General features: G+C 43.9%; 1 protein-coding gene across 1 annotated transcript; it reads right to left on the reverse strand.

Annotated features, from left to right (window-relative positions):
* Window positions 1–434: 434 nt before the first annotated feature.
* ANKRD31 (ankyrin repeat domain 31) lies at window positions 435–107,666 on the reverse strand. Its single transcript, XM_044282977.1, has 6 exons — window positions 107,349–107,666; window positions 94,736–94,832; window positions 77,126–78,056; window positions 22,411–22,551; window positions 3,209–3,302; window positions 435–1,609 (listed from the first exon to the last, which is right to left on the reverse strand). Exons 2-6 carry the CDS (start codon window positions 94,765–94,767, stop codon window positions 1,467–1,469), a joined length of 1,341 nt encoding a protein of 446 aa, XP_044138912.1. The 5' UTR covers window positions 94,768–94,832; window positions 107,349–107,666; the 3' UTR covers window positions 435–1,466.
* Between the last annotated feature and the right edge of the window lie 36,513 nt (window positions 107,667–144,179).

The raw sequence follows: 144,179 nt of genomic DNA on the forward strand, positions 1-144,179 counted from the left end.
CCTGAAAGAGCAGAGCATACCTGCTGCAGGAGACTGGGGAGAGCAGTATATGTGCCTTTCTTATCAGGTACAACAGGCTGGCATTCAGAGTAAAAAATAATAATTTGCAAAAAGCTGGACACTTCTACCATACCGTAGATATATATACAATTCTTTAGTACTGGGAAGGATTATCTTCATAGTAGCATTTGTACGTGGAAAGAAATTATAGTCTAGCATTCTCCAGTCTGCAATTCCAAATGTTATTTCACATTAGCTGCTGTTTTCTAGATACAGTATCAGGACCTCGCGTTAATACGTAGGCAGGATTATCACTGGACTCTATATATAGAATTTATGATGGAAAAGTAAATAATCACACACAAATCATAAGTAAAATATGAGATATTTAATGTAATATGATATTTTAAAGGGAGCGCCCTGTTCCCCTGATCAGCTTGCAGCTGCATGCATTGTCAGAATTATAACATAGTATATAGTTGATGTACTAACACTTAGTAACATACGTTTTACAATAAACTGAGGTAGCAGAAGACTGCTCCACAATGAACAGGATTTATTGTGTGTGTAAATTCCACAAAAACCAAGACTACAACTACAAGAAACTTGATATAATATCACCATAAATGCCTGCTTATTTACTATATTTCCTGCACTGGACTATAAGACGCATTTATAGATTTCAGCGGAGGAAAATAAGAAAATAATTGTTTGGGCGATCTGTGGATCACACTGTTTTGGGTGATATGTGGATGATACTGTTTTGGGGGATCTGGGAATGATGCACTGTGCAGTTCTTCTCTACTTGAACAATTATTACCTATGTTGCTGCTTAAAATTCCTGTATGCTGTTTACAATCCATGTGTCTTGCCACATGAGCCTCCGTCACCAGGTCCTGTGGCGCACACAGGACCAGCCCCACACCAAGGACCAGCACAAAGCAGGAGGTATCGTAGGAGTGGGAGAATCTCCATGGCCATGTACTGCCTTCATCGCTCCCCCTGCAGTACCATGCTGTCATACATAGTGACAATGGCAATGGTCTGCAATACCCTTACAGTGTAGGCAGAGATTGCAGGTCTAGCGGTGAAAGCAGTCTTCACATTACCAGTGCTAAATTTTTGGCCCGATTTTTTTGGGACAAAAAATTGTGTCTTATAGTGCTGGAAATATAGTATATGAGAAAATATTTTATGTAAAGCACAAAATAACCAACTACAACATAATGCAAACAACTAATCCATAATGATCTCACTCATATTTATCCATTCAAGGACAGTTTAAGCAGATTTATATAGAAGTGACTTTACTACCATAAATTAACTGATCTTATGAGATACGGTATGACCTCTGTCAATAAAGATTCAAACTATTAAATATCTAGGTACATCTAAGTAACAAAATAAGGCACAAGATGGAACAGATAACATGTAAATAGAGTGCACAATGCCGTTGGTATTTGTCTTCAGACGTCATGGTTATCACAGGTCATGAATTCTTCCCAGTACCTATCCATTATATGGCTTGGGAAAAATTCACTTTTATCAACCAGCAAAATTTCATTCACTTGCAGCACTGTATGACCTGGAGGCTGGTGACTTGGTGTAGCTACAAATGAAAGAAGATTTACTTGCTGTAATTATGGGATCTTAGAAATTCTTACTATAAAATGTACATCTAAAAAACATAAAAGCTATACCTTATAAAACATAAACCTTATACAAAAGTTTCAGTGACAAGTCAAAATAATTTATTTTTATTATGTATTCCAATAAATTTCATGCATCTATCTACAAATAGAAGTACATTTTCATTAGGACTTAAGGTCTTTTTACGCAGACCAATATCTTAGGAAATTTATCGGGAACAAACCAAAGATTCCCATTAACTGCCTGATCGTCAGCGGAGATAAGGGCTGCACTTACATGCAAGTGATCAATACAGGGATTAGTTATCCCCATAGGGATTTATTGTTCCTAGACTGCAGATCGCTGTTTAGACAGCACAACTTGCTGCACAGGTACAATGATTTTAGGTGCTGGGTGAAAGACATGATTATCTCATGGACGTTTGCTAGTTTATCATTGACAGCACCTTTTACACAGGCCAATTATTTGGAACTAACTTTTCTACAAACACTAATCCCAATAATCGTCTTGAATATAAGTAGGTGTAAAAGGACTTTTACTCTTTAAATGATCTTTATATAATCTATATCTATATTTATCCAAAGCTAGGGCTGTGTTCACTGCAGAGCATCTGATAGAAATAGCTTTTTGCAGGGAAACAAGCCTTTTTTATTAGCTCCTCTGCAGTGAACACATGAACAAAAGCTATTTCTATTGGCTGCTCTGCAGTGAACAGAGGATCACTGTGCATAGACCGGGCTGCGGGGGTAATGACTGAGCATGTGTGACCAGCAGCACCCTGCTCAGTACATGGAAGTGCACATATATATGTACTATGAACACCAGGGGGCTCCATATTATGTAAGAAAATGTCATAACTTTTCACTGGATCAGTTTTTAACAGCATGGAAATGAAAAATATGCCAATTTTTTTAGGATCAATACCAGTGTTTTACCGTAGGGGGTACATACCACAGGTTCAAGGGGTACACCAGGAGTAAAAAGCTGGTGCCATACTATGTAAGTAGATACAGTATAATAACTAAAAATACAAAAGAAACCACAGCCGGCACTACTCAGCATAATATAATATCAATAACACTCTCTTCCAGGAAACATGCAGTGATACCCGTGGTGCTCTGCTAAAACAGACAGTCCAATATCGCATAGATGAAAAAACAGAGGAAAAGGCGGCACTCACCGGATGTTCACAAACGCAGCTTTATTGTCGGTTAAAACACAGCAGATGCGGGTCATTAATGCAGCAATGTAACGCCTTACATTGCTGCATTAGTGACCCGCATCTACTGTGTTTTAACCGACAATAAAGCTACGTTTTGTGAACATCCGGTGAGTGCCGCTTTTTCCTCAGTTTTTTCATCTACAGTATACCGTAATTATTCACTGGATCATTTTTTACAACATGTAAGTGGTTAATATGCTTCATTTTTATGATCTCTCAAATAAATATGAGATGTAATGATAGGACAACCCTTTAAATAAATTTCTTGAGAAGGTGTTCTACATACAGTACTTCAAACACTTGAAGAGTGACCTCCCCTTTCCATAAAGCACATACCAGTAATATTCCCCTCGGGATCAGGGTCTCGTTCTGTCTTTGCATAGTCCTCTTGAGCAATAAAACTTGAAAGTTTTTTACCAGTGTATGTGACCTAGAAAATAATATCAAATGTAAGATTTTTTTAAATGCTTGATCCTTATTTTCCTCCCGAGAAATAAGGGAAACCATTAGATTACAACCGCGCAGCACAGTCCTATTGTGGTTGCGATGCGGCTGTGCCACAGTCAAGTACCTCTGTGGTCTTCAGGCTGCAGCTGCCTCTAATTAAACTAATAAGACCGCACTGTTCAGTGGGTCTGTATTTTTTATGGCTGTACCTTCAATACCGCGCAGCCATTAACAATATAGACCCACTGAACAGTACGGCTATGTGGTCATACCCTAAGGCCCCTTTCACATGGGCGAGTATTCCGCGCAGGTGCAATGCATTTATTTCAATAGGGCTGTGTACATGAGCAATGTTTTTCACGCATCACTTGTGCATTGCGTGAAAATCGCAGCATGTTCTATATTCTGCATTTTTTACGCAACACAGGCCCCATAGAAATAAATGGGGCTGCGTGAAAATCGCATAGCATCCGCAAGCAAGTGCGTATGTGATGCAATTTTCACGGATGGTTGCTAAGGAGACGAGGGATGAGCGACCCGGGACCCCATTTACTTTATTATTTTCCATAATAACATGGTTATAATGGAAAATAATAGCATTATTTAATACACAATGCAAAAGTCAAATGTCAATGTAACGATTTTCCCTGAACGCACCCGCATCCTGTCCGTCTCTCACCCGCGACTCCCGTGTGAAAGAGGCCTAAGGGTATGGGAGCAGCTTTCCCCCTGCTGCACTGAAAAAAAAACCACACACATACTGTACATATATAGTATGGTCAGAGGACAAAACTTTTTTGAATGAAGAATTAGGAATAGAACAGGCAGTTCTTCACTAAAGTTAACCATACTGACAAGCTGAACCAATTTGGCCATTGATCGCTGACCAGGCTCACCCCTGTTAGAATACATTGGGGGACTTCTGAGTGCATGCACATAATGAAGTGGACTTTTATGTGTGCACTCATAGGTCCTGTCAATGTAGTCCATCGGTTTGTAGGAACATAGCGGTGGAAAAGGGGCAAGTATAGACAGATCTGTAAATGATTGCTCATAATGGCCAACAACGCTAATGTCTGCTGAAACAGTGATCTGTCATGCTAGACATTACTACACTTTCCCAACTCTTTGTGCAGGTATTCTCTAATTTATTTGCTGCAGTCGCCATGTATACTAAGCTATTTGGAACTCATTAAAAAAATTCAAAAATAATGTCCCTGATCTGCCAGTCTGACATGTTAATAGGTTAGTCTATATAGAGTAACTTCAGAGGTGAGTCTGTAGCTCTATAGAGAGTTATAGAGAGACCACTGAGAGTTGGGTCTGTAGAGAGACTGCAGAGAGACTCTTGAGAGTTGTTCAGTAGAAAGACTGCAGAGGGACTTCTGAGACGAAAGAGTGAAAAAAACAGCAGCTGAGGGGTCATGGCCCCAGGAGAGTAGCTAAGAAGTGCAGGAACTCACTGGTGAGTTGCAGCAGGGAATTTCACCTTTTTTATGCTGGAGTGTCTGTACAAACAGTGTAAGGCAGTGAATCACTTCTTAATGCAACAGACCAGGTCATAAGGAAGCATGTGTTGTTTTGAGGTCAGGCAGTGGCAGCTCATCAGAGATGTGTCAACTGCAGCATGAACAATGTGATATTTATATTAGAACATATGCTCATGCTGATGCAACAAGGGGTGATAGAAGAAAAACAGCTTATGCATCTAGCTGGCCGCCCTGTAGCTGTTGGGGACCCACACGGACAAATGGAGGAGGAAGTGGAGAATGAGGAGCTACCACTGAAAGAGGAGGAGCAGTCTGTAGTAGAGGAGCATGAGGCTTCTGCGGCTGCTAATGACACTGGCCATGACGACCAATTATCGCAGTGGGAGCCGGTGAGCATGATGGTAAACATGGCAAGCTGTATTCCTATTTACATACTGACTTGCGTATTTTTAGCATCAAGCAATCTGATGATTACTGTACAGCCATGATTTTAGACCCTCTCTATCAAAGCAAAATGGAGGAATATTTTCCTGTTGCAGAAAGGGAGTCAAAATTGTTTTATTACCAAGATACATTGTGTAAGCAGCTTGCTGCGGTTCTAACCAGTAGGACCCTCTCAGATTTCCGCAAAGTAAAACACCTCCTGCTGTTGCAGCAGATGATGGAGCAGATTTTTCAGCTGCCGTGCCAGGCTGATACAAATCAGGCAGGGAACAATGAACAATGACATGTAGGAACAGTGCAGCCCTGAAATCCACCCCCCACCACTGTCCCTACCTGCTTGGATGATTCGCCCTAAATAGCAGTCCCCAATGTGTTTATGTTCCCTATTCTAATCTGGAAGGAAGTGGTAGAGAGAGTAATTAAGTCTGAAAAAAACACCAGAAATAAACACAGAGTCCAGTACCAAGCCCTGTCAAAATCAGGAGACAACGTCTAGCAAAATAATGAGGCAAAATCAAAGTCAGCTTAAATAAAGGTCAAAGTTAGATAACCAGCAATTCCAGAGAGTGGTAACAACCCTAGTGATGCAGGAACAACAATCACAGGCAACTATGTCCAGTAGTTGCCTGTTTAAATCTCCCCCTGGAAAAAAACATGTGACACCGGAGACGTGCCTGATTGGCCCATTGTCCCTGTTCCATGATAGACCAAGCAGTTCCCATGTCAGTGGGACTTGCTGCAAAGGAAATGGCATTACACCTTCAGTGCCACCAATATCATATCTGCGGAGGACGACATCTGGGACCCCTGCTCATCAGCTGTTAGAAGAGGCCTTGAGGCCAGTGACATCACTGTACATTGGTCATGTGACCTAATGGCAGCTCAGTCCCATTTAAGTCAATGGGGCTGTGCTGTAACGCCAAGGCCTGCCACTATACAATGTATGGTGCTGTCCTTGGAAAGCTGCTGGGGGCCTGCATCAATCACCAGAGCTCCAGCAACACAGCAGGTCCCTGAAACAACTGATCAGTGGGGATGCCGGAACTTGAACCCCCGGTGATGTAATAATGATGTCTTATATTGAGCAAAAGTCATCAATATCTTTTCCTGGATAACCACTTTAACACTTGTGTGTGTGTGTGTATAATTACAGGCAGGCATTCTGCCTCTGTTAAGGCACAATTTTTAGATGCTTGTTCCCAACAAGCCACAGTCTCTTTCCGATAACACGGTGTGTGATTAAACACCATCTTCCCCCAATAAGTAACATTTGTAATATTAAAAAGCATAACAAATGTGTAACCCTTTCAGGACCCTGCCATATTTCACCTTAAGGACCAGGCCGTTTTTTGGAAATTTGACATGTGTCACTTTATATGGTAATATCTTTGGACCGCTTTTACTTATCCAAGCCATTCTAAAACTGTTTCCTAGTGACACATTGTACTTAAATTTAGTGGTAAATTTCAGTCAATATTTAAAAATTTAAAAAAAATCCAAAATGTACCCAAAAATTGGAAAATTTCTCTGCTTTTAAAACAGATAGCGATACCTCATATAATAGTTATTACTTTACATTTCCCATATGTCAACTATACGTTTGAATCATTTTGTGAATGCCATTTTATTTTTGGGGGATGTTAGAAGGCTTAGAAGTTTAGAAGCAAATCTTAAAATGTATCAGAAAATTTCCAAAACCCACTTTTTAACCCCTTAGGGACACAGCCTTTTTACACCTTAGGACCAGGCCATTTTTTGCAAATCTGACCAGTGCCACTTTAAGTGATGATAATTTCTAAACGTTTTGACTTATCCAGGCCATTCTGAGATTGTTTTTTCGTCACATATTGTACTTCATGACACTGGTAAAATAAAGTTAAAAAAAATATTTTTTTTTGCATAAAAAAATGTCAAATTTACCAAAAATTGGGAAAAATTAGCAAATTTCAAAGTTTCAGTTTCTCTACTTCTGTAATACATAGTAATACCCCTAAAAATTGTGATGACTTTACATTCCCCATATGTCTACTTCATGTTTGAATTATTTTGGGAATGATATTTTATTTTTTGGGGATGTTACAAGGCTTAGAAGTTTAGAAGCAAATCTTGAAATTTTTCAGAAATTTACAAAAACCCAATTTTTAGGGACCACTACAGCTCTGAAGTCACTTTGCGAGGCTTACATAATAGAAACCACCCAAAAATGACCCCATTCTATAAACTACACCCCTCAAGGTATTCAAAACTGATTTTACAAACTTTGTTAACCCTTTAGGTGTTGCACAAGAGTTATTGGCAAATGGGGATGAAATTTGAGAATTTCATTTTATTGCCTAATTTTCCATTTTAACCAATTTTTTCCACTAACAAAGCAAGGGTTAACAGCCAAACAAGACTGTATCTTTATTGCCCTGACTCTGCCGTTTACAGAAACACCCCATATGTGGCCGTAAACTACTGTACGGCCACACAGCGGGGCGTAGAGTGAAAGGTGCGCCGTTTGGTTTTTGGAAGGCATGTTTTGCTGGACTGGTTTTTTGACACCATGTCCCATTTGAAGCCCCCTGATGCACCCCTAGAGTAGAAACTCCATAAAAGTGACCCCATCTAAGAAACTACACCCCTCAAGGTATTCAAAACTGATTTTACAAACTTTGTTAACCCTTTAGGTGTTGCACAAGAGTTATTGGCAAATGGGGATGAAATTTGAGAATTTCATTTTTTTGCCTAATTTTCCATTTTAACCCATTTTTTCCACTAACAAAGCAAGGGTTAACAGCCAAACAAGACTGTATCTTTAATTGCCCTGACTCTGCCGTTTACAGAAACACCCCATATGTGGCCGTAAACTACTGTACGGCCACACAGCGGGGCGTAGAGTGAAAGGTGCGCCGTTTGGTTTTTGGAAGGCATGTTTTGCTGGACTGGTTTCTTGACACCATGTCCCATTTGAAGCCCCCCTGATGCACCCCTAGAGTAGAAACTCCATAAAAGTTACCCCATCTAAGAAACTACACCCCTCAAGGTATACAAAACTGATTTTACAAACTTTGTTAACCCTTTAGGTGTTGCACAAGATTTAATGGAAAATAGAGATACAATTTCAAAATTTCACTTTTTGGGCAGATTTTCCATTTTAATATTTTTTTTCCAGTTACAAAGCAAGGGTTAACAGCCAAACAAAACTCATTATTTATGGCCCTGATTCTGTAGTTTACAGAAACACCTCATATGTGGTCGTAAACTGCTGTACGGGCACACGACAGGGCGCAGAAGGAAAGGAATGCCATACGGTTTTTGGAAGGCAGATTTTGCTGGACTGGTTTTTTTGACACCATGTCCCTTTTGAAGCCCCCTGATGCACCCCTAGAGTAGAAACTCCATAAAAGTGACCCCATCTAAGAAACTACACCCCTCAAGGTATACAAAACTGATTTTACAAACTTTGTTAACCCTTTAGGTGTTGCACAAGATTTAATGGAAAATAGAGATACAATTTCAAAATTTCGCTTTTTTGGCAGATTTTCCATTTTAATATTTTTTTTCCAGTTACAAAACAAGGGTTAACAGCCAAACAAAACTCATTATTTATGGCCCTGATTCTGTAGTTTACAGAAACACCTCATATGTGGTCGTAAACCGCTGTACGGTCACACGGCAGGGCGCAGAAGGAAAGGAATGCCATACGGTTTTTGGAAGGCAGATTTTGCTGGACTGGTTTTTTTGACACCATGTCCCATTTGAAGCCCCCCTGATGCACCCCTAGAGTAGAAATTCCAAAAAAGTGACCCCATTTTAGAAACTACGGGATAGGGTGGCAGTTTTGTTGGTACAAGTTTAGGGTACATATGATTTTTGGTTGCTCTATATTACACTTTGTGCGGCAAGGTAACAAGAAATTGCTTTTTTGGCACAGTTTTTTTTTTTGTTATTTACACCATTCATCTGACAGGTTAGATCATGTGGTAATTTTATAGAGCAGGTTGTCACGGACGCGGTGATACCCAATATGTATACAATTTTTTTTATTTATGTACGTTTTACACAATAATTTCATTTTTAAAACAAAAAAAATGTTTTAGTGTCTCCATAGTCTAAGAGCCATAGTTTTTTCAATTTTTGGGCGATTATCTTAAGTAGGGTCTCATTTTTTGTGGGATGAGATGACGGATTGATTGGCACTATTTTGGGGTGCACATGACTTTTTGATTGCTTGCTATTACACTTTTTGTGACGGAAGATGACAAAAAATGGCTTTTTTTACACCATTTTTATTTTTTTACGGTGGTCATCTGAGGGGTTAGGTCATGTGATATTTTTATAGAGCCGGTCAATACGGATGCGGCGATACCTAATATGTATACTTTTCTTTTATTTATGTAAGTTTTACACAATGATTTCATTTTTGAAACAAAAGAAATCATGTTTTAGTGTTTCCATAGTCTAAGAGCCATAACTTTTTCAGTTTTTGGGCGATTATCTTGGGTAGGGTATGATTTTTGCGGGATGAGATAACAGTTTGATTGTTACAATTTTGGCGTAGATGCGACTTTTTTGATCATTTTTATTACCTTTTTTGGGAAGTAAGGTGGGCAAAATTCCAATTTCATCATAGTTTTTAATTTTTTATTTTTATGGCGTTCACCGTTCGGGTAAAGTAACATTACCGTTTTATAGATCAGGTCGTTACGGACGCGGCGATACCAAACATGTGTAGGGAATTTTATTTTTTTCATTTTTAATCAGTGATGAATGTGTTTTTTGATTTTTACTTTATTTTCACTTTTTTCACTTTTTTTTTTACCCAGACCCACTTGGTTCTTGAAGATCCAGTGGGTCTGATGTCTGCATAATACAGTACAGTACAATATATATTGTACTGTACTGTATTTTACTTACACTTTGTCTGAACAGATCTATGCTTTCAGCACAGATCTGTTCAGAACCATGGACAGCAGGACGCCTGAGAAGGCGTCCTGTTGCCATGGGAACCTTCCCCATCTGCTCAGTAGTTGCCAGAACTTCGCAGACGGGGAAGGGTAAGGATGGGGCTTGGGGGGCTGCCTGGAAGCTCTCTCCCTCTCCATTCGGGGGACTGCAAAGGCACAGCAGCCCCCCGATGGGAGAGGGGAGGGAGGGTGCTCCCTGCGCTGTTAACCTTTCGGCATCACCGATGTCAGCCGTTTATACCAGGGTGCCAGCAATGTGCTGGCACCCTGGTATACCCACTAGACGCCAACGATTACGCAATGGGAGGCGGGCGGGGGATCGCGATCCCGCCTACCGCACCGCCCGCCTCCCGCACCGCCCGCAACCCTCCCCCTGCACCTCCCACCATGCTCAAATAACTGAGGGGTGCAGGGGGGAGGGATACTGGAAAAAATTTTTAATCCTAAAGTTTCTGATCCCCGTGGTCAGGGACCGCGGGGATCAGAAACTGCAGAAATCGCAGCAAACCGCAGGTCTGAATTGACCTGCGGTTTGCCGCGATCGCCGACATGGGGGGGTCACGGGACCCCCCCGCGCATTTAGCCTAGGTGCCTGCTCAATGATTTGAGCAGGCACCGGGTTCCGATCACTGCTAGCCGCACGGCAGTGATCGAAAATGCACAGGGTGTACATGTACGCCCTGTGTCCTTAAGTACCAGGGCACAAGGGCGTACCTGTACGCCCTGTGTCCTTAAGGGGTTAAAGACCAGTTCAGTTATGAAGTCACTGTTGGGCTTACATAATAGAAACCACCCATAAATGGCCCCATTTTTGAAAATACACCCTCAAGGTATTAAAAAGTGATTTTACAAACTTTGTTGACCCTTTAGGCCTCTTTCACACGAGCGTGGCGGATTGGCTATGGATGCGTTCAGGGTGCATTTAGTGAAACTCACAACATTTTGCAAGCAAGTTCAGTCAGTTTTGTCTGCGATTGCGCTCAGTTGTTTAGTTTTTTCCACGTGGGTGCAATACGTTTTGATGCGTTTTTGACACGTGTGATAAAAAACTTAAGGTTTACAAACAACATCTCCTAGCAACCATCAGTGAAGAACACATTGCATCCGCACTTGCTTGTGGATACAATGAGTTTTCCACTGAAGCTCCATTCACTTCTATGGAGCCAGGTGTCACGGTCCCTCAGGTGAATAATGTCAGGAGATCTAGGAGACTGGCTGAGCGTGGAGGAATCTAACAGCCTCCTTGATTTCTCTTGATTCAGTGTTGATAGGGTTAATGACCACTTCACTTGTCTCAGCTGTTGCTCAATGGTCATCACTTCTACCCTTTATAGTCTGACCCCACCCTTTTGACTATGCGGTAGATTGCTTCATTTGGTTTTGGAAAGAGCTGGAGTGTGGTTCTCTCTGAGTTCCTGCTCATCCTTCTACAACAGAAGCTAAGTGTCTCGCTTATTTGTATTTTGTCTTTTCCCCTTGGTTGTGGTTACTAGGCCTCAAGGAGACGTTTGTTCCTTCATCTTGGAAGTAACGTGTTGTCATAGCCCTGCCAATATCTTTAGGGATCCTCAGGGTCTCCAGGGTTTCCAGGAGTAGAGTTCTTTAGGTAGTGACCCTTTCCCTTCCCTAGTGTTAAGGCCTAGTGGCTTTTCCCTTCCCCCCTGGTTGTCGGTGTGATTTTACTCCTTTAACCCACCCATGACATAATCTACCGCAATTTTTTTGTTCAGGTCAGTGCAGCTATGGATTGACCTCCGCGCAACAGTCTCACAGATTCAGAAACCACAGGTGACTGGTTCCGGAGGTGGGTACCAGGCCTGCCCTGAAGCGAAGGTGGCTCTCCCGGACAGATTTTCTGGAGGTAGTGACAATTTCATCCGGTTCAGGGAGTCATGTAAATTATACTTTAAGCTGCGTCCATACTCTTCTGGGAACGAGAGTCAACATGTGGGTATGATGATTTATTTTCTTAAACATGACGCCCAGTTGTGGACTTTTTCTCTGCCGATCTGATCACCGTCCCTACAGTCGGTAGATGAATTTTTTAGAGCATTGAGTCTTATTTACAATGACCCGGATTTCTCAGGCCGAAACCAAGTTCCGCGGAGATCTACTGCTCTGAATTTAGGAAATGTGCTACGAATATGGAGTGGAATGATCCTGCTCTCCATAGCCAATTCTGTCAAGGTCTATCTGAGAGGCTGCTGGACATGTTGGCCTTTCATGAAAATCCTGAGTCATTGGAAGCAGCTATGTCCCTTGCTGTATGTCTTGATAGACGCCTGAGGGAGAGATCTAGGGGTCCTCACCCTCAAGACGTACTGTCAAACAAGGTGGCGGCTTCCTTTGACACTTATGGTAAAGAGACACCTGTGGTTGTGCCTTGTGATGTGCCTGTGCAGTTATGGGGAGCTACTCCTGAGACTGCTGACAAAAGCTTTAGTCATATGAAGAGAGTCTGTTTTTGTTGTGGAAAACAGGGACATTTTGTAAATATTTGCCCGTACATTCAGTGTCAAGGTGAAAACAAAAGAAAACTGTTTAATCCCCAAATAACTATTGGTGGTGTAGAGCAAGAAAACGTACTTTTGTCATTACCTGGTAGTACCTGATTTCTCCTGTCTGCCGAGGTGGCGATAGAGTCCAAACAGTGGAAATAAAGGTATTTATCGATATTGGGGCAGGGGTTAACCTGATTGAGCAGACTAGATGGGCCAAATGGTTCTTATCTGCCGACACATTCTATGTTTCTATGATTGATGGACAGTTCGTTCGCTTTCATGGGTTGACAACGAGTGCTCTAGAGAAAAGCATTTCTGTCTTTGGAATTGATTCTGCACCTCTTACCCAAAAATGCACAGTCACAGGTGGTAAATGACATCCATTTAAGAGTGGGTGATTTCCATCAGGAATCCATCTCATGTTATGTGTTGGAGGGTCTGCTTGCTCCGATAGTTTTGGGCTTACCATGGTTAAGAAAACATAACCCTACCATCAACTGGCAAGCAAGACAGATTCTTGATTGGAGTGATTTTTGCGTGGACAACTGCCTTGATACGTTTTTCTCTGTGTTTACCACTAAAACTGTACCCTCGTTCATTTCTGAATTTTCTGATGTGTTTTCTGAGAGTAGTAACCAGTTACCCCTGCATCGGGAGTATGATTGTCCCATAAATCTTATTCTTAGAGCTAAATTGTCCAAATCTCGGTTGTATAATCTTTCGGAGCCAAAAAGAAAGGCTATGCGAGAGTATATCACTGAGAGCTTAGCGAAGGGCCATTTCAGACCATCCAAGTCCCCAGTGGTTGCTGCATTTTTCTTTGTAAAAAAAATAAGATGGTACCTGAAGAGAAATGTGACTCCATCTTGTCTTCTCTAATTATGTAAAGAATTGTTATAACATCTCACCCATGCACTGTTTCACATCCCCCCGCTGTGAGTTAGGTTCACTTATCTGTCTCAGGACAGATTCTGGGAATATCCTAGAACTAGAACAAACGTTCTTGCCTTATTCAGGATCATTCGGCACAACTGCGCACATTCTTATATGTGAGTGATTAAAACCTATTCTTATTTACTGCACGTATACATACCATAAAAGGATGTTCCGGTAGTTTGTGTGTGAGAACCAATGTTTATCTTTTATGATTGGTTTGATGCTGTTGTTATGCAAACTTTTCTACTGCCTATATAAGGCTAAGTGATAGCATAATAAAGTTAGAGTGTTTCTCAGTGATATTTGTGTGTGTCTGTTATTGCCAACTGAGAAACATCTCTCCTGAAGTCAGTGTCTCAAACCAAGGTTGTCGTAGAGGTCCAGAAAGGTCCAAATCCTTCCAGTACCCTTAGACCATTTCTGGACTTCCGTGAGCTGAACCGTATTACCGTCTGTGATCCTTACCCCCTTCCTTTGATTCCGGATTTGTTTAATCAAATTGTCGGTGCCAAGATGTTCTCTAAATTTGATCTGAGGGGGGCATATAATTTGGTAAGGATCAAAGAGGGGGACGAATGGAAGATGGCCTTTGATACCCCTGAGGGTCATTTTGAGAATCTGGTCATGCCTTTTGGGTTAACCAATGCTCCAGCGGTTTTTCAACACTTTGTCAATGACATCTTTCATCATCTGGTGGGGAGATTTGTTGTTGTATATCTGGATGACATACTAATTTATTTTCCAGACATGGAGACTCATCAGGATCATGTGAGACAGGTGTTACAGATCCTAAGAGAGAATAAATTGTATGCAAAGATGGAAAAATGTGTGTTTGCTGTTCAGGATGTGCAATTCCTGGGTTACCTGCTCTCATCCTCAGGTTTTCGAATGGATCCCGAGAAATTCCGTGCGGTGTTGCACTGGGATCGACCCGAAAATATGAAAGCGCTTATGCGGTTTTTGGGATTCATCAACTACTACCGTTAATTCATCTTGAACTATTCGAACTGTGGTTAAACCTTTAACAGACATGACTAGGAAGGGGGTTGGTTTCTCTGTTTGGTCTGAGGTCGCATTACAAGCCCTTGTAGCCTACTGTTGTGAAGGAATGTTTTGCTTCAGCCCCTATTCTGGTGCAACAGGATGTGTCTCAGCCATTCATTGTAGAGGTTGACGCATCCGAGGTAGCGGTGGGAGCAGTTTTGTCGCAAGGTCCTTCACCTAGTAAATGGCGCCCATGTGCTTTTTTCTGTAAAAAACTCTCGACTACTAAAAGAAATTATGACGTGGGTTATAAGGAATTGCTGGCCATTAAGTTGGCTTTTAGGAGCAATTCATCCTATTACGGTAATTACTGATCACAAAAATCTGGCTAAACAATTGAATCTTGATGTTAAGGTGTCAGAGGCCCAAGAGGATGCACCGGTCTCTTGTCCTCCAGGGAAAGTTTGTTCCCTCAGACTTACGTCACAAGATATTTGAGGAACATTACTGTACTGTCTTGGCTGAACACCCTGGTAGTAGATCCACTGTTGAATCTCATCTCGCGCAGATTTTGGTGGCTGGGGTTGCGTAAGTGTGTTGAGGACTATGTCAGCCTGTTGTACCTGTGCATGTGCTAAGGTGACACATACTCGGCCTTCTGGATCTCTTCTTCCGTTACCCATCCCGTCCAGACCTTGGACACATTTGTCCATGGACTTTATCATAGATTTACCGAATTCTTTGGGAAAAACCGTGATCCTGGTGTGAGTTGATTGGTTTAGCAAAATGGGGCATTTATAGTATTACCTGCTCTACCTAATGCCAAAACTCTTGCACAGCTATTTGTTGATAACATCTTGAAACTACATGGCATTCCCTCTGATGTGTTGTCTGATCGGGGGACTCCGTTTGTTTCCAGATTCTAGAAAGCATTCTGTACTCGACTGGGGGTACAATTGTCCTTTTCTTCGGCTTTTCATCCTCAGTCGAACGGACAGACGGAGCGCACTAATCAGAATCTGGAGACTTACTTGAGATGTTTTGTTTTCTGAGAACCAGGAGAAGTGGTCTTCATTGTCGTTAGCTAAATTTGCTATTAATAACTGTAGACAGGAGTCCACTGATAAGTCAACTTTTTTGGGGCATATGGATTCCATCCGCAGTTTGGCACATTTTCTGGTTCTCAAACTTCCAGTATTCCTGAGGAGGAACAATTTTCCTCTTCTTTGTCTTCGATTTGGTGGAAAATTCTAAATAACCTGAAAAAGATGGGCAACAGGTATAAGCGTGTGGCTGACAGGAGACATATGAATGGTCCGGACCTGAGAGTGGGTGATTCTGTGCGGCTGTCCACAAGAAACATTAAGCTTAAAGGATAACTGTCACACTTAGACCCTAATTTCAATTTTCATATATGTAGTTACTAATAACATGATATTCCAGAATCAGTTACTATTAGACTGACTTACCCCATATTTAATAAGATTCAGCCCTTAGCAACCAGTCTGCATAAAACTGCAATTTCACTATTCAGTTAAGATGGCTGCCACTGCCCTCACCCTGAGGCTAATCCCGTCTGCCCTCACTAGCCAGTAACAATAGCCCCCCAAAAGTGTCAGTAACCAGAGCCCTCCACCCTAAAGGGTTAATCTCCTCTTACCACATGTTGACTGAGCAGACGGCAGATCTCCCTTCCCTGCTCTGCGCTGATTCGGCTCTGCATTGTCCCAGTCTGCTGAGTGAGGCACTGTTATCAGCTGCTGGGGAGGACCTGGCTTTAATCATTTACACACAGTCCCTGGCTGTCAGTAATCTGACCTTGCAGGCTGCGTGCTTCTGCGTCCTCCGTCCTTCAACACAGAGGACGGACCCTGCATATCAACCTGATTTTAAGCACAGATAAAAATAGGCAGTACAGGGAACAAAACTGTGGAATTAAGGGTTAATTGAATACACAGTGAAAAGTTGAAATAGGGCCACCAAGGAGATATTAATCACCACAATCCAATACTCCAAAAAAAAAAAAAAGATGACAGCTATACTGTAAAGTACCTTCTTCGAAGTTGGGCCCAAGATGTATTGGTCCATATAAGATCACTGCCATTGTTAACCCTGTAGTCTTCCGTCTTGAACTTCCTCAGGTTATAAAAATTCATAACGTATTTCATAAGTCGTTGTTGGAACAAATGTGTCGAACCTGTTGAGCCGTCTTCCTTTCCTCCCGCTCCTGTCATGGTGGACGGTAATTTTAGATTTCAAATCAGCAGGATTGTGGACTCTCGAGTTCTCCGTAGATCCCTCCAGTATCTTGTCCACTGGAAGGGTTACGGACCAGAGGAGAGGGTGTGGGTTCCAGCACCCGATGTTAATGCGAATCGTCTGGTGAAGGCCTTTCACAGAGCCCATCCTGATAAGGTCAGTCCTGAGTGCCTGGAGGTCACCCATAGATGTGGGGGTACTGTCATGGTCCCTCAGGTGACTGATGTCGGGAGATCAAGGAGAATGGCTGAGCATGGAGAAATCTAACAGCCTCCTTGATTTATGCAGTAAATTGCTTCATTTGGTTTTGAAAAGAGCTGGTGTAGTTCTCCCTGAGTTCCTGCTCATCCTTCTACGACAGAAGCTAAGTGTCTCGCTTGTTTGTATTTTGTCTTTTCCCCTTGGTTGTGGTTACTAGGCCTCAGGGAGACCCTTGTTGATTCATCTTGGAAGGAACGGGTTGTCTCAGCCCTGCCAATGTCTTTAGGGCTCCTCAGGGTCTCCAGAGCTTCTAGGTTCCTGTGTATGGGCATTTCTACCTTCAAGGGGTGCCCATACGGTTAGGAGTCAGGGCTGGTGTTTACTCCTTTACCTCACACGTGACACCAGGGCTGCATGAAAAATGCATAATATAGAACATGCTGCATTTTTCACACAACGCAGAACTGACCCATTGAAATGAGTGGATTTTGTATGGGTGCTATGAGTTCATGTCACGCATCGCACCTGTGTGCAAAACTCGCTCATGTGAAAGAAGCCTTAGGTGTTCCACAAAAATTTAATGAAAATGTAGATGAAATTTCTGAATTTTACTTTTTGGGCAGATTTTTCATTTTAGACCATTTTTTTCCGCTAACAAAGCAAGGGTTAACAGCCAAACAAAACTCAATATTTATTACCCTGATTCTGCAGTTTGCAGATATTGGCCCATTTGTGATTGTCAACTGCTGTACGGGCACACAAGAAAAGGAGCGCCATATGGTTTTTGGAGGGCAGATTTCACTGGGATAATTTTAAGTTGCCATGTCACATTTTAAGACCCCCTAATGCACCCCTAGAGTAGAAACTCCTAAAAAGTTAACCAGATTTTCGAAACTACGGGATAAGGTGGCCGTTTTGTTGGTACTATTTTAGGGTATATATGATTTTTGGATGTTCTATGTTACACTTTTTGGGATTAAAAGTTTCTATCATATCCCCTCTGTCTCGTCTTTCTTCAAAGCTATACATGTTAAGGTCATTTAAGCTTTCCTGGTAAGTTTTATCCTTAAATCCATGTACTAGTTTAGTAGCTCTTCTCTGAACTCTCTCCAAAGTATCAATATCCTTCTGGAGATATGGTCTCCAGTACTGAGCACAATACTCCAAATGAGGTCTCACTAGAGCTCTGTAGAGCGGCATGAGTACCTCCCTCTTTCGACTGGTAATGCCTCTCCCTATACACCCAAGCATTCTGCTAGCATTTCCTGCTGCTCTATGACACTGTCTGCCTACCTTTAGGTATTCTTAAATAATGACCCCTAAATCCCTTTCCTCAGATACTGAGGTTAGGACTGTATCACTGATTTTATATTTTGCTCTTGGGTTTTTACACCCCAGTGCATTATCTTGCACTTATCAACATTCAATTTTAGTTGGGGGTTACAAGGGGATTTACAAGGGGTTAATACGCTGGTATCTGTGTTTTCAGCAGTATGCAACAGGGGCCAGCTGTCAGTGACTGCAGGGTCCGTGCCACTGATCGGGCGGGTGCAGGAGCACATCCTGTCATATATGTACGGCGCTGGTCCTTAAGTCAAGTCCACCAGCGGCGTACGTGTAAGGCGCGAGTCCTCTCTGAGTTAAACATGCTGTTTGTTAACGTCGATAACCATGCATGTAGCATGTGCGCTTGGCAGCTGAATGCATCTGTGTTGGTCCTATGTTCATATGTGCCTGGATTGTTGAGAAAAATTATGTTTTAATATATGCAAATGAACCTATTAGAGGAACGGGGGCGCTGCCGTTACACCTAGAAGCTCTTTTCTCTCTGCAACGGCTGCTCCCTCTCCACTGTCATTGACAGGGCCAGGCAGTAAAAACATAATAACTGACTAGCCCGGTCAATCAAACTGGATGAATCAGACACAAAACAAATTTCAAGAAATTTGCTCATCTCTAATATTGACAAGTCATTTGGCTTACTATAAAATGTTAGATTACATTGTAAGGGCTACTAAAGAATAAGTATTGTTACAATTATTGGAAATGTGTGCTCCTAGTTTGTTTCTGATAATTACACTTTGAAAATGTGCTGCTGGTCACCTGATGAACAAGCATATTCTCATTCACTGGGTGATCCTATCTTTAACACCTTAAGGACCCAACCATTTTCACCTTAAGGACCAGGCCAAATTAGCAAATTAGCAAATTTCAATTTCTCTACTTTTATAATCGATAGTAATAACTCCAAAAATAGTTATTACTTTACTTTCCCCATATGTCTACTGTAACAGGGTGCCGAAGGCGCACTCAGTCTCCCATCAGCCGCACACCTGCTGCTTAGCTTCGGGAGTGAGGATCTGTGTTTGACCTCGTTCCCAGGGCGGCTTTGCTAGCTGGGAGGCTCCCTGCTCCTAGGTCTACCTTGAGCGCTGAGTTGATCACTCGGTGCTCGACTGGTCGGTCTGTCGGTCATGTGACGCTGGCGACGTCACATGACCCTCACTCCCCACTATAAATACAGGCAGCCTGCTGGCCACAGGTTGCCTGTTAATTTCTAGGTTCCTGGCTATTTGTTGGACTACTGAATACTCACCTGATCCTGTTACCTGACGATCCTTTGCCTGCTCCTCCTGTACTGTGCATCCGTCTTGGTATTGTGACCTCGGCTCCCACCTGACTACTCTTTGCGGACTCCTCTGGTACTTCTCTACTCTCCTGGTATTTGACCCCGGCTTCTCCTGACCATTCTTTGCTTAACCCTTTGTATTGCGTAGCTCTCTTGGTTCTGACCCGGTCCGTTCACGTTCCGTATTTTGTCTTGTCTGTCTTCCCTGCACATATCCTAAGTAAGGGACTGTCGTCCGGGTGTCCACTGTCATCAGGACTCGTGAGGCAAGTAGGCAGGGCCAGTGGTGAGGGTGGAGCGCAGTGGTCACTATCCTTCCCCCTGTGTGTGTGTGGACGTGACCGTTACATCTACTTAATGTTTGGATCATTTTGTGAATGCCATTTTATTTTCTGGGGACGTTAGAAGGCTTAGAAGTTTAGAAGCCAATCTTGAAATTTTTCCGAAAATTTCCAAAACCCACTTTTTAAGGACCAGTTCAGGTCTGAAGTCACTTTATGAGGCCTACATAATAGAAACCACCCGAAATGACCCCATTTTAGAAACTACACCCCTCAAGGTATTCAAAACTGATTTTACAAACTTTGTTAACCCTTTAGGTGTTCCTCAAGAATGAATGGAAAATGGAGATGAAATTTCAGAATTTAACTTTTTTGGCAGATTTTCCATTTTAATCCATTTTTTCCGCTAACAAAGCAAGGGTTAGCAGCCAAACAAAACTCAATATTTATTGCCCTGATTCTGTAGTTTACAGAAACGCCCCATATGTGGTTGTAAACTGCTGTACGGACACTCGGCAGGGTGCAGAAGGAAAGGAAAGCCATATGGTTTTTGGAAGGCAGATTTCACTGGTATCATTTTAAGCTGCCATGTCACATTTGAAGACCCCCTGATGCACCCCTAGAGTAGAAACTAAAAAAAGACCCTATTTTGGAAGCTACAGGATAAGGTGGCAGTTTTGTTGGTACTATTTTGGGTACATATGATTTTTGGTTGCTCTATATTACACTTTTTGTGAGGCAAGGTAACAAAAAATAGCTGTTTTGGCACCGTTTTTATTTTTTGTTATTTACAATGTTCATCTGACAGGTCATGTGCTATTTTTATAGAGCAGTTTGTTACAAACTCGACAATACCAAATATGACCTTTTTTGGTTGTTTGTTTCAGATTTACATAATAAAGCATTTTTGAAAAAAAATGATATTTTTTTAGTGTCTCCATATTCTGAAAGCCATATTTTTTTAATTTTTTGGGTGACTGTCTAATGTGGGGTCTAATTTTTTTGGGTATGAGATGACGGTTTGATTGGTACTATTTTAGGGTGCATATGACTTTTTGATTGCTTGGTATTACACTTTTTGTAATGTAAGGTGACAAAAAATTGCTTTTTTGACACACTTTTTTATTTAATTGTTAGGTTAGGTCATGTGATATTTTTATACAGCAGGTTCTTACGGATGCAGCGATACCTAATATGTATACTTTTTTTATTTAAGTTTTACACAATAACAGCATTTTTGATTAAAAACAAACATGTTTCAGTGTCCCCATATTCTGAGAGCCATAATTATTTTTTTTTTAATGTGATTGTCTTAGGTAGGGTATCATTTTTTGCGGGATAAGATGACGGTTTGACTGGTACCATTTTTTGGGGTGCATATGCCTTTTTAATTGTTTGCAATTACACTTTTTGTGATGTAAGGTGACAAAAAATGTTTTTTTAGCACAGTTTTTATTAGATTTTTTTGACTGTGTTTATCTGAGGGGTTAGGTCATGCGATAGTTTTATAGAGCCGGTCAATACGGATGCGGCGATACTTAATATGTCTACTTTTCTTTTTTTCCCCTTTTTTTTCTGGAAAAGGACCCTTTTTTTTCACTTGGAACTTTACATTTTATATTATAAAAAAACCTCATTTTTTCACTTTTTATATTTGTCCCACTGTGGGACTTCATCTTTTCAGGGTTTGATCCCTGTTTCAATTCAATACATTCTGTATTGTACTGAATTGAACTGTGAGCGTCTTACACAGTAAGACACTGACAGTTGCCTAGGAGACCCAGCCCTCAGGCTGGATCTCCTGGGCTTCCGTAGCTGGCAGGCCCGATGCTTGTGTAAGGCATCAGGGCTGCCATGGCAACCATCCCTTCCCCGGCACCGCAGCACAGGGACGAAATGGCTAAGGAGAGGTAGCGCAAACCTCCCATATGCCGCGGTCAGCGCTGACCGCGGCATATGAGGGGTTAATGCATTGTCGTTATCACCGATGCTGGTGGATGCAGCACGGATCCGGCTGTCAGTAACAGCCGGATCCGTGCTGCTGATCGCAGCAGTGCACATGGGGGCGAGGAAGGATCGCAGGACGAGAATGCTTGTCCTGGGGCGCAAAGTACCGGTCATTTAGGACGAGTATTCTCGTCCTGGGTCATTAAGGAGTTAAAGGGCGTCTTTGCACCGCAATCTGCGCCAGAAATACGCCTAAATAAGGCGGATTTCTGTTTAAAAAATTACTCCTAAATTTTCCCTGGTGCGCATCAGTGTAAAGCTGGGTTTGAAGGTTTATGCTTTGAAAAATTGGTTCTTTTACTACACAATGCAAATTTTTTATGTATTTACATTTGTGACTTTTTTGTTTTACAAAAATTCACCAGTGAAAAGTAGATTCATTTTTAAGACTAATATTGTACCTCACTAACCTTATCAGCTACATATTTCCAGGTCACTGAAATGTTATTTCCTAGAAGAGCTTTTAGCCACTGAACTGGATCTCGAAAGACTACCCCAGAACAGTCTGTTACCTGCCCGTCACAAAGCAGTGTGGCTTTATGGCTGTAGTCCTGGAAGAAGCAAAACGGACATGTTATTTCATAATTATTAGCTTCCTTATGAACAGATTACCCCTGCAGTATCATTTTCCCATAGTATTTTTCTGTTAATCTTTGATGGTCAGAATAGCATTAGAAGACTGGGCTAGATGGTGATCTTGCCTGCAACACCAGTAGCACGATCGAAGAGAAGGCCTCTTGCACACGACAGTGGTTTGGTTCCGGACCCATTCACTTCAATAGGGCCGCAAAAGATGCGGACAGCGCTCCGTTTCCGCATCTGTTGCTCCGTTCCGTGGCCCCACAAAAATCATAGATCATGTCCTATTCTTGTCCATTATGGGGACAAGAATAGACATCTCTATAATGGGCCATCTGTTCCGTTCAGCAAATTGCGGAAGGCACACGGGTGGCATCTGTGTTTTGTGGACCGCAAAACAAGGCACGTTCGTGTGCAAGAGGCCTAACACTTTCACTACACTCCATCGCAGCAAAGTGAAAGTGAATGGAGTTTCGTTGTGACTTGCGTGCTGTCTTGACTGCAACTCTACAGTCACAAGAAATCCAGCTCTGCAGGAAAGAAAACTTTCTAGTGAGCCAGCACTTGTCAAATAACATCATTTTTTGAAGGTGCATACAACCAGAACTTTTGCAACAATGACCGAAGGTGCAAAATCCCATAGATTAAAGGTGCAAATTGCACTTGTGTTTTGAACTGAAAGGTTTCTTGTTTACAGGACAGTCTGTAGTAACAAACATATAACAAGCAGTGGTAGATGTGTGTAAGAAGTCCTATCCACACACTGCAAAAAAATCTGCAATAGAAATTGACTTGCGGTGCGGATCTGCAGCAAATCTGCAGAAATACTGCGGATTTCCACCAGATTTTTGACATTTATTCTCAAACACCTCTGCTTAACGGACTGTTCCAGGAGAGAACAGAATGTCGGAGTTCACTGCCGGAACAGCCAAACAGAGGCGTGAACCTACCCTCACCTCTAAACCCACCACCCTCCACACCTCTTAACCCAAAACCACTCTACCCATCTTTGCCATGTACATCCACTACCCAACCCACTACTGCTTCCTGGTGCTATGAGCAGCCAATCACTGGTGAACTGCTCCCTGTATGACATATGGTCACATGATGCAAAGGTATACAGTGAATTTCATGGCCAGTGATTGGCTGCAGGCACTGTCAAACCTGGTGTTGAGAAGCTGGTTTTCCAAACCCCCCCATTCTTGCACAAACCCGAAAACTACTTTTTTTTTTGTAAAACTATCATAAGCACCAACACCGTACAGAACAGCGTTTTCCAGTTAGAGGTTTTCCAAGATTTTGATACTGATGACCCATACTTAGGTAAGGTCATCAGTATCTGATCAAACTCCTGCTGGTGAGACGCAGCGGGTACCCTGAGGAGAAGACAAGAGCGGTTTATTACAACTCTTGCTTTCTCCGGTGCCAGCAGGAGATCGTGGAGGAGTGCTCGGAGGGAGAGCAGGAAGTGGCCGAGCCGTTTCCTCTATTAGTCCCAGCGGTTACGTGGCAGCCGGGTGTCTCGGGGCAGGAGCAGAGCTGCAGCATCAAAGGAGACCCTGATCAGCTCTGCCTGTGTGTAATGCCCCCACAGAGGGCTGTTTTTCCCTATAACTGTGGCTCCTGTAGATGCCCCAGTTACTGTGGAAACAGTAAAAAAATATTTTAAAAAAGTTTTAAAAAAATGAAAAGTTTGTGTCCTCCAGAGGTTTTTTAATGTCCTCCTGGGGGACTTATGTGCCTAAAATGTATTTAAATATAAGTAAAAAAAACAAAAACAAATAAAAAATTTAAAAAAATCAATTTAAAAAAATGCCATCGCTAACAGAAACCGGCACTAATAATAATGCCCTTAATAAAAAAAAATAACATTATAAGACAGAGAACGCCAAAAACATGTATACCATCTTGTGCATATATATGTTAACCAACAAATTGAAAAGAGGCTGGTAAGAAAATAGATGAACCTTACCAATCCTGTAGTTCTGCCTGATGTGAGCATATCTCAAGATGGAGTGCAGCAAGCGACAAATGTCTCCTGACGCTCCTTTTCAAGATGCTTTGCTTTTGATCTCACATACAGGCTTCAACACGTGAAGGGTGGGGGCAGGGACCTATTCTGTTCCTAGTAGTCCCTAATAAAGCTGTTAGACCCTAATGACCTCCTAATACAGAGTCATCGCCCTGAAAAGAGCGGCCCCGTCCGGAACCTTGCCCTGATCTCAAGGCCCTGGACAGCTCTGACGCTGCAGTACAGTATATATGCTTAGAGGGTGATATATAGCAGAGTTCCCCAACTCCGGTCCTCAGGGCCCACCTACCAGTCAGGATTTGAGAATATCCCACAGAATGAACACCTGTGGTAAATCCTAAGGCATTGACACTAATTATATCACCTGCTCAATACTAAGGAAATCCTAAAAACATGACCCGTAGGTGGGCCCCGAGGACTGGAGTTGAGGAACACTGATATATAGGATAGAACCAGAAAGGTGCACCCAAAGAAAATAAATGACAAATATAAAGTGCAAAGAAAACAACAAAAAAGTGTCCTAACGCGTTTCATCTAATTGTTGCTAGCCCCAGAATCATCAGGGAACACGGGGCTAATGTCTCCTGAAATACAAACATATAACAGGAGAAAAATAGGACAATAAGTACTGGGTATCTTCATATGGGCAAAAAGATATATCCATATTCCCCTGTATAGAAACCAGCAATGCACTTACTTCTAACAAGTAGTATAGGTAATCCCAGAAGAAGTCCTTGGAGGGGATGCAGGATCGCAATCCCACTTGTGTCATGAATTAGGGCATGCATGTGATAATGCTCGTTAGGTAGGTGGGACACTACCTGGTTTTGAGTGTCCCTGGTTAATACTTGGCGTCTCTAGGAGCGATGAACCGCGCATCGCGCTAGTTTTGGGAAAGGGAAGCAATAAATAGCTCGCTTTGCTTCATGCAGCTTTTACTAGAGGAAGAGAGGGTCACATTAGAACAGGCAGAAAAAAGATTAATTAACTGAACAAAAAGGGATTACCCAGAAATTCAGCCAAGAACCGGAGTATAGCAATAAAGAGAAGCACCTAGAGAATACTATCGAATGCTTCCAATACCATCTGAAGGGATGTAAACATAGATTATTTGCCAAAGACCTTCAGGACTTAAGGAAAACAGAGCATACCTGTTCATTAATAACTCCGATTTAGGGCAGGATAAAAAATCAGACCTCTCCTCAACTGAAACCAAGATTTCAGACAACTAAAAGGATAGACAACTCAGAGTAAGGCCTCATGCACACGACCGTTGTGTGCATCCGTGGCCTATTTTTTTGACGGACAACGGTTCACGAACCCATTCAAGTCAATGGGTCCGTGAAAGAACACTGATGCACACAAGATTGGCATCCGTGTCCGTGATCCAAGGCCGTAGGTTGCTTTCATACAGACGGATCCGAAGATCCGTCTGCATAAAAGCTTTTTCAGATCTAAGTTTTCACTTCGTGAAAGCTCATATCCGACAGTATATTCTAACACAGAGGCGTTCCCATGGTGATGGGGACGCTTCTAGTTAGAATACACTACAAACTGTGTACAAGACTGCCCCCTGCTGCCTGGCAGCACCCGATCTCTTACAGGGGGCCGTGATCAGCACAATTAACCCCTTCAGGTGCGGCACACTGTGCCACCAACCTATTACAATAGAGGGAGGAAGGGGGGGCGGGGGGCCGCACTGGCCACCAATGCTATTATTACAATAGAGGGGGGGGGGGGACGGGGGGCCGCACTGGCCACCAATGATATTCAAACTGGGGAGGAGGGGGGGTCTGCCCCCTGCTGCCTGGCAGCCCTGATCTCTTACAGGGGGATATGATAGTACAATTAACCCCTTCAGGTGCGGCACCTGAGGGGTTAATTTTGCTGATCACGGCCCCCTGTAAGAGATCGGGTGCTGCCAGGCAGCAGGGGGCAGTGATGTACAAAGTTTGTAGTATATTCTAACTAGAAGCGTCCCCATCACCATGGGAACGCCTCTGTGTTAGAATATACTGTCGGAAATGAGTTTTCACGATCTAACTCATATCCGACAGTATATTCTAACATAGAGGCGTTCCCATGGTGATGGGGATGCTTCAAGTTAAAATATACCATCGGATTGGAGAAAACTCTGATCCGATGGTATAAAAGGGACTCCAGACTTTACATTGAAAGTCAATGGGGACGGATCCGTTTGAAATGGCACCATATTGGGTCAACGTCAAACGGATCCGTCCCCATTGACTTGCATTGTAATTCAGGACGGATCCGTTTGGCTCCGCACGGCCAGGCGGACACCAAAACGACTTTTTTTTCATGTCCGTGGATCCTCCAAAAATCAAGGAAGACCCACGGACGAAAAAACGGTCACTGACCTACGGACCCCGTTTTTGCGGACCGTGAAAAAATACTGTTGTGTGCATGAGGCCTAAGAGGTAGGGGTAGAGGCTCTTCGAGATCTAAGAGAGGAGGTCGTTATATTCAAAATCAATTGACCCACTCCCATTTTTTAGATCAAGGAATGAATTATCCACTGCGAAACCGGAGTGCACAACTACCAGTGACACAATAACATCCATCAAGGACAAGTTAGTGATTAATTTGTCTACACACACATTGATGGTGGCAGAGGATAGGATACTAAGGTGAGGCCTCTCGTTTGTTCCAATGTGTAAATTTGACCTATTTCAGTGGGTTAAGGATCTCCACCTGTTTGCCTGCAAATTACGCTGGCATAAGCATTTCAAATTGATCCAAAAACCAGAGAGCCGCGAGTTGGGCATACCGGTGGAGATCCTCAAAGACGTGCAACTTCTATACAGTCTGGACAAGACACCTGTGAATAGTGAGGGGGAGAAACCCTTTACCGATTTGAAAAATAAAAGTTATAAAATGCCCCCTCAAGGTGACATATCATGTATAGATGTATTCATGAAACAAACAATGTCAGAATTGAGGTTATTTAGCCCCACCCCCTTTAGATTTAATTGCAGTGCAGATGAACGTAGGGCGATTAGAAGCCTTGGAGCTGATAAATCCATCACAATAAAGCCTTCAGATATGGGGGGTAATGTCGTTCTGATGGATTAATCGAAATATAAGGAGATATGTCTTGATATACTACAGGATAGAACAGGGTATGAGACTCTGACAACTAATCCCACAGCTCACTATTCAAGCGAACTAAAGGAGATTCTTTTGAAGGCCAAATCTGACTGTCTTATCAATGCTGAAGAATTTGATTTTCTGTACCCACTCCATCCAGTCACTGCAACGTTTTACTGCCTCCCGAAGATACACAAGGGCATCACTCCATTGAGGGGTCGCCCTATAGTGTCAGGAGTTGGCAGCTGGTCGCAGAACTGTGGAGTCTATGTAGACCAAATTCTATGGTCCTTTGTGCAGAGTCTACCTTCTTACATCAGAGACATGGGGGACCTCCTCACTAAACTAGAGGGGATCACTGTGGAACCGGATTGGTTTCTGGCCTCAATAGATGTGGAGGAACTTTACTCCTCAATTCCACATGAGCAGGGTATACGTGCCTCCGCATACTATCTGCAGGCCAGGGGTCAACAGTTCCCACCTCATAATGCTTTTGTATTAAAGCTTTTGAGATTTATCCTACTACTTTATTTTTGACAGACGTCTCTACCACCAGCTCAGGGGTACCGCGATGGGCAGCCGATGTGCGCCATCATATGCATCAGGAGCGGGATGGTGAGTGACTTTGAGGGTTTTGTCGCGAGATTGAATGTGAATGATTTAAACCTAGGATTCACGTCTGTGATTATGAAAGCTAGCCTACTATTTCTGGATATTTAAATTTCCAGAAATGACCAGGGTGGCCTAGACACTACCATCTATCAGAAACCCACCGCGACGAACTCTTAACTAAGATGGGAAAGCAACCATCCCTCCTCACTGAAAAGTGTAATTCCCACTGGACAGTATTTAAGACTGAGACGTAATTGCTCTGATCAAGCAGAGTTCATACATCAGGCTAGAGATCTTAGAGACAGATTTTGGCACGTGGTTACCCAGACAAAACTGTACGTACATCTTACCACCGGGCATTACAACAAACTCGTACAACATTATTACACCCCATGGTACAATCGGATGAAAAGATTCAACTTGATTAGACTAATAGGGACATTCGATGCATCAGCAACTGATATAAGGAAGATAATCGGTCACCATTGGGATACCTTACTAATGGACCCCGACTTATCTGAAGTATTGGGCCCACACCCAACCATTACGTTTAGAAGGGGCAAAAGTTTAAGGGACCATTTAGTACACAGCCACTTTACGTCACCAGATAGACCACGAATGTGGCTTAAGAATCCAGTTAACCCCTTAAGGACTCAGCCCTATTTCACCTTAAGGATTTGGCCATTTTTTGCAAATCTGACCAGTGTCACTTTAAGTGCTGATAACTTTAAAACGCTTTGACTTACCCAGGCAGTTCTGAGATCGTTTTTTCGTAACATATTGTACTTCATGACACTGCTAAAATTGGGTCAAAAAAGTAAATTTTTTTGCATTAAAAAATACAATTTTTACCAAAAATTTTGAAAAATTTGCAAATTTCAAAGTTTCAGTTTCTCTACTTCTGTAATACATAGTAATACCCCCAAAAATTGTGATGACTTTACATTCCCCATATGTCTACTTCATGTTTGTAGCATTTTGGGAATGATATTGAATTTTTTGGGGATGTTACAAGGCTTAGAAGTTTAGAAGCAAATCTTGAAATTTTTCAGAAATTTACAAAAACCCAATTTTTAGGGACCACTACAGGTCTTAAGTCACTTTGCGAGGCTTACATAATAGAAACCGTCCAAAAATGACCCCATTCTATAAACTACACCCCTCAAGGTATTCAAAACTGATTTTACAAACTTTGTTAACCCTTTAGGTGTTGCACAAGATTTAATGGAAAATAGAGATACAATTTAAAAATTTCACTTTTTGGGCAGATTTAATATTTTTTTTCCAGTTACAAAGCAAGGGTTAACAGCCAAACAAAACTCATTATTTATTGCCCTGATTCTGTAGTTTACAGAGACACCCCATATGTGGCCGTAAACTGCTGTACGGCTACACAGCAGGGCGTAGAGTGAAAGGTGCGCCGTATGGTTTTTGGAGCCAGATTTTGATGGACTGGTTTTTTGACACCATGTCCCATTTGAAGCCCCCCTGATGCACCCCTAGAGAAGAAACTCCATAAAAGTGACCCCATCTAAGAAACTACACCCCTCAAGGTATTCAAAACTGATTTTACAAACTTTGTTAACCCTTTAGCTGTTGCACAAGATTTACTGGAAAATAGAGAGATAATTTCAAAATTTCACTTTTTTGGCAGATTTTTCATTTTAATATTTTTTTTCCAATTACAAAGCAATGGTTAACAGCCAAACAAAACTCATTATTTATGGCCCTGATTCTGTAGTTTACAGAAACACCTCATATGTGGTCGTAAACCGCTGTACGGGCACACGGCAGGGCGCAGAAGGAAAGGAATGCCATACGGTTTTTGTAAGGCAGATTTTGCTGGACTGTTTTTTTTTACACCATGTCCCATTTGAAGCCCCCCTGATGCACCCCCAGAGTAGAAACTCCAAAAAAGTGACCCCATTTTAGAAATTACAGGATAGGGTGGCAGTTTTGTTGGTACTAGTTTAGGGTACATATGATTTTTGGTTGCTCTATATTACACTTTTTTGTGCAGCGAGGTAACAAGAAATAGATTTTTTGGCACGTTTTTTTGTTATTTACAACATTCATCTGACAGGTTAGATCATGTGGTAATTTTATAGAGCAGGTGGTCACGGACGCGGCGATACCTAATACAATTTTTTTTAGTTATGTACGTATTACACAATGATTTCATTTTTAAAACAAAAAAAATGTTTTAGTGTCTCCATAGTCTAAGAGCCATAGTTTTTTTTAGTTTTTGGGTGATTATCTTAAGTAGGGTCTCATTTTTTGCGGGATGAGATGACGGTTTGATTGGCACTATTTTGGGGTGCACATGACTTTTTGATCGCTTGCTATTACACTTTATTGTGACGTAAGATGACAAAAAATGGCTTTTTTTACACCGTTTTTATTTTTATTTTTTTACGGTGGTCACCTGAGGGGTTAGGTCATGTGATATTTTCATAGAGCCGGTCGATACGGATGCGGAGATATCTAATATGTATACTTTTTTTATTTATTTAAGTTTTAGACAATGATTTCATTTTTGAAACAAAAAAAATCATGTTTTAGTGTTTCCATAGTCTGAGAGCCATAGTTTTTTCAGTTTTTGGGCGATTATCTAGGGTAGGGTATGATTTTTGCGGGATGAGATGACGGTTTGATTGGTACTACTTTGGCGTACATGCGACTTTTTTGATCACTTTTATTACCTTTTTTGGAAAGTAAGGTGGGCAAAATTTCAATTTCCTAATAATTTTTATGCCGTTCACCGTGCAGGGAAAGTAACATGACCGTTTTATAGATCAGGTTGTTACGGACGCGGCGATACCAAACACGTGTAGGGAATTTTATTTTTTTCATTTTTAATCAGTGATAAATGTGTTTTTTGATTTTTACTTTTTTTTTGACCCAGACCCACTTAGTTCTTGAAGATCCAGTGGGTCTGATGTCTGTGTATATATATATATATATATATATATATATATATATTTATTGTACTGTACTGTATTTTACTTACACTTTGTCTGAACAGATCTCTGCCTTCAGCACAGATCTGTTTAGCACCATGGACAGCAGGATGCCTGAGACGGCGTCCTGTTGCCATGGGAACCTTCCCCGTCTGCTCAGTACTGGTCAGAACTTCGCAGAAGGGGAAGGGTAAGGAGGGGGGCTCTCTAGGGGCTGTCTCCCTCTCCATCGGGGGGCTACAAAGGCACTGCAGCCCCCCGATGGGAGAGGGAGGGAGCTCCCTCTTACTGTTTACTTTTTCCATACAGCGGTCCGTATGGACCGCTGTATGGAAAGGGTTAAACGGCTGACATCGCATCACCGATGTCAGCCGTTTATACCAGGGTTTATTAGATAATTTTGTACTCCGCACACCTTTGATCCAGTGTGGGTGCCTGTGAGAGTGGTTTAGACAATATAAGTTAAATCCACGGCACTCCAAAAGTTTTTTTGCAAAATAAAGTTTCACATTTTAATTTTCAGTATACAGAATATCGTTCATGTACATCCAGTGCAATTCATAGTGCAATTCATTTATGAATAATAAGTATGTGCCATATCAGAAATTTCCCGGACGTTTCGGTCTGTACGACCTTCTTCAGCGGGCTCTAGAGAAATATACAACGTGCATATGATATAATTACAATAAATTCTGGAGTATGATAGATATTCTGTAGGATCATAGTCATTAGGGAGAAGAAAAGGGAATTATTTAATTCGTTTGGGTCCTAAAGGGGAATGTATAATGGAAAGAAGGGGTTTCCATTATACATTCCCCTTTAGGACCCAAACGAATTAAATAATTCCCTTTTCTTCTCCCTAATGACTATGATCCTACAGAATATCTATCATACTCCAGAATTTATTGTAATTATATCATATGCACGTTGTATATTTCTCTAGAGCCCGCTGAAGAAGGTCGTACAGACCGAAACGTCCGGGAAATTTCTGATATGGCACATACTTATTATTCATAAATGAATTGCACTATGAATTGCACTGGATGTACATGAACGATATTCTGTATACTGAAAATTAAAATGTGAAACTTTATTTTGCAAAAAAACTTTTGGAGTGCCGTGGATTTAACTTATATTGTTTATACCAGGGTGTCAGCAATGTGCTGACACCCTGGTATACCCACTGTCCACCAACGAATTTTCAAGGGGAGGCGGGCGGGGGATCCGCGGCACCGGAATCTGCATTTAAAGTTAGGACGTACCGTTACGCCCTGAGACCTTAAGGACTCGGGAAATAGGGCGTACCGGTTAAGGACCAGGCCATTTTTTGCAAATCTGACCAGTGTCACGTCACTTTAAGTAGTGATAACTTTAAAACGCTTTGACTTATCCAGGCCATTCTGAGATTGCTTTTTCATCACATATTGTACTTCATTACACTGGTAAAAGGAGTAAAAAAAAAAATTTATTTATAAAAAATATCAAATTTACAAAAAATTTGAGAAAATTAGCAAATTTACACATTTATATTTCTCTACTTTTATAATAGTAATACCTCCAAAAATAGTTATTATTTTACATTCCCCATATGTCTACTTCATGTTTGGATCATTTTGGGAATTACATTTAAATTTTTAGGGACGTTAGAAGGCTTAGAAGTTTAGAAGCCAATCTTGAAATTTTTCTGAAATTTTCAAAAACCCACTTTTTAAGGACCAGTTCAGGTCTGAAGTCACTTTGTGAGGCTTACATAATAGAAACCACCCAAAAATGACCCCATTCTAGAAACTACACCCCTCAAGGTATTCAAAACTGATTTTACAAACGTCGTTAACCCTTTAGGTGTTCAACAAGAGTTATTGGCAAATGGAGAAGAAATTGTAGAATTTCTATTTTTTGGCAAATTTCCCATTTTAATCATTTTGTTCCAGTAACAAAGCAAGGGTTAACAGCCAAGCAAAACTCAATATTTTTTGCCCCGAATCTGTAGTTTGCAGAAACACCCCATATGTGGCCATAAACTACTGTACGGGCACACGGTAGGGCGTAGAGGGAAAGGTGCGACGTGTGGTTTTTGGAAGGCAGATTTTGCTGGACTGGTTTATTTACACCATATCCCATTTGAAGCCCCCCTGATGCACTCCAAGAGTAGAAACTCCATAAAAGTGACCCCATTTTGGAAACTACGGGATAAGCTGGCAGTTTTGTTGGGACTATTTTTAGGGTACATATGATTTTTGGTTGCTCTATATTACATTTTTGTCAGGCAAGGTTACCCAAAAATTGAATTCTGAAATTTCATCTCCATCTGCCATAAACTGTTGAGGAACACCTTAAGTGTTAATAAAGTTTGTAAAAATCAGTTTGGAGTACCTTGAGGGGTGTAGTTTCTTAGATGGGGTCACTTTTTTATGGAGTTTCTACTCTAGGGGTACATCAGGGGTTCTTCAAATGGGACATGGTGCCAATCAAAATCTACCTTCCAGACACCATACGGCATTCCTTTCCTTCTGCACCCTGCCGTTTGGTCATACAGCAGTTTACGACCACATATAGGGTGTTTCTGTAAACTGCAGAATCAGGGTACGGTAATAAAGTTTTGTTTGGCTGTTAACTCTTGCCTTGTTACCGGAAAAAACTGTTTAAAATGGAAAATTTGCCAAAAATCATTAATTTCTAACGATAATTTGTTTTCCCTTAGTCCTAACAGCAGCACAGATGGGGGTAACTGCCCCCCGTGGACTGGTAGGACCGGCGGAATTTTTAATGAGCCCAAAGACTAAACCAATAAAAAAAACTCCAGCTCCCTTAAAGGGAGGGGTTCATCCCCCAGCCCACCGTGTATATCACAAGAAAAAAAAATACTTTAGGGCGGGAAATTTGTGTGCTGCTGTTAGGACTAAGGGAAAACAAATTATCGTTAGAAATTAACGATTCCCTTACGTCCTACCAGCAGCACAGATGGGGAGATAGCAAGAAGAATCCCCTAGGGAGGGTCCTCATGCTCGGCAGAAGTAAGGACTGTCTGCCCAAAGGCCGAGAACTCCGATATCCTAGCATCGATCCTATAATGGGAGATGAAGGTAGATTCAGAGCTCCAGGAAGCTGCCTTACAGATCAACTCTAGGGGGAGAAGATTTCTCTCCGCAACAGAGGTAGCTACGGCCCTTGTAGAATGGGCCCTCACAAACTCCGGAGGATCTAAGGCTTGGGAAATAAAAGCTTCCCTAATGGCTTCCTTAACCCAGCGACTAATAGTCGTTTTAGACGCCTTACGGCCTTTTGACTTACCGGCAAACAGGATAAAGAGATTTTCATCCATCCTGAACTCTTTGGATCTATCCACATAGATCTGAAGGCATCTAGCTATATCCAGTGGATGTCGGACTGGAACATCAGAGGAGGAGGCAGAGAGCAATACAGGTAGAGAGACTACCTGATTAATATTTTGAAAGGTAGAAACCTTAGGTCTAAAATAAGGTAGAAATTTTAGAAGGACCCTATCTTGTAGAAACATGGTATAAGGGTATGACGCGGAGAAAGCTTGAAGCTCCGAAACACTTTTGGCCGAAGTTATGGCCAGAAGAAAAACCATCTTAAGTGTTAAGAATTTAAAACTTGCCTCCTCCAAGGGTTCAAAGGGGGGGGATGCTAGCCCCCTAAGAACAACTGACAAATCCCATTGAGGAACGGGTTTCAGTATTGTAGGCTTCAATCTTTCCGCTCCTTTAAGGAAGCGCTTGATGAGCGGGTCCCGAGAATATGGTCTGTTAAGACAGGCCGAGATGGCAAACACTTGGACCTTCAGGGTAGAAGGGGAGAGACCTCTGTCTATCCCATCCTGAAGGAACTGTAAGATCGCTGCGAGGGGCGGATCTGCAAACGCCACCTGGTTGGAACTACACCAAGAGGTGAAGATCCTCATAATCCGGGAGTAGGCCTTTCTGGTAGACTCTGCTCTGGAATGCGATAATGTTCTCAGGACCGACTCAGAGAGCCCTTCCACTCTGGGAAGGGACTGGTCAACCTTCAGGCTGTCAGGTTGAATCTGTGCAGATCTGGGCAGAGATGAGTGTCCCACGACACCAGGGTCTGCTCCGGGGGGAGTCTCCAATATTGTCCCCGACTCATCTGAATGAGCTGGGTAAACCAGGATCTCCTGGGCCAAAATGGTATGATGGCTATTACCGAGGCCTGATCCTGACGGATTTTCATCAATACCCTCGGGATCATTGAAAAAGGAGGGAAGATGTACGCCAGCCTGAACCTCCACGGTATTGTCAGAGCATCTATCGCCAGGGGGTTGTCCTCCCTGTATAGGGAACAGAACCTCTGTACCTTGGCGTTGAACTTGGTTGCCATGAGATCTACCTCTAGCATCCCCCACCTGAGGACTAATTGTTTGAAGATCTCCGGATGTAATGACCATTCCATGGTCGGTAGGCCGCGACTTAGGCGGTCCGCGATGACATTGAGGGAGCCTCTGATGTGAGTGGCGGATAGATGGGATAAGTTCAGCTCTGCCCACCGAAGAATTACCCCAATCTCTAAAAGAAGGGGTAAGGATCTTGTGCCTCCCTGCTTGTTTATATAAAGCACGGCAGTCATGTTGTCTGACTGGACTTTCACTGCTTTGCCCCGAATCCGAGGGGCGAAGTGAAGGAGGGCTAGCCGGATAGCACGCATCTCGCGGAGGTTTGAAGAAAAATGCCGCTCCTGAGGAGACCAAGATCCCCGAACTGGGGACCCGTCTAGATGAGCGCCCCAGCCTACAAGGGACGCGTCCGTGGTCAATATGAGCCAAGCTGGTTGGGTCATAGACTTCCCCTCTGGTAGATGGAACCACCATCTGAGGGAATTTCGGGTTTGGTTGGATAGGGAGCACAGGGAATCTAGCCCCTTGGGGCTGCCGTTCCATTTGTTTAAGACCTCCGATTGAAGGGGTCGGAGGTGCCATAAAGCCCAAGGGACTGCATCCGCAGCCGCTGACATGAACCCCACCATCTTCATGAGGGTCCGTATGGAGACTCGTCGTGGTACGTAAAGGAACCTTGCTAGGTCCTGAATCCGCATTCTTCTTTCTGGTGTCAACTGGAGGGACATCTCCAGAGAGTCGATTATGAATCCCAGATAATGGCTAGAAGTCGAAGGGCTCACGTTCGACTTCGGCCAGTTGACAATCCAGCCTAGGCGGAGCAGAAAAGAAATTGCGACATGAAGATGGTGGGAAAGTAGAGGGACTGAAGGGGCTAGAAGAAGCCAGTCGTCCAGGTAAGGGACAATGGTCAGACCTTGGAGTCTCAATGCTGCCACTACCGATACTACCACCTTGGTGAAGATCAGGGGGGCAGACGAGATTCCGAAGGGAAGGGGCGGCAAACTGGAAATGTTTGCACACTCCTGATATCTGGACCGCGATCCTGAGAAACTTCCGGGAGGAAGGATGGATCGGGATGTGGAGGTAAGCGTAAATCTCAAATCTATAATCATCCGAAGATCTCCCGTCTTTTTGGGTACCAGGAATACTGGAGAATAAATCCCTAGACCCTTCTCCCCTGCCGGTACCTCCTCCAGGGCTCCCTTGGAAAGGTAGTCTTGGATATAGGCTTCCAAGATCCTTTGCCTGGTTGGCAAAAAACTGCGTGTGGCAATTAATCTTCCTGGGGGGGGGGGGGGGAGAAACAAGATCTATTAGATAGCCAGCGGCTACTATATTTTGGACCCAGGGATCCCGGATTTCCTGGGCCCATACGTGCCTGAAGAAAAAAAGACGCCCCCCCACAGGGAGGTGGGGGAGGGGTACGGGAAAATCCAGAGGCCTAACGACAGGGATAGCAGGGTTTATCCAAGAGCCTCTGAGAGGCCCATAGTCAGGAGAGCTTTGCCTCCCTGGTGGGTTTGCGGGAGCGTCTAGAAAACTTTCTAGGCGGCCCCCCCCAATCTTTACATCCAGCCTGCTGTCCTGGTCGACCCCCGCGGGCTTGTCTACCCCTGCCTCGAAAGGGCTGTTGGGGAAGACTCTTCCCCTTTTTGTCTGAGAGACCCTCCATAATGGTGTCTAGCTCAGATCCGAATAGACGGCTAGGTTCAAAGGGGAGCCCACAGAGGTTATACTTGGACGCGTTATCCGCATTCCAAGGTTTGAGCCACAGAGGTCTCCTAGCGGCAGACACTAAAGCCATAGTTTTGGCCGCCAACTTTAACTGGAGTTGGGCTGTGTCACAAAGAAAATCCATGGCTAAATTGACAGATTTAAAGGCAGCGAGGATATCGTCGCGAGAGACACTCTGGTCAACATCCGTCTGGATCTGGTTCAGCTTGGTTCTGAGGAAGGAAGAGACCTCTGTGGCAGCAATGGAAGTCGAGGCCGAGGCTGCGGCCGCCGAGTAACTTCTTCTGAGGGTGCACTCTGCCCTCCTATCTAGAGGGTCCTGCAGGCTAGACCCATCGTCTGCAGGGACCAGAGTGCGCCTGGACAACTTGGCAATCGCCATGTCCACCTTAGGAATGGAACCCAATGATTCCACTAAGGGTATAGCCATAGGAAACATTAATTTAAACTTCCTGGTAAGGACTGGGCCTTTCTCTGGCTTTTTCCACTCCGTGCGCATCAGAAGGGTCTCATCTGCCCTAAAGACCCGCTGGGTCCGGCAGGCGGGATCGGAAGACTCCCCTATGTCAACATCATGGTCCCCCGACCTGATGGACCTTAGAAGCTTCTGGGTCTTTTCCGGTGGAAAGAAGCCAGAAGTCGATTCTTCCTCATCCGAGGAAGATGACCCCACAGAAAGGGGCATAGGCCTATCGGTGGGGGCGGCCACCTCCATAGGCGTTTGGGAGGGAACGGGTAGTCTCTCGTTAAGTAGACTTACGACCCCCTTAATGGAGTCGTCAACATAAGTCTTAGCCCACTGGTACATGTCCTGCATTGAAGGCTCTGTAGCAGTGGCGGAACGACAGCTGTTGCATCTAGAAAACGGGCAGCTGTCATCAAGAGGCGTATTGCAGTCATAGCAAGCCAGGTGTCTCCTCTTGGTGGCTGATTTCCGTGGCTGATCGGGCTCTCTGGGAGAGGCCATAGCTGAAAAGGAACAAAAGGAGAAGAATTTAAAACATCTTAAGAACGGAAATAAGGAAAATCCCTCCATGATTTTAGGGCACGAACCAGAGGAGAGTATAAAGATAGCTGAACAGCAAAAAAAAACGGTCTGAAATAGCAATATCTCACAAATGGCAGGAGACTCTGGAGCTAGCTTGTAAAAGCAGCGCAGCCAGAGACCGACTGAGGGAATCAGGGAGCTTAAATAGAGTAGCTCCGCCCAGGGGAGTGGAGAAGTCCAAGCTAAACCTCCCCCTTGATACTGCTATCCAAATTGTCTTCCCTTGCAAAAAAAGGGGGAAAAAAGGCCTATGCCTAAGTAAGAGTGCCCCCACACATCCACCTATTCCCCCCTGGAAAGAAAAAAGCGGCCGGAAAAGACCGGCCCGCTGCCGGGGAACCGGAAGTGACGCCGCGGCTAGGCCCGCGTCACTTCCGGTCATGGCGGCGCCCATGCCAAACTTTACAGCGGAGTGCCGCCGAGCTATCGCAGGGGGAATGACGGAGGGAAGCACATGCAAGCATATGGAAAAAAACACTGCTACAATGGGGCGCAAATATAAGCGCACTAAGATAAAAGGGACTAAGGGAGACCCCAGGTCAGCACAATAAACGTCCCTAACTCCCCATTCTAAAAAAGGGAGAGCGAAAAACTCGGCAGTCCACCTGTCCAAAGGACAGAAAAAAACACGGTGGGCTGGGGGATGAAGCCCTCCCTTTAAGGGAGCTGGAGTTTTTTTATTGGTTTAGTCTTTGGGCTCATTAAAAATTCCGCCAGTCCTACCAGTCCACGGGGGGCAGTTACCCCCATCTGTGCTGCTGGTAGGACGTAAGGGAAATAGCTGTTTACCTAATATGTCTAGTGTCTCAAGTCTGAGAACCATAGTTTTTTTCCCCAATTGTCAGTGGCTAAATTGGGGAAGGGGAATATAAATTTAGTACGCCCATGGAAGTGTGGTACTCCCTGAAGCAACCAATAATGCAGAGGCCCGGATGATCGGGGCACGTGTCACACTGAGTGGTGGTGTCCTTCCGTATCCCCCTCTTGTGACATACTCTCCTTGTTCCCGAGGTACTCCGGCTTGCTCTTTCCCGGTCAGAAAAGATTAGGGCCTTGAGGACTGACTCATAGAACTGAAGGAATTTCCCTGTGTTGCCAGCACTCCGGGACAGCACAAAAGAGTTGTATAAGGCAATCTGTACCAAGTAGACCGCAACTTTTTTGTACCATGCCCAGGTTTTGCGCATGGCATTATATGGCTTGAGGACTTGATCAGAGAGATCAACTCCTCCCATATACCGATTGTAGTCGACGATGCAATCGGGCTTGAGGACCGTTGAAGCGATACCTCTCACAGGGACAGGGGTGATGCCGTTACCGTGAATTGTGGACAGTACAAGGACATCCCTCTTGTCCTTATATCTGACCAGCAACAGGTTTCCACTGGTAAGGGCACGAGTTTCACCCCAGGGGATAGGTACCTGGAGGGGGTGGCTAGGGAGGGCGCGTTGATTTTTCCGCACGTTCCGACAAGTGGACGTGGATCTGGCGGCGAGGTACTGGAACAAGGGGATACTAGTATAAAAGTTATCCACGTACAGGTGGTAACCCTTATCTAGCAGTGGGTGCATAAGGTCCCACACAAGTTTCCCGCTAACACCAAGAGTGGGGGGACATTCTGGGGGTTAAATACAGGAATCTCGCCCCTCATACACACAAAACTTGTAAGTGTACCCTGAGGTACTCTCACAAAGTTTGTACAGCTTCATGCCATACCTCGCCCGCTTAGAGGAAACATACTGGCGGAAAATGAGTCTCCCCTTGAAAGCAATGAGAGACTCATCAACCGCGAACTTCCTTCCAGGTACAAAGGCCTCAAAAAATTTGGCCCCAAAGTGATCGATGACCGGCCAGATTTTGTACAGGCGGTCATAGGCAGGATCACCTTGGGGGGACATGCTGCATTATATGCATAATACAGGCATTTCCGGATGGCCTCAAACCGGAAGCGTGTCATGGCCGTACTGTAAAGTGGGGTCTGGTAGAGGACGTCCCCACTCCAGTAATGCCTGACACTAGGTTTTTTGACTAGGCCCATGTGCAGCACGAGGTCACAAAACATCCTCATCTCGGCTGCACTGACCGGAGTCCAGCCACCGGCCCTAGCCAAAAAGGAGCCCGGGTGTTGAGCAATGAACTGTTGGGCGTACAGGTTCGTTTGCTCCACCATCAGGTTCACAAAGTGGTCACTGAAAAAAAGACTCAAATGGTCATATTCAGTGAAGCCCACTGTGGGAATCTAAATTCCTGGTTGGCCAACAAAATCAGGAATCATCCATCACCTCTCAGGATCGCAGGATGGTGATTGGTAGTGTATTGTCACACCACCGATCACCATCCTGTTCCGGGTTATCGGGTCTCCAGAGACCCGAATAACCTGGAAACGCAGCAAACCGCAGGTTTGAATTGACCTGCGGTTTGCTGCGATCGCCGACACAGGGAAGGGGGGGGTCACAGGGTCAATGATTTGAGCAGGCACCCAGCTCCGATCACCGCCCGCCGCGCCACGGTGATCGGAACTACACATGACGTACCGATACGTCATGTGTCCTTAAGTACTGGGACATCATGATGTACCAGTACGTCATGTGTCCCCAACAGGTTAAAGGCTGCTTTAGATGCGGAAATTGCAATTTCTGCAACTTTATACAACCTGGGAAATCCTTTACCAGTAACAACATGGAAGATATTCATCATATGCATGACTTCATAAGTTGTCGTACAATGGGAGTCGTATATTTAATGACGTGCGAATGTGGCATACAATACGTGGGAAAAACGCGTAGGGAACTATGTCGCCATATTGGGGAACATGTCAATGATGGCCGTAATAATGAGGAGTCCCCAATCGCCAGGATCTGGTTCAGCTTGGTTCTGAGGAAGGAAGAGACCTCTGTGGCAGCAATGGAAGTCGAGGCCGAGGCTGCGGCCGCCGAGTAACTTCTTCTGAGGGTGCACTCTGCCCTCCTATCTAGAGGGTCCTGCAGGCTAGACCCATCGTCTGCAGGGACCAGAGTGCGCCTGGACAACTTGGCAATCGCCATGTCCACCTTAGGAATGGAACCCAATGATTCCACTAAGGGTATAGCCATAGGAAACATTAATTTAAACTTCCTGGTAAGGACTGGGCCTTTCTCTGGCTTTTTCCACTCCGTGCGCATCACAGAGAGAAGGGTCTCATCTGCCCTAAAGACCCGCTGGGTCCGGCAGGCGGGATCGGAAGACTCCCCTATGTCAACATCATGGTCCCCCGACCTGATGGACCTTAGAAGCTTCTGGGTCTTTTCCGGTGGAAAGAAGCCAGAAGTCGATTCTTCCTCATCCGAGGAAGATGACCCCACAGAAAGGGGCATAGGCCTATCGGTGGGGGCGGCCACCTCCATAGGCGTTTGGGAGGGAACGGGTAGTCTCTCGTTAAGTAGACTTACGACCCCCTTAATGGAGTCGTCAACATAAGTCTTAGCCCACTGGTACATGTCCTGCATTGAAGGCTCTGTAGCAGTGGCGGAACGACAGCTGTTGCATCTAGAAAACGGGCAGCTGTCATCAAGAGGCGTATTGCAGTCATAGCAAGCCAGGTGTCTCCTCTTGGTGGCTGATTTCCGTGGCTGATCGGGCTCTCTGGGAGAGGCCATAGCTGAAAAGGAACAAAAGGAGAAGAATTTAAAACATCTTAAGAACGGAAATAAGGAAAATCCCTCCATGATTTTAGGGCACGAACCAGAGGAGAGTATAAAGATAGCTGAACAGCAAAAAAAAACGGTCTGAAATAGCAATATCTCACAAATGGCAGGAGACTCTGGAGCTAGCTTGTAAAAGCAGCGCAGCCAGAGACCGACTGAGGGAATCAGGGAGCTTAAATAGAGTAGCTCCGCCCAGGGGAGTGGAGAAGTCCAAGCTAAACCTCCCCCTTGATACTGCTATCCAAATTGTCTTCCCTTGCAAAAAAAGGGGGAAAAAAGGCCTATGCCTAAGTAAGAGTGCCCCCACACATCCACCTATTCCCCCCTGGAAAGAAAAAAGCGGCCGGAAAAGACCGGCCCGCTGCCGGGGAACCGGAAGTGACGCCGCGGCTAGGCCCGCGTCACTTCCGGTCATGGCGGCGCCCATGCCAAACTTTACAGCGGAGTGCCGCCGAGCTATCGCAGGGGGAATGACGGAGGGAAGCACATGCAAGCATATGGAAAAAAACACTGCTACAATGGGGCGCAAATATAAGCGCACTAAGATAAAAGGGACTAAGGGAGACCCCAGGTCAGCACAATAAACGTCCCTAACTCCCCATTCTAAAAAAGGGAGAGCGAAAAACTCGGCAGTCCACCTGTCCAAAGGACAGAAAAAACACGGTGGGCTGGGGGATGAAGCCCTCCCTTTAAGGGAGCTGGAGTTTTTTTATTGGTTTAGTCTTTGGGCTCATTAAAAATTCCGCCAGTCCTACCAGTCCACGGGGGGCAGTTACCCCCATCTGTGCTGCTGGTAGGACGTAAGGGAAATAGCTGTTTACCTAATATGTCTAGTGTCTCAAGTCTGAGAACCATAGTTTTTTTCCCCAATTGTCAGTGGCTAAATTGGGGAAGGGGAATATAAATTTAGTACGCCCATGGAAGTGTGGTACTCCCTGAAGCAACCAATAATGCAGAGGCCCGGATGATCGGGGCACGTGTCACACTGAGTGGTGGTGTCCTTCCGTATCCCCCTCTTGTGACATACTCTCCTTGTTCCCGAGGTACTCCGGCTTGCTCTTTCCCGGTCAGAAAAGATTAGGGCCTTGAGGACTGACTCATAGAACTGAAGGAATTTCCCTGTGTTGCCAGCACTCCGGGACAGCACAAAAGAGTTGTATAAGGCAATCTGTACCAAGTAGACCGCAACTTTTTTGTACCATGCCCAGGTTTTGCGCATGGCATTATATGGCTTGAGGACTTGATCAGAGAGATCAACTCCTCCCATATACCGATTGTAGTCGACGATGCAATCGGGCTTGAGGACCGTTGAAGCGATACCTCTCACAGGGACAGGGGTGATGCCGTTACCGTGAATTGTGGACAGTACAAGGACATCCCTCTTGTCCTTATATCTGACCAGCAACAGGTTTCCACTGGTAAGGGCACGAGTTTCACCCCAGGGGATAGGTACCTGGAGGGGGTGGCTAGGGAGGGCGCGTTGATTTTTCCGCACGTTCCGACAAGTGGACGTGGATCTGGCGGCGAGGTACTGGAACAAGGGGATACTAGTATAAAAGTTATCCACGTACAGGTGGTAACCCTTATCTAGCAGTGGGTGCATAAGGTCCCACACAAGTTTCCCGCTAACACCAAGAGTGGGGGGACATTCTGGGGGTTAAATACAGGAATCTCGCCCCTCATACACACAAAACTTGTAAGTGTACCCTGAGGTACTCTCACAAAGTTTGTACAGCTTCATGCCATACCTCGCCCGCTTAGAGGAAACATACTGGCGGAAAATGAGTCTCCCCTTGAAAGCAATGAGAGACTCATCAACCGCGAACTTCCTTCCAGGTACAAAGGCCTCAAAAAATTTGGCCCCAAAGTGATCGATGACCGGCCAGATTTTGTACAGGCGGTCATAGGCAGGATCACCTTGGGGGGACATGCTGCATTATATGCATAATACAGGCATTTCCGGATGGCCTCAAACCGGAAGCGTGTCATGGCCGTACTGTAAAGTGGGGTCTGGTAGAGGACGTCCCCACTCCAGTAATGCCTGACACTAGGTTTTTTGACTAGGCCCATGTGCAGCACGAGGTCACAAAACATCCTCATCTCGGCTGCACTGACCGGAGTCCAGCCACCGGCCCTAGCCAAAAAGGAGCCCGGGTGTTGAGCAATGAACTGTTGGGCGTACAGGTTCGTTTGCTCCACCATCAGGTTCACAAAGTGGTCACTGAAAAAAAGACTCAAATGGTCATATTCAGTGAAGCCCACTGTGGGAATCTAAATTCCTGGTTGGCCAACAAAATCAGGAATCATCCATCACCTCTCAGGATCGCAGGATGGTGATTGGTAGTGTATTGTCACACCACCGATCACCATCCTGTTCCGGGTTATCGGGTCTCCAGAGACCCGAATAACCTGGAAACGCAGCAAACCGCAGGTTTGAATTGACCTGCGGTTTGCTGCGATCGCCGACACAGGGAAGGGGGGGGTCACAGGGTCAATGATTTGAGCAGGCACCCAGCTCCGATCACCGCCCGCCGCGCCACGGTGATCGGAACTACACATGACGTACCGATACGTCATGTGTCCTTAAGTACTGGGACATCATGATGTACCAGTACGTCATGTGTCCCCAACAGGTTAAAGGCTGCTTTAGATGCGGAAATTGCAATTTCTGCAACTTTATACAACCTGGGAAATCCTTTACCAGTAACAACATGGAAGATATTCATCATATGCATGACTTCATAAGTTGTCGTACAATGGGAGTCGTATATTTAATGACGTGCGAATGTGGCATACAATACGTGGGAAAAACGCGTAGGGAACTATGTCGCCATATTGGGGAACATGTCAATGATGGCCGTAATAATGAGGAGTCCCCAATCGCCAGAGATGTTCATGCTGTCCACAATGGGCGAACAACCGCCATAAAATTAAAGGGAATACAATGCGTCCATAAATCACCTCGTGGTGGTGACTTGATTTAGGGTGTTTTGAGACACTACTTAATTTTTCTGTCTCTACATATTTACAACGTCTTGTGGTGAGCAATCAGCGAGAGGACCAGCGTCCTAATGTCTATTATCTGCCCATAGCGCCTGTCATTTGATTTGACAGCTGGACGCATTAAAATAATCCAGCCCTGCTGAATGGCAGAGCAATGTGGGAGGGATGCGTTTATATTCGAGTACCGCCCCTCCCCCTCTTCAATAGTTCAGTAGGAGTGGCCCTTTGTAACTTGACCGCTCCTGTTTACACCCCCTTTGACCTCCCTCATTATTATGTGCATATTTTTTGCAAAGCAATTATACATCAACGTCATGATGCAACATAATAGGGGGAGGATCTGTCTGTTTAAAACTAACGCAATGCGCGGTTCATCGCTGCTAGAGACGCCAAGTGTTAACCAGGGACACTCAAAACCAGGTAGAGTCCCACCTAACTTACAAGCATTATCACATGCATGCCCTAATTTATTGCACAGGATTGCGATCCTGCATCCCCTCCAAGGACTTCTTCTGGGATTACCTATACTCCTTGTTAGATATAAGTGCATTGCTGGTTTCTATATAGGGGAATATGGATACATCTTTTTGCCCATATGAAGATATCCAGTACTTGTCGTCCTATTTTTCTCTTGTTCTATGTTTGTATTTCAGGAGATATTAGCCCCGTGTTCCCTGATGATTCTGGGGCTAGCAACAATTAGATGAAACGCGTTAGAACACGTTATTCATTTTTTTGCACTTTCCTGTTTTCTTTGCACTTTATATTTGTCATTTACTTTCTTTGATGCACCTTTCTGGTTCTATCCTATATATCACCCTCTAAGCATATTTATTGTACTGCAGCGTGAGGACTGTCCAGGGCCTTGAGATCAGGGCAAGGTTCCGGACGGGGCGGCTCTTTTCGTGGCGATGACTCTATATTAGGAGGTCATTAGGGTCTAACAGCTTGATTAGGGACTACTAGTAACAGAATAGGTCCTGCCCCCACCCTTCGTCATCCATATTTCTTGCGGATCCGTTTTTTGCAGACAGCAAAACACTGAAAAAGCCATACGTTCGTGTGCAAAAGGCCTTAGTCAGAGATTCAGTATATCATGCATGAATATCAGCAGCTGTATAAATATCAGCATGAGTTCCATGTTGCTTTGATGTCTTTGGGTGGATTTATTAAGCCCTGCACTATAGAATCCTGGCTTCAAAAAGTTACAGAATATGGCTTTGGAATATTTTGAGCCCATCTGTTCGAACATTTTGCCACTTACTTCAATTTTTGAAAAATTAGTGGGAAAGTCAAGACTGGCGAGACTATTAAGCTATCCAGAGACTATCCAGATTTAGCAAGTCCAGATTTTAAAGAAAATTTCAAAATTTGAGTCCAGTGAAGGGGTGGCATAGAAAGTAACATCTGAAGACAGAAGTGTTAGGCCCCTTTCACACGAGGGTGACGGATTAGGTCCGGATGTGTTCAGTGAAACTCACATCATTTTGCAAGCAAGTTCAGTCAGTTTTGTCTGCGATTGCGTTCCGTTGTTCAGTTTTTTCCACGAGGGTGCAATGCGTTTTGATGCGTTTTTCACGGGCGTGATAAAAAAACTGAAGGTTTACAAACAACATCTCTTAGGCCCCTTTCACACGAGCGAGTTTTCCCGCGTGGGTGCAATGCGTGGCATGAACACATAGCACCTGCACTAAATCCTGACCCATTCATTTCAATGGGTCTCTGTACATAATCGTTTTTCTTAACGCATCAGTTTTGCGTTGCATGAAAAACGCATCAAAACCGCATCAAAATGCATTGCACCCGCGTTGAAAAAACTGAACAATTGAATGCAATCGCAGACAAAACTGACTGAATTTGCTTGCGAAATGGTGCGAGTTTCACTGAACGCATCCAGAGCCAATCCGTTACGCTCATGTGAAAGAGGCCATAGGATGTGCTACTAAATCCTTTATTGGTGATCTTAAAAATAGATTTAGGAGAAGAACTGTTAATAATATACAGTGTATATGTGTGTGTGTATATATATATATATATATATATATATATATATTATATTAAGCATTCACATCCATTTTCATATTTTGACTTTTTCATTTGAATAACTGGGAACTCCAACTTAGAGATGTTTTCTTTCAATTTATTGTGTTCAGTATCATATCTCGAGTTGGAAGAAAACTTCTCCAGAATGTATGAATATTGTTTGAACGTCTGCTTCTTTAGCACAGGGAAGACACAAAGTCCGCTGCATGGAAGAGACTGGGCACAGCATGTCCTGAATTGGGAGTTCTGGTTGCTACATTTCGTCACAAGGTATTCAAGAGTCTTTTTATTAGTCTCTGGAGGGAATTTATCATACACCAGCATTTGGGCGGCACAGAAACGCCACGTACAACTTTTTATTACGCCAGAAAAATCTGTGTACAGATGCAGTGCAATGTATAATAACATATAATTATGTGTAACCCCTTCAGGACCCTGCCATTTTTCACCTTAAGGACCAGGCCATTTTTTGCAAATCTAACGTGTCACTTTATGCGGTGATAACTTTAAAATGCTTTTACTTATCCAAGCCATTCCGAGACAGTTTTCTCGTCACATATTGTACTTTATGACAATGGTAAATTTGAGTCAAAATATTTAAAAAATGTGAAAAAGTTCGCCATTTTCTAAATTTCTATTTCTCTGCTTTTAAAAAAGATAGTGATACCTCCTAAAATAGTTATTACTTTACATTTCCCATTTGTCTACTTCATGTTTGGATCATTTTGTAAATGACCTTTTCCTTTTTTTGCGACGTTAGAAGGCTTTGAAGTTTGAAGCAAATCTTAAGATTTTTAAGAAAATTTCCAAAACCCAATTTTTAAGGACCAGTTCAGGTCTGAAGTCACTTTGTGAGGCTTACATAATAGAAACCACCCATAAATGTCCCCTTTTAGAAACTACACCCCTTATGGTATTCAAAACTGATTTTACAAACTTTGTTAACCCTTTAGGCTAGGGCTACACGACGACATTTGTTGCGCGACATTTTGTCGCACCAATGTCGCGTGGCAATTTTTATAATGATAGTCTATGGTATCGCACTGCGACATGCGACATGTTGCGACATGTTGCGACTGCGACACAACAGTAGCAAAAAATCTATCCAAGATGGATTTTTCTGCAACTGTCACATCACAGTCGCCGCATGTCGCAGAGCGACACCATAGACTATCACTATAAAAATTGTGTAGCCCTAGCCTTAGGTGTTCCACAAGAATTAAAGGAAAATGTAGATGACATTTTAGAATTTAATTTTTTGGGCAGATTTTCCAATTGAATACATTTTTTCCAGTAACAAAGCAAGGGCTAACAGCCAAACAAAACTCAATATTTATTACCCTGATTCTGTAGTTTACAGAAACACCCCATATGTGGTTGCAAACTGCTCTACGGGCACACGGCAGGGCGCAGAAGGAAAGGAACGCCATATGGTTTTTGGAGGGCAGATTTCACTGGGATGATTGCCATGTCACATTTGAAAACCCTCTGATGCACCCCTAGAGTAGAAACTCCAAAAATTGACCCCATTTTGGAAACTTTGGGATAAGGTAGCTGTTTTGTTGGTACTATTTTAGGGTACATATGATTTCTTGTTCTCTATATTACTTTTGTAAGGAAAGGAAACAGAAAATAGCTGTTTTGACACTGTTTTTATGTTTTGTTTTTTTCAATGTTCATCTGACAGGTTAGATTATGTGCTATTGTTATATTGTTTTATGTAGGGTCTCATTTTTTGCGGGATGAGATGACGGTTTGATTGGTATGATTTTGGGTTGCGTATGACTTTTTGATCGCTTGGTATTACACTTTTTGTGATGTGAGGTGACCAAAAATTGCTTTTTTTACACCGTTTTTATTTTTTTACGGTGTTCACCTCTCGTTATTTCATGTGACATTTTTATACAGCAGGTTCTTACGGCCGTGGCGATACCTAATATGTATACTTTTTTTATTTATTTAGGTTTTACACAATAACAGCATTTTTTAAACAAAAAAAATCATGTTTTAGTGTCTCCATATTCAGAGTTTTTTTATTTTTTGGGCGACTGTCTTATGTCGGGGCTCATTTTTTGTGGGGTGAGATGAAAGTTTGATACTATTTTAGGGTGCATATGACTTTTTGATCGCTTGGTATTAAGGGTTGGATCTCACAGGCTTCTGTAGAAGGCAAGCTCCGATGCCTATGGAAGGCATCAGGCTTGATTCTCTGCCATCAGGTCCCCGCCACTGCAGCACGGGGACCCGATGGGGAAACGGAGGGCACCCGTACCCTCTGTGAACCCTCTGCATACCGTGGCATATAAGGGGTTAACACGCCAGCATCAGTGTTTTCACCGATGCCGGCGTATGCAGCAGGGGCCAGGCTGTCAGTGACTGCCGGGTCCCGTGCCGTTGATCGGGCGGCCGCAGCTCCTGCACCCGCCCAATCAGCCCGCTGTACATGTTGTAGGAGAGTACCTGGGGTGGTAATAGACGGCAGGTACGTGCCACCGGGGGTCCTGGCACCGGTGGAGTAAGAGCCAGAAAAGTGCATATTGCAGCGGTTATGCTGTTAACACAGCGGATCCGGGCCGGCTCTTATTGGGAGCAGGCAGATATGCGGGCGGGTGCCTGTCTCCCCACGGTCCAGGCCAGGTTTTGCAGGGAAGGGTTAAAACCTGACCAGCAACAAGGGTGTGGTGTGCAATGTGAAGCTTCTGTGTTCTCTGGCTGTGAGAGTGAGAAGTCGAGGTGAGCTGGGCTGTGTGCTGAGGCCTGTGGAGGACTGTGCAGGATCCTGCAGCTGAAACCAGGAGGGATCCATGTCCTGTGGCTAGAAGCAAGACCCATGGACTTACTTCACCAAGGAGAAAAAGGTGACATTACTCCTGGCTTTAAATAGACTTTGCTTTATGTGACTGAAACAGGCCTCAAGTAGCCTGCAGCAGGGACTTGCTGTGTTTGAACTATTATTTTGCTGTTGTGTGTGACCACCCTCCCTATGAACTGCACCGTCTTTCACAAATATGCACCGTGTGAATAAACAAAGCATCGTGTTTTACACCAAGACCGGTCTGTGTTGCCTCTATACTGCACTCGCTACCACTGCCTACCAGAGCGGATCCCCACAATTGGTGGCTTCAGCGGGCAAACGGCAGTGAGGCTGAAAATTGTGCTGTTTGGACTGTATGTCATATATTAAGCCAGCAAGTTTTGTGGCTCCAGATAAAATGGAGGAGGCTATTAGACACTTGGTGCAAAGTAATGAGGAGGCTACTCGGAGACATGAGGAAGCCCTGAGAGACCAGCGGCAGTTGAATAGTCTGCTGGCCCAGCAACTGGCGACTATGCAGGAGTCCATGCGGGTGTTACAACAACAAGCCGTCCCGGGGGGGACCGCAATCCTACCTGCTGCCCGGGATAAGGTGCGCTCAGCGTTAAGAAAGATGGGCCCCGAGGATGATATCGAGGCGTTCCTGATGGTCTTCGAACGCACTGCGGAACAGGAAAGGTTACCGGCAGAACAGTGGGCCGAAGTAGTGGCGCCATTTTTAGTGGGTGACGCACAAAAGGCCTACTTCGACCTCAGTCAGGAGGAAGCCAAGAGCTATGAGAGGCTGAAGGGGGAGGTGTTGGCTCGTCTTGGGGTTAATACCTATGTGCGTGCACATCGAGTCTACCAGTGGGCTTTCTCAGAGTCCCGGCCTGCTCGGTCCCAGGCCTATGACCTGTTACACCTCGTAAAAAAATGGCTGCAGCCTGAGACATTGAGCCCCTCGCAGATGGTGGAACGTGTGGTGGTGGATCGTTTGGTGCGTACCCTCCCAAGAGCAATACAGCGCTGGGTGGGACAAGGTGATCCAGGCACCCTGGATCAGTTAGTAAGCCTTGTCGAGAGGTATGTGGCAACCCAGGACTTGGTGCGGGACTCAACGCAGGTGCAGGAATCCCGTCGGGCTCCCTCTCAGGCTAGGGATCCGGAAAAAGGGTCCCAACCACAAAGGGGGGGAAAGGCTAGTCCTACTCCAGGGAAGAGAGACCGGGGAGGGACCACGGGGATTCAATGTTGGCACTGCCACGGCCTGGGACATAGGGCAGCGAACTGTCCTCAAACACCTGAACCCATGGACTGCGGGTTCGCTCGCCGGTCCTCTTTCTTTGCCCGGCCTGTATGTACCGCGGATGCCAGGCCGACCACCGATATGCCACCTCTGTGCCAAGTCTTGGTCGATGGGCATCCGATTAATGCTTTGCTGGACTCTGGGAGCCTGGTGACCCTAGTGCATGAGTCCTTAGTGTCTGAGACACTCCCAGAGAAGCAAACCCTGTCCATTGTCTGTATCCATGGGGACCGCCGGGAGTACCCCACTGCCAGGGTTACCATGTCCGTGTTGGGCAAAGAGGTGCAGCATGTCGTCTGAGTGGGACGCCAAATCCCTTATGCCGCCATACTGGGAAGGGATTTTCCTTTGTTCTGGACTCTATGGAAGAGCAATATGCCTTCCCTTAGGGACAGACGACAATCGGGCCCAGTGCCCGAGGATCCCGATGCAGGGATACCAGCTGTAGGGGTCACCACATCACCTGTAGAGTGTCATCCCGATAGGTTTCCCCTAGAGGTGTTGGCAGGCGAATCCGTGGAAACCCCGTCCATCCCGGACCTGGAGGTATCCCGTGACACGTTCGGGACCGCCCAGCTCCAGGATCCGACATTATTACGGGCGAGGGAAGGGGTGACAGTGGTAAATGGGGTGGCTCAGCACCCAGGGGCCGACTCGGTGTTTCCCCATCTGGCTTTTAACCAGGACCTGCTGTATAGGGTGGACAAAGTGCAGCACGAGGTAGTGGAGCAGCTGGTGGTACCCCAGCCATACCGCCGTGTGGTACTGGACTTGGCCCACTCCCACGTGCTGGGAGGATATTTGGGCGTAAAAAAAAACCAAGAGCGGATTCTGCAAAGGTTCTATTGGCCCGGGGTTTATGAGGAGGTCAAAAGGTTTTGCCAATCCTGTCCAGTGTGTCAGATGACGAGCCCCCAGCCCCACTATCGCAGTCCCCTAGTACCCATGCCCATCATCGAGGTCCCCTTCGAAAGAATAGGGATGGATCTGGTAGGCCCCATAAACAAGTCGGCCAGAGGGCACCAGCATATCTTGGTGGTCTTAGACTATGCCACCAGATATCCTGAAGCGATCCCACTACGTCATACTTCTGCTAAGCTCATAGCTAAAGAACTCATGGGTATGTTCGCAAGGGTGGGGATTCCAAAAGAGATCCTTACCGACCAGGGGACGCCCTTCATGTCTAAGGTGACGAGGGAGCTCTGCAAGCTTTTAGGGGTTAAACGGTTGCACACGTCCGTATACCATCCTCAGACCGACGGACTAGTGGAACGCTTTAACAAAACCCTAAAAACTATGCTTAAAAGAACCGTAGCCAAAGACGGAAAGGATTGGGACCTGTTGCTGCCGTACGTATTGTTCGCAGTGCGAGAAGTGCCCCAGGCATCTACGGGATTCTCGCCCTTCGAGCTATTATACGGTCGACGGCCAAGAGGGTTGCTGGACATCGCTAAAGAGGCGTGGGAGCAACAGCCCACCCCCCACAAGAGTATTATAGAGCATATAGAAAAGATGCAGGACCGTATAGAGACAGTCCTACCAATCGTCTGGGAACACATGGAAGCGGCCCAACTGGCACAGAGCCGGGTATACAACCGGAGTGCCCAGGTCCGGACATTTAACCCGGGTGACCGGGTACTGGTGCTAGTCCCCACCATTGACAGTAAGTCTTTGGCACGGTGGCAAGGTCCCTACGAGGTGAAAGAGAAGGTAGGGTCAGTGAATTACAAGATATCCCAGCCAGGCCGGCGGAAGCCAGAACAGGTATATCATGTAAATTTACTGAAATCGTGGAGAGATAGGGAGTGTCTCATTGGGGACAGCCCAAGCACTGTCTTGTCTGCGGGGAAGATCCCAGCTCCACCCGAGGTCCCGGAGGGCACCTCCGCGGTGAAGATAGCAGGTGGTCTGTCGACTAAACAAGCTCAGGAAGCCAAAGAGTTAGTGAGTCGAAATAGGGACGTATTCTCTGAGCTTCCTGGTCGAACTTCGGTAGTCCGACATGACATCGTCACCGAGCCCCACGTCAGGGTACGGTTAAAGCCGTATCGTGTACCGGAGGCCCGGCGACAGGCCATTTCAGAAGAAGTAAGGTCCATGTTGAGGTTAGGGGTGATTGAGGAGTCAAGGAGCGAGTGGGCCAGCCCCATAGTCCTCATCCCAAAACCTGACGGTACTCTGCGCTTCTGCAATGATTTTAGAAAGCTCAACGAAGTGTCGAAATTCGATGCCTACCCCATGCCCCGGGTAGACGAGCTGGCCTACATGGCGCTCCAGCCACCTTCCAGCGATTGATGGACGTCATCCTACGGCCCCATCGTCCATATGCTTCGGCATATCTGGACGACATCATCGTGTTTAGCCAGGACTGGGAGAGTCACCTGCCCAAGGTACAGGCCGTAGTCGATTCACTTAGAAAAGCTGGACTGACGGCCAACCCAAAAAAGTGTTCGCTCGGGTTCGAGGAGGTCCGGTACCTGGGATACGTGATTGGGCGGGGAGTTGTCAAACCCCAGGTAGACAAGGTTGAGGCGATCAAGAGCTGGCCCAGACCTCTTACCACCAAGCAAGTACGTTCGTTCCTAGGGATGATAGGATATTACATGCGCTTTATCCCCAACTTTGCCACAGTAGCGGCCCCATTGACAAGACTTTTAAAGGGGAGGAAGACGGTGATGGTCCGCTGGGATGAGCAGGCGGAGGAGGCATTCTCCCGTTTGAAGTCGGCTCTGTGTGGGTCCCCGGTTTTGGTGACACCCGACTTCACACGGGAATTTGTCGTTCAGACGGACGCCTCTGGAGTGGGCCTAGGGGCAGTACTCTCTCAGGAAATCAGTGGGGAGGAACACCCTGTTGTCTTCCTGAGTCGCAAACTCACCCCAGCGGAAACCAGGTACAGCGTGGTAGAGAGAGAATGCTTGGCCATTAAGTGGGCCCTCGAGTCCCTTAGGTACTATCTGTTAGGGAGACGGTTCCGTCTGGTGACCGACCATTCCCCTCTCCAGTGGATGAGCCGGGCCAAGGAGGGGAGTGCCTGGGTCACCAGATGGTTCTTGTCCCTCCAGAATTTTAAGTTCAGTGTCGAACACAGGGCAGGCCGCTTACAGGGGAATGCCGATGCCCTTTCCCGGGTACACTGTTGTACATGTGTCCAACCCCTCAGGATTGAACAGGGTGTGCAACCCTTCAGGGTTGAACAAAGGGGGGGGGATATGTAGGAGAGTACCTGGGGTGGTAATAGACGGCAGGTACGTGCCACCGGGGGTCCTGGCACCGGTGGAGTAAGAGCCAGAAAAGTGCATATTGCAGCGGTTATGCTGTTAACACAGCGGATCCGGGCCGGCTCTTATTGGGAGCAGGCAGATATGCGGGCGGGTGCCTGTCTCCCCACGGTCCAGGCCAGGTTTTGCAGGGAAGGGTTAAAACCTGACCAGCAACAAGGGTGTGGTGTGCAATGTGAAGCTTCTGTGTTCTCTGGCTGTGAGAGTGAGAAGTCGAGGTGAGCTGGGCTGTGTGCTGAGGCCTGTGGAGGACTGTGCAGGATCCTGCAGCTGAAACCAGGAGGGATCCATGTCCTGTGGCTAGAAGCAAGACCCATGGACTTACTTCACCAAGGAGAAAAAGGTGACATTACTCCTGGCTTTAAATAGACTTTGCTTTATGTGACTGAAACAGGCCTCAAGTAGCCTGCAGCAGGGACTTGCTGTGTTTGAACTATTATTTTGCTGTTGTGTGTGACCACCCTCCCTATGAACTGCACCGTCTTTCACAAATATGCACCGTGTGAATAAACAAAGCATCGTGTTTTACACCAAGACCGGTCTCTGTTGCCTCTATACTGCACTCGCTACCACTGCCTACCAGAGCGGATCCCCACAATGTACAGAGCAGATCTTTGAGTCACGTCCACCAGCGCCGTACATAAACGGCAAAGGACCTTAAGGTGTTAAAGTCTCACTTCTCGTATTTAAGATGTATGTAGCATGCAGCAAACGGAAAAGCAATAAGAAACACTGATGCGTTTTCTTTTTCCAAAAACAATTTCACATTTCCATTTTTCAATGACTTTTTATTTTAATGTGTCTGTTCACATATCAGTATTTTTTCACTGACCATGGGTCATCCACTACTTTGGTCCGTGATGCGATCTAAAAAAAACGCCCATTGAAGTCTATGGGTCCGTGAAAATCACAGACAACCAGGATGGTGTCCATGTGGTCTCTGGTTTTCATTGAAGACTGATAGGAGATGCTCTGGATATTAATTATCAGCAGAGCAGCGTTCTTGGATTACGGATTACACACAGAGGGTAAATAAGGACAGATGGACCAAACACAGAACTTTCATGGACATTTTCATGGAAGAAACGCTTTTTTCACAGATGTGAAACTGACATGTAAATGTGGATGAGGCCTTATGCCTCAATCACACGTACAGTGTTCGGTTAGTGATTTCCATCAGTGATTTTGAGCCAAAACCAGGTGTGGCTCTAAACACAGAACAGGTGCAGATATTTCCCTTATACCTGATTTCTGTGTAGTCTCCCCTTCTGGTTTTGGCTCAATCACTGATGGAAAACACTGACCAAACACTGATGTGCGAATAAGGCCTCATGCACACGACAGTATTTTTTCACGGTCCGCAAAAACGGGGTCCGTAGGTCCGTGATCCGTGACCGTTTTTTCATCCGTGGGTCTTCCTTGATTTTTGGAGGATCCACGGACATGAAAAAAAAGTCGTTTTGGTGTCCACCTGGCCGTGCGGAGCCAAACGGATCCGTCCTGAATTACAATGCAAGTCAATGGGGACGGATCCGTTTGACGTTGACACAATATGGTGCCATTTCAAACTGATCCGTCCCCATTGACTTTCAATGTAAAGTCTGGAGTTCTTTTATACCATCGGATTGGAGTTTTCTCCAATCCGATGGTATATTTTAACTTGAAGCGTCCCCATCACCATGGAAACACCTCTATGTTAGAATATACTGTCGGATATGAGCTACATCGTGAAACTCAGATCCGACAGTATATTCTAACACAGGCGTTCCCATGGTGATGGGGACGCTTCAGGTTAGAATATACTGAAAAACTGTGTACATGACTGCCCCCTGCTGCCAGGCAGCAGACCCCCCCCCCCCCTGTTTTTAACTCATTGGTGGCCAGTGTGGCCGCCCCCCCCCTCCCTCCCCTGTAGTTAACTCATTGGTGGCCAGTGCGGCCGCCCCCCCCTCCCTCCCCTGTAGTTAACTCATTGGTGGCCAGTGCGGCCGCCCCCCCTCCCTCCCCTGTAGTTAACTCATTGGTGGCCAGTGCGGCCGCCCCCCCCTCCCTCCCCTGTAGTTAACTCATTGGTGGCCAGTGGGCCCCCCCTCCCTCCCCTGTAGTTAACTCGTTGGTGGCCAGTGGGCCCTCTCCCCTCCTAACTAAAATCGCCCCCCCCCATTCATTGGTGGCAGTGGAGAGTGCCGATCTGAGTCCCAGTGTAATCGCTGGGGCTCCGATCGGTAACCATGGCAACCGGGACGCTACTGCAGTCCCGGTTGCCATGGTTGCTTAGCAATTTGTAGAAGCTTCATACTTACCTGCTAGCTGTGATGTCTGTGACCGGCCGGGAGCTCCTCCTACTGGTAAGTGAAAGGTCTGTGCGGCGCATTGCCTATAGCACAGACCGGGCAGCAGGGGGCAGTCATGTACACAGTTTTTCAGTATATTCTAACCTGAAGCGTCCCCATCACCATGGGAACGCCTCTGTGTTAGAATATACTGTCGGATCTGAGTTTTCACTAAGTGAAAACTCACCTCTGAAAAAGCTTTTATGCAGACGGATCTTCGGATCCGTCTATATGAAAGTAACCTACGGCCACGGATCACGGACACGGATGCCAATCTTGTGTGCATCCGTGTTCTTTCACGGACCCATTGACTTGAATGGGTCCGTGAACCGTTGTCCGTCAAGAAAATAGGACAGGTCTTATTTTTTTGACGGACAGGAAACACGGATCACAGTCTCGGCTGCAAAACGGTGCATTTTCCGATTTTTCCACGGACCCATTGAAAGTCAATGGGTCCGCGAAAAAAAACGGAAAACGGCACAACGGCCACGGATGCACACAACGGTCGTGTGCATGAGGCCTTAGGCATCATGCAGCATTTCCTTCCAGTAATGGGAAAAAAAACTAATCACACACATCTAACTTGAATTATATTAATTACAAAATTTAATTATATTAATGTAATTGAAGTTTGCTGTGTGTGATCTGTTTTTTTCCCTGTGCTGGAAGGAAATGCTGCATAAACAAGGATAGGCTGCTGCACAGAAACCACATGCAATAAAAAAAAAAAAATGTTTTGCCACATCCAAAACACAGCATTGTTGTAACGTTACTGCAGTTCAAAGCACCTTGGGAGTTTATAGCAACATGTTTTTAATGTACTGAAAATAAGAAAGTGATGTTATTTCTGCATCTGTATGTAACAACTATATCCTCATTCACTGACAGAAAACAATAATTTTATATTTATATAAAACCGAAAAGCGCAAATGTACTGTAGTGGGGCAAGACCTGGTAAAGTGGCAGCATTGTTAGCATAAATTATCTATGTAGAGTTTAAAAAATGAAAGGTCAGCATGCTACCAGCTATCTTCTTGCCACTTACAGACAGCTGTAGAATAAGGAAGCAGACAGGATAAAGATTGCATTGATGCAGTTTATGATACTATAGTCATCAAAAGCTTGCATAAATTATGACTACTGTAGGTAAAAGTAAAAGACTTCTGTATGTCATCTGGAGATCTACAGATAAAGGCTATAGAGATGAGTGAATTTCTGCTTATGAAATTCATTCACACTTAGTTTGGTGGTAAAAGGTGAATTGCGTTATGGATTCCAATACCACGGACCATAATGCAATTCTATGACGGAATGCATAACGGAATGCCTTTAGAGGCATTCCGTTATTCATTCCATCATAATAGAAGTCTATGGGCTGCCAAATGAATCCGTCCCATTTCCGTTATGCAGTTATGGTCTGTAGTAACAGAATCCATAATGCAATTCACCTTTTACCGCCAAACGAAGTGTGAACAAATTTCTAAATATGAAATTCGCTCATCTCTAAAAGGCTACTTTCAGGTTTCTACAGTATCAGTATTCTGCATCAATGGGTAGAATTTCTAATTCTGTTTAAAATGTACACAGTCCAAACTGTGTCTAATCTACTAAGGCCCCTTTCACACGAGCGAGTATTCCGCGCGGGTGCGATGCGTGAGTTGAACGCATTGCACCCGCACTGAATCCTGACCCATTCATTTCTATGGGGCTGTTCACATGAGCGGTGATTTTCACGCATCACTTATGCGTTGCGTGAAAATCGCAGCATGCTCCTCTTTGTGCGTTGCGGTGCGATAATCCACGCAACGCAGGCCCCATAGAAGTGAATGGGGTTGCGTGAAAATCGCAAGCATCCGCAAGCAAGTGCGGATGCGGTGCGATTTTCACGCATGGGTTCTAGGTGACAGTCTATTCACTGTATTATTTTCCCTTATAACATGGTTATAAGGGAAAATAATAGCATTCTGACTACAGAATACATAGTATAATAGTGCTGGAAGGGTTAAAAAAATAAAAAAGTTAACTCCCCTTATAGTTCGTTCCCGGTCTGTTCTTTGCTAGCTGTGGGCTTGGGCTGAATGACCTGTGGTGACGTCAGATCACATGCTCCAATCACATGGTCCATCACCATGGTGATGGAGCATGTGATCTGACATCACCACAGGTCCTTTAGCCCAAGCCCACAGCTAGCAAAGAACAGACCGGGAACGAACTACGCGAACAAGAGGATAAGGTGAGTTAACTTTTTTTTTAACCCTTCCAGCACTATTATACTATAGATTCTGTAGTCAGAATGTTATAAGGGAAAATAATACAATCTTCAGAACATCAAACCCAAACTTCTGTGAAGAAGTTCGGGTTTGGGTACCAAACATGCGCGATTTTTCTCATGCGAGTGCAAAACGCATGACAATGTTTGACAAATGACAAATCGTGCATTTTCCCGCAACGCACCCGCCTCTTATCCGGGCAAAAAACATGACGCCCGTGTGAAAGAGGCCTTAAGGTGACTAAAGGCCCCTTTACACACAATGATTTTGGTGTCTACACAAACAATCATATAGAAATCAGCAGCACTTTTTCACTGGCAGATGCTCTCTAATGAGTATTCGTATGAACGCTTGTTAGAAATTATCTGGCTGATGTTCAACCAGTGTAAGGGACTTTTAACCTTTGAAAGGTGTATCGGGCATGACCATTCCTGTGAACGACCGTTCTCAAAAATCTGGCCTTCTAAATGTGATCCTGATGCTTTTGCAGACACACCAATCATCATTTCTGGGCAGCAGATCGTGCTGTCTAAACAGCGATCTCCCCAGAAACAATGATTCTGTATAGCTATCCCTCCTTCCCATACTATGAAGGAGATCACTGCATGTAAATGCAGCGCTCTCCATCACTGAACGAGCAGCCGATTGTCAGGAAGGAACGCTCCATTGGCCAGGGTAAACCCGCCTTAGGGCACCTTCACACACGGCAGATTTTGTGGCAGAAAATTCTGCGCCTGAAAATCTGTTCCATTCATTTGAATAGGGCAGCAAGCACATGGATTTCTCCAAGCCCCATTATGGTGAATGGACCTGATTTTCAGTTGCAGAAATTGCTGCCACATGTGAAGACACCCTTTAAAGCTGGCCATACACATTAAATAGAGGTTGGTTGATTTTGTTGAATCTAGTGAACGATCATTTCACAAAGAAAAAAACGTTTGTTCACGAATAATATTTCTTTAAACAAGAGATCTTTTGTCCGATTATCAGATGTATCAGAATGTAATTTCAAACATGGCTGACTTCTTTTCAAATGATGATGGTCTGTCATTGGTCAGCTAGATGCTTTGGTTGAAATCATTGATACCGCGCCCAAAATCATTGTTTCTGGGCGGCACATCATCCTGTGCAAACAAGGATCTGCTGCACAGAAACAATAAATCTGTATGGGGATGAACGACTGCTGTGCAAATCACTCATCTCCATACAGAGGAGCTGCATGTAAATGCAGCTCTCACCTCCTCTGAGTGTCTGCTTGGCCATTCCATGTAAAGGGGCCTTTAGGCCCCTTGCAGACGAGCGTGTCCGGATTAGGTCCGGATGCGTTGTGTCTGCGATCAGGGAAAATTGTGCGAGTAGGTGCGCAATTGTAGTCAGTTTTGACTGCGATTGCGTTCTGATGTTGTTTTTATCGCGCGGGTGCAATGCGTTTTGCACGCGCGTGATAAAAAACTGACTGTGGTACCCAGAGCCGAACCTGGACTTCTTCACTGAAGTTCGGGTTTGGGTTAGGTGTTCTTTAGGGCTCATGCACATGACAGTATTTTGTGTTCAGTATACTGGCCGTTTTTTTAGTTCAGTATGCGGTACATATACTGAACCATTCATTTCAATGGTTCAAAAAAACTGAAGTGTCTCCGTGTGCATTCCGTTTTAGTATTTCCGTAACGTGAAAAGATCGAACGTGTCCTATTCTTGTCCGCAAATCACGTTGCTTGGCTCCATTCAAGTCAATGGGTCTGCAAAAAAAAACGGAACACATACGGAAATGCATCCGTATGTCTTCCGTATCCGTTCCGTTTTTGCTGAACCATCTATTGAAAATGTTATGCCCAGCCCAATTTTTTCTATGTAATTACTGTATGTGGCATGCGTAAAAATGGAACGGAAAAGCGGAAACACATACGGAAACAAAAAACGGAACAACAGATCCACAAAAAACACTTAAAAAGCCATACGGTCGTGTGCATGAGCCCTAAGGCCTCATGCACACGACTGTGCCGTTTTTTGTGGTCCGCAAACCACGAATCCGCAAAAAACAGAAGGTTTTAACATGGTTATAAGGGAAAATAATAGCATTCTTAATACAGAATGCTTACTAAAATGTAGATTGAGGTGTTAAAAAATAAAAAAAATGACTTACCTGTTCCAATTGACCGCGCAGCTGGCATTCTCTTTTTGCTTCTTCTTTCAGGACCTGCAGAAGGACCTTTGGTGACGTGGTGAGCGTGGTGACGTCAGCACAGGTTCTATCTTCATTCAGCAGGACCTGCGCTGATGTCACCAAAGATCCTTTTGCAGGTCCTGAAAGAAGAAGCAAGAAGAGGATGCCGGCTGCGCAATCAATTGGAACAGGTAAGTTAATTTTTTGGATTTTTTTAACACCTCAATCTACATTTTACAAAGCATTCTGTATTAACAATGCTATTATTTTCCCTCATAACCATGTTATAAGGGACAATCATACAGGGAATACACTTTAATGGGGTCCGGGGTTGCTTTCAGCCCTATCATCTCCTAGCAACCATGCGTGAAAATCGCACTGCATCCACACTTGCTTGCGGATGCTTGCGATTTTCACACATACCTATTCATTTCTATGGGGCCTGCGTTGCGTGAAAAACGCAGAATATAGAACCTGCTACGATTTTCACACAACGCACAAATGATGCGTGAAAATCACTGCTCATGTGCACTGCCCCATTGAAGTGAATGGGTCCGGATTCAGTGCGGGTGCAATGCGCTCACCTCACGCATTGCACCTGCGCGGAATTCTCGCCCGTGTGAAAGGGGCCTTGCACAGGCATCCTGCCAGATTTATCACAGTGGCTGATCCTGGATGATAAATCTGGTAAACCGCTCGTGTGAAACAGCCATTAGACTTTCTAGTCTAACTTTATACCACCTAATGATTGGTTTATTTTGCAAAAAAATTGGGGACAAATTTTTGGAGCAAAACCACTACCCTTTCCCATGAAACTATGCTCCATTGGTGGACAAGGAACCAGAGGCATAGCTAAAGGCTCATGGGCCCTGGTGCAAGAGTTCAGCTTGGGCCCCTCTTAGTACTTTGTGGCCATGAGCAGGGAAGCATACAGGTGAAACTCGAAAAATTAGAATATTGTGCAAAAGTCCATTTATTTCAGTAATGCAAATTAAAAGGAATTGCATTAATGCAGATTAAAATTAGAATATTGTGAAAAGGTTCAATATTCTAGGCTCAAAGTGTCACACTCTGGTCAGCTAATTAATCCATACCCCCTGAGCAAAGGGTACCTCAAAACTGAGACTTTGGGGTTTCCTTAACTGTAAGCCATAATCATCCAAATTATAACAAATAAAGGCTTGAAATATCACGCTTTGCATGTAATGAGTCTATCTCATTTGTTAGTTTCACCTTTTAAGTAGCATTACTGAAATAAATGAATTTTGCACGATATTCTAATTTTTCAAGTTTAACCTGTATAGCCTTCATGCTGCCTGAGGAAAAAACTTGAAACTGCTACCTCTGCACCCCCTATAGCTACTCCCCTGGGAACAGTGCATTATTCCTTTTGGCTTACTTTATTCTTTATAAATATACAAGATTGATGTTTGTAAACCCAAAACCAGAAATGGTTCCATAACCTGGAATGGGCGCAAATCTTTCCATTTTGCTTTTTCTCTGTTTATGACCAAAACATCCAAATGTGGTAGTGGCCAAAGACAAAGTTTCTAGCTCTTTAATCCGTTTTGGCATCGATGTGCATAAACATTTTAGAAAATTCCCACTAGACTCCTCAATGTAATCAGAATACAGGACATTAATCATGCAGATTCTCAGCTTCATGAGGTTCAGCATCATGGGGGGAAAGCTACTTTTGAAAATATTAATAAATAATAAATATCAATGTCATACTGGCATAATGCTGACGATTCAATGAATAATTAAGGCCTCTTTCACACTTGCGTTTTTCTTTTCCAGCTAAGGCCTCTTTCACACTTGCGTTGTCTGGATCCGTCGTGTACTCCACTTGCCGGAATTACACGCCGGATCCGGAAAAAAACGCAAGTGAACTGAAAGCATTTGAAAACGGATCAGTCTTCAAAATGCGTTCAGTGTTACTATGGCAGCCAGGACGCTATTAAAGTCCTGGTTGCCATAGTAGTAGTAGGGAGCGGTATACTTACAGTCCGCGCGGCTCCCCGGGCGCTCCAGAATGACGTCAGAGCGCCCCATGCGCATGGATGACGTGCCATGTGATCACGTCATCCATGCGCGTAGGGCGCCTTGACGTCACTCTGAAGCGCCCCGGGAGCCGCACGGACGGTAAGTATACTGCTCCCCGCTCCCCACTACACTTTACCCTGGCTGCCAGGACTTTAGCGTCCCGGCAGCCATGGTAACCATTCAGAAAAAGCTAAACGTCGGATCCGGCAATGCGCCGAAACGACGTTTAGATTAAGGCCGGATCCGGATTAATGCCTTTTCAATGGGCATTCATTCCGGATCCGGGTTTGCGGCAAGTCTTCAGGATTTTTGGCCGGAGCAAAAAGCGCAGCATGCTGCGGTATTTTCTCCGGCCAAAAAACGTTCCGGTCCGGAACTGAAGACATCCTGAACGGATTTCTCTCCATTCAGAATGCATTAGGATAAAACTGATCAGGATTCTTCCGGCATAGAGCCCCGACGACGGAACTCTATGCCGGAAGAAAAGAACGCAAGTGTGAAAGAGCCCTAAGACATTACTAATCACACACTATATTGAATATTTATAGCAATTTCTTTATAAATTATTTTATAATGATCTGGTATTTATAGTATACACAATTTGTCTCTGTGCTAAAGGTGCCCATACATGATAGCATACATGTATCAATGCGTCAACTATGGGAAAAGCAAATGGGAGCTGAGCTGCAGTAACCCCTCAGGGCCACTACACTATGAAAGGAGCTGTGCTTCCTTCTCCATTTAAACTGTTGGTGACTGCAGGAAACAACTTATGGGTGGGGAGGGGTTGCCAGGTGTCAGACCCCCACCGATTGGATAATGATATACAACGCTATATGTTATTTTTTTTTGGTGGTACAAATTGTCATTTTTAATTGCATCATTTAATGTTCCATATGATGTATTGAGAAACCGCCAAAAGAATGTAAAAAAACTGCAATTCTACCTATGCTTTTTGGGTTTTGTTTTCATGGCGTTCACTTCCAAAACGCACCTGATGATAAGATTTTTGAGGAGGAAAATAAAAAAATATTTTGAACCAAAAGGTGTGCTTTTGGTGGGTTTTGAACTAATGGTGGTCTGTGGATGACACTGTTATGGGGGGGTCTGTGGATGACACTGTTATGGGGGATCTGTTAATGATGCACTGTTATGGGGGATCTGTAGATTATACACAGTTATGGGGGATCTGTAGATTATACACAGTTATGGGGGATCTGTAGATTATACACAGTTATGGGGAGATTTGTGGATGACACTGTTATGGGGGATCTGTGGATGACACTGTTATGGGGGATCTGTGGATGACACTGTTATGGGGGATCTGTGGATGACACTGTTATGGGGGATCTGTGGATGACACTGTTATGGGGGATCTGTGGATGACACTGTTATGGGGGATCTGTGGATGACACTGTTATGGGGGATCTGTGGATGACACTGTTATGGGGGATCTGTGGATGACACTGTTATGGGGGATCTGTGGATGACACTGTTATGGGGGATCTGTGGATGACACTGTTATGGGGGATCTGTGGATGACACTGTTATGGGGGATCTGTGGATGACACTGTTATGGGGGATCTGTGGATGACACTGTTATGGGGGATCTGTGGATGACACTGTTATGGGGGATCTGTGGATGACACTGTTATGGGGGATCTGTGGATGACACTGTTATGGGGGATCTGTGGATGACACTGTTATGGGGGATCTGTGGATGACACTGTTATGGGGATCTGTGGATGACACTGTTATGGGGGATCTGTGGATGACACTGTTATGGGGGATCTGTGGATGACACTGTTATGGGGGATCTGTGGATGACACTGTTATGGGGGATCTGTGGATGACACTGTTATGGGGATCTGTGGATGACACTGTTATGGGGGATCTGTGGATGACACTGTTATGGGGGATCTGTGGATGACACTGTTATGGGGGATCTGTGGATGACACTGTTATGGGGGATCTGTGGATGACACTGTTATGGGGGATCTGTGGATGACACTGTTATGGGGGATCTGTGGATGACACTGTTATGGGGGATCTGTGGATGACACTGTTATGGGGGATCTGTGGATGACACTGTTATGGGGGATCTGTGGATGACACTGTTATGGGGGATCTGTGGATGACACTGTATGGGGGATCTGTGGATGACACTGTTATGGGGGATCTGTGGATGACACTGTTAAGGGGGATCTGTGGATGACACTGTTATGGGGGATCTGTGGATGACACTGTTATGGGGGATCTGTGGATGACACTGTTATGGGGGATCTGTGGATGACACTGTTATGGGGGATCTGTGGATGACACTGTTATGGGGGATCTGTGGATGACACTGTTATGGGGGATCTGTGGATGACACTGTTATGGGGGATCTGTGGATGACACTGTTATGGGGGATCTGTGGATGACACTGTTATGGGGGATCTGTGGATGACACTGTTATGGGGGATCTGTGGATGACACTGTTATGGGGGATCTGTGGATGACACTGTTATGGGGGATCTGTGGATGACACTGTTATGGGGGATCTGTGGATGACACTGTTATGGGGGATCTGTGGATGACACTGTTATGGGGGATCTGTGGATGACACTGTTATGGGGGATCTGTGGATGACACTGTTATGGGGGATCTGTGGATGACACTGTTATGGGGGATCTGTGGATGACACTGTTATGGGGGATCTGTGGATGACACTGTTATGGGGGATCTGTGGATGACACTGTTATGGGGGATCTGTGGATGACACTGTTATGGGGGATCTGTGGATGACACTGTTATGGGGGATCTGTGGATGACACTGTTATGGGGGATCTGTGGATGACACTGTTATGGGGGATCTGTGGATGACACTGTTAGGCCCCTTTCACACGGGCGAGTTTTCCGTGCGGGTGCGATGCGTGCGGTGAACGCATTGCACCCGCACTGAATCCTGACCCATTCATTTCTATGAGACTGTGCACACGAGCGGTGATTTTCACGCATCACTTGTGCGTTGCGTGAAAATCGCAGCATGCTCCTCTTTGTGCGTTTTTCACGTAACGCAGGCCCTATAGAAATGAATGGGGTTGCGTGAAAATCGCATGCATCCGCAAGCAAGTGCGGATGCGGTGCGATTTTCACGCATGGGTTCTAGGTGACAGTCTATTCACTGTATTATTTTCCCTTATAACATGGTTATAAGGGAAAATAATAGCATTCTGAATACAGAATGCTTTGTATAATAGTGCTGGAGGGGTTAAAAATAATAAAAAAGTTAACTCACCTTCTCCTCTTGTTAGCGCAGATGCCGGTCTGTTCTTTATCTGTGGGCTAAAGGACCTTTGATGACGTCAGATCACATGCTCCATCACCATGGTGATGGACCATGTGATTGGAGCATGTGATCTGACGTCACCTCAGGTCATTCAGTCCACAGCTAAAGAACAGAGTGGCATCTGCGCGAACAAGAGGAGAAGGTGAGTTAACTTTTTTATTATTTTTAACCCTTCCAGCACTATTATACAAAGCATTCTGTAGTCAGAATGCTATTATTTTCCCTTATAACCATGTTATAAGGGAAAATAATACAATCTTCAGAACATCAATCCCAAGCCCGAACTTCTGTGAAGAAGTTCGGGTCTGGGTACCAAACATGCGCGATTTTTCTCACGCGAGTGCAAAACGCATGACAATGTTTTGCACTCGCGCAGAAAAATCGCGCATTTTCCCGCAACGCACCCGCCTCTTATCCGGGCAAAAAACATGACGCCCGTGTGAAAGAGGCCTTATGGGGGATCTGTGGATGACACTGTTATGGGGGATCTGTGGATGACACTGCTATGGGGGATCTGTGGATGACACTGCTATGGGGGATCTGTGGATGACGCACATATAGCATCTTATGTAATGGGGGTCACTATTCACACAGGAACAATATACTGTGACAGATGATCTTATGCTGGCCCCAGTATCATATGTGTCACAGTATGTTGTTCCTGTGTGAAAAGTGACCCTGATTACACCACTGGGCACCCGCTCACAGCAGTCTTTATATGTAAAATCTTATGTAATGCTCCAGCAATGGCTCTGCTTTAACAGTACTATCAAAGCAGCGGTCCGGCCAGCAGGGCAACATAACTCACTCAGTCAGTCAAGCTCCTGCCAGCTTTGTTAATGAAGTGGAAGGAGCATGACCGAGTGAGTGACGTCACGCACCAGCCGGACCGCTGTTTTGATAGTGAGTACTGTTAAAGAAGAAAGCAGAGCCATTGCTGGAGCATTACATAAAACGATTTTATATAAGAAAACTGCTGTGAGCGGGGCCTGGTGTAATGGAGTACAGTGACTGCACCGGGCCCCGCCCCAAGTGAAACAGCAGTTGCCGGCCTCCAGCCCCTCTTCCCTCCCCGCTGATACATCGCAGGCCGCGCTGTGCAGCATACCGGCCGGCGATGTATCAGTGTCAGACATTTTAAAAGTGCACCATTCGCTTTATAGGACGCACTGCCATTTCCCCCCCACTTTTGTGGGGAAAAATGTGTCTTATAAAGCGAAAAAATACGGTATATACAGTATTTCACAAAAGTGAGTACACCCATCACATTTTTGAAAATATTTTATTATATCTTTTCATGGGACAACACTGAAGATCTGACACATTAATACAATGTAAAGTAGTCAGTGTACAGCTTGTATAACAGTGTACATTTGGTGTGTCCTCAAAATAACTCAACACACAGCCATTAATGTCTAAACCACTGACAACAAAGGTGAGTACACCCCTAATTGAAAATGGCCAAATTGTGCCCAAAGTATCAATATTTTGTGTGGCCACTATTATTTTCCAGCACTGCCTTAACTCTCTTGGGCATGTGTAATGACCCGGAGTGCCATTACCACTCCCGCACCCGCTACTGTCTCCTATGGTCTAATATAATGTCAACTTCTCCATTTATTTCAGGTCCGTCACAATGTGCATATCAATTTCTTGTAACGGTTATGTTCAAATGTAATGTACCAGGTTCACCAGAGGTGGCCGCAAACATGGCAGTGCTACTTTGCAGAGGATGGAACCCTTCTTTCCATTCTAAACTCCCTCTCTAAAGAGAGGAGGAGACTAGTTAGGTAGAGTTAGTTGAGAGTCACCCCCTGCCAAGGAAAGAAGCAGGTCCATGTCCCTGCTGGACAAGTCCTGCCCATGCCAGCTAGAGCACCTTCAGCTCTGCTCAATATTGAGGCCACAGCTTGGAGCCTCTGAAGCCAGGAGGAAAAGTTTCATGGATTGATCTAGAGTCGGACTACATAGAGAAGTTTCAGCAGAAAGCAAAGATTACATTTAAGCCTGTCAGCACAGAAGAGCCAGAGAGCAACTGATGTAGCAGAGTTGAGTTTGTTTGCCTGACAGAGTTAATGCTAACTGCTGCTGCAACCAAAACAAAGCCTGGAACTGTTGGTGAAACATTTATTCAAGTAAAGCTGTTATTGAACTTCACACAAGGTCTGGACTCAGTTATTTACTTTTTGTTTGCACCTAACGGTGCTGACGTCATGTACACCAGGGACCCTGCTGCCAAGGCACCTTAACAAAAACCCATTCCACTCAGGGCACCTCAAACATCATCTGGCGAGATTCCCTGGACAAACAGAGTGTGCCCCGAAGGAACTGGTGGTGTCCTTCCCATCACTGCACGCCGGCCCAGGGAGGCTCCGCTAACCGTGAGTAAATCAACTTCTACCTCCATCGGCACACCGCGCCTCACGTGTTGCCCCTGTGGACCCGCTCGCTGCACATGGAGTTCACCAGTGCTTCATAAGTTGCCACTGGAATCCTCATGCCGCCCAAAACCATGACACTCCCACCACCATGCTTGACTATAGGCAAGACACACTTGTCTTTGTACTCCTCACCTGGTTGCCGCCACACACACTTGACACCATCTGAACCAAATAAATCTTTGTCTCATCAGACCACAGGACATGGTTCCAGTAATCCATGTCCTTAGTCTGCTTGTCTTTAGCAAACTATTTGCAGGCTTTCTGGTGCATCATCTTTAGAAGAGGTTTCCTTCTGGGATGACAGTCATGTAGACCAATTCGATACAGTGTGCGGCGTATGGTCTAAGCACTGACAGGCTAACCCCCCACCTTTTTATCCTCTGCAGCAATGCTGGGTGCAGTCATACATCTATTTTGAAAAGACAACCTCTGGATATGATGCTGAGCATGTGCACTCAACTTCTTTGGTCGACCATGGCGAGGACTGTTCTGAGTGGAAACTGTTTTGTTAAACCTCTGTATGGTCTTGGCCACCATGCTGCAGCTCAGTTTCAGGGTGTTATCCATCTTCTTATAGCCTCAGCCATCTTTATATAAAGCAAGAATTCAGTTTTTTAGATCCGCAGAGAGTTCTTTGCCATGAGGTGCCATGTTGAAGATAAGATAGTGTGAGTGCAATAACACCACATTTACCACACTGCTCCCCATTCACACCTGAGACCTTGTAACACTAATGAGTCACATGACATCAGGGAGGAAAAATGGCTAATTTAGCCATTTTCACTATGGTGTGTACTGACTTTTGTTGCCAGTGGTTTAGACATTAATGGTTGTGTGTTTAAGTTATTTTGAGGACACACCACATTTACACTGTTATACAATCTGTACACTGACTACTTTACATTGCATCAAAGTGTCAGATCTTTAGTGATGTCCCATGGAAAGATAGAATAAAATATTTTACAAAAATGTGAGGGGTGTACTCACTTTTGTGAGATGCTGTATAAAATGATATAATATGATCAATGGGAAAAAGGGTTTCTAAATCTTTTAAACCTTTATTAAACCCATTGTAAACTTTTTTTCTTAGTTCCCCTACAGGACTTGTACCTACAATCGCTTTTAATTTACAATACAAATATGCAATGAGAAACAGCTTTAACATAAGTACATACATACCATAAATACCAGATTTTACAGGCTAGAAGACGCACTAGATATACAGGTTAAACTCGAAAAATTTGAATATCGTGCAAAGTTAATTTATTTCAGTACTGCTACTTAAACGGTGAAACTAACATCTGAGATAGACTCATTACATGCAAAGCGAGATATTTCAAACCTTTATTTGTTATAATTTGGATGATTATGGCTTACAGTTAAGGAAACCCCAAAGTCTCAGTTTTGAGGCCCCCTTTGCTCAGGGGGTATGGATTAATTAGCTGACACTTTGACACTGTGACACTTTGAGCCTAGAATATTGAAACTATTCACAAAATTCTAATTTTAATCTGCATTAATGCAATTCCTTTTAATTTGCATTACTGAAATAAATGGACTTTTGCACAATATTCAAATTTTTCGAGTTTCACCTGTAGATGTCTTGTCATCCTGCACAGTGACGCACCTGTCGCACCCTCTGTGCAGAGAACTGCAAGTCCGCTTGTAAAGGCAGTGTTGCAATTATTACTGTTGAAGCACTTAACCGGCCCCTTCCAGCAAACCATATCCTTGCACTGTGCACCACCAGTAAAGTAACTGGTGACTATTATCGAGCGGGTGCAATGTGATTTAATGAGTTTTGCACGCGCGCAATAAAAAACTAAATTGCTTGCTTGCAGATGCGTTGCAATTTTCACGCAGCTCCATTCATTTCTATGCTGCAAGCGTTGCGTTGCAGAATATAGAACATGCTGCAATTTTCAAGTGATGCGTGAAAACCAACGCACATGTACACAGCCCCATTGACATAAATGGGTCTGGATTCGCATCACGCATTGCACCCACGTGGAATACTCGCTCGTGTGAAAGGGGCCTAACTCTGATCCCAGCCACTTAACCCCTTATATGCCATGGTCAATGCTGAACATTGGTAGGAGATGCTGTGAAAATCACATTTTCAGCCTAGCAGTGTACATGGACTCTAGATAACACATGGAGGGCAAAATAATCAGACATATAGACCAGCAATGGACTCTTTACTGACATGTTCACTGATGAAACACTGACTGTCTTGTTATGGATGTCATCACAGACGTGGACGTGTGACTTAGGGGCCAGCTACACTGCGACATGTATCACACGACAAGAAAGTGTAATGAATTTCAATGGTGTTACTAACCGACATGCTACATGCTGTCACTCTGACATGATAGTCACAAAAAATCCACCGAAAGTAAGGACTCCATTGAAATGCATTATGACACATGTCGCCATGTAGCCGGACCCTAAAGTCTAAAATGTTATTTATCGCTGCATTGGTGTTTTTTTTCCCCATTCCTCCAAAAACAAGTTAATAGAAGTTTATCAGTAAGTTATAAGCCCTCAACTGCAACAATGGAAAAACATGGTTGGTCCTTAAAGGGTTTGTCTCACTTCAGCAAATAGCATTTATCATGTAGCGGAAGTTAATACAAGGCACTTACTAATGTATTGTGATTGTTCAAATTGCCTCCTTTGCTGCCTGTATTCATTTTTCCATCACATATACACTGTTCATTTCCATAGTTATGACCATCGTGTAATCCATCAGCAGTGGTCGTGCTTTCACAATATAGGAAAAAGCACCGGCCTCCCTGGTGGCTGGGACTGTGGGGACCCAGATAGGCTAGTGATTTTTCCTGTATTATGCAAGCACGACCACCACTGCTGGATTGCAGGGTGGTCGTAGCCATGTAAATGAGCAGTGTATAATGTGATGGAAATATGAATCCAGCCAGCAAAGGAGACAATATGGACAATCACAATATATTAAGTACCTTGTAAGTGCTTTGTATTCACGTCTTCTACATAATACCGTAAATGCTATTTGCTGAAGTGAGACAACCCAAGTACGCCTGATTTTTACAAGTAAGGATCCATTCACACGAACATAAGGACTTCGTGCCTATGCTGCAGAATCATTGACTTGATTGGGTCCATGATCAGCAAAACATGGCAAAAGATAGGATATGTCCTATCTTTTGCAGTGCGGAGGCACAGACCTGAAAGCCTACAGAAGCACTTCTGAGTGTTTCCGAACTCTGCCTTTGCTCTGCAAAAGATAGGGCATGTCCTATCTTTTGCTGTATGTTGCGGATCCATTAAAGTCAACTGGTCTGCATCCTCACCACGGAGCGCACACGCCTGGAGCCTATATACTGTGGACCTGCTGTTTCCGATCTGCAATATGAGCACAGAGCCCTTATGGTCGTAAGAGTGGAGCCCAAGGGCTCATGCACACGACCGTTGTTTCATTCCGTGTCCGTTGTTCCGTTTTTCGTGATTTTCTGCGGACCCATTGACTTTTAATGGGTCCGTTGAAAACTCGGCTAATGCACAGTTTGTCATCCGCATCCGTGATCCGTGGTTCCAGTCCGTCCAAAAAATATAACCTGCCCTATTTTTTTCATGGAAAAAGTCAATGGGTCCGTGAAAAAACGCGGAGGCACACAAGATTGTCATCCGTGCCCGCGTCCGTTTTTTCCCTATCATTTGCATGGCAAACTTGACTTAGACTTTTTTTTACTTTCCTTCATGTCTGGTGGTCCTCCAAAAATAAAGGAAGACACACGGAAACAAAAACGGAAACTGATCACGGAATAACGGAACCCCATTTTGTGGAACGGAACACAACAACGGTCGTGTGCATGAGGCCAAGGCTGAGTTCACACTTCAGTTATTTCCATCAGTTATTGCGAGCCAAAACCCGTAGTGAAGCCTACTCAGAGATCAGGTATAATGGAAAGATCTGCACCCAAATCTAGTTTTGGCTCACAATAACAAATAACTGTAGTGTGAACTTGTAGTGACACAAACTGATGCTCAAAAAAAAATATGGATCAGTTATGTGTAAACTGATGCTAACTGAGCATAACTGATGCTAAAAAAAAGGATTTTTTTTGTTGTTTATTTTTCTGTTCTTCTGATGGTGATGTAAACTCAGCCTAAGGCCTCATGCACACGACGGTCCGCAAAAACGGGGTCCGTGATCCGTGACCGTTTTTCTGTCCGTGGGTCTTCCTTGATTTTTGGAGGATCCACGGACATAAAAAAAAAGTCGTTTTGGTGTCCGCCTGGCCGTGCGGAGCCAAATGGATCCGTCCTGAATTACAATGCAAGTCAATGGGGACGGATCCGTTTGACGTTGACACAATATGGTGCAATTGCAAACGGATCCGTCCCCATTGACTTTCAATGTAAAGTCAGGAGTCCCTTTAGTTTCACACTTGCGTTCATATAATGCAGACGGTGGCTCCGTTCAGAGCGGATCCGTCTGCATTATATTGTTAAAACATTTCTAAGTGTGAAAGTAGCCTCAGACGTAAGTCAATGGGGACGGATCCGTTTGAAGATGACACACTGTGGCTCAATTTTCAAACGGATCCGTCCCCCATTGACTTTCAATGTAAAGTCTGGACGGATCCGTTTGAAAATTGAGCCACAGTGTGTCATCTTCAAACGGATCCGTCCCCATTGACTTACATTGTAAGTCTGGACGGATCCGCTTGCCTCCGCACGGACAGGCGGACACCCGAACATAACTTGAAGCGTCCCCATCACCATGGGAACGCCTCTATGTTAGAATATACTGTCGGATATGAGCTACATAGTGAAACTGGCGTTCCCATGGTGATGGGGACGCTTCAGGTTAGAATATACTGAAAAACTGTGTACATGACTGCCCCCTGCTGCCTGGCAGCACCCGATCTCTTACAGGGGGCCGTGATCAGCACAATTAACTCCTCAGGTGCCGCACCTGAAGGGGTTAATTGTACTATCATATCCCCCTGTAAGAGATCAGGGCTGCCAGGCAGCAGGGGGCAGACCCCCCCCCACCCCCAGTTTGAATATCCCTCCCTCTATTGTAATAAATCGTTGGTGGCACAGTGTGCGCCCCCCATCGCCCCCCCTCCCTCCCTCTATTGTAATAAATCGTTGGTGGCACAGTGTGCGCCCACCATCGCCCCCCCTCCCTCTATTGTAATAAATCGTTGGTGGCACAGTGTGCGTCCACCATCGCCCCCCCCCCTCCCTCTATAGCAGTAACCACATTGGTGGCAGTGTGCGGCCTCCCATCCCCCCCCCCCGATCATTGGTGGCAGCGTAGTTCCGATCGGAGTCCCAGTTTAATCGCTGGGGCTCCGATCGGTAACCATGGCAACCAGGAAGCTACTGCAGCCCTGGTTGCCATGGTTACTTAGCAATAGTACAATAGTAGAAGATTCATACTTACCTGCTTGCTGCTGCGATGTCTGTGACCGGCCGGGAGCTCCTCCTACTGGTAAGTGACAGTTCTTTAGCAATGCGCCGCACAGACCTGTCACTTAGTCACTTACCAGTAGGTGGAGCTCCCGGCCGGACACGAACATCGCAGCAGCAAGCAGGTAACTATGAATCTTCTACTATTGTTAAGTAACCATGGCAACCAGGACTGCAGTAGCGTCCTGGTTGCCATGGTTACCGATCGGAGCCCCAGCGATTAAACTGGGACTCCGATCGGAACTCCGCTGCCACCAATGATCGGGGGGGGGGGGGGAGATGGGAGGCCGCACACTGGCCACCAATGTTGTTACTGCTATAAAGGGAGGGGGGGGGGATATGGGGGGCGCACACTGTGCCACCAACGATTTATTACAATGGAGGGAGGGAGGGGGGGCGATGGTGGGCGCACACTGTGCCACCAACGATTTATTACAATGGAGGGAGGGAGGGGGGGCGATGGTGGGCGCACACTGTGCCACCAACGATTTATTACAATGGAGGGAGGGAGGGGGGGCGATGGTGGGCGCACACTGTGCCACCAACGATTTATTACAATAGAGGGAGGGAGGGGGGGGCCGCACTGGCCACCAATGATATTCAAACTGGGGAGGGGGGGGGGGTCTGCCCCCTGCTGCCTGGCAGCCCTGAGCTCTTACAGGGGGATATGATAGTACAATTAACCCCTTCAGGTGCCGCACCTGAAGGGGTTAATTGTGCTGATCACGGCCCCCTGTAAGAGATCGGGTGCTGCCAGGCAGCAGGGGGCAGTCTTGTACACAGTTTGTAGTGTATTCTAACTAGAAGCGTCCCCATCACCATGGGAACGCTTCTGTGTTAGAATATACTGTCGGATATGAGTTTTCACGAAGTGAAAACTTAGATCTGAAAAAGCTTTTATGCAGACGGATCTTCGGATCCGACTGTATGAAAGCAACCTACGGCCAGCCACGGATCACGGACACGGATGCCAATCTTGTGTGCATCCGCGTTCTTTCACGGACCCATTGACTTGAATGGGTCCGTGAACCGTTGTCCGTCAAAAAAAATAGGACAAGTCATATTTTTTTGACGGACAGGATACACGGATCACGGCCTCGGCTGCAAAACTGTGCATTTTTGAAAGTCAATGGGTCCGCGAAAAAAAAACGGAAAACGGCACAACGGCCACGGATGCACACAACGGTCGTGTGCATGAGGCCTAAAAGACCCTTTAAACAGGCTGAGAATTAAAAAGATCATCGCTAACGAGAGTTCATAGTAATGCTTTTTAGCGACGATCTGGCGGTGTAAATGTACCACGATTACCTGATGATAATTGAACTGTTAGTACAGCACAAAAATCCTTGCTTCCTGACAGCAGATGGTGCTGTGTAAACACGATCTGCTGCCAGGAAACATTGACTCTGTATAGGGAAGAGTGATGGCATCAGCGATCGCTCCTCCCCATACTCTGGAGGAGATTGGTGCGAGTAAATGCTCCTCCACTAGCGATCAGCAGATTGTTGTGAAGGAACGCTTCCTTCCCAACAATCTGCTGTAATATCGTGCTGTGTAAAGGGCCTTTAACTGGTAAGTCCAAGTCATACCTTTTCCACAGTATAGGGGTAGGACCCTCACCAATCTTGTAGTTATTTCCCATGCTGTGGATACAGGATAAGGGCTCGTTCACACGACCGTTGGTGTCCCATTGCGATCCGCAATGCACAGGCACCTTCCGTGGGGTAGGCGCATGGGGATCGCAGACCCATTCACTTGAATGGGTCCACGATCCCTGCGTTCTGCAAAAAGAGCATGTTCTATCTTTTTGAGGTGCGGAGGCATGGAATGGAACCCCAGAAAGCACTCCGTAGTGCTTCCGTTCCGCATCTCCGGATTTGCGGACACATTGAAATGAATGGGTCCGCATCCGTGATGTGGAATGACAATGGAACGGTGCCCGTGTATTGCAGATCCGCAAATGCAGGCACAGGACACTAACGTGTGAACGAGCCCTAACTTGAAGTTACTGGAATACCCCGAGAGATTAATAGCAACAGGATGGGCATTTTGTTGCAAACACCATTCAGCAGGATACAATAACACGCTGTGAATGGGGCCTAATTGATGCTGCACTATTCAGGGTTTAGTATATATTTGCCACATTTGTATATCATATTTTAGCCACTGAGCAATCCAAGTGCTACTATATTCTCTTGGTTTATCTGTGACATAAACGTATACCATATGCTCTATTAACAAAATGCATGGCTGATAGGCAAGTCAAAAGAAGAGAGCAGATCACACCATTGTACACTTCTGCATCAAAATACCTAATCATGTGCACCCATGGTTCATATAATCATCACAGAGGTAGAGAGGTGAGGAGTGTGCGGCAATTGCCATAATGCACTCCAGTATTCCTATGATTAAAGTGGGCCTGTTATAGCATAATAAATTCAGATTTCCTATTTTTCTGGCATAGAAACTCAGATTGTTGAGGAAACTTGTAATAGAGCAAATATTTTATAAAATACCTGCAGCTGAAAGCTTAGTACATCCACTCCTGGCTTTAGTGTCCCCAGTTTCATAAGTTTTCTCAAAGGGAATTTTCTTGTCTTTTTCTCTGTTTCTACACATTTCTGTTGTTTTTCAGATGCCAGTATGCTGACATCGTTGTGATGAACATTTTGATTTGATGTATAACTTCTTGGCCCTATTGCACTGAGTTGAAGCCTCCGGTATGCTGATACATCAGTCAAGACAGGACAATCATCATCTGCCTGCTGAATTGCTTTTTCATAGCTTGGCCTTTGCAGCTGTTGATCAGAAGTCTGATGTCTTTCAGCTGCTGTTTGCTGGCTGATCTTTTCAACAGAAATGTAGTTTTTTTCTATCATTTCTAACGTGATGCTTACAGGGAATGCATTATGAGATTTGCTTCCTCGTGCTATAGATGCTAAATGATCATTCATTACACTAGAGCATGAATCAAAGCTTAATGGGCCATTTTCTGCTCCCTCTGGTTTTCGCTTTGATGTCAGATTTGAGTCATGTGGAGCTGTCCTTTCCGATATTAGGGAGACAGCGGGAACCTCTACGGTTCTGCTTATCTCTGAACTTGAAATGTGTCTGCTAATTGTTCTTGGGAATTGGTTGCTTTCGGAGTCTGGCACGCTGTCCACTGCTGGTATTTTCGTTGTCATGGTACTTCCATTAGCAGTGTTGGCTTCGAGCCATTCATTAACAGCAGAAATCTGATGTCTTCCAGGAGATGGATCACAAGGAAGCAGAGTGGGGCTCGTCTCTCTGTTATTAGCATCTGATCTCCTGCTCTGTTGATGTGCTATTACTTTCAGTGTTGCTTCTTTCTGATTACGGACTACCTGCAGCAATGTCTTCTGATTAGATACCAGTTTAGCTATCTTGTCTCTTAATATTCCTTGCTTGAATGAATCTGCGGACGCCCTTTATGAAATAAATAGCAAGAGTCACAATCAGAGACTATCTTGTAGCACTATTACTATGCAATCTCTATACTTCACCAAACTGTCTGCCCTTCAAACATTCTGCTTCTGCATGCTACAGACACAACTGCATACATTCTTATAGCCAAAAGTGCAACTACTCAATGGGGGAGATTTATCAGGACTGGGGTACCCATATGCCAGTTTTGATCTCCATGCACTGGCGTGAGACGCGCCTAATTTATTAAAAGGCAGATGCCTCTGAATAAATCAGGGGCATCTCTGCTGTGCACCAGAAACTGAAGTCGACTTCAGCTGTTAACATCCACCACTTTATGGCAAAAGTTATAGTAAATCCGGCAGGCCATGCAAAGCTCCCATTCAGTCTGCCCCTTTTCTTGCCACTTCGAAAAAGTGGTGAAAAGCTTAAGTCACAAATTATGGTGCACATATGGCATAAAGTCTTTAATAAATGTCCCTCAGTTAAGGGGACAAGGTCCGGTGTACAAACCGGATTCCAAAAAAGTTGGGACACTATACAAATCGTGAATAAAAACTGAATGAAATGATGTGGAGGTGCCAACTTCTAATATTTTATTCAGAATAGAACATAAATCACGGAACAAAAGTTCAAACTGAGAAAATGTACCATTTTAAGGGAAAAATATGTTGAATCAGAATTTCATGGTGTCAACAAATCCCCAAAAAGTTGGGACAAGGCCATTTTCACCACTGTGTGGCATCTCCCCTTCTTCTTACAACACTCAACAGACGTCTGGGGACCGAGGAGACCAGTTTCTCAAGTTTAGAAATAGGAATGCTCTCCCATTCTTGTCTAATACAGGCCTCTAACTGTTCAATCGTCTTGGGCCTTCTTTGTTGCACCTTCCTATTTATGATGCGCCAAATGTTCTCTATAGGTGAAAGATCTGGACTGCAGACTGGACATTTCAGTACCCGGATCCTTCTCCTACGCAGCTATAAGGTTGTGATTGATGCAGAATGTGGTCTGGCATTATCTTGTTGAAAAATGCAGGGTCTTCCCTGAAAGAGATGACGTCTGGATGGGAGCATATGTTGTTCTAGAACCTGAATATATTTTTCTGCATTGATGGTGCCTTTCCAGACATGCAAGCTGCCCCTGCCACACGCACTCATGCAACCCCATACCATCAAAGATGCAGGCTTCTGAATTGAGCGTTGATAACAACTTGGGTTGTCCTTGTCCTCTTTGGTCCGGATGACATGGCGTCCCAGATTTCCAAAAAGAACTTCGAATCGTGACTCATCTGACCACAGAACAGTCTTCCATTTTGCCACACTCCATTTTAAATGATCCCTGGCCCAGTGAAAACGCCTGAGCTTGTGGATCTTGCTTAGAAATGGCTTCTTCTTTGCACTGTAGAGTTTCAGCTGGCAACGGCGGATGGCACGGTGGATTTCGTTCACTGACAATGGTTTCTGGAAGTATTCCTGAGCCCATTCTGTGATTTCCTTTACAGTAGCATTCCTGTTTGTGGTGCAGTGTTGTTTAAGGGCCCGGAGATCACGGGCATCCAGTATGGTTTTACGGCCTTGACCCTTACGCACAGAGATTGTTCCAGATTCTCTGAATCTTCGGATGATGTTATGCACAGTTGATGATGATAGATGCAAAGTCTTTGCAATTTTTCGCTGGGTAACACCTTTCTGATATTGCTCCACTATCTTTCTGCGCAACATTGTGGGAATTGGTGATCCTCTACCCATCTTGGCTTCTGAGAGACACTGCCACTCTGAGAAGCTCTTTTTATACCCAATCATGTTGCCAATTGACCTAATTAGTGTTAATTGGTCTTCCAGCTCTTCGTTATGCTCAAATTTACTTTTTCCAGCCTTTTATTGCTACTTGTCCCAACTTTTTGGGGATTTGTTGACAGCGTGAAAATTTGAATCAACGTATTTTTCCTTTAAAATGATACATTTACTCGGATTAAACTTTTGATCTGTCATCTACGTTCTATTACAAATAAAATATTGACATTTGCCATCTCCACATCATTGCATTTAGTTTTTATTCACAATTTGTTTAGTGTCCCAACTGTTTTGGAATCCGGTTTGTACATAATTTGTTTACTTTATTTGGCAAATAAAGTCTCACTAGATAGTGATGCTAAAGGTGCCCGTGCCCCTTCAATAGCTGATGGGTGTAAGCTGTGGGCAAAGAATCAAGTGCTCCCCACAAATGTTAGACTGTTAGCAGGTCCTGCCAAAAATGGCACAAGAACTGCCTCTGTGCCTGTAAGAGGGTTAGACATGTATGTGGTATATACTGAAGCCTGTCTTATTATTTGTATACCCTGTGTTCCACTGTCTGCTATGTTTGATATGTAATGGAGGTTGGTTCTACAGACTGATCTTATGTCACTGCACAACCCAGACTTATATAATTTATTACTAAAGTAAAGTTGTGTAAAATCTGCCGCCTGCCTGGTTCCTGTGCTCATACAGTGAGGAACAGAAGTATTTGAGCACCCTGCGATTTTGCAAGTTTTCCCACATAGAAATCAGGAGGGGTCTGAAATTTGCATTGTAGGTGCATTCCCACTGTTACTGTTCCTTTAAAAAGTCCACCTCTACTCCACTCATTAATCTAATTTAGTAGCACCTGTCTGAGCTCTTTAAAGACCCCTGTTCACCCCACAGTCAGTCACACGCCAACTACTACCATGGGCAAGACCAAAGAGATGTCAAAAGACACCAGAGACAAAACTGTGGACCTCCACAAGGCTGGAAAGGGCTAAGGGGCAATTTCCAAGCAGCTTGATGAAAATAGATCAACTGTTGGAGCAATTGTTAGAAAATGGAAGAGGCTAAAGACAACTGTCAGTCTCCCTCTGACTGGGGCTCCATGCAAGATCTCACCTTGTGGGGTATCACTGATTATAAGAAAGGTGAGGAATCAGCCCAGAACTAAAAGAAAGTTGGGACTACAGTTTCAAAGATCACTGTCGTTACAACACTACGCTGTCATGGTTTCAAATCATGCATTGCACAGAAGGTTCTCCTGCTCAAGTCATCACATGTCCAGGCCCGTCTGAAGTTTGCCAATGACCATCTGGATGATCCAGAGGAAGCATGGGAGAAAGTCATGTGGTCCGTATTGTCATGTGAATATCTGCCGAGGTGGCGCTAGAGTCCAAAACTGTGAAAATCAAAGCATTTATTGACAGTGGGGCAGGAGTTAACTTGACTGATGGAGAGTTTGTACGCATTAATGGGTTGACTACTAATGCATTAGAGAAAAGTATATCTGTCTTTGCAATTGACTCAGCACCTCTCACCCAAAAATGCCTGTTGCAGGTAGTGAATGACATTCATTTAAGAGTGGGTGATTTGCATCAGGAATCTATCTCCTGTTATATATTGGAGGGTCTGCCTGCTCCGTTGGTGTTGGGCTTACCATGGTTAAGCAAACATAACCCTAACATCGACTGGCAAGCGAGACAGAGTATGACTGTCCCGTAAATCTTATTCCCGGAGCTAAATTGCCCAAATCTCGATTGTATAATCTTTTGTAACCCAAAAGAAAGGCCATGCGAGAGTATATTACCGAGAGTTTGGCAAAGGGACATATTAGACCATCAAAGTCCCCAGTGGCTGCTGGGTTTTTCTTTGTAAAGAAAAAAGATGGTACCCTGAGACCATGGCTCGACTTCCGTGAGCTCAATCGTATTACCGTCCGTGATCCTTACCCCCTTCCTTTGATTCCGGATTTGTTTAGTCAGATTGTCAGTGCCAAGGTGTTCTCTAAGTTGGATCTGAGGGGGGCATATAATCTGGTAGGGATCAAGGAGGGGGATGAGTGGAAGACCGCATTTATTACCCCTGAGGATCATTTTGAAAACCTGGTCATGCCCTTTGGGTTAACCAATGCTCCTGTGGTTTTTCAACACTTTGTCAATGACATCTTTCATCATCTGGTGGGGAGGTTTGTTGTTGTATACCTTGATGACATACTAATTTATTCGCCTGATATGGAGACTCATCAGGATCATGTGAGACAGGTATTACAGATCCTAGGAGAGAATAAGTTGTATGCTAAGATGGAAAAGTGTGTATTTGCTGTACAGGAAGTGCAATTTCTGGGTTACCTGCTCTCATCCTCAGGTTTTCGTATGGATCCCGTGAAGGTCCATGCAGTGTTGGACTGGGAATGACCCGAAAATCTGAAAGCGCTTATGCGGTTTTTGGAGTTTACAAACTACTACCGTAAATTTATCTTGAACTATTCATCGGTGGTTAAACCATTAACAGACATGACTAGGAAGGGTGAGGATATTTCGGTCTGGTCTGATGCGGCATTACAGGCCTTTTCTGCTGTGAAGGAATGTTTTGCTTCGTCCCCTATTCTGATGCAACCGGACGTGACTCAGCCATTTATTGTTGAGGTTGACGCTTCCGAGGTAGGAGCAATCTTGTCGCAAGGTCCTTCACCTAGTAAATGGCGCCCATGTGCATTTTTCTCTAAAAAACTCTCTACTGCTGAAAGGAATTATGATGTGGGGAATAGGGAATTGCTGGCCATTAAGTTGGCGTTCGAGTAATGGCGGCATTGGTTGGAAGGAGCAATTCACCCTATTAAGGTAATTACAGATCACAAGAATCTGGCCTATCTGGAGTCGGTTAAGGGACTGAACCCAAGGCAGGCCAGATGGTCATTGTTTTTTTACCAGATTTAACTTCATTGTCACTTACCGCCCTGGGGTTAAGAACGTCAAGGCGGCTGCTTTGTCGCGTAGCTTTCCTGGGGGGGGGGGGGGGGGAGAGAGTCTAATGGGTGAGTCCCATTTTATCTGAAGGGGTAGTCAAATCCGCTCTTTATCCTGATCATGACGCCAGGGTGTTGGAGGCACAGGAGGATGCTCCGGACTCTTGTTCTCAGGGGAAGTTGTTTGTTCCCTCCGAATTACGTCACAAGGTGTTCGAGGAACATCACTGTGCGGTACTTGCTGGGCACCCTGGGAGCAGATCGACTGTCGATCTCATCTCTCGCAGATTTTGGTGGCCGGTGTTGCATAAGTGTGTTGAGGACTATGTCTCAGCCTGTGGTACCTGTGCACGTGCTAAGGTGACACATACTCGGCCTTCCGGATCTCTGCTTCCATTGCCCATCCCGTCCAGAATGGATTTTATCACAGATTTACCGAATTCTTCAGGAAAAACTGTGATTCTGGTGGTTGTAGATTGTTTTAGCAAAATGGAACACTTTATTGCATTACCTAGTCTACCCAATGCTAAAACTCTTGCACAGGTGCTTGTCGTCGGATCTCAGCACCCTCCATCTGTCCAGGCATCACCCAAACAGTGCCCAGCACCCAATCTGTGCACCAGCACCCCCATCTGTTCAATCAGGTACATAGGCAAAGGCTAGGGAAAGGTTGGGTTAGGCAGGGATAATAAAAGGAAAGTTAGTGGGGAAAAAAAAAGTTTGGGATTGCATCACCCTAAATCGGGTGTCTGGGGTCCACAGCACAGCTGTGTGACCCTAGACCCCCCAGGGGTGCTGCAGCTTGCCCCCTTGCTTCCCCAAAACTTTTTTGGGGCGCAGGCAGTATTTTTTTAACGTACGCTGACTGTGGCCGGCACTCTTAGCGTCCGGCCACTGTTATCGCATCGCATACCCCACCGCTGATCAACTTCGGACGGTTGATCAGCGGTTTAAATTTTTTTTATTTTCACATTTTTTTCCCTTTTTTTTAGTTAGGCCCCTTTCGCATGAGCGAGTTTTCCGCGCGGGTGCAATGCGTGACGTGAACGCATTGCACCCGCACTGAATCCGGACACATTAATTTCTATGGGGCTGTGCACATGAGCGACATGATTTTCACGCATCACTTGTGCATTGTGTGAAAATCGCAGCATGTTCTATATTCAGCGTTTTTCATGCAACACAGGCCCCATAGAATTGAATGGGGCTGCGTGAAAATTGCAAGCATCCGCAAGCATCTGCTAGGAAACGATCGGGATGGGGACCCGATCATTATTATTTTCCCTTATAACATGGTTATAAGAGAAAATAATAGTATTCTTAATACAGAATGCATAGTACTGTACAATAGGGCTGGAGGGGTTAAAAAATAAATAAAAAATAATATAACTCACCCGAATCCACTTGATCGCGCAGCCCGGCCTCTCTTCTGTCTTCTTCTTTGCAGTGCACAGGAAAAGGAACTTTGATGACGTCACTGCGCTCATCACATGGTCCGTCACATGATCCATCACCATGGTAAAAGATCATGTGATGGACCATGTGGTGAGCGCAGTGACAGAACAGAAGAGATGCCGGCTGCGCGAACAAGTGGATTAAGGTGAGTTAAATTATTATAATATTTTTTTTTAACCCCTCCAGCCCTATTGTACTATGCATTCTGTATTCAGAATGCTATTATTTTCCATTACAACCATGTTATAAGGGGAAATAATACAATTTACAAAACCCTGAACCCAAACCTGAACTTCTGTGAAGTTTTTTATCACACGCGTGCAAAACACATTGCACCCGCGTGATAAAAACTGAACAACTGAACGCAATCGCAGTCAAAATTGACTGCAATTGTGTACCTACTCACGCAGGTTTGCCGCAACGCATCCGGACCTTATCCGGACACGCTCGTCTGCAAGGGGCCTTAGTCTTTTTTTTTTTTTGTCTGTTAGGTTTAGGGATAAGTCCGCGAACACCCGTGCCCCCACACACATGCACAATGAATAAAGATTTACACGCACACACTCCCCTATGGACCGCCGGATGTTCTCGGCCGAGGAGGCATACGCCCAGCTTGCCTCCGAGTCCGAGAGTCCCAGTGAGGACGAGGATGACCCCACTTTCCTGTTGTCATCCGCGTCCTCATCATCTAGAGATGATGATAAGCCCCCAAGGCAGAGGAGACGCCACCAGGCGGAGCAAGGGGACCGCCATGCTAGGGACCCTGTGGCCCACCCTAGTACGAGCAGCTCTGGGGCTCGTACTAGTTTTCCGGCCCACCAGTTAAATCCACCGGAGCCCACTGCCAGTGAACTTGTTTGGTGTACCCCAGAGCGTTATGAGCGCGTGATTGCTGATTTTGTAGGCCAACCAGGAATCCAGATTTCCACAGTGAGCTTCACTGAATACGAATACTTTAGTCTTTTTTTCAGTGACCACTTTGTAAATCTAATTATTCAGATAATGCAGCATTTCCCCCACAAGGTGATACTGCCTATGACCGCCTGTACAAAATCAGACCGGTCATCGATCACTTTGGGGCCAAATTTGTACAGGCCTATGTACCTGGAAGGGAGGTCGCTGTTGATGAGTCTCTCATTGCGTTCAAAGGGGGAAACTCATTTTCCGCCAGTATGTTCCCTCAAAGCGGGCGAGGTATGGCGTGAAGCTGTACAAACTTTCTGAGAGTACCTCAGGGAATGTCCCCCCAATCTGGGTGTTAGCGGAAAACGTGTGTGGGACCTTATGCACCCACTGCTAGACAGGGCCGTCTTTAATATTGATTGGACCCTGGGCAAAAATTTACTTGGGCCCCCTGGATCCCGCCTTCCTACACCTTAGCATGCAATCACGCCCTCCACCACAACACACACAAAAAAAATCCACACATCTGGTAGAGTCCAGTGAATGATTGTAAATACTTCCAGTTCTGAAGACTCCAGCGGCTCAGGATCAGTGCTCTGGGCAGCTGGGCTCAGGCTGGAAGTGGGCACCGCTCTGCAGGAAGGAGACCAGGGCTCGGATCACCCTAGTGTTACAGTGCACCCCAGCACCCCACAGTATGCAGTATAGCACCCTATAGTATACAGCACCACACAGTATGCAGTTTAGCACCCCACACTATACAGTACCCCACAGTATATAGTAGAGCAGTATAGCAGCCCACAGTATACAGAACCTCACGGTATACAACACCTCACTGTATACAGCACCCCAAACTATACACAATACAGCCCCCCACACTATACAGTACAGCAGTATAGCACTTCCCCCCCCCCCCCCCACTATACAGGCCCCTCCACACTATACAGGCCCCCCACAGTATACAGCCCACCACACAGTATACAGGCCACGCCACCCCCCCCAGTATATAGCCCATTACACAATATATAGCCCACCACACAATATACAGCACCCCACTATACAGTAGTTTACAGTATATTAACATAACAGCCCCTGTCACCTTTTTCTGATGTAATCTTTACACAAAAAAGCTCCACAGTTAACTTCTGCAACACTCAGTAGGACCTGTGATGACCTCATAGCCTTGTGACCAGTAATTGCTAGGTTACTGGTCACATGGTAATGATGTCATTAAGGTCCTAGAGCAAAACTCATTAAGGTCCTAGAATTAAGATCATTAACACAGTATGATCATGATGCCTGTGTAGCCGACAGCCTGACACCCGGGGCAGTAGCTAGCAGGGCTCAAGAGGCAGCTGCCTTGGGCCCCCCAGGAGCAACTGGGCCCAGGGCAGCTGCCCCTTTTGCCCCTTGGTAAAGACGGCCCTGCTGCTAGATAAAGGTTATCACCTGTAGGTGGATAACTTTTATACTCCTAAACCATACTTAAGGAGAGGATTGTGGACCATCTAAAATCCCATGGATTGAAAGATGAAAAACAGCATGGGTTTACTTCAGGGAGATCATGTCAAACTAATCTTATTGATTTTTTTGATTGGGTGACTAAAATAATAGATGGAGGAGGTGCAGTAGACATCGCGTATTTAGACTTTAGTAAGGCTTTTGATACTGTCCCACATAGAAGGCTTATCAATAAAGTGCAGTCATTGGGCTTGGACTCCCATATTGTTGAATGGATTAGGCAGTGGCTGAGGGACAGACAACAGAGTTGTAGTCAATGGAGTATATTCAGACCAAGGTCTTGTTACCAGTGGGGTACCTCAGGGATCTGTTCTGGGACCCATATTGTTTAATATCTTTATCAGCGAAATTGCAGAAGGCCTCAATGGTAAGGTGTGTCTTTTTGCTGATGATACAAAGATTTGTAACAGGGTTGATGTTCCTGGAGGAATACACCAAATGGAAAAGGACTTAGGAAAACTAGAGGAATGGTAAAAAATCTGGCAACTAAAATTTAATGTTGATAAGTGCAAGATAATGCACCTGGGACATAAAAACCCAAGAGCAGAATATAAAATCAGTGATACAGTCCTAACCTCAGTATCTGAGGAAAGGGATTTAGGGATCATTATTTCAGAAGACTTAAAGGTAGGCAGACAATGTCACAGAGCAGCAGGAAATGCTAGCAGAATGCTTGCGTGTATAGCAAGAGGAATTACCAGTAGAAAGAGGGAGGTGCTCATGACGCTCTACAGAGCACTAGTGAGACCTCATTTGGAGTATTGTGCTCAGTACTGGAGACCATATCTCCAGAAGGATATTGATACTTTGGAGAGAGTTCAGAGAAGAGCTACTAAACTGGTACATGGATTGCAGGATAAAACTTACCAGGAAAGATTAAAGGAACTTAACATGTATAGCTTGGAAGAAAGACGAGACAGAGGGGATATGATAGAAACTTTTAAATACATAAAGGGAATCAACAAGGTAAAAGAGGAAAGAATATTTAAACGATAGATAAATTAGGAGAGTAGTGGATGCATGGAATAGCCTTCCTGCAGAAGTGGCAGCTGCAAATACAGTGAAGGAGTTTAAGCATGCATGGGATAGGCATAAGGCCATCCTTCATATAAGATAGGGCTAGGGGCTATCCATAGTATTTAGTATATTGGGCAGACTAGATGGGCCAAATGGTTCTTATCTGCCGACACATTCTATGTTTCTATGTTTCTATACTAGTATCCCCTTGTTTCAGTCCCTCGCCGCCAGATCCACGGCCACTTGTGGGACCGGAAAAATCAACGCGGCTTCCCTGCCCACCCCTGGGACTGAGAAAGAGCAGGCCAGAGTACCTTGGGAACTGGAGGCGCCCAGATCTTCCCTGGCCAACACTTTCCAGGTGTGGTCCCCAATATTGGAAAGAAGGGACGGACCCCAAAAAAGTGCAGAGTGTGTCGCAGGAGGGGGATAAGGAAGGACACCACTACTCAGTGGGACCCCTGCCCCGATCATCCGGGCCTCTGCATTGACGGTTGCTTCAGGGAGTACCACACTTCCATGAAGTACTACATTTATATCCCAATTTAGCCACTGACAATCGGATAAAAAACTGGTTCTCAGACTTGAGACACTAAAATGAAAAAAAAAAAAATTCTACAATATTACCGGTATTTAGTAAGACTAAACTAAATAAAAAAGTTGACATATTAGGTATTGCCGCGTCCTTAATAATCTGCGCTACTAAAATATCCCCCAACCCCTCAGATGAACACGGTCAAAAAAAATTAATAAAAACGGTGCAAAAAAAGTTTTTTTGATCACCTTACATCACAAAAATTGTAATAGCAAGCGATCAAAGTCATATGCCCCCCAAAATAGTGCCAATAAAACCGTCCTCTCATCCCACAAAAAATGAGCCCCTACCTAAGATAATCGGCCAAAAACTAAAAAAAAAATGACTCTTAGACTATGGAGATACTAAAATGTTATTTTTTTATTTATAAAAAGATAATATAGTGTAAAAGTTTAATAAAAATATAAAAGTAAACATATTGGGTATCGCCGCGTCCGTAAGAATCTGCTCTATAAAAATACCCCCCTCAGATGAACATTGTAAAAAAAGATAATCAGCTAAAAACAAAAAAAAAGGGGGGTTTCTGCAAACTACAGAATCGGGGCAATAAGCATAGCATTTTGTTTGCCTGTTAACCCTTTCTTTGTTACTGGAAAAAAATTGATTAAAATGGAAAATTTGCCAAAATTCAAAAATTTCATCCCCTTTTGCCAATAACTCTTGTGCAATACCTAAAGGGTTAACAAAGTTTGTAAAATCAGTTGTGAATACCTTGAGGGGTGTAGATTTCATAGATGGGGTCACTTTTATGGTGTTTCTACTCTTGGGGTGCATCAGGGGGGCTTCAAATAAACAAGTCCAGCAAAATCTGCCTTCCAAAAACCATACGGCGCACCTTTCCCTCTACGCCCTACTGTGTGCCTGTACAGTAGTTTACGGCCACAGAATCGGGGCACTAAATATAGCATTTTGTTTGGCTGTTAACCCTTGCTTTGCTTCAAAAAAAGGGATTAAAATTGAAAATTTGCCCAAAAATGTAAATTCTCAAATTTCATTCCTATTTGCCAATAACTCTTGTGCAACACCTAAAGGGTTAACGACGTTTGTAAAATCAGTTTAGAATACCGTGGGTGGTTTCTATCATGTAAGTCTCACAAAGTTACTTCAGGCCTGAACTGGTCCCTAAAATTTGGGTTTTTGAAAATTTCTGAAAAATTTCAAGATTTGCAATAAAATTGCATTCCCAAAATGATCCAAACATGAAGTAGACATATGGGGAATGTAAAGTAATAACTATTTTTGGAGGTATTACTATGTATTATACAAGTAGAGAAATTGAAACTTGGAAATTTGCTAATCTTCAAAATTTCGGGCAAATTTGGTATTTTTTTTTATAAATAAAAAAGCATTTTTTTACTCCATTTTCCACCAGTGTCATGAAGTACAACATGTGACAAAAAAAACAATCTTAGAATGGCCTGGATAAGTAAAAGAGTTTTAAAGTTATTCACACAAAATGTGACACTGGCCAGATTTTCAAAAAATGGCCTGGTCCTTAAGGTGAAAATGAGCCCGGTCCTTAAGAGATTAAGAGCACCATTCAATTTACCATGTATGTTATTGGAAAATGGGAAAAAAATCTTTGTGGGATTATATTAAAAAAATATATATACTTTTCTGTGCCCTAAAAATGACATAACATCCTTATTCTGTGGGTCCTTACTAATACGGCGATACCAAACTTGTATATACATATGTTTACTTTTTATATCTGAAATATAAAGCTGAGTGTACAGTTGCAAGAAAAAGTATGTGAACCCTTTGGAATGATATGTATTTCTGCACAAATTGGTCATAAAATGTGATTTGATCTTCATCTAAGTCACAACAATAGACAATCACAGTCTGCCTAAACTAATTACACACAAATAATTAAATGTTACCATGTTTTTATTCAGTTCTGGGTTTGCTTTTCACAAGAAGCATTGCCTGATGTGAATAATGCCCCGCACAAAAGAGCTCTCAGAAGACCTACGATTAAGAATTGTTGACTTGCATAAAGCTGGAAAGGGTTATAAAAGTGTCTCCAAAAGCCTTGCTGTTCATCAGTCCTAGGTAAGACAAATTGTCTATAAATGGGGAAAGTTCAGCACTGCTGCTATTATCCCTAGGAGTGGCCATCCTGTAAAGATGACGGCAGGAGCACAGCACACACTGCTCAATGAGGTGAAGAAGAATCCTAGCGTGTCAGCTAAAGACTTACAAAACTCTCTGGCATATGCTAACATTCCTGTTAGCGAATCTACGATACGTAAAACACTAAACAAGAATGGATTTCATGGGAGGATACCACAGAGAAAGACACTGCTGTCCAAAAAAAGCATTGCTGCACGTTTACAGCTTGCACAAGAGCACCTGGATGTTCCACAGCAGTACTGGCAAAATATTCTGTGGACAGATGAAACCAAAGTTGAATTGTTTGAAAGAAACACACAACGCTATGTGTGGAGAAAAAGAGGCACAGCACACCAACATCAAAACCTCATCCCAACTGTGAAGTATGGTGGTGAGGGCATCATGGTTTGGGGTTGCTTTGCTGCATCAGGGCCTGGACGGATTGCTATCAAAGGAAAAATGAATTCCCAAGTTTATCAAGACATTTTGCAGGAGAACTTAAGGCCATCTGTCCACCAGCTGAAGCTCTACAGAAGATGGGTGTTGCAAAAGGACAACGACCCAAAACATAGAAGTAAATCAACAACAGAATGGCTTAAACAGAAGAAAATACGCCTTCTGGAGTGGCCCAGTCACAGTCCTGACCTCAACCAGATTGAGATGCTGTAGCATGACCTCAAGAAAGCGATTCACACCAGACATCCCAAGAATATTGCTGAACTGAAACAGTTCTGTAAAGAGAAATGGTCAAGAATTACTCTTGACCATTGTGCACATCTGATCTGCATCTACAGGAAACGTTTGGTTGAGGTTATTGAGTTTTTTGGCGGGACAAAATTTAGATTTTACTGGTATCATTTTTTTTGTATGTACAACTTTTTGATCCTTTTTTTTAAGGAGATAAGGTGATAGAAAACGTTGAATCGTGTGTTCTTTTTTTCCATTCCGTTGATCAGCGCACAGGAAATTTTAATTAATACTTTAATAGTTCAGACATTTTTGGACAAGGCGATACCTTAAATGTTAGTTTTTTTGTTTATATATTTTTTATAAATAAAATAGAGAAAGGGGGTGATTTTTGACAACTATGGGGCTAGAACCTGGGACCTTTTGATCCCTTGTCCTATTCACCCTAATAGAGATCTGTTAGGGTGAAAAGGATTTTGAAGTGCTCTTTGCTGAGCTGTGCCTCATGCACAGCGCAGCAGGGATGTTACCATGGCAACCATGGGAAGCTTCGAAAGTGTCCAGGCTGCCATGGTAACTGATCGGAGGCCCACAATTTCACTGCAGCGGCTCCAATCGGAAGGCAGAAAGTTTCAAATCCCCCTGCCTTACTTCACAGATTCCGCTATCAGTGTTGATCGCAGCACCTGAGGGGTTAAATGATTGGGTTTGCGGGATCGCCATTCACCATCATTGCATCTGGGTATCTGCTGCATGATACAGCCAGCACCCAACATGTGGAGCGGGCTCACTGCAGCAGCCCACTAAATACATTCCCTCAGCCACCGTGACATACAGGTATACCCGATTTATTGCAATTAGTGACAAATTAATTTGTAGTGAATGGAATTTCTTGACGAAGTTTGGAAAATCTTTGGAATCAAATTTTTCAACACTGCTCATCTCTATTTGTGAGTATAAATATATACAGGTACAATGCCCTTTGATCAGTTGAAGATTTATTACACTATATCTGATTGTATGCTTTTCCCTAAATAGTGAAAGCATTATTTACTAACATCAGCAGGGAGATGTGTGCATTAGACAAAGTGATGACTGGTCAGAATTGTCATCTATTCCTGGAATCAGTGCATAAGGCAATTTGGGAAACAAACTAATTTAGTTTTGTGTCTACAGTTCCTAAGCAGAGCTATGGACCTCCAAGGCCAGAGACAAGAAGCAAACTGGGTAATTGGATCCTACCACTTCATGACAGTGGTAAAATTGGGTAAAACAAAAATCATTTTTATTTATGAAAAATTACCAAATTTACCCAAAATTTTGAAAAATGGGAAAATTTCCAAATGTCAATTTCTGCACTTTATAATATATAGTAATACCTCCAAAAATAGTTATTAATTTACATTCCCCCTATGTCTACTTCATCTTTGGATAATTTTGTGAATGTCATTTTATTTTTTGGGGACATTAGAAGGCTTAGAAGCAAATTTCCAAAACCTACTTTTTAAGGACCAGTTCAGGTCTGAAGTTACTTTGTGAGGCTTACATAATAGAAACCACCCCAAAATTACCCCATTTTAGAAAATACACCCCTCAAGGTATTCAACACTTATTTTACAAACTCTGTTAACCCTTTAGGTGTTTCACAAGAATTAATGGAAAAGGGAGATGAAATTTCAAAATTTCACTTTTTGGCAGATTTTCCATTTTTTAATCAATTTTTTCCAGTAACAAAGCAAGGGTTAACAGCCAAACAAAACTCAATATTTATTGCCCTGATTCTTTAGTTTACAGAAACACCCTATATGTAGTCGTAAACTTCTGTATGGGCACATGGCAGGGTGCAGAAGGAAATGAACGCCATATGGTTTTTGGAAGGCAGATTTCACTGGGATAATTTTAAGCTGCCATGTCACAGTTGAAGACCCCCTGATGGACCCCTAGAGTAGAAACTCCAAAAAAGTGACCCCCATTTTGGAAACTACGTGATAAGGAGGCAGTTTTGTTGGTACTATTTTAGGGTACATTTGATTTTTGGTTGCTCTCTATTACACTTTTTGTGAGGCAAGGTAATAAAAAATAGCTGTTTTTGGCACAGTTATTATTTTTTGTTTATTTACAATGTTCATCTGACAGGTTAGATCATGTGGTATTTTTATAGAGTAGGTTGTTACGGATGCGACAGTACCAAATATGACAAAAAAATATTTTTTTAGTGTCTCCACATTCTGAAAGCCGTAGTTTTTTTATTTTTTGGGCGACTGTCTCATTTAGGGGCTAATCTTTTTCGGTATGAGATGACGGCTTAATTGGTACTATTATGGGGTGCGTATGACTTTTTGATCGCTTGGTATTACCCTTTTTGTGATGTAAGGTGACAAAAAATGGCTTTTTTGACACTTTTTTATTTTACGGTGTTTACCTGAGGGGTTAGATCATGTGATATTTTTATACAGCAGGTTCTTACAGACGTGGCGATACCTAATATGTATACTTTTTTTATTTATTTAACTTTTACACAATAATATCATTTTTAAAACAAAAAAAATCATTTTAGTGTCTCCATAGTTTGAGAGCCATTTTATTTATTTTTGGGGCGATTGTCTTAAGTAGGGTATCATTTTTGCGGGATGAGATGACTGTTTAATTGGCACTATTTTGGGGTGCATATGACTTTTTGATCACTTGCTATTACACTTTTTGTGATGTAAGGCTACAGTAAATGGCTTTTTTGACACCGTTTTTATTTTATTTTTTATTTTTACGGTGTTCATCTGAGGGATTAGTTCATGTGGTATTTTTATATAGCAGGTTGTTACGGATGCGGCGATGCATAATATGTACACTTATTATTATTATTTACTTAAGTTTTACACAATAGCAGCTTTTTTTTAAACCAAAAAAATAATGTTTCAGTGTCTCCATAGTCTGAGAGCCATAGTTCTTTTTTATTTTTTAGGCAGTTTAATTAGGTAGGTTATCATTTTTTGCGGGATGAGGTGACGGTTAGATTGGTAATATTTTGGGGGGCATACACCTTTTTGATCACTTTTAGTTATGTAAGATGTTTTTTTTTAGCACAGTTTTTATTTTATTTTTTTGATGGTGTTCATTTAAGGGGTTAGGTCAGGGATGGGCAAACTGCGGCTCTCCAGCTATTGTAAAACTACAACTCCCAGTATGCCCAGTCTGCCTACAGCTATCAGCCTACAGCAGGGCATGATGGGATTTGTAGCTTTACAACAGCTGGAGAGACACCGTTTGCCCGTCACTGGGTTAGGTCAAGTGATAGAGCCGGTCGATACGGATGGAAGCTCTCTCCCTCCCTCCGCACATTGCACGTGCCGTGGTCCAGCGCTGACAGGCACCGCTAATGTGAATTTCCTTAGTATTGCAGACAAATGGCCATCTTCCCTCTGAATATTTCCACAATAGCCTAAAAACATTGCTTTCTCTGACATCTTAGTGGAAATAATGCCTCATATTTTATTGTACTATAAAAGATCGTTGGTTTCTTATGTTTTCTCTCCATTATAAACATGCAGCTAAAAAGTCACTTTCCACTTTCTTCCCCATTACAGAAAATAGGAAAGGTAAAAGAACCTGTAGTCAAGAAATAAAAAAAGCAATAAGTTACCTGTATTTTTTTGCAAGGCCATCTCTTTCCATTTTCTGCTGTTTTGCAATGTTATTAAGCACATTCTGTATCTCATTAAGTTCTTCAAAACATTTTTCTGTAGAGAACAAAATGAAAAATAATGAAACCATGATTCATCCTGTTAATCATTTACAGCTGCAATACTGATGAAAATCAGCCTTTCATAAGATAACATTTATCTACAAAGATTCCGAAAAATCCATTTAATCAGTGTTGGCCAAATAATCAAGCTGGATCCCTGGTTGACTGTAGAGCAGTAGATTACAGTTGTAGATATGTTGTAAAAGGTTAGACAACAGCTCTGGCACATTCATAGAGGGGTCCAGCTGTAAAGGATGCAGAGGTACAGTAACACTTGCACCCAAGCATTGGTGCCTGAGGGGTCCCAGTTGAAGATGTTGCATTGGTATGTTTTTTATATTCAAAGTATGTCAAGAGCAGAAACAAAATGGATCTTTAATATGAACACATTAGTACCTATGGGTTTGAATGCTGAAATAGAGCTATTTGCGTTTGCATAGAGTGAGAACATGAAAACCAATAACTGCGGCAGGAATTTAGTTTCTGCACTTCTCTATCTTCTGCTGTATGGGGACTGACTAGCTGAGGAGGGCTAAGGCTTCTCCTAGGTCTCTGGACTTTACTCACAGATAGGCTCACAGGGAATGCTTTCGTCCTGGAATTCTGGAGATTGTCTGCTTGCTTATCATCCAGCTGAGGCTGCAGGGCTCAGGCTGGGGATGTGATCAATGTCTCAGCCGAGACAAGATCCTGGCTTTCTTCCATATACAGGGGGACTCCTGAAGGCTATCACACAGCCTTTCCAAACAGGGGTGGCTGACACACTGACTCTAACTTCCTTCCCTACCCAAGTGCAGAATGTGGGAACAGTCCACACCGGCCACAGGGGGTGAGCTAAGCTGGAATAATCCATTCCAGCTTAGATGTACTAAACCGAAACAAATTCCTTACCAATCCATTGCTGCCACCTGCTGGTTAACATGGAAAATTACTACAATAATTCTATTTAATACAGTGTTTAGATGCACAGTTGTGAAGACATGAGCAAAATCATATCAGATGACAATGTGAAGGCTCTTAGAAGACAGTAGCAGGGTAGAGGCATGTAGTAACACAACTCTTGGGTGTTACACAAGTTTTACACAGATATGGCATTTCAGTCCCCAATATATTGTGGCCAGCGCATGCCATTTGAGACATACCATGCCCTTTAAATTATTTTGCGGGTTCTACTGGATGGTGCAATGCTATAAATGTGGATATAAACTTATTTTTAGGCTGCAGGGTTCAGAAGGGAAAGGCCACCATTTTGCAGAGCAGATTTTGATGGATTCATTTACGGGTGCCATGTTGCTATTGAACAGCCTATGAGGTACCAGTACAGCCATTTTCTGGCAACCATACATTTATATTTCTCTCAATGGAGCTGTGTGAGGGCTTCTGTTTTAGGGTAAATATGACTTTTTTGTCACTTTTTATTTCGCGTTTTGGGAAGCAGGATAAAATGCTTATTGTTGTTGTTTTATTATTGCTGTGTGCACCATTTAGGAAAAATGACATGTTATCTTTATTCTGCTTGTCAGTACAATTACAGACATACCAATTTTTTTGCCCTATAAGACACACTTTACCCCAACCCAAAATTGGGGGGAAAATGTAGGTGCCTCTTATAATGGAAGCACTCATTAGTACAGGAGGACCGGAAAGCGGTGAATGCAGCGCTCCCTGTGCTCTGTACCTACCGCTTCCTGGTCTTCTGCTGGCTTCAAGGTTTGCTGTGACTCGTGCACAGTTTGAGGATGTGGGTTTGTGTGACCTTACACTGTGCGACGTTGGGTCACAGCACAGCGTGGCAGGAAGAACTGGAAAGAGCGCAGGTAAAGTAAGCAGATTCTTTTGTCTGATCCAAGGTCTAATTAATATAGGGGTCTGATCTGAAGTTTGAATACTGGCATTAACACTGGGATCTGAAGATTGGTCCTTTTAACATGGGGGTCTGACCTTAGTGTCTTAATGGGAGTCTTATTAACATTGAGGATCTCATCTGAGCTATGATCAACATTGGGCTGATTGGGGCTCTGAGGTCTAAAGGAAATTTTTTTTTTTCTTATTTTCCTCCTCTAAAACTCAGGTGTGACTTATGGGCAGTTCAGTTTTACACAATAAAAACATTTTTAAAAAGAAAAAAATGTTTTTGTGTTGCCAACAGGAAACATTTATTTTTATTTTTTTAATGATCATCTTTTGTGGGGGGTAATTTTTTATGGCATGAGGTGAAGTTTTCATTGGCACCATTTAGAGGTACATAGTACTTTTTGATAGCTTGATTTTACACTTTTTGTGAGGCAAGTTGACAAAAAAATGGCTGTTTTGGCGCAGTTTTTATTTATTTTTATTACAGCGCTCACCTGACGGGGAGGATCATGTGATATATTTTAAAGAGCCAGTCTTTATGGACGCAGTGATACATAATAATTCTGCTTTTCTATTTTTTTTTACCTATATTTTACAATTTTATATGACTTGATTATGGGAAAGGGATTTTTTTGTTTTACTTTTTATTTATGTAAAACACTTTTTTTACTTTTTTTTTGTCCCCTCTAAAATGCATCAAAATACATTATGAAATGCACACTTTTTATAACCAAATGTGGGAGGTTGTATGAAACATTGCATCACAAGAAGTGCCTCGTGATGAGCATTAAAGTCTGCCTTTGCTCTGGAGAGACACAATGACCCAACTACTGGTCAAAATAATGATCTGGGGAGCTATAGCATATATAGCAATCTGTCACCCCTAGTGGTGATACAAGTGACACTTTTCATGTCATTATACAAATCGACAGCACTCCAGACTTGCAGGTAAAATAATCAGTGATTTTCACAGCGCCGGCGTCCACAGGATTGCAATTATATACCAGGCCTGATGAAGGGCTACATATAGCCTGAAACATTGCCTGAATTTATTATAACCATGTCCGGCTGTATCAAAATCACTGATCATTTCACCTGTAAGTCTGGAGTACTGTCGATTTGTATATTTACATAAAAAGTGTTCCTGAGGTGGAGCTGGGAACGTGTCTAGGCTAGCACCCTGAGAAAGCCAATTAATAGAAGGAGTGCTGTGATCATCTGGATTGCGATACAAGTGACACTAACAGCTCAGGAATATTCTCAGGACATCCTGCGGCTATATGTGTTGTCTCCCATGGCAGGGCTTCCAGCTGTCATTCTTCAGTGAATTATGCTCGCCCACACACAGCAAGGGTTTCCCAGGAAAGTTGCTGTCAGATTACAACATTTTATTGACCTGCCCGGTCCCCAGATTTATCGCCAATGGATCATTTATGGGACCAGCTGGGATGTCCGCTTCAGCAGCCTACAAGTGTGCAAGATCTACAGGCCCAGTTGCAATATCTGTTGGCAAATGTGCTGCAGGAAACCATACAAAACCTGCATATCTCCATGCCCAACCATATCTCATCATGTATCCCAGGCTAGAGCCGCTCAACAGAGTTTTATAGCCAACTTTCTCTTGTACTGTTTTCCCCCAAAAAACTCATCCTTTCAGTCTAATATTGTAATCATTGTACTATATCATCACTGCATTCACACACAAAGTTCGATTCCAATAACTCCTTCTTGGTGCATTTTTTTAACCCTTTCATGACCGGGCCAAAAAAGGCCTTTTTGTGATTTTGTGCACGTGGTGGTTTAGTGACCGTACCTTTTATTTGACTACAAAATAATTTCTTTGTTTTTATTTCATTTATTTTTTTACTTGACACTTTGGACTTTTTATAAGAATGTATTTTTAGAGTAAAGTTTTTTATTTTTTTAGGTTTAATTTTGAAGAAAACTGCTAATTATTATTAAAAAGTGTTTTTTTTATTACAGCTTTTCTGTAAGCGACTGCATTTTTTAATTATTTATTTACTTGTATTTTTTATTTTTTTTAATTAGATTTTAATTTCTTTTTGGCACATAATATTTCCCACAGGAGGTCATTAAAGGACCTTTGGAGGACACCGATTTTTCTTTCTTTTTTTACCACAGGAGAAAATAGCCCCATATGGGGGCATGACACACAGGCAGAGCTGATCTGGGTCTCCTTAGACCCTGCAGCTCTGCTCCTGCTCCAGACACCCCTGGCGGTCACGTGACCGCCGGGACTAAAAGAGGAAGCGGCTCTGCTTAGCTTTAAAAACATCATTAGAAAACATAAATATGTGACAGCATCCTAAGGCTGGCTTCACACGTGACTGATTAGATGAAGAATTTCTGCAGCCTAAAACCAGTAGTGTTTCTGTTTGTAACCTGCAGCAGAATAAAAGCACCAAATGGTGTGTTTTTATCACTGATTTTGGACATGGTTTCATTCTTTGCATTGAAAAGGCTGAAATCTGTGATGAAACTGTATGAATTGACATGCTGCAGATTTAAAATCCACACCACGGGTCAGTTTCTGCTGCTGATTTTTGTGAATGTGAAATGATTTCTGCTGCTGCCATGTGTAAATGCTACAACCCATTCACTTTGCTAGTACTGTAAACAACTAGCACTATAAAATCCGTGACCAGAAATCTGCAGCTAATAAGTCATGTGTGAACCCAGCCTAAAGGTACTGTGACACGCTAGGTTTTTCCCCACAATTTTACCAAAACCATTACAACACCACTGCATCTTGAAGTGATTTCAGAAAAACTGTAGCAAAAGTAGAGACATGAATAAACCCTACATAAGAGGCTTATAAAATGTATGTTGCTATCACTTTGAAATGTAATTAATCAGGAGTGGATCATAAAAGGATAGAAAATAAAAAGGACAAATACGACTTCGCTTTTTTGTATTCGAACCTGGTTGTGGCTTCTAAAACGGCATCAGGAAACCTGACTGTTTGGCCATACCCATAGCATATGAGCAGCACTCGACATCAGCGCTGTGTTCAAGAGTTTTTAATCACAGTTTGCACATATGATTTATGCAATCATACTAAATATATATATATATATATATATATATATATATATATGTGTGTGTGTAAAATAAATAAATTATGTCTCACCTGCATCTTCTGCAGCATCTAGTTCTGTGGATAGTAGTTTTTTTTGTTTGGTCTCTATATCATGCAAAGTGTCCAGGATTTCCTATGGACAATATATTTAAGTTGAAAATTAAAGTGTATCAATCATTCTGGGTGAACTGCCAGAATAAGTACTATTTCTGACCATGCTATAACTTGTATCTTGAATTATCATCAATTTTACCTTCTGCAGGTTCCATTTCTTGCTGTCAGTTTTCCCTGAGCACCGCTCCTGAGTGGATGGAGATCCTGAACCCCTATAGCTCTTACGTTTCTGTAATACTGTGTAACTGCATTTTATATGTTTGTTGTGATATATATCCTGCTCATCTGCACTGTATTTGCACGACACTGTGGAAATGATTTATGAATACTGAGAGCCTTTTGGGACTTTCTAGCTAATAATGAGAAGCTAGTAATTTTCCACAGTTACCATAAGGGTTAAAGAAGAGTGTTTTCGATGGAAAAAGCCAGACTTATTTACCACCAAAAACGGACAGAATGAACTTTTGAATGTCTGGTTTAGCTACGTTATAATGTCTGAAGACTTGTGTTTGTCTGGAAAAACTGCTTTTTCATTCCCATTAGCTTTATTGAAATTCTAATGCAAGTCTATGACAGATGGAAACTGTAACTGTGTATCTGTTCGGGCTGAGTTCTCCACTCCACCCCTCTCACTAGAAGGTTCTTGTTCAACTAGAAACTGTATATAATGAGAGCAGTTAGAGCCTCAATGGAGGAGACTAGAGAAACCAGCCCTATGCCTTGACTGTGTTGTTTTGCACTTAAGTTTCTCCAGTAAAGAAGCACACTGGTTTACTGCAGACCCTGACTCTCTGGACTTATTTCCCATTGGGATGCATCACGTCTTACCATCCCTTTCGGAGAGCAGCAACACTGGTGACACCTCAACAGTGTCTGGGGATCCAGCATTGCGTTGGGGCCACGCCAAAACAGGCCACTGGACCAGCTCTTCTCTTTATTTGTAAAAGTAAAAAAAAAACAGTGACCAAGTCCTTCGCAAGTCCTGAATGTTTATGCACTGAATGCTGGATCATTGTGTTTGATGTTATTACCAGTGCCCAAGCCGGGCTGGGTCCATGCATTGGGAGCAGCCTCCAGGTGAATGTTATTGAGCTTGCAGTTGTGATTTTCTAATTATAAAGAAATATTGTTGTTATCTGGTCACCAGGATGTTACTTATGATTTCTGCAGAAACATAACAGGGTGCTCTACAAACATGGATTGAACCATAGACACCACCACAAGATACGCCATCACAAGCTGATCAGGGGATCCAATGATTTCAAATGGATAAGCCCTGGAGTAACGCGTTCCCTCTACTGTACAGTTGCAGGTGCTGCATAGTTCCGGCACTAACTCCCGAAGCCCAAGCTACACCTGAACAACCGATCAGCGAGGGTGCAGGGTGTTGGACCCCTGACAATAAGCTAGGGATGGATGGACCATAACTTTATAAAAGCTGGACAATAGAGATGGCCTTGCGGTTTGCCCGGCGGGTGGTTCGCGGCAAACTTTACTTATTCGCGGTTTGCTGAACATGCAAACATATGGCGATATTTGCTGGCGCCATATTCTTTTACATTGTGAAGAACTTTGACCCATGACACATCCATCAGGTGGTACAGGACAGCCAATTGAGACATTTCAGCACATGGACATACCCCCTACCTTTATAAATAGACCTGATCTGGCTGCCATTTATAAGGCAAGAAATCCCACTTATTAAACCTGACAGGGCACACCTGTGAAGTGAAAACGATTTCAGGTGACTACCTCTTGAAGCTCATCAAGAGAATGCCAAGAGTGTGCAAAGCAGTAATCAAAGCAAAAGGTGGCTACTTTGAAGAACCTAGAATATTACATATTTTCAGTTGTTTCACGCTTTTTTGTTATGTATATAATTCCACATGTGTTAATTCATAGTTTTGATGCCTTCAGCGTAGTCATGAAAATAAAGAAAACTCTTTGAATGAGAAGGTGTGTCCAAACTTTTGGTCTGTACTGTAGGTGTGCTATTGATCGGTGTGCAGTATATAGGGGTGTAATACACTTATAATATACTTTCTAATATAGAAATCATATTATAGTGGATTTGTATAGTGCAGCATTGTAACTGGTGATCGGTTCTGCAGCGATACTACAACTACAAAGAGTGACAAACGCAATTAGAAAAAAGTCTTATAACTGGTGTGATAGAACAGTGGCCCCCAAAACCACACATTGAAGCGGGGTGTTATATAAGAATATACTTTTCAAATAGTGTAGTTGGGTGCTGCAGAAATTTATCCGCTTTCACTGCGTTACCTCTGCTACACACACTGAGAAAATTTAAAGGAAAACATTTTCTATAACTGGTGTCATTATAGACCAGTGACCCCCAAAACCACATTATTGAAGCGGGGTGTTATCTAAGAATATACTACTCAAATTGTGTATTTTGGTACTGAAGAAATGTATTCTCTTTCACTGCGTTACCTCTGCTAAACACAGTGAGAAAATTTAAAGGAATTCTTTTTTATAACTGGTGTGATTATAGACCAGTTGCCCCCAAAACGGCATATTGAAGCAGGGTGTTATATACCTTGCACCACATACACTGCACTTCTCTAGAGACTTTTGTCACCGGGTCATTTAAAAAATGACAGGCAGAGGAAAAGGCATGCCCTTCCCTAGGGGTGGTAGGGGTAGGGCAGGAGCACCAGGCCGGAGCCAAAGTGGGAAGTTGCAGAAGGTGCTTTCAATTACGTCAAAGGACGCACCAGACTTGGTTGAGTGGCTCACTCAGCCTTCCGCTTCTGTACCCTCCTCATCCTCTCTATCTGCACCCTCTTCACTCTCTGCTGTGTGCACCCCCAAAGAGACCACCACCACCATATACCCTCCACTTGAGTCACAGGAATTATTTTCTGATCCATCACAAGACATTTCTGATGCGCAGCCATTCTTGGCATCACATCAGGAAGAGGAGGTAGCAGCAGTCGCCACTCAGCAGTCTGACGACAGTACCTAGATCAGCCCAAGGAGGTTGGTCCCCGCTGTTGCTGCCTACTCTGAGCTCTCTAATGTTAGTGGTGGGGAAGGTGATGTCGATGATGACGTGTCTATGGATGTAACGTGGGTGCCCACAAGAGAGAAAGAGGAGGGGAGTTCAGAGGAAGAGATGGACCAGCAGATCGAAGCAGGACGAACTTACATTGCACAGGAGGGACAAACCAGACTGCTAATGTATCAGGAGAGAGCCATCAACCATGTACGGTCACATCTTGCGCTCCAAGGACGCCGGCACATTGCTCTGCAGTGTGGGCTTTTTTTAATGTGTCTGCTGACAACAGTGTTGCCATCTGCAGCCTTTGCAGTCAACGCATAAGTCGCGGTAAGCCCAACACCCACCTCTAGGGATGACCGCCTTAAGAAGGCACTTGGCCTCACATCACCGAGCCCAGTGGGAGCAACGCCGTCAGAACCCACAAAGCCACACTCCAGGCTCTCACCGTCCAGCCTCTTCTCCTCACAATTTTCCTCCACTCCTGTGGCCTAAATGGTCTTCTGTGGCCCAAATGTTCGAGCGTTAAAAAAGATGACGCCGGATAACCCTCTTTCCCAACGGTTGACCGCTGGCTTGTTGGAACTGATAGCCCGCCAACTACTGCCATATAAACTTGCGGACTCGGAGGCCTTTCGAAAATTTGTGGCCATTGGAACACCACAATGGAAGGTCCCAGGAAGGAAATATTTCTCGCAGAAGGGCATCCCAGAGCTACATGGCCACGTTCAGCGGCAAGTTAATGTATCTCTGGCACACAGTGTTGGTGCCAAGATAGATCTGACCACAGACTCATGGTCTAGCAAACATGAGCAGGGAAGTTATATTACTTTTACTGCCCACAAGGTGAACGGCAGTCAAGCATGTAACCCGTGGCACCCGTGTGGATTTGGTTTTACCGCCACAGATTGCATGCAGGCCTGCCTCTTCTTCTCCTCCTCCTACTCCATCTTCCCTCCCCTCCTCGGCTGACTCCTCCTTTTCCGCTGCTACCGTCTCTTCCACTGCGCCGGCCAAGATCCCCAGAACCTATTTGACATGCCAGGTGAGACGTTGCCATGCTGTGCTGCGTTTGTTGTGCCTGGAAGCCAAGAGCTACACCGGTCCTGCACTCCTTTCAGCTTTGCGTTCACAGGCAGATCAGTGGCTAACACCGCTCAATTTGACAGTTGGTAAAATGGTGTGCGACAACGGTGCCAATCTGCTGAGCGCGCTGAAACAGGGCAAAATGACACACGTGCCGTGCATGGCACACGTCCTGAACTTGGTCGTGCAGCGATTCGTTGTCAAATACAGGACGTCTTGCAGGCAGGCCAGGAAAATCTCGGGCCATTTCAGAAGATCTTACACGGCCATGACTCGCCTTGCTGACATTCAGCGGCGACACAACCTGCCCGATGAGATGGAACTCAACCTTGTATATGCTCGATAGGCTGCTCCAGCAGAAACGTGGAGTTAACGACTACCTGTGCGAACTCTGCGGCAGGACAGGTTCTGGGGAGCTTGTTTTTTTTTCCACCGCGCCAGTGGCTGCTCATGCACGACACATGCAGATGAGATCACCAAACTGGTCAGTCACAGCCAGGGCGCCATCAGTGACATGGTACCTTTTGCCTTCTTTCAGGAGCGTACATTGCGTAGTGTCATTGATCAAGCCGTCGAGGAGCAGGAGCAGGAAGATGAGGAAGTCGCAATGCTGGATGAATTCCCAGGGGGGCTACTCCATCTGAGAAAAGTCAACAACAGGAGTCTGAAGAGGAGTCAGAGGAGGATTGTGCCGGGGAGGAGGATGAGCAAGAAGAGCGTGCTTTAAACCTTTCTGGGATCCCTGGTGAGGAGAACGAGGATGACATTATCCTGGATGAGGAGCAGGAGCCAGGCCACTACACCCCTTCCAGTTTAGTGCAAATGGGGCCATCATCCTCCAGTGTTTTAAGAGGGACCCCTGTATAAAACGGATAAAGGGCAAGGACCAGTACTGGGTGGCAACGTACTTAGACCACCGGTACAAACAAAAAATGGCGGAAATGTTACCACCATCACAGAGGGCTGTCAGAATGCAGCACTTCCAGGCCTTGCTTATGCTGCATTCTGCTTTTTTGGGTGCTGGCAGAGGAATTTCCACTGACAGAGAAACAGTTGCGGGTACCATTCACACAGCGCCTGCAAGAAGAGGGCGGTTTGAAGATGTGTTGGTCAGTTCTGATATGAGAAAATTCTTTCAGCCAACCCATCGACAGCTGTCTTCCGGATCCAGCCTCAGGGAACACCTAGACCGGAATGGTGTCCGACTACATTGGGTTAACGGCCGATTTGGATGCTCTGAGAAGTGATGAACCCCTGGTCTACTAGGTGGGCAGGCTTGACCTCTGGCCAGAGCTTGCAGAATTTGCAATGGAACTGTTGGCTTGCCCCTCGTCAAGTGTCCTGTCTGAAAGGATGTTCAGCGCAGCAGGGGGGATCGTGGCCGATAAGCACACTCGCCTAGCTCACGACAGTGTTGACTACCTCACATTTCTAAAAATGAATGAGGCATGGATCTCGGAGGAATTCAACACATGTGACCAGTAGACCATGTTTGATTCACATTCCTCATGATAGCCTATATCCGCCACCACCCATAACAATTTATGGTCCCTGTCTTCGGTAAATACAGCGGCATAAAAAGCCCTTTTATGTCCGTTGAATGCCTAATTTTTGGGGCCTGTGATGGCCGACACGTACTTCTGTATCCTGTGAATGCCTAATGTACCACCAGCCACAGAATAAAAAATGCTTTGCTGTCAGGTGAACGCCTGTCGGCTAATTTTTGGGGCCTGTAATGGCCGACACTTACTTCTGTATCCTGTGAATGCCTAATGTATCACCAGCCACAGAATACAAATTTATTTGCTGTCAGGTGAACGCCTATCGGCTAATTTTTGGGGCCTGTAATGGCCGACACTTACTTCTGTATCCTGTGAATGCCTAATGTACCACCAGCCACAGAATACAAATTTATTTGCTGTCAGGTGAATGCATGTCGGCTAATTTTTGGGGCCTGTAATGGCCGACACGTACTTCTGTATCCTGTGAATGCCTAATGTACCACCAGCCACAGAATACAAATTTATTTGCTGTCAGGTGAACGCCTGTCGGTTAATTTTTGGGGCTTGTAATGGCTGACACATACTTCTGTATCCTGTGAATGCCTAATGTACCACCAGCCACAGAATAAAAAATGCTTTGCTGTCAGGTGAACGCATGTTGGCTAATTTTTGGGGCCTGTAATGGCTGACACTTACTTCTGTATCCTGTGAATGCCTAATTTTTCAGACTGGAATTTAAAATCAATGGGTCTGTAAACGTTCCTCTCAATTGTGGAACGGATGCAGAAACATTTTACAGACGTGTGAATGGACCCTATATGTACTTGACATATATTTACCAGCTGCTGTTAGTTCTGGCTGATTTAGGCCGAGCTATTACACTAAAACCGAGCAATATTACAAAAAACAAAATACACGTTATAACTGTACAAACGATTTATATAACTTATTAGAAATTTTTTTTTTATTATTATGGCAATTTTTCCAAAAGCATGATCATCTCATGGCCTGCATTTGCCTCTCTTCCATGGCCTTCAAGCGCTCCCGATTGGCCCGCATATCATTGCGCTGCTCCTTTTGCATTTTGGCCAATTTGGCCATCAATGTCTTCATTCCTGTTTGAAAAAAAAATTTGCAACTCCTATTAAACCTTTATTTGGTGGTGCATCTGACTTTATGATCGCTTGCTATTACACATTTTTGTGATAAAAGTTGTCCCAAAAATTGCCGTTTTGAGAGTTTTAAATTTTTGTTTAAAAGGGTGTCCACCTGAGGGGTTATTTGGTATGATATTTTTAGACAGCTGGTTGTTACAGGTGCGGCAAGACCTAATGTTTTTCCTTATTTTTTAGCCTTTTCTATTTTACCCAATAAAAGCATTGTTGAACCAAAAACAATTCATGTTTTACTGTCTCCATATTTTGAAAGCCATATTATTGTTTTTATTTGGCGATTGTCTAATGGTAGGGTCTAATTTTTAGCAGAATTAACTGACCGATTGTTACTATTTTGGGGGGGCATATGCCTTTTTTGATAGCTTGGTGTTGCACTTTTAGTGATGTTAGGTTGAATAAATTAATATTTTCTTCTAATTGTTTCTTTTATTTTAATTTTTTTAAGTGTTCATCCGAGGGGTTAGATCATAGGATATTTTTATTGAGTTTAATATAATTTATTTGTTAAATTAATGGTTTTAACGTAGATTAAAGAGTTATTGTCCAGTGTTCTTTTTTTGTATTACTTAAGTGTAGGTTGTTGCCTCATTGTTGGCCCTTTTAATGTTTATGTACATGTTATGGATACATAATCATATTGCTATGAGTACTTATTTACCCTCTTGGCAGGGGCTGGTGATCACCTCCTCTTCCTCAGAGTCCTGAGATGGGGTGGTGCTGGAGGGTACAGCACTTTCCACCTCCTTCACTTCTCCCACATCTGGTGGGGGTGGCTCAATAGGCTGGGAGGGTCCGGCCTCCTCCTCCTCTTCCTCCACAACCTCCACAGCCTCCGCCGATCGCCTTCTCCGAATGGCACAGAATGTTCAGATTTTAGATAAACAACTCCAAAATCTTAAGAACATTTGATATAAAGAAATTCCAATATGGAGGGATCTATATATAATTGCAGTGGCTGCTAGATTTATGACGCATAACTCAATAAAAAATTAACAGTATGAAAAAAGACATCCCCTCCACAGTGTCTTGATGGAACAATAGGGGCGAGAGGAGACCCATGATATGGGATTATCGCCTCAGTGTATCATAGGATGATCTACCTCTCTACACCAGAGTCGGCTACTTCTTAATCCCATCACTAACACAATAGAACAAAGGGACACACACACATTCATTGGGAGTCTCAGAGCAGAGTTAACCCTTATTGCGCTTATGGATTCACACCATGCAACTTTAATGGGGAATACGAAAGATGTGGCCTATAAACTCAACCAAAAATTAATGGTTTATAGTTCCCTCTAAACCAAATAGGTCAGAGTGGGGGTCTCCATAGTCCTGGGTCCATAGCCCGTAGGAAGAAGGCTAGTCCTCAGGCTTCTACTGCAGACATAGTGATGGTTCAGTCCGTCACTTGTCTGGCACAAACCCAACACATCACATCATCCAAAGAACACCATCCCCACAATGAAACATGGTGGTGGCAGCATCATGCTGTGGGGATGTTTTTTAGCAGCCGGGACTGGAAAACTGGTCAGAGGTGAGGGAAACATGGACAAGGATATTCTTGAGCAAAACCTGTACCACTCTGTGCGTGATTTGAGGGTAAGACAGAGGTTCACCTTCCAGCAGGACAATGACCCCAAACCATGGGCGTAGGGATTACCATAGCAGCCATAGCAATGGCTATGGGGCCCAACGCCACTGGGGGCCCGGGCCGCCGGCTAAGGATTATTATTTTTTTTAAATTCATGTGGCGTAGCTACAGGGGTCGCAGGCCCCTCCGGGACAGACAGAGAAAACGCTATCTGCAGGGCCTGCAGGCTGTGGGCGGTGCGATAGGGCGCGGCCAGAGGCAGAGAGGCCTACCTGCAATGAGGAGATGGAGTGGTCCCGCTCCCAGTCTGGGTGGCAGTCCAACTGGCCAGAAGTGGAGGAGGCGGAGCGTACAGCGAAGCTGCGTGCTGCTGGACCTGGCAGCGCTGCTGGAGTGTGGGTGTGCAGATGTTCAAGTGGCTGTGAGGTGAGGGCTGGCTGACTCTGGGACTGGTAAAACTTACTGTGGAGTCCTGGACCATTATATCTGGGGAGGAGGGGGGAGCAGCACCCTGGAGGTCTGGACCAGTACATTTAAGGAGAAGGGGGGAGCAGGACCCTGGAAGTCTGGTCTGGACCAGTATATAGGGGGGAAAAGGACACTGGAGGTCTGGTACATTACATCTGGGGAGGAGGGGGGAGTGGGATCCCCGAGGTCCAGACCATTATATCTGGGTAGGAGGGGGGAGCAGGACCCTGGAGGTCTGGACCATTATATTTAAGGAGATGGGGGGGGGGGGATCAGGACCCTGGAGGTCTGGACCATTATATTTAAGAAGGGGGGAGCAGGACCCTGGAGGTCTGGACCATTATATTTAAGGAGAAGGGGGAGCAGGATCCTGAGGTCTGGACCATTATATAGGGGGGAACAGGACACTGGAGGTCTGGACCATTCTATTTAGGGGGAGCAGGACCCTGGAGATCTGGACCATTATATTTAGGGAGGAGGGGGGAGCAGGGCCCTGGAGGTCTGGACCATTATATAGGGAGGAGAGGGGAGCAGGACCCTGGAGGTCTGGACCATTATATATTGGGAGTAGAGGGAAGCAGGATCCTGGAGGTCTGGACCATTATATTTAAGGAGAAGGGGGGGATTATGACCCTGGAGGTCTGGACCATTATATTTAAGAAGGGGGGAGCAGGACCCTGGAGGTCTGGACCATTATATTTAAGGAGAAGGGGGAGCAGGATCCTGGAGGTCTGGACCATTATATAGGGGGGAACAGGACACTGGAGGTCTGGACCATTCTATTTAGGAGGGAGCAGGACCCTGGAGGTCTGGACCATTATATTTAGGGAGGAGGGGGAAGCAGGACCCTGGAGGTCTGGACCATTATATAGGGAGGAGCAGAACCCTGGAGGTCTGGACCATTATATATTTGGAGTAGGGGGAAGCAGGATCCTGAAGGTTTAGACCATTATATATGGGGAGTAGGGGGAAGCAGGATCCTGTAGGTCTGGACCATTATATATGGGGAGTAGGGGAAGCATGAACCTGGAGGTCTGGACCCTTATATAGGCAGGAGGGGGGAGCAGGACACTTGATGTCTGGACCATTATATCTGGGGACTGGCGGTGGAAGATTTAGGGTGGGGAGGTCTAGGAGGGGTGTGGGGATGTTGGGGTGGGAGGTCCTGCAAGGGTGTTTGGGTGGGATCTCTGGAAGGGGTGGGGGTCTGAGAGGTATGTGGGGGTGGGAGATCCGGGAGAGGGGGGCCCATAAAAAAATGTTGCTATGGGGCCCAGTCATTTCTAGCTACGCCCCTGCCCCAAACACACTGCTACAGCAACCCTTGAGTGGTTAAAGGGTAAACATATAAATGTGTTGGAATGGCCTAGTCAAAGCCCAGATCTCAATCCAATAGAAAATCTGTGGTCAGACTTAAAGATTGCTCTTCACAAGCGCAAACCATTAAATTGGAAGGAGCAGAATCAGTATTGCAAGGAGGAATGGGCAAAAACGCCTGTGGTAAGTTGTGGAAACTGCTCATAGAGATTTATCCAAAGTGACTTGGAGCTGTGATTGCCGCAAAAGGTGGCTCTACTAAGTATTGACTTTAGGGGGGTGGATGAATAGTTATGCACATTGACTTTTTCTGTTATTTTTTCCTATTAGTTGTATGCTTTACAATTAACCAATTTAAAAGAAGGTCTAAGTTGTGGGCATTTTCTACAAATTAAATGAGGCAAATCCACAAACAATCCGTGTTAATTCCAGGGGGTGAGGCAACAAAATAAAAGAACGAAGTCAAGGGGGTGAATACTTTTGCTTAGCACTGTAAACATTACAAAGTGTTGGCAAAACATGTTTGCGACCCATTTGGCACCACATTTATTAGGCCAACTCCCGCACAATTCTCTGTTTCTCGGCGTGGGACCGGGTGCGGTCGTATCCAAGACCCAACATCCGCTGCAAGAGAAAAATGCAAGAATATAATCCCAATTTTTTACAATAATAGTATTGAAAATAATTTACTCAAGTAAACTGCAAAAACTATTTAATGCTTTGAGGTGGAAATATTAGATTTAGGCCGCCTGCACACGGGCCGTCCTGCAGAGTGGACAAGTGCACGGCGTCATTGGTTGTTATGACGAAGTGTGCTTCCGGCCACCACCGCTGTACTGTGATACACTTGTATGATCTATACAAGTGTATTACTGTACAGTGGTGGCGGCAAGAAGCGCATGGCGTCATAGCGAGTTAGCAATGACGCCGTGCGCTCGTCCACTCTGCAGGACGGGTTTGTACAGTCCGTAGTTCTGAAAAAACACGCCCGTGTGCATGCAGCCTTACTGTTACGGTTAGAAGATGGGATTGCATTACGACTGTATGTGGGTGGTGTCTGAGCTATCAGATACTGTCCAGCTAAGCAGAGATGTACCTGTCTAGTGAAGTGACGGTATGGTATGGGGTGTACAGCTGGTTAGTCTCCCTGGGATGCACCCTGGGTAACTCTAAATGAACCAGAAAATACTGCCGTTCTGACAAAGAACGCCTCGTCTGAGTCCTGACCAAATATAGTGTGCGGCATTACAATGGATGTGCAATGTGCATGTTAAATCTATTTCTCTGCTGTCCATACAAATATGCTACTAACATAGTGGGTGTGATGTCACAGGAATACTTAGTGCAAAAATCAATAATATCTAGTGAGACCTTATAAAATGTGAAGTTTTGTGCACTTAAGAAAAATTTGAATCGCAGGTCGCACTGGCGATTTTTTTATAACACTCTTTATGCATATAAAGCGATTGTTCAGACATGCAGATGAAATGTAATCAAATACACTACTTTAATGTAAGATTACTTACAGTCACCAGGAGTTCTTCCTCTTCCTCGTTGAACTTCGCTCCAACCATTGCATCCATCTAATTGCTAGTCGGTGCAAACCAGTTGCTGTAAGCCAAGCCTTCAGAACGTATGTGCTCTTGCGATTAATACTTTGCTGAAATTTCGCCGATAAAAAAAGAATGCTTGTCGATCGCAAATTCGCTTAATACTTCTGGTATGTCAGTGTCCATGTTGTGGGACTATGTGTGCGCATCTACTAAGTATTTTGTGGCTGCAAATATGACCTGGAGGTTTCTCATGTTCACATGCCTTTAAAATTAATGGGACCCGCCACGAACCTGTGGTTCGGAAACATTTTAGCCAGTTGGAGCGATCGCATTCGCGAACCGTCCCATCAGATGTTCGTCCATCACTACTGGACAATATTTTTTTTTTTTTTCTTTTCCGATTTTCCATTGTAATCCATTTTTTAGCACTATAGGTGTTAAAAAAGACATAAGACTCAAAATGTATTACCCTAATTCTCCAGTTTTTATAAGGCCTCAGGCACACGACAGTTGTTTTTCTCGGGCCGCAAAACAGGGTTCCGTTGTTTCGTGATCCGTTTCCGTTTTTGTTTCCATGTGTCTTGCTTTATTTTTGGAGAATCCCCAGACATGAAGGAAAGTAAAAAAAAATCTAAGTCAAGTTTGCCATGCAAATGATAGGAAAAAAACGGACGCGGATGACAATCTTGTGTGCCTCTGTGTTTTTTCACGGACCCATTGACTTGAATGGGTCCGCTAACCGTTGTCCATGAAAAAAATAGGACAGGTCCTATTTTTTTCACAGACTGGAAACACGGATCACTGACGCGGATGACAAACAGTGCATTAGCCGAGTTTTCCACGGACCCATTGAAAGTCAATGGGTCCGCAGAAAATCACGGAAAACGGAACAACGTATACGGGACACAACAACGGTCGTGTGCATGAGGACTAAATATCCTATATGTGGTCCTAGTGTGCTACTCAAATACAGGCCTCAGAAATTTAAAGGGAGTCTGTCACCACATTTGAGCATATTAGACTGATCAAATAGCGTTATATGTGCCACCGAGAACTTTTAGCGTTATATGTGCCAAAAATGAACTTTTAAGATTCTGTAAATGCGCCCTCTCAAGTGCCCAGGGCAGCGTCTCAATCGTCCGAGCCCCAGGCAGCACCTCCTCAACGGCTCATAACCCTGCCCTCTGTGTGCTTTACTCTCCTCCTCTCTCCTTTTCCACTGCGCCCGCTATGAATTTGACCGCGCAGCCACAGTGGAAAAGGAGAGAGGAGGAGAGTAAACGGGCGGGCAGAGGCACACGGAGGGCGGGGTTATGAGCCGTTGAGGAGGTGCTGCCTGGGGCTCGGACGATTGAGACGCCGCTCTGGGCACTTGAGAGGGCGCATTTACAGAATCTTAAAAGTTCATTTTTGGCTGAAAGAAAACTCCATTAGATACAACAAAGGTACCGTTTTTAAGTTCTCGGTGGCACATATAACGCTATTTGATCAGTCTAATATGCTCAAATGTGGTGACAGACTCCCTTTAAGATATTTTTCAGGTACAATTTCAGGTTTTCTATAGCAAATCCTGCTGTTTACCCCCCCCCCCCCCCTTTATTTTATTTTTTTATAGTATTTTATTTTTCACATTTTGATGGTCTACAATACATTAGCATCCCAACCGGGATACTGGAAAAAAAAAAAATATAAGACATCAATTAAGTTCACAACCCTGGAGTCACAGTAGTCGAATCACGGGATAAGTCCGAGAAGATCGCATGAGCAAGTTCATTCGTGGTACTATCTCCGCAGGTAGTATTGAGCAATCACCAGACTACATTCACACTTACACATACGCCTGAGCACTCCCCAGCCCTACCCATGCCGATATCTAAACCATATTTTGCGCATGGAGCCAAACACCCCAAATCTTCTCAAAACGATCCGGAGTTCCTCTAGCAGCGTATGTTAAATTATATATGTGTAGGTCTGTATTTATCAGTTGTATCCATTGTTCAAGAGTAGGGGCCTTGGTTGGCTTCCAGTTAAGGACAATAATCTTCCTCCCGTAAAACATTAGCAGACGGAGTAGTTGTCTATCATGTTTAGCAGGGATTAGATCCATCATGAGGCCAAGCAAACACACTATAAGAGAGCAGATCCCTGTACCGCTGCATTATGGGACAATCCCATATCATGTGGTACAATAATCCCCTCGACTCCCCGCATCTCGTGCAAGAAGGATCCGGTAGTCTACGCGTGTAGAACCATTTAATCTGAATTAGTTGGTTCCAAGCGCTAATCACTGTAGAACTCCACACAGAGCTCAGCTCTTTCAGATGAGATGCACCTAAGTCAGGAATATCCACACACCAATGCTCAAAAGATTGCCGCAGTGGCGAGTCCTGAAAAAACAGTATCTCTCTATAAAACAAAGAGATTGGTTTGTATGGTCGAGCCCTTCTAGCAATAGACTCGAAGGGGCCACATTTCAGCTGCAAAGGCAAAGTGTTAAACTGTGTCCCACAGGCGTGTCTCAACTGAAGGTACCGACAGAAGCTTGTAGGGGGAAGGTTGTAATCTCATTGGAGACTTTCAAAAGTAAGGAAGAACCCATCTTGGAAAAGTTGGATAAGGTATCTCACCCCCCTCTGGGGCCAAAACTTGTAGCAAATGAAGAAGTACTTTAAGCTGGCTATTCCGACACAGTGGGATACAGGGGGACCAGGTCTCGCCATCTGCATCCTCTGCATGCACCTCTACAAATGTTGTCTATGCCGCCACCATACCTTCCGTGTAGCACCTCACAGTATACGCCCCCCCCCCCCCACATACCAATATACCAGGTTTCCCAGCGCCTCGTATAAGCCCACTAACGATGCCTCAAGAACAACCACAGGATTATTCACGTCTGCCGAGATCCACCAGGATTCATAGACCAGCTGTGAGGCAATATAGTAAATGTACATATAAGGCAATCCCAATGCCCTGTGAATATAAAGCTTTCAGGGATTTCCTTGCCAATCTGGGAGCCTGGTGCCTCCACAAGAACGGTGACAGCAATCTATCTAGGGATACGAAGTGAGTGTTGGGAATTTATGTCGGAGTTGCCCTGTAAATATACAGGAATTTAGGTAATAGTACCATTTTAACAATATTGATGAGGCCCACCAGTGATAGAGGCAGGTTTTCCCAGGCTACAATTTTGCGTGCAATATATTCCATCGTAGGTACCACATTCAATTGGTAGAACTAGCTAGGATCTCTATGTACCTGTCATGATAGGTAGGTAAGCGGGGAAATAACCAAACACAGGAAAACAAACAGAACAAATGACTAGGCCCAAAAGCTAGGGAGAAGCTTGAGAAACTGCTGTGCCCATGTGCATACAGTAATGATGGATATGCACATGCCCTCGTGCCTAAACCTATACATCCTGGGCAAACCCTAAGTTGTAGGGAGAAAGGAAGAGGCAACCTGCTTCTTCAAACCCGGAGGAAGCAAGCGTCTCCATAGAGGTCTAGATAAAAGACACAGTGGAAAAAAACAGAGAGGACTTATCTTAGAGCAGACGATCCACCACACATCCAGAGCTCACAGGAAAGAACTATAACCCGCACAGGCTACTGGGGGAAGTAGGGATAAATAGCCTCACTAACAATCATACCCAGTACACCTTAGGGAAGGTAGATCCAGCTCAAACCCTAACCAACCAGAGAAATCAGACATGTGCAGCCAGTCTGACAGACCTCAGCACATTCACAGGGCAAGGCGTGACAGTACCACAATCCCTAAATAGAAAAAGCAATCAACTATCGTCAAGCAGGAGAGTGGGGACACCCCCGCCCTATCCTCCTCATCAATGAGGCACAGGCTAGACTTCGCCCAGTTAACTCGCAGCCCCGAGTATTTCTTAACTCATCGAGTTATCTTGAAACAAAAGCCATTGGAAAGCAAATGCTTAACGCATTATTTGCATTTAGTTTAGATAACATGTCTCATAAAGCATGTGTGTTAACCCTGCTACATCCGTAGCTTCCAATAACCCCTTCAGGACCTTGCCATTTTTCAACTTAAGGACCAGGCTATTTTTTGCAAATCTGATATGTGTCACTTTAAGTGGTGATAACTTTAAAACGCTTTTACTTATCCAGACCATTCTGAGATTGTTTTCTCATCACATTTTGTACTTCATGACAGTGGTAAAATTGAGTCAAAAAAAGTATTTTTATTTATAAAAAAAAATGCAAAATGTACAAATTTTTTACAAAATTAGCAAACTTCGAAATTTCTATTTCTCTACTTTTATAATAGATAGTAATACCTCCAAAAATATTATATTACTTTACATTCCCCATATTCTATTTCATGTTTGCATTTTGTGAATGCCATTTTATTTTTTAAGGACGTTAGAAGGCTTAGAAGTTTTAGAAGCAAATCTTGAAATTTTTCTGAAAATTTGCAAAACCCACTTTTTAAGGACCAGTTCAGGTCTGAAGTCACTTTGTGATGCTTACATAATAGAAATGTAGTGTCCCACTAGGTAAATGTGTGCACTACACAAGGGTCAATATGGCCACGTTATTCTCCACCTCCTGTGGAACATGATCATTGTATTTTATACAGTATTTTGTATTGCATTATAGTGTGTATTTTCCTGTTATCTCCTGTACCAGGCCTGTTAGGGGTAGTTCCTCCTACTAAACAGTAGGGGGAGCTAGGGAACTAGTTAGTGCAGTCTAGCCTGCCTGAGTTTTCCTGAGCAAAACTAAGCTCAGAATTTGCATCCAGGGGAAGAAGTTGCCTCCTGAGAAACCAAGTTCCTTTAAAAGTACAGAGCAGAGCCAAGTTTATTCCAGCCAAACAGAGAGCTGAAGGGCAGAAGGATATTCTACAGCAAGGAGACATATACCAGAGGAAGGTTTCCCTACCCAAGGATAAAGCCAGCAATAGGGCATACGGGCCTTGGAGAAAGCCAGACAGGAACTGAGGAGAAATACAGCCTGATCTGTAAGTGTTATTCCCTCTGCTTGCAAGGACTTTGCCTGCCGTTTTATATAAAGCCTGCCTGTTACAACCTTTTACATGTGGAACTGACTAAAGACTGTAAATAGTTGAACTGTTTCAGTAAAAGGAAGTTATGGTTTACTGCAACTTGTGTTCCTCAATTATTACTACAATAAATCGGTGTGCCACCGTTACGGGCACTGGCATCACAAACTTAAAGGGATCTTGCCACCGGCACATTAAACCTGCAACACCCAGGGCACCTCACCTACCACCCGGCCTGGTCCCTATACATAGAAAGTGCCCCAGAGGATCCATGTGCCAGCCTCTCTATCACAGCTGTATGCCTGCCCAGGGTATATGAAAAATTGTGAGTACCAAAAACACCCTCGGTTAGTAACTACCCCTGTGACTTCACCATCGCTCAGCCTGCAGGGCTACGTACTGCATATTTTGGTGTCACGAACAGGATGTGAATATTCCTACGCCATTGTGGAATCTAAACTGTGTGCCATTGTTATACAGTGCAGGTACCAGCTCACTCAGTTTTGCGGATCAGATGTACCCGTGTGCACAGTGCCATGGTTTTTCAACCTCCTTTGGGGAATACAGCAAGTAAAATAGCAAATGAAGGCTCCGGCACTCACTTTTGTTGAAGTGTCATTTTCTCCATTCTTTATTGGTAGGTATTCACAGACATGTAGGACATAATAAACTCTCAGGTGTATCGGCTGTTGGCGCGTTTCAAAAACTTCTTATTGGTTCTGTTACGAATAAGAAGTTTTGGAAACGCGTCAACAGCCGATACACCTGAGAGTTTATTATGTCCTACATGTCTGTGAATACCTACCAATAAAGAATGGAGAAAATGACACTTCAACAAAAGTGAGTACTGGAGCCTTCATTTGCTATTTTACTTGCTGTGTGCCATTGTTGCCTAGAAAGTGATAAATTCCCTATCTGTTTATTTGAAAATTGTTGGGCCAAAGAACTGTGAAAAACTGCGGTGTGAAAACTGTATTGTGTGGACTGTTTGCTGCATCCTAAGTCACAGATTTCTGTCAGTGAATGGACAGCCTTATGCTTAAAGATGGCCGCCTAAGCTGACTGGATTATCGGTGCGCCTTGTGGTGTCTGTTTGGCGCAAAAAAGAAGAAGAGAAGGTACCGCCCAGCCTGCAAAAGTAAAAAGATACCACCTACCACGAATCTGGAAGCTCAGAGAAGCCGCGCCCATCTCCTGACGCTCCGCACTATGTACCTTGCGAGACTTGGACTGCGCATCACCGGAGTGAGGAAAAACTTTTGTATTCACCGGCCCCTTTGTATACAAGTAACGGGAAGATTCCGATCCTTGCTGGGAGACTGGGAGGAGGTCCCTCGTTAGTAACAAATGACTTAATCCGGGGGGAAGTACATCCAATTCAGATTTGGCCTGCTCCACCGCTCCTTAAAGGGCCATACCCACTCCGTGGTCACCCCTAGCAACGCTTGAGCGAGCGAAGTCCAGTTTGTGTCTGCCTACAGAACTTGCCTCCAGAGACCACGCCATGTCCGCACCTGAAGAAGCGAAGCAGGTGGCCCCCGATGAGCCTTCTGAAATGCACACAGCTGAAAACAGGGTGCAGCATCTAGCCTGATGCCACTGACCATGCCATATTATTTTGGGGCCCCCTGGTTCCCGAGATATTCCGGGGAAGCCCACAAATTGAAAGACTTTAGAGACCAGATCCTGGCCTTATTCTGGCTCTATCCCATCTCCGCTGAGCAAAAAATGGAGATCCTCTTATCACAGTTAGAAGGGGCCGCCCGCAGGGAAGTCATGTCATGGCCCAGTTCCGAAAAGAGTAGCCTGGAACAGATCTTTTGATCGCCTCGGCACCACGTTTGAGGCCAGGACGGTGTCAGAAGTTAAGATGCGATTTTTCAGCAGGAAGCAACAGCCTGGTGAGTCACTCCGTAATTTTGCTTTGTCCCTGCAAGAGACTTTGAGGGCTGTGTTCTAGGTGGACCCCTGGGAGGCTGATGACCAGGACTGGACTCTGAGAGAGCAGTTCATTGCGGTGTAAACACTGAGCACTTAAAGGGCCAGCTGAGGATGCTGTTGGCCCAACACCCCAATTGTGCGTTTTTGGACTTTAAAGAGCTGGCCATCAGTATCTCCTGGGTCATAATCCGCCCACAGGGCCGGCGGCTTTCCTTGAACCTCAGGCCTGCCAGCCAAAAATTATTGATGTGAAAACGTCCGGAGCTAATCAAGCCACCCAGGCTCCAGTAACAGATGTGGTGGCGGCGTTAATGGAGCAAGTTAACCATCTCACTAAGAGTCTGGAGAAGGTGTGCAGGAAAATAGAGGAATGGGAAAGACCATTTTTATTGGAAGACGAGAGCCCCCTACCTCAAAAGCTCCACCCACCTGCATATAAGGAGGTCTACCCCAAAGAACCTGATGGACGACGAGTTACCGGTCTAAGAATCGCAAACAGCCTGTCTGTGTTGGCAGTGGATACTGGCAGGTACCTATGGCCCCGGAAGACCGGGAAAAAACTGCTTTCACTACGCCTATGGGCCTGTTTGAATTCAACTACATGCCTTTCAGACTGTGTAATGCCCAGGGAGGTTCCAGCGGTTGATGGAGCGTTGTTTAGTCCATAAGAACTTTGAGACTGTATTGCTATACTTGCATGACGTTATTATTTACTCCAAGACATATGAGGATCATTTAAAGCATCTGGCTGAAGTGTTTTAAGTCCTCAGTAAATATGGCCTTAAAGTCAAGTGCCATCTGCTGAAACCAGCGGTAAAGTACCTGGGACATGTTGTTAGTGCAGAAGGAGTCCAGCCTGATCCTGACAAACTTGCTGCTGTCCGCAATTGGCCTACCCCTACCACCGTGAAGGAGGTGAGAGGTTTCCTCAGTTTTGCAGGACATTATAGACGCTTCATCCCGCATTTTGCGCAGATTGAGGATCCGATCCAGGAACTCCTGAGGGGGCATCCCAAAAAGAGTCCAAAGACTCCTATCCCTGTTGAATGTAATGAGGAACGGGAGATTGCCTTCCAGCTCCTAAAGAAGAAGCTGACCAAACCCCCTGTCCTGGGTTACCCAGATTATCAGAAGCCTTTCCACCTCTATACGGATGCCAGCAAGAGAGGCCTGGGAGCCGTGTTGGCTCAGGTGCAAGACAACAAAGAGAGGGTGATTGCCTACACCAGCAGATCCCTGAGGGGAGCTGAGAAAAACGATCAGAACTATAGTTCCTTTAAGCTGGAGTTCCTAGCTTTAGTGTGAGCTGTGACTGAAAAATTCAAAGACTACCTTGCTACCACTCCATTTGTCGCCTTCAGTGACAACAATCATCTGGCGCATCTGAATACAGCCAAGTTAGGGGCACTGGAGCAAAGATGGGCCTCCCGCCTTGCCAACTATGACTTCAATGTGAAATACAGGGCAGGCCACTCAAATGATAATGCTGATGCCCTGTCTCGGCTTCCCACTTCAGAAGCACCAGATGAACCAAAGGATGCCTGGGAAGAAGTGGAAATGCTGGCGTTTTACAACAAATCTGCTCAACAAGATAATGTTCACACTGAAAATAACACCGAATACTACTGAGTCCAGGGGCGAACAAGAAAGGTGGATTAAGCTCCAGTAAGAAAGTAGAGTCCTCGGTGAACTGCTCGACTTCCTTACTAGTGGGAGAACTCCTGAAAGAGTCCGCAGGAAGAGTGCAGACCCAGAACTATTGAAACATAGAATGTGTCGGCAGATAAGAACCATTTGGCCCATCTAGTCTGCCCAATATACTAAATACTATGGATAGCCCCTGGCCCTATTTTATATGAAGGATGGCCTTATGCCTATCCCATGCATGCTTAAACTCCTTCACTGTATTTGCAGCTACCACTTCTGCAGGAAGGCTATTCCATGCATCCACTACTCTCTCAGTAAAGTAATACTTCCTGATATTACTTTTAAACCTCTGCCCCTCTAATTTAAAACTATGTCCTCTTGTAGCAGTTTTTCTTCTTTTAAATATTCTTTCCTCTTTTACCTTGTTGATTCCCTTTATGTATTTAAAAGTTTCTATCATATCCCCTCTGTCTCGTCTTTCTTCCAAGCTATACATGTTAAGTTCCTTTAATCTTTCCTGGTAAGTTTTATCCTGCAATCCATGTACCAGTTTAGTAGCTCTTCTCTGAACTCTCTCCAAAGTATCAATATCCTTCTGGAGATATGGTCTCCAGTACTGAGCACAATACTCCAAATGAGGTCTCACTAGTGCTCTGTAGAGCGGCATGAGCACCTCCCTCTTTCTACTGGTAATTCCTCTTGCTATACACCCAAGCATTCTGCTAGCATTTCCTGCTGCTCTGTGACATTGTCTGCCTACCTTTAAGTCTTCTGAAATAATGATCCCTAAACCCCTTTCCTCAGATACTGAGGTTAGGACTGTATCACTGATTTTATATTCTGCTCTTGGGTTTTTACGTCCCAGGTGCATTATCTTGCACTTATCAACATTAAATTTTAGTTGCCAGATTTTTGACCATTCCTCTAGTTTTCCTAAGTCCTTTTCCATTTGGTGTATTCCTCCAGGAACATCAACCCTGTTACAAATCTTTGTATCATCAGCAAAAAGACACACCTTACCATTGAGGCCTTCTGCAATTTCGCTGATAAAGATATTAAACAATATGGGTCCCAGAACAGATCCCTGAGGAACCCCACTGGTAACAAGACCTTGGTCTGAATATACTCCATTGACTATAACCCTCTGTTGTCAGTCCCTCAGCCACTGCCTAATCCATTCAACAATATGGGAGTCCAAGCCCAATGACTGCACTTTATTGATAAGCCTTCTATGTGGGACAGTATCAAAAGCCTTACTAAAGTCTAGATACGCGATGTCTACTGCACCTCCTCCATCTATTATTTTAGTCACCCAATCAAAAAAATCAATAAGATTAGTTTGACATGATCTCCCTGAAGTAAACCCATGCTGTTTTTCATCTTTCAATCCATGGGATTTTAGATGGTCCACAATCCTCTCCTTAAGTATAGTTTCCTGTAACCTGTTACATGACAAGGAGCCACTTCATTGGTTCCTCACACCCTGTTTGAACTTGGTGGTACCGGCTCCAGTTCCTGCTAGTCCTCAACCCCAGGATAACCGGTCCCAGGGTGTACTTGAAAGGGCTCCAGAGCCTGTGGATTCCTCTGGCCCCCCTGAACCAAGGCAAGAAGAGCCTCTGCCAGTGAGAAGGTCCACGCGGCCTACTAAGGGGCACCCACCTTTGAGATTCGGAGACTACATTGTGGACCAGAGTAGCTCCTCTCGGGAAACCCCTGTTTAACTGTCTACAAGACCCAGGTATGGACTAATTTTTGTTTTTTTGAGCCTCCAGGAACTTATGTTATTGTTACAATTTTCATTATTATGGACTATCCTGTACCAGGTCAGCGCCCCTGTTCCCTGTTATATCCTGCATGAAGTGAACGACGTCCCCTTTTTCACCGCACTTGTTCCTTTGCCAGCGGAGCTGCCTGATATATTTATACTGCAAAAGTAGTGATTATTGTATATGCCTGCTTTGCATTTTTTGTCTTTCAGGTTGCAGTCTCCAGCTGGGCGGGCCCCCTGTGTTGCGCCGAGGACGGGCAACCTCAAAGCAGTGGTGTATGTAGTGTCCCACTAGGTAAATGTGGGCACTACACAAGGGTCAATATGGCCACGTTATTCTCCACCTCCTGTGGAACATGGTCATTGTATTTTATACGGTATTTTGTATTGCATTATAGTGTGTATTTTCCTGTTATCTCCTGTACCAGGCCTGTTAGGGGTAGTTCCTCCTCCTAGACAGAAGAGGGTGCTAGGGAACCCCTAGTATATATAGTTAGGCCCAGACAGGAAAGAGTCAGTGCAGTATAGTCCAGAAGGCTAGTTAGTGCAGTCTAGCCTGCCTGAGTTTTCCTGAGCAAAAGTAAGCTCAGGGGAAGAAGTTGCCTCCTGAGAAACCAAGTTCCTTTAAAAGTACAGAGCAGAGCCAAGTTTATTCCAGCCAAACAGAGAGCTGAAGGGCAGAAGGATATTCTACAGCAAGGAGACATATACCAGAGGAAGGTTTCCCTACCCAAGGATAAAGCCAGCAATAGGGCATACGGGCCTTGGAGAAAGCCAGACAGGAACTGAGGAGAAATACAGCCTGATCTGTAAGTGTTATTCCCTCTGAGTATCTTGCAAGGACTTTGCCTGCCGTTTTATATAAAGCCTGCCTGCTACAACCTTTTACATGTGGAACTGACTAAAGACTGTAAATAGTTGAACTGTTTCAGTAAAAGGAAGTTCTGGTTTACTGCAACTTGTGTTCCTCAATTATTACTACAATAAATCGGTGTGCCACCGTTACCGGCACTGGTGTCACAAACTTAAAGGGATCTTGCCTCCGGCACGTTAAACCTGCAACACCCAGGGCACCTCACCTACCACCCGGCCTGGTCCCTATACATAGAAAGTGCCCCAGAGGATCCATGTGCCAGCCTCTCCATCACTGCTGTACGCCTGCCCAGGGTATATGAAAAACTGTGAGTACCAAAAACACCCTTGGTTAGTAACTACCTCTGTGACCTCACCATCGCTCACCCTGCAGGGCTGCGTAGTGCAGAAACCACCCACAAATAACCCACTTTTAGAAACTATACCCCTCAAGGTATTCAAAACTGATTTTATAAACCTTGTTAATCCTTTAGGTGTTCCACAAGAATGAATGGAAAATAGAGATAAAATTTCATAATTTCACTTTTTTGGCAGATTTCCATTTGAATACATTTTTGTACAGTTACAAAGCAAGGGTTAACAGCCAAAGAAAACTCAATATTTATGGCCCTGATTCTGTAGTTTACAGAAACACCCCCTATGTGGTCATAAACTGCTGTACGGGCACACGGTATTGCGTAGAAGGATATTCAGACCTGCGGTTTGCTGCTTTTACATTGCGCGGCAGCGGTGGTCAGCGGTGTCATTGGGTCCCCATGGGGCAGTGGGGGGGACCCAATGGCATGGAAGGCAGCGCGATGCCTTCCTGAGGCATCGCACTGCCTTCTGGTGAAGAGCCTGTGAAATCCAGCCCCCTGGATCTCACAGGCCGGAAGCTGTATGAGTAATACACACTGTATTACTCATACAGCCAATGCATTCCAATACAGAAGTATTGGAATGCATTGTAAAGGATAAGACCCCCAAAAGTTCAAGTCCCAAAGTGGGACAAAAAAATAAAGTAAAAAAAATTTGAAAAAATAATGTCACATGACCTAACCCCTCAGATGAACACCGTTAAAAATAAAAACTGTGCTAAATAAACCATTTTTTTGTCACCTTACATCACAAAAAGGACAACAGCAAGCGATCAAAAAGGCATTTGCCAACCAAAATAGTACCAATCTAACCGTCACCTAATCCCGCAAAAAATGAGCCCCTATCTGAGACAATGGCCCCCCCCAAAAAAAAAATATGGCTCAAAATATGGAGACACTAAAATATAATTTTTTTTGGTTTTAAAAAAGCTGTTATTGTGTAAAACTTACATAAATAAAAAAAAGGTATACATATTTGGTATTGCCGCGTTCGTATCGACCGCCTCTATAAAAATATCACATGACCTAACCCCTCAGATGAACACCGTAAAAAATAAAAACTGTGCTACATAAACAATTTTTGTCACCTTACATCACAAAAAGTATACTAGCAAGCGATCAAAAAGTCATATGCACCCCAAAATAGAGCCAATCAAACCGTCATCTCATGCCGCAAAAAATGAGACCTTACCTAAGATAATTGCCCAAAAACTGAAAAAACTATGGCTCTCAGAATATGGAGACACTAAAACATTATTTCTTTTTTTGTTTCAAAAACGATATTATTGTGTAAAACTTACATAAATAAAATAATTATACATATTAGGTATTGCCGTGTCCGTATCGACAGGCTCTATAAAAATATCACATGACCTAACCTCTCAGATGAACACCGTAAAAAATTTAAAATATAAACTGTGCTAAATAAACCATTTTTTTTGTCAACTTGCATCACAAAAAGTGTAATAGCAAGCGATCAAAAAGTCACACGCACCCCAAAATAGTGCCAATAAAACCGGCATCTCATCCCGCAAAAATCATACCCTACCAAAGGTAATCACCCAAAAACTGAAAAAAATGATGGCTCTCAGACTATGGAAACACACATGATTATTTTTTTTGCTTCATTATATAAATAAAAAAAAGTATACATATTAGGTATAGCCGCATCCATGACAACCTGGTCTATAAAAATATCACATGATCTAACAGATGAAAGTTGTAAATAAAAAATAAAAATGGTGCCAAAACAGCTGTTTCTTGTTTTCTTGCCTTAAAAAAAGTGTAATATAGAGCAACCAAAAATCATATGTACCCTAAACTAGTACCAACAATACTGCCACCCTATCCCGTAGTTTCTAAAATAGGGCCACTTTTTTGGAGTTTCTATTCTAGGGGTGCATCAAGGGGGCTTCAAATGGGACATGGTGTCAAAAACACCAGTCCAGCAAAATCTGCCTTCCAAAAATCGTATGGCATTCCTTTCCTTCTGCGCCCTGCCGTGTGCCCGTACAACTGTTTAAGACCACATATGAGGTGTTTTGAATACCTTGAGGGGTGTAGTTTCTTATATGGGGTCACTTTTATGGAGTTTCTACTCTAGGGGTGCATGAGGGGGGCTGCAAATGGGACATGGTGTCAAAAAAAAACAGTCCAGCAAAATCTGCCTTCCAAAAACCGTATGGCATTCCTTTCCTTCTGTGCCCTGCCATGTGCCTGTACAGTAGTTTACGACCACATATGGGGCGTTTCTGTAAACTACAGAATCAGGACCATAAATATTGAGTTTGGTTTGGCTGTTAACCCTTGCTTTGTAACTGGAAAAAAATTATTAAAATGGAAAATCTGCCAAAAAAGGGAAATTTTGAAATTGTATCTCTATTTTCCATAATTCTTGTGGAACACCTAAAGGGTTAAAGACGTTTGTAAAATTAATTTTGAATACCTTGAGGGGTGTAGTTTCTTAGATGGGGTCACCTTTATGGAGTTTGTACTCTAGGGATGCATCAGGGGGGTTTTAAATGGGACATGGTGTAAAAAAAAAAAACAATCTAGCAAAACCTGCCTTCCAAAAACCATATGGCATTCCTTTCCTTCTGCGCCCTGCCATGTGCCCGTACAGTAGTTTACGACCACATATGGGGTGTTTCTGTAAAGTACAGAATAAGGGCCATAAATATTGAGTTTGGTTTGGCTGTTAACCCTTGCTTTGTAACTGGAAAAAAATTATTAAAATGGAAAATCTGCCAAAAAAGTGATTTTTAAATTGTATCTCTATTTTCAATGAATTCTTGTGGAACACCTAAAGGGTTAACAAAGTTTGTAAAATCAGTTTTGAATACCTTGAGGGGTGTAGTTTATAGAATGGGGTGGTTTCTATTTTTGGGTGGTTTCTATTATGTAAGCCTCGCAAAGTGACTTCAGACCTGAACTGGTCCCTAAAAATTGGGTTTTTGAAAATTTCTGAAAAATTTCAACATTTGCTTCTAAACTTCTAAGCCTTGTAACATCCCCAAAAAATAAAATATAATTCCCAAAATGATCCAAACATTAAGTAGACATATGGGGAATGTAAAGTAATAACTATATTTGGAGGTATTACTATGTGTTATAGAAGTAGAGAAATTGAAACTTGGAAATTTGCTATTTTCTACAAATTATGGGTAAATTTTGCATTTTTTTATATATAAAAATTTATTTATTTTTACTTAATTTTACCATTGTCATGAAGTACAATATGTGACAAAAAAAAATCTCAGAATAGCCTGGATAAGTCAAAGCGTTTAAAAAAAATGGCCAAGTCCGTAAGGTGAAATAGGGCCGAGTCCTTAAAGGATAACTGTCACACTTAGACCCTAATTTCAATTTTCATATATGTAGTTACTAATAACATGATATTCCAGAATCAGTTACTATTAGACTGACTTACCCCATATTTAATAAGATTCGGCCCTTAGCAACCAGTCTGCATAAAACTGCAATTTCACTATTCAGTTAAGATGGCCACCACTGCCCTCACCCTGAGGATAATCCCGCCTGCCCTCAGTAGCCAGTAACAATAGCCCCCCAAAAGTGTCAGTAACCACAGCCCTCCCCCTAAAGGGTTAATCTTCTGCAGCACAAAGGGGTCCTCTTACCACATGTTGCTTTCATTTATACACTGAGCAGACGGGAGATCTCCCTTCCCTGCTCTGCGCTGGTTTAACTCTGCTTTTCCAGCTCTGCTGAGTAAGGGAGCATCTGGCAAGCGCAGGGACAGGGCGAAGTGCACACAGCCAGGCACTGTTATCAGCTGCTGGGGAGGACCTGGCTTTAATCATTTACTTACAGTCCCTGGCTGTCTGTAATCTGACCTTGCACGGCTGCGTGCTTCTGCGTCCTCCGTCCTTCAACACATAGACGGAACATGCCTAGCAACACTATTTTAAGCAGAGGTAAAAATAGGCAGTACAGGGAACAAAACTACCAAGGAGATATTAATCACCACAATCCAATACTCCCAAAAAAAGGGGTTAATAGAGCAGGCTATTATGGACGCAGCGATACCTAATATGTCAACTTTTTATTTATTTATGTTTTAAGCTTTACACAATGATTTCATTTTTGAAACAAAAAAAATCATGTTTTAGTGTCTCCATAGTCTTTTCAGTTTTTGGGCGATTATCTTAGGTAGGGTATGATTTTTGCGGGATGAGATGATGGTTTGATTGGCACTATTTTGGGGTGCGTAAGACTTTTTGATCGCTTGCTATTACACTTTTTGTGATGTAAGGCTTTTTTTACACAGTTTTTATTTTTTACAGTGGTCATCTGAGAGGTTAGGTCATGTGGTATTTTTATAGAGCAGGTTTCTACGGACGTGGCAATACCTAATATGTCTATTTATTTTTATTTTTTAGGCAATTGTCTTAGGTAGGGGCTCATTTTTGCGGGATGAGGTGATGATTAGATCTTTTTGATCGATTGGTGTTGCACTTTTAGTAATGTAAGGTGACCATAAAATGGCTGATTTAGCACTTTATTTTTTTTTATTTTTTTTTACGGTGTTAGGGGGCTAGGTCATGTTTCAGTTTTATAGGGCCGGACGCGGCGATACCGAATGTGTACTTTTATTTTTTCCCCTATTTTTTACAAATTTGTCCCTTTGTTTTGTCAAAAGGATATTAAGAAAAAAATTTTACTTGAAACTTTTACATTTTTTTATTTGGAAAACTTTTTTTTTAAAACTTTTTTTTCTTTTTTTTTGTCCCCACTGGGATTTAAACTTTGGGGGTCTGATCCCCTTTACAATGCATGACAATACTTCTGTATTGTCATGCATTGGCTGTAATTGGTATTACACAGTATAATACACTTACAGCTTCCTGCTTGTGAGATAGGGCACCCACCCTATCACAGCCCCGTACATGTACTGCGCTGGTTCTTAAATCACGGACATCTGCGCCATACATGTACGGCACGGGTCCTCTACGGGTTAAGGATGGGGGCAGCCTATTGTGTTCAAAGGCATATTCAAACAGTTTAAGGAGCCGTGCACTTTGCGCTTCCACATCTAGCTTATACCACTCCAGGGGAAAGCGGTCCAGACCAGGGGACTTCCCGACCGCCATGCTCAAAATTGCCATCTCTATTTCTCCTGCGGCAATCGGGGAGGCCAAGTAACCTACATCAGATAGAGCTGTGGAGTGGTGTGAGCGGGATGGCCCTCCCATTCTGCAAGTCACCGTTCATACAAGATGTCTTGAATTCATATAGATCAGAGTAGTAACAGGCAAACTGGTCACATATATCCCTGGGTTCACTAACTCGGTTTCCCTCAGCACTAGTAATGCATGAGACCACCATTTCCATTGACTCGTTTTTTGCTAAGTATGTTAGTGCCCTCCCGTTCTTGTCTCCTTCAGAAAAAAACACCTGCTTTTGAAATAGTAGTTTCTTCTGGGTATATTCCATCAAATGGAGGTTTAGGCGTCGCTGCGCCTTTAACCATCCATTGTGTGTATAGTTCCCAGGGTCTTGTATGTATGCCTCTTCTTTAACAGCTAGTTTCACCTCCAGTCAACTCGAGTGTGGGTAGTCCCAAGCCCTTTCCTATGCAACGCTATAGCATATACTGTATAAGCATGCCTCATAGCACCACTTTAAATGCTTCCCACTCTACAACAGGGTCCGACGATCCCTCGTTGCAAGTCCAATAGTCAGTCATGCACTGCTGTGATGCGCTGTCCACCGGCAAACCCTCTAACCACTTAAGATTAAGACGCCACCGTCTGTCTGGGGGAGCAATTGGCTGGGCAAGAATCACAAGCAAAGGGGCATCATCTGAAATACCCCTCAGCAGATATTCCGCCCTGTTTAACAGCAGAAGGTATCGGCTAGCAAGCACAAGATCTATGCGAGATAGCGTTACATACGTTGCCAAATAGCAGGAGTATTGGCGATCATTCGGATGCAGGTGTCTCTATCCCTCCATTAGGCTGTGGCCCTCTGCCCAATTACGGAGCGATCTGTTATGGGTTGCTTGAGGGCGGAGTCTATCAGCAATCGGGTCTAGGACCGTGTTGTAGTTTCCCAAGATGATCAAGCAGTAGGGTCGCCACCTTACCCATTATTTTATCTAATATGGCCTGCCGAAATGGGGGAGGGACATAGAGTCCAACGATCACATAGTCTGTTCCCCGCACTGCGGCTGAGACAATAACATATCGTCCAGAGACATCTAGCTGCACTGAGTGTAACTGAAAAGGGAGCACTTTAGCTATAAGAACCGAGACCCCTCTGGCGTAATTGCTATACACTGCATGATAGACAGAATCCATCCACGGTCTTTTCAGGTGGGTCTCCTGTAGAATCACCACATCTGGGCTATAGCCCTTTAAGTAATTAAAGATAAGGGAGCATTTCACTTTATCATTACGCCCACGGACATCCCAGGAGACAAACCTACAAGTGGTCCTACAGAAGAGAAACCCATTATAATGAAATTAGAGGACCACAGAGTGCCCAGGCCAGTCACACACACATGCATACCACGAGACACCAAACAGAGACAAATATAACAGACTTCCCCAATCCTGTACTAGGAAATTCCCCCCTCCCTGCCCAGACCTCCCAACTTATCTGAGCCTAGCATCCCAAAACATACAACATGGAAAACAACATTTAAACACAGGGAGACACATAGAACATGGAAATTCACCAAGTCCTCGGTATTCTCGTACGAATCCCAAGGGTCAACAAAGGTATCCAATCCAGCAGAAGCTCCTCACAAATGTTGCGGCAATCCGTACGTAATGTAATTTTATGGGCGCCAGAGGACCTGCCGTGGTTAGCCTCTCCTATCCAGCCAGTCAGACGCCTCCTCAGGGCTAGAGAAGAATCTTGTAGAATCCCCATCTTGGACTCAGACGTGAAGGGTACAGCATGGCGTACATGATATCCTTCTCCTGTAGTCGTGCTCTCATCACCGTGAATTGTCACCTCTCTCTATGGACCTCTAATGAGAAATCCGGGTAGAACGAGATTCTAGTGTTCTCATACTTTATCTCTTTCAGCTGGCGAGCTGCCGCTAGTATGGTATCTCTGTCAAGATAATTCAGAACTTTCATAATAAACAGACGTATAGGAGCCCCAGATGGCAAGTGCCTGGTGGGTATTCTGTGTGCCCGTTTCACAACAAAATTAGAGGACAGGGTGATAGGCGCCAGGCATTGTTTGATTAGTTGTTCCGCAAAGTCCTCAGCTGCTTGACCCTCGGCTCTCTCAGGGAGGCCCAAAATGCGTATGTTATTGCGTCTATTGGGGTTTCTGGATTCTCCACTTTTGCCTGTAGTATTTTCACCTGTTGCTAGAGGGCTTGCACATGATTTTCCCCTAAGTGCACCACATCTTCCACCTCACCCAGACACCTCTAAACCTCAGCAGTTCTATCTCGTATCTTATCAATATCATGGCGGAAGCTATTAGATCCGTTTGAAGGTGGTCTATTTTAGCTGTAAGTGCGGACTAGCAGTTCATTATAGCAGTATTATTTTACTCAGATCTACCTCTAGTTTGTCAGGAGGACTACTTTCTGCTATCTCATCTGTTTGGCTCATGACATCCACTAGCACCTTAGGGGTAGGGGAAGTAGTAGAGGTACCGGTTTTGCGGCCCATGAATATCTGGACGATGATTAGTGGCAGGGGGGTCACCCCAAGGTACCTCACACTGTCCAGGCGGGTTTCCCAAAGAATAGCCCTTAGACCCCTCTTCAACAGAGTTCCAAGTGTACCCACGGCCCAGTGAGGCAGCAGCAAGTCCCCTCAACTCTCTTAACTCCTCCTGTTGCTGGTCCAAGATGTCAGGGCCACATGTCTGTCACAGCCCCAAATGTCACCGGTCAGGGAGGCAGCAAGAGCTAGAGAGCCTCCTCGTAGCTACCCTCAATACTGCTGCAGCGGAGTCAGGCAGTAGGCCACAGGCAAAGCACCATGTGCCAGAGCGCAGAGTTCAGACAGGAAGCCGCACCCGCCCAGCGGGACCAGAGCGAGGGGTAGAACAAAGACTGCAGGACCTTGGGGTCAGGCACAGCGGTTCTGGCAGTGAGGAATCGTCGGATGGCCATGTTATTAGCAGGATGCAAGAGGAGCTGAAGCACCGAGCATCCTCACGCCATAACGGTTAGGCCCATCGTTGTTTAACCCCCCTTAGATGTCAATAGTGACCAAGACATCTAAGTCATTGATGCAATGCGATCATGGTTGGGTCATAACTGAATTCTAATAAATTCTATGAAATACCTGTGGCATCAAAATATTACAATCCTGGCAGCTAAATCAGGGTGTCAGCTTTACGTCACAGCTTACCTGCTGGGGACGGCTCACCCTCAGAAGAAGCAATATGGACGATGTTGATTAGAAAAAATGAGCAGTGTAGCTGTCAATCCAGCACTGTGTTGACACAGAAAGCTTATTAAAGCCCTCATCAGCAACTCATGCATTTTGGGGATTCTTTATTTTCAGGAACAATTTCAGGTTTTGCTGGGGCCATAAGGTGGTAAAACATAAGAGGCATCCCCAAATACTTCATTTTAAAAACTAGACCACTGAAGAAATTCATGTAGGGACATTTTCCATTTTGACACTACAGATTTTACAGAATTTATTAGAACTGAGTTATGAAAATTATAAACAACATTTTTCTAATATGTTAAACACAACATTTTTCAATATTTCTCCGGAGTACGACAATACCCCATATGTAGGACTATGCCACAAATGCTAGGGAACAAAGGGGTCACCTCCTAGCAATCCCTAAAACACTTTCCCTAAGCTGCTATGCCGATGTGCATATCTCGATGGTAGATATGCACGTGCCCACGTACCTAGGACTATAACACACTGAACCAAACCCTCAGCTGTAGGGAAGAGGGAAAGAGACACCCAGCTCCTTCAACAACTGAAGGAGCTAGCGTCACCCTAGAGGCCTAGTAAAAACAGACACAGAAGGAAAAAAGGAAAAGGACTTATCTATAGATGTGTTAGAGCATAGGATCCACCAAACTTCCAGAGCTCACACAAGGCAGAACTATAACCTGCAAAGGCTATAGGGAGATGGAGGAATAAATAGCCTCACCAATTACCTAAAGAACAACACCTGGGAGGAGGTGCGATTCTGTTCAAACCCACAACAAAACAAACTGTCAGATCGAGTCACGTGCAGCAACTCTGACAGATGTCCTCAGAACACCCACAGGGCAGGGCGTGACAATATGTGGTTACACACTGCTGGTTGGGGACATTACAGGGCTCACAAGGAGAGGAACATCACTTGTCTTTTGAAGTGCAGATTTTGCTGGAATGGGTTTGGGCACTTTGTCACATCTGCAGACATATACTGTCTTTTCACACTATTACAGTATTTTTGTGTTTTCTTCAACTGATTCTTTGGCATAACTTATTTGCGTCTATGAGATCCCAACTGAAAGTTAACCCTGCTTAATGCATTGTAGGGCTGATAGTCGGGAATGAACGTTCACTTCATATGAACGCTCATTCCTGATAACTGCCTTGTGTAAAGGTGCAAACCAATCACTTGATGAATGAGAAAATGCATACCTGATGCCAACACCTAAATCATCATTTCTGTGTGTAAACAGCGATCTTCTCCCCTGAAACAATGAATTTATATGGGGACAAGTGAACGCAATAGCAATCACTCGTCTCGATACAACAGGGTTATTGCTGCATATGAGAAGGCAATTATTGGTAACACACAGATTGTTCCCAGCAAATATCTGCTCAATTGGCCTGTGTTAATGGGTCTTTAGGGCCTACAGTTAACCCTTTCCCAGGGCACAAATGTAGGCAGTAATATCGGACCAGTGTTATCGGTAGAGCCTACATTCTGGATAGTTCGTCCTTATCAGGGCAGGCATCTTGCTGCAGACCATATAGTCCAGGCAGCAGTTTTTTCTTCCCTTTAATAGTGTACTCATTTATCTCTGTATGTACACCACATTGCTCTAGTCTGACCACACATGGAGTATTGTGTGCAATATTGGGAACCAGTGCAAAAAGACAGACAGCAGAGCTTGAAAAGGTTCAATTAGATGCTTGTGAACAATCGGAGAATAAATTCACATGAATCTGGGGCTTTTAGAGTGTTGCTTCTCTTTCTTCAATCACTACTTGGATGTGCGGTATGGAATCTGGCCTCCGGAAGCTAATTCACCCACTTTATGGACTTTGAATCAAAATGCTGCTCAATTTTGAATTCAGAAGTTGTATGGTACAGTGTACTATTCCATACTGCACTATACTATTTCATACAGCAAAAAAGGTATACTAGCATTTAGCGGCCCAACCGAGGCCAAATAGATACTCTTTTGGCCCTATTGATGTAGGTGTCTACGCCAGGAGCTATTACCAGCATATTTACCAAACATAGCCTTTAAACGTGATGTGAACAGAGCCATATATTTACTTTAAGATAATATAGATTAAAAGATAAACGTACCACACTACACGTATCTCCAGTTCTGCACACATTGGTATCTGATGCCAGATTAGGTTTTGTTTGAAATTGTGGTTCTTTCTTATCTGAACAAAAAATATATGAATGATTACAAAAAACATACTAGTAACTGCAAGAGAAGAAATAAACCAAACCCACAGACAGTTAATCTGAATTTATGCATGATGTTTTATAATATCTAGCCAAGTATTTCTTAGGCTGCTTATACTGTGTTTTTTTAAAGGATCTGTCATGGATATGATAGATCATCAGGTTTTCATGGAAAAACAGCGGTCACCGAAGGTAGACACCAGGACTTGACCAAAATGAAATTGTAAAATAGTGATCATCTAGGGCAGAATTGATGTTTAAAGCGGTTTTCCGAGACTTTTTAACTGATGACCTAACCGCAAGATACAATGTATAGCGCTGTGCTTGGTAAGCAAAGAGAAGGTAGTGCCACTCATAGGAGCGTCGGTGCCTTCTCAAACATCTGATCAGCGGGGGTCCCAAGTGTCAGACCCTCATCCATCAGATACTGATGACCTATCCTGAGGTTACGTCATCAGTTGTAAAGAGCTGGAACACCCTTTCAAATACGCTCAGCATGGCATAAATATCTAAAAAAGTTATACTCATTTCACCGATCCCCACCACTCTTGTTTTGAGGATGCCTGGTTCCTCACTATCCTCCACTGGAAGAACCATGGGTGGCGGGGCAGCCTTGGAACAGAAGCAGCACTGATCAATGAGGTGAATATACTTTTTTATGTATTTATAATGTTAAGCGCAGTTTGTAACATATTTCTCCTTAGACAACCCCTTTAAGCTATGCAATTTACCCTAGAATAGAGCAAACATTTTCATTTTCTTTCTTTATTGCAGTGTTCCTCTTTAAATAACACGTGCACACATTTTACTATACTGGGAAGGGTTGATTCATGGGAAATCTTTCAATCATAGCGATAATGTATAAAATTAAAAATATATGTGCTGATGTTAATTGTTAATATCAGAAACATCCATAGAAACCGGGACCCATAACAACTATTGGAAATGTTCCCCCGTCAGGTTTAGGCTTATACCACTACATCACTAACCCCCTGAACCAGGAAGTAATGCTTGTTCATCCCTCATCTTCTTTGAACGATCCTTGGATTAATTCCTTATAATGTTGTAGGCTAGCATTGCAGGGACCAGGCAGAGGGGATCCTTGGACAGGTTTTTGCCACACAAAAAAATTAGTGATGAGGCCATCCTGAGCTGGACCCCATCCTTGTAGAGGTGCAACATTAGTCACATAGGCTGCTCTTGGCTAATACAGTACAAATAACATTGGCTTTAACTTTACATTTTTACACCAAAGGAACAGATATTTCAAACAATAATTTTGTAATCACATATTCACATGGGATCATCAATGGGATTCAATGTGGCCAACTGCTCACCCTAATACCAATAAATTAGATAATTTCACTTACTAGCAGTTACATTCTCTATTGGTGTGGCTTTGGGCCGGCAATGTGATTTTAAGATTTCTGCCATCTTATAACTGCAACATTTGTCAAATGAATTTTTCATATTATTATCTGTTTCATATGGATTTGCACCAGATTCCAGCAAAACCTCAGCTACCTAAAAGAAAAAAAAAAGGACATTAAACAGCAGATCCATGAGGATGTTACTGAAGATAAACTCATGATGTGCTGTGAAATGCGTGGAGAGAACTTCGACATGACTTCCTCTGTACAGTTCATTAATAGAATTTCATACATATAGAAGACCATACACAGTATACAAAAATGGGGGTGATATTAGACAGCAATACACAAGGTCGTCCACTAGTTAAGGGTCCATTCAGACGTCTGTAGTTCAGAGTCTGCATCCGTTCCGCAATTAATTTCAATGGGGTCGCAAAAGATGCGGACACCACACCGTGTGCTATCTGCATCCATAGTTTCTATTCCGAAGCCCCGCAAAAAAGATCACAGGGCCGGCCATGTGCGGTCTGCAAAATACAGAACGCACAAGGCTGATATCCATAATTTTCGGACCGCAAAACACTTGCGGACTTGTGAATGGACCCTTCGTTTCATAAAGCATCTTCTTTTTGGCATCGTTTTGGGTACATATAAATTATTCTGTGGTATCAATGTAATCTTTATTCTATGTGTGGCAGCATTGTGCATGTCCCATATGAGAAAATAAATACAGACTAGGCTAACTTCGGCACTCCAGCTGTGGCAAAACTACAACTCCCAAGATGCCCCCCTTGCTTGGCTGCTCTCAGAACTCTGTAGAAATAAATGTTGCATGCTGGGAGTCATAGTTTCACCACAGCTGGAGTGCCAAGGTTAGCCATCACTGGACTAGGCTGAGACATATTACAGAGTAATGTGGTCCCTGTTACACCTCACAGCTCCCTTTGGATGTATTCATATAGCTCCTGAGGAAGCTGCGAGTGAAACGCCTCTGCATATTTTCATATCTACATGATTATGAGCAGCCATCTTGTCTGAGTGGCAGGTTTCCACTGTGAACATTTACAGCAGTCACGTGGACGAAACAAACCTGACAGAAAATGACAGATTTCTATAATGTGAGCATGCTCAGGTGAGGGAAAAGAGAGGAGGAAATGAGCTGGCCGTCAATGGTGGATCCTGTGTCATCTGTCTCCAGCTGTATAATGTATAATACCTTTGACTGTAATCCTTCCCGTTATGATGATGAGAGGAGTTATGTTTAATATAAAAACTTGCTTCAAAAATGTTATTTTCTAACCAGAAATTTTAATTAAGCGATGAAAAGAAACTCAAACATATTTTACCAAATCATATGATTAGCATAAAATAGATAATCATCTATTAAGGGAGGAATTTAGTTGCAGCCTACAGTGTTGCCCTTCATTTGCACCAGCAGAATGCAGACTACTAACTTCTGTTTGTATTGCGTTGTTCTTTAGTGAAGAAGACAGGGTTTCTTCTATTTCCTGTTATATACTCTGTTATTATAACCATTCATAAAGCAATCAGTTATCTGTACTATAGCACATACACTCTCCAGTTTACACTTTGAACATTTAATTTACAACTATACTAATACCACTGCTACAGACATTTTAAATTGATGGGCAGTCCATATATTCACATCACCTTAAAATGATTGCAATAAACTGCATCATGTAAAGGTTGTATGCCATCAAGTCCTTTGCAGTTGATGTCAGCACCTGCTTGTATCAATGCCAGGGTAATTTCAGCATTCCCCTTGTTGGAAGCCTCATGTATTGCCGTCCAACCTGCCAACAAAGAATTCCAGTAGTAAGTAACATGTAAGATTCTAGGCAGTTGAAGGACAAACTTCAATATCGTGCGGCCATTTAGAATTCAAACCACCTATACAGTGCTGTCTTTATTAGTTAAATATGAAGCAGTCTAATTGGCCGCCTGGTTCTTGACCGCAGCTGGACAGCTCACGACCACACCCTGTGCTCGTACCCTTTAGAATTATTAGAAAAACTTTCTGGGTAGAATAAATGTTTCAGATCGAAGTAGGTATGAGCTTACCTTACTCTTTTCACACCAGCTTGGCCTCTGGTGAAGGGTCCATTCACATGTCCGCATGAATGGGTCCGCATCCTTTCCGCAATTTTGCGGAACGGGTGCGGACCCATTCATTTTCAATGGGGCCGGAAAAGATGTGGACAGCACACAGTGTGCTTTCCGCATCCGCACTTCCGTTCCGCCCAAAAATAGAACATATCCTATTCCTGTCCGCAGACACGGACAAGAAAAGGCATTTCTATTTAAAGTGCCTGGCATGTGCTGTCCACCGGTGTCCGTATTTTGCAGATCCACAATTTGCGGACCGCAAAACACTTGCGGACGTGTGAATGGACCCTAACATATACACTGGGATTTATATATTAAAAGGATACCTGTGATAGATCTTACGTGGCATCTATGCCCATTTGGTCACATTGTTAAAAAATTTATGGTTTCTGGCATTCTGATGGGCAGAATACTTCTGCATGCAGCAGTATTTTCTCTCTCTCACTTTTTAATGATTCTGCGATAGAGGCTCCTAACTGAAATATTGATCACTTATACATTCAAGTACAAATCTGTTCTGGTAGAAGCTCTAAACATAAACTCTACAATAAAGTGGCTTTTACATTTAAAAAATGCACTCTTAATTTGCGTACAGAATGACATAGAGGCTGACCTGCATTATCTTTCTGGTTGACATTTATTCCAGCTTCAATCAGAGCATTAACTTGTTCCAGATCACCTCTTATGCATGCCTTATGTAGCAGGGTCTCACCCCTGAAGTTTCTTTTGTGAACGTTCCTAAAGGTTGTGGTGGAGGTACAATGCTGAACAGGTTCTAAAAGGAAAGAATACAAAAAGCACATGTAAAGCAACATAAAGTAAGCAAAAAAATGTAAACTTTCAAATTATTACAGGCAAGCAGTTCAACGCAATAAAAAGGGAACCTGTCACCATGAAATGCAGTGCAATCTGCAGGCAGCATATTATAGAGCAGGAGGAGCTGAGCAAATTGATATATATTTTTGTGGGACAATCTTTACTCTTTCCATACTTAGGATTCCTGGGGGTGGTTGTATCTGCTCAGCTCCTCCTGTTCTATAGCATGCTACCTGCAAAGTACACAGCATTTTCATAATGACAGGTTTGCTTTAAAGGGAATGTGTGATTAGGAAATGACCTAATGTACCATCCAAATTTTTATGTTAAAGGAGTTTTCCAGGATTTTAATATTGATTACCTATCCACAGGATAGGTCAATATCAGATCGGCGGGAGTCTGAAACTCTGCATCCTGTTGATCAGCTGGTTCCCATTCAAAAGTGCTTTATTTGTAATAAAATAAAAAGCTATGTGGTCCATCGGGTTCCTTTAGGGCTTACTTTGTTTTAACGGGAAAACATTTCCGCTAAAAATTACAATCTTTAACAGAGGCTCTTAAAGGGGTATTCTGGTTGTTAAAATGTCTGTCCTATCCACAGCAAACAAACATTTTTATGGTAATTTATACAGTTGGTCGTTTTCTGATGACACATTTCATTTAAGTAAACCTTTCCATTTATTTACCATATTTTTCGCCCTATAAGACGCACTCCTCCCCCCCCCCCCCAAAAGTGGGAGGGAAATAGCAGTGCATCTTATGGGGTGAATGCTGCGACTGTCCGGTGAATATGCTGAGAGGGAGGAGGGGCTGAGGGCCGGCATCTGTTTCTATAATGGCAGCGGGGCTTGGTGCAGTCACTGTATTCTACCACACCGGGCCCCGCTCTCTGTAGTATACGGTAATCATATCTAACTTGTGGCTATTGTTAAAGTATTCCAATCATCTTAAATCTAGCACTGTACTACTTACAACTAACTTCTTGGCAGTCAGTTTATGAATGAAGCAGGCGGCGCAGGTGCAGTCGAGCGTAGTGAGCTATGCTACAAGCGCCGGCCCGCCCGGCCTCCTGACTGCCAAGAAGTTGTTAGTAGTACAGCGCTAGTAGTACAGGGACAGTAGTACAGGGACACTGTTATGGGGGATCTGTGGATGACACATAAGATGCTATATATGTGTCATCCACAGATGCCCCCACAATGATCCCCCATAACAGTGCCATCCACATATGCCCCCATAACAGTGCCATCCACAGATCCCCCTTAATAGTGTCGTCCACAGACCACCAATACGGTAGTTCAAAACACACCAAAAGCACACTTTTTGGTTCAAAATAATGTTTTTCTTATTTTCCTCCTCAAAAACCCAGGTGCCTATTATGGGCAGGTACGTCTTATATGGCGAAAAATACGGTAGTAACTTCTCAAGCATAGTGTGCCAAAAGTGTACACAACTCTAACTTGGAAGGATATTGAGATCTATTTGGAAGCAAGTTGTAACATGACCTATAGTGTGTAAGTTATCAGGGGAGTTGCTAGGGTATTAAAAGACAATAGGAGAGATTTTCTAAACTAATTTGCATTCTTGTGCTTATTTATGCAAAATAATGGTGTACATGCTGGGCATCGCATTTATTATGTATTGTAGCCAATTGTTTGCACTTTTGCTCCACAAGAGTGTGGCTTAGCAAAAAGTGGGCAAGGCTTTGAGTGAAAGAGGCAAGGATCAACCCCTAGACACTCCCATTAAAATTAGAAATAACCCTCCTGCAAATATTTTACAAAACTTTGTTATTGTAGATTCTGAAATTATGTCTGAAGCAAATATAGTTGCGCACTTAAGTGCATTTTAACCCCTTAGTGACAACTAAAATTTACCTTAAAATGGTTGTTTCACTTCAGCAAATGGCATTTATCATGTAGACAAAGTTAATACAAGGCACTTACTAATGTATTGCGATTGTCCATATTGCATCCTTTGCTGGCTTGATTCATCTTTCCATCACATTATACACTGCTTAAATCCAGGGGTTACGACCACCCTATAATCCAGCAGCAGTAACATTTCCCTTTCTGTGTTCAAACAGTCATAACTTTTTTATTTTTTCTTCAATTTAGCTATTTAGATAGAGACCTTGAATTGTGCGGGACGAGTTGTAGTTTTTTAAAAAACATTTTGAGGTACATATAGTGTATTAAATTACTTTTATTGTGTTACTTTTAGGAGACTATTAAAAAAGCTATTTTAACATTATTGTGTGGGATTTATTTTTCCAATGTTCACCGTGTGGGTCAGTACAATTATGATTACATAATTTTTATTACATTATACTAATTGCACAATAAAAACACTTGTTTTTATAAAATCATGTTTTGTTTTGTTGCATTCTAAGGCCCAGAAAATTTTTATTTTTCTGATGCTATAACCATGTGAGACCTAATATGTTAGATTACTCTCTAGTCATAATTGTTATTGCTATTAATGTAGCATGTAACGGATATCACTAGAGAAGCAGTCTGTATATTATGTGGTAAACATAGGATACGGCTAGTGCAAAATAGAAACTTTATTGATGTTTGTGTGTGGGAGGTACACGTGTCTGGTGATAATTATTTGATGCCATGATCCAGATGCTAGTAAATATCTAGGTCATGCTGTCAATACATGGTCGATTTTGGTGCAGATGGGTGATTAGATGGGCAAATGCTCAGCTACTTACTCCTTTCCTGGATAAAAAATACCCCATATGTGGAAGTATGCTTTCTGATTTGTGGAGGAGAGGGGGATAGGTAGCATACATAGAAGACATGTTACTTTTCCACTGAGGTCTTGAGAGAGGATATTTTTTCCTCTCCTATAATGCAGCATGTCAGCTCCCCCACTGACCCTTCTCCTCCTCCTGGCTGGCTGAGATCACAGCCATCTAAAGGGGAGAGAGCTAATTTGACCTTTCATATCTTGGGTTGTCTAGCAGCTAGAGATATGTTAGCCTGGTCCAGTTTGAAAGGTGGCAATCTAAGTTTTACAAGACCAGGATCACAGCATTAGCTGTTCTACATCAGGAGATATAGACTTTAGAATTCAGGTTGTAAGTGAAAGCAGCTAAAACCTAATTTTACTATCAGCTGCTATCACTCCTGACCCAATTTCTAAAGCCTATATCTCCATATAATAATGTGATTCTGTGCTTGTTTTAAATCTTAGATTCCCAGAGGAGATAAAGTAATCCATATCTTGTTTTAAGACTTAAGCTCCTTTGACATCTGCGTCAGAAGCTCTCTTTGTCACAGAAATCCATGGATGGATATAGATCATACCGGAAAATAAAGCACTGATCAGATGCAGATGCAGGGAAAATTCACAACTACATCCAATGACTCACATGTGATTAATAATAATAATCATTATTTGTAGCACCAACATATTCTGAAGCACTTTACGGGTAAATGTATAGACTGAATAAGACAGAGTTACAATTAATATACAATTTACATGAGTCAGGACTCGTGCTTGAAAGAGGTTACAATCTATGCGGAAAAAGGGTTGACACAAAAGGTAAAAAGTGCTTGTTTTGTTTGGTGGTTCGGCCATCTCTATACTATTTAGAGATGCATGAGCCAGAACATTGAGTGTGGGGAGCACGGTTGGATAACGGCATCTGGTTCTAAAGAATAAGGGGTAGGATAGGGGGATAAATGGGGAACAGTCAGATTAGGGAATATGATAAGGCTGTCTAAAAAGATGCCCACTTAAGGCATGTTTAACCCCTTCCCGGCTGCCCACTGGGTATATACGTCCTATCTGCACATGCCCCCGTGCACATAGCATGTATATAAACGTTCAGGCAGCGCTATAATCCCAGCACAATCTAGCAGGAGCAGGTTGGGTCCTGGCTGTGAGACACAGCAGGGACCCTGAGGAGAAGACAGGAGTGGTTTATTACCGCTTCTGCCTTCTCCTGTGCCTGGTGGACAGCGTTGCACGAGAGCAGATATGGAAAGCAGGATGTGGCAGTGCCGCTTCCTCTGTCAGTCAGAGCGGTCACGTGACTGCCGGGGGTGTCTGGGTCGGGGCAGGAGCAGAAATCCAGGGTTGCCTGTGGATGCCCCAGTTACAGTGGAAACAGTGAAAAAAAGCCAGTGTCCTCCTAAAAGCTCTTTTAACAACCTCCTGCGGTACATATTATGTGACAAAAATAAATTAAAATATAAGTTAAAAAATAATAATAATGAAAAATACAAATAAAAAAATGTTCAAAAAAAATTACAAATGCAGTCGCTAACAGAAACCGTCACCATAGTCACCCTATTTGCTCAAAGCAATACATGTTATATATGAAAACGATCGTCAAAAAATACGGAACCCATTGCAAAAATTAATTTTTATGTCAGTTTTAATATTTAAGAAATAAAAAGCTATAAATAAATAAAATAATTTTTTAACCATTTCAAGACCAAGCCAATTTTTCTACCTTCGTGACCAGGCTTAATTTTGCAAATCTGACATGTGTCACTTTATCTGTTAATAACTTTGGAATGCTTTTATTTATCCGAGCCATTCTGAGATTGTTTTCTCGTGACATCTCGTATTTGATGTTAGGGGTAATTTGGGGTCGATAAGTTTTACCTTTATATTATAAAAAAATCCCAAATTTGAATTTCTATGCATTACAGGCAGATAGTGATACCTCATTAAATCATTTTTACTTAAGATTCCCTATATGTCTACTTTTTGTTGGCATCATTTTAAAAATTACATTTTATTTTTTTAGGATGTTAGAAGGCTTAGAAGTTAAGAAGCAATTTTTCAGATTTTCTATAACATTTTCAAAACCGACTTTTTCAAGAACCAATTTAGTTCTGAAGTCACTTTGAGGTCCTTACATAATAGAAACCACCCATAAATGACCCCATTTTAGAAACTACACCCCTCAAATTACTTAAAACTGGTTATACAAACTATGTTAACCCTTTAGGTGTTCCACAAGAATTAAAGGAAAATGGAGGTGAAATTTTCAATTTTCAGTTTTTGTACAGATTTTTAATTTGAATCCAATTTTCCCTATAACACAGCAAGGGTTAGCAGCAAAACAAACCTCAATATTTATTACCCTGATTCTGCAGTTCACAGAAACACTCCATTTATGTTCGTAAACATCTGTATGTGCACATGGCAGGGTTCAGAAGAAAAGGAGCAACATATGGGGGGCTGATTTGGGTGGAATGGCTTTTAGGTGTTGTCATATTTAAAGGCACACTAAGGCACCCCTAAAGTAGAAACCCCCCAAAAGTGACTCACTTGGCTGTGAAAATGAAAAAAAAAATTGGGGTCAAATCATTTTATTAATCATTTTATTAATTTACATTTGTTTTACATTGATTGATTCCTGTTCTATACTTTGCAATGCTGCTGCATTGCAAAGTATAATACTATCAGTTTTACACTGATAGATTGCAACACTGGACGCCTTTGCGAGGCCATCAGAGCCCCCTCCCTCTGTTAAGCTCTTGGATGCCGCTGACTGCGGCATCTAAGGAGTTACAGGAGAGTGTCAGCAAGCTGACACTCACTGCTGATAGCGACGGTTCAGGAACAGAGCCGCCGCCATCACATACAGCAGGGGGACCTCACAAGGGGGCACAGGTGAGGCATGGGGACACAGATGGGGGCAGGGGACAGTGACACTCATGGAGGCAGACTACATGGATGAGGGCAGATGGGCACAGATGTCGGCAAGGATAGCGCATGGCCGGCAAAGACAAAGGTTGGAGGCAGGGCGCACGGGGGGGTGAACGACGACGACACAGATCGATGCAGGGGGCACAGATGGGGCCCACAGATCGGGGGCACGGAGCACACACTACCTGATTTCAGGTTGTCATTCATAAAGTAGGCGGAGCAGGCACGTGACCTCCGTGAGTTACGGCCGCCCGGCCTGCTAGCCGCTAGTGCTTACTACAGGAGCGTGACATGTTTGTACCGGTAAGCACATGGGGAGCAGGGGGAGCGCATCA

The sequence above is a fragment of the Bufo gargarizans genome, chromosome 1, assembly GCF_014858855.1.
Source record: "Bufo gargarizans isolate SCDJY-AF-19 chromosome 1, ASM1485885v1, whole genome shotgun sequence".
Classification (NCBI taxonomy): Eukaryota; Metazoa; Chordata; class Amphibia; order Anura; family Bufonidae; genus Bufo; species Bufo gargarizans.

Coding starts and splice junctions, on each gene's coding strand:
- ANKRD31 (XM_044282977.1), bottom strand. CDS start 94,767: ATGGAAAGAGATGGCCTTGCAAAAAAATACAG. Junction 3,303..22,410: donor GGAAATATGTAGCTGATAAG/GTTAGTGAGGTA, acceptor ATTATTTTCTAG/GTCACATACACTGGTAAAAA. Junction 1,610..3,208: donor TCCCGAGGGGAATATTACTG/GTATGTGCTTTA, acceptor TTTCATTTGTAG/CTACACCAAGTCACCAGCCT.